At 42.4% G+C, this 144,179-nt stretch overlaps 1 protein-coding gene across 1 annotated transcript; it reads left to right on the plus strand.

Moving 5' to 3' along the window:
* The first annotated feature begins 1,235 nt into the window (after window positions 1-1,235).
* HFM1 (helicase for meiosis 1) lies at window positions 1,236-106,433 on the plus strand. Its single transcript, XM_056844746.1, has 39 exons — window positions 1,236-1,297; window positions 2,171-2,283; window positions 3,447-3,489; window positions 4,223-4,485; window positions 7,616-7,663; window positions 8,191-8,261; window positions 10,464-10,596; window positions 11,983-12,134; window positions 16,550-16,627; window positions 16,712-16,873; window positions 18,905-19,105; window positions 19,197-19,285; window positions 20,897-20,940; window positions 21,032-21,133; window positions 23,503-23,648; window positions 30,171-30,265; window positions 32,192-32,325; window positions 35,985-36,032; window positions 37,319-37,399; window positions 38,399-38,490; window positions 41,671-41,777; window positions 43,699-43,746; window positions 44,013-44,110; window positions 44,215-44,346; window positions 44,663-44,748; window positions 45,710-45,793; window positions 54,725-54,882; window positions 54,971-55,074; window positions 57,345-57,482; window positions 59,113-59,205; window positions 59,760-59,878; window positions 62,147-62,226; window positions 62,369-62,472; window positions 76,381-76,593; window positions 77,124-77,226; window positions 80,886-81,000; window positions 86,463-86,599; window positions 103,739-104,137; window positions 106,232-106,433. The coding sequence occupies exons 1-39, from the start codon at window positions 1,236-1,238 to the stop codon at window positions 106,431-106,433; spliced, it is 4,677 nt and encodes a 1,558-aa protein (XP_056700724.1).
* Window positions 106,434-144,179: the final 37,746 nt, after the last annotated feature.

Consider the following 144,179-nt stretch of genomic DNA (forward strand, 5'->3'; position numbering starts at 1 on the left):
CAATGTTGAAGAAGTTTTGTTTCATATGGTGCTAGAATTGTTCTTTTAATTCCTGTATTTCAATTAAATGAGCTTTTCTGGAAAACAAATCACCCTTAACCCTTCCATTAAAGGGCTTTATTCACAAGTGCTCGGAATAATACATTCACCTCTTGTGCCTTTTTGGGCTTGCCTTATTAGCACTTGAATAGCTAAGGATTCGGTTATTTTTGTGACGCTATTGCCACATAGTGTGAAACTAAATTCTAAATATGTTTCTGGTGGGAACCATAAATGCAGACAATGCAAAGTGTGCCCCCCCCCTCCCGCCGTAATGTAGTGGTTAAGAGCATTGGACTAGTATGTGGGACCCAGGTTCAAATTCCCACTTGTGCCATGGAAGCTCATTGGGTGACCCTGGGCTGGTCCATCACTCTCAGCCTAACCTACCTCCCAGAGTTGTTGTGAGGATAAAATGGAGGAGAGGAGAATGACGTGAGCTGTTTTGGGTCCCCACTGGGCAGAAAGGTGGAATGTAAATGAATTAAATAAATAAGGCCTCGTAAGGCTTTTGAAAGAACCGTCTTACCTCAGGAACTACACTTCCCAGAATCCCCCACTCCATCTTCCTTGGTTCCCTGGTCTCCTTTTTGGTTCCTTTTAAAAGCTGCCTTCCTTTGAGGGGGGAGACAGTGCTTGCTTCTTCAAAATAGAAAAAAAAAAAGGTGAAGCCTGTTTGTATTTTAAAAGAAACAAATGCTATTCAAAGTGCTTGACTGAGGTAGAAGACTTTCCAGCTTGTCAGGAAAGGATTTCACCGTTTCAAGCAGCCGGTGGAGACCGATACAATAATCCGAGAAGACATGTGATTTGACTTTTCTGAGGTGAAGATTTAGGGGTTGGGGTTGAAAATAGCTATAGCCAAATACGACGTGAACTGGTACAACGGTACATATTTATCCATAGTCATTTAGTTAGATAGATGCAGTTTTTAAATGGCTAGATTGCTTGCTGCTTGGTTCTGACTTGACTCTGAGGAGAACAAATGAACAGGCCTCTTCCCTGAGACATTGAAGGCTCCCTTCTTTGGATGGAAGTTGAAAAGAAAATAATAATGTAACATAATCTACACAATATTTACTGTAAACTTTATTTCTTTAAAAAGCTTATAATCACTTATAAGCAGGTCACAATTATTAAACTTCATCTCATTTTTTTACAGTTTATTGAGAACTGAAATCTTATTTTTTCAAACGATGATGGACGCTACCTTTTCTTTGGATAGTTTGTTTTTTAAAGGACCGGATGAAAAACACAAGTAAGCTGGTCCTTTTTTTTTTTCTTAGCTCTGTCACAGTATTTCAGTAAAATAATCTTACTTTAACTCTGCCATAATAAATTACTTAATCCAGAATGCCCTGACCTGGATGGCTCAGGCTAGCCCGATCTCATCAGATCTGTAAAGCTAAGCAGGGTTGATCCTGGCTAGTATTTGGATGGGACACTTCCAAGAAATACTGGGGTCGCTATTCAGAGGAATGGCAAACCACCTCTGTTAGTCTTTTGCCTTGAAAACCGTGCTGGGTTGCCATAAATCAGCTGCGACTTGACACGCACAATCCAGAATACCTCAGTCATTCAAAGAATGCCCCATATTTCTCTATTCATATTCCACAGAAATAATTGTAGACCCTTAGATTTTCCAGTCCCAGTTTTTTAAGTTCCTTAACATTTTGGGAAATATATGAAGGTTATGTATGTGTTCAGGTGTTTTATAGCACTACCTTTGGAATTGAAACCAATGTACAGAAACTTAGCATATATCACTAAACTGTGCAAGATAACGTAGTGTACAGCAGAACATCTCAGAGTACTGAGAACCATAGGCTAGAGTCTTAAGAACTCTTTCTTGCGACTTACGAGTAGGCCTCCTTAGGATTGCTCCCATAGTCATGCAATTGTGCCCTACTGCAGATCAACCTCACAGTTCACTAAAGTAGGTTGACAGAAGCTTTACAGTTAAATCTGACATATTTTAAGCATACTTTTGTAACAGATAATTTAGAAGTGACACAACAGTCAGTATGTTCCCTTGTAGTTCATCATTAATTGGTAGTTCATCATTAATTTGGTATTCAACACTTAGTGGGTTGTGTGTTTTTTTTGTTCCATATTAATATGTTGGAAACAGATATCTAGAAAATGAAGCGCCAACAAACTGGTATCTTGCAACTGTTCCATCTGTTTTTGAAATTCCACCAAGTCAAAAGCTACAAATGGAATTTGATAAAAATAACCAGCAAGGTAAAATGTTTTGTACCTCGTTTTAACAACAAGCAATACAGATTTTAACAATTCATATATAATTGCTTACTTCAGCTATCTCAACCTTTGTGTACTGCCCCAGAATGAATCACATCTGTGCCATCTATCCCAAGAAGCAGTCTAGACTAGCTGCCCAGCCACCCAGAGTCGCTATGAACCCTGAGACAAAGGCTTGGATCTTAAAGTGATGTTCTGTTGGCACAACATCAGTTTTCTGACACAACAGCAATTTTGGTTGTGGAGAAGGGGAGGAAGGTTTTTGCCCATTCTTGATTCCTCCCCCTCCCCACCACATTTTGTGGATCCACTGATCTACAGGAGCAAACTTGCAGGGCTACTAGCCAAGGTAGCTAAAAGAAACTTCCACAGCCAGAGTCAGTAAACATCTGAATGCCAGGAGGCAACATCAGGGGAAGGCCTCAGCCTCTATGTCCTGTTGTTGGCCCTCCAAAGCAACTGGCTGGCCACTGAGACAGCTTGCTGGACAAGATGGACCACTTATCTGATCCAGGAGGGCTCTTCTAATGTTCTTGTGGACTTGGGAGCATGGCCAGGAATAGCTGACTGCCCAGTGTTGGTGGTTCCATTGAGAATTTCAGTGTGCAATAAATTGCCACATACCTCATCCCATTATGAAACTCATGCTGGCCCTGTGATGAAAAAAAATTAGATGGCCAATTTACTATTGATGCTGATTATAATGTGTGTTAAATTTGCAACATGGTCAAGGCTAATTTTTGCTTGTGGGAATCAAGCTTGAAATGTTTTGTTTCAAAGAAAGTTGAAAGACGAATATGGTTATGGCCAAGAACTCCTTTGAGTACAAAGTATGTGTGCTTCAAGGTGACATTTTTCTCTGTCATAGTCTGATTTTAAACCTCATTCTTTGGGGTATAGTCTTAGGTTACCATTTTAAATAATAAATTATTATTTTAAATGGTAGAAATTATGTTTTGATTTGTTGAGATGAGTTTTTGTATACAGTAAGTGGTGTTAGATATACTTGTAGTAAGAAGTAGGAATGATACTATATTCAAGTGATAAATGGAATTAGTTTGATTTTTCCCCCATTTTGGCCTTGATCAATATGACAAAAAAGAGGGTTATATAGAAATTCTTCAGGAAATAATTAATTTTTCTAGATGAATATGGTGATGAAAGCGCCTGCTCAGCATTCAGGAAAAGGTAAGAGCTTGTTTGCAGCCAATTATAATAATTCATCAAATATTGAACCCATATTGTTTTAGATACATTTGTCAAAAACTAAGTTTGATCTTTAAAATGAAAGTGCTTGATAGGGCTCCAGGCATTTGCATTAAAATTATTTTGAATGTAACAAAAAATGGCATACTTCCTTTTGGCAATGTTTTCATACAGAAATTAGATTTGCTGTAGGCACAGCCCTTTTTACAAGGATTTAAACAGGATTTAGTTTATTACTTTAGTAAAGTGGTAGCTGACTTACTCCTTCATTTGCTCTTAAAATCATGCAAAACCAGTGCAATGGCATGTTAAAGATAAACTGGTTTGTTTTTATAGTTTTGCTATCTCATTCCTGTAAATGTCCATCACAAAATCCCTATTACTTTAACGGAATGGAAGACTACAACTTGTGACTATCTCAGAATGCCCATTGGCCCTGTATGATTGTTGAGCAAGGACTGAATAGCTTCCTTGTTCCTAGTTTTGTTTCCTGCCTGGGATTGCAAAACAGGATGGATGAATGGGTTGTCAAGCATCTGTAAAGTTGCCATGCAGGGTTTGTGGGCGGTGTTTAGCTTGTTGTGTAACAAAAAAAATTATTTTGTTTTTAGCATGTATTGGAAACTATACAATATAAACTATAATGGTCTTAAAAGTAAGTGTGTTTTGGTGTGCATGTATATAATATGAAAATATCCTTTTGTATTTGTTATAGCTTATTTAAACCAACTGATTATATGTATGCAAATACAGACTGCAAAGAGAACACCAATGCCAAGAAAGAAATAGACACATATTGTAATATTTCTAACAACAAAAGGATGAAAATGGGAGACCTATGGAAAAATAATATGCAGATCGCACAATATTCAGATTTTAATCTGCTTAGTGTAAATGATATTTTTTCTGCTTCTGCAAATGGAAAAGGAATTGAAGTACAGTCATTTCCTTGTATTTCAAAGAGCTCTAGTGTGGAAGGTAAATTTATGGATTTACTGTGTAATTTTTTCTGTACAATGTTTGCTACAACACAGTCTTCATGCTATATCTATGAATAATGTATATTCATGAACTGAACAGTAGACAGAATCAGGAAATACAAAACAGGTAAATTTATTTGAGTAATATGAAGTAGGTAACAGTATTCATGTAGAAGGACATAAGCAGATTAGAAAAAAAGATGTTAATCACAAAAAGTATACTTAAAGTAGCTGAGATGCAAGTAACTATACTTAAATGTGTGTTTCAAGGAGCTTAGTGTGCCTCTGTTTGGCAGGTACTACCTTGGGAACTGATAAAAAGAAAGTTGTGTGTAGTCTTTCCTTTTCTTCCATTGTCCTGTTTTCTCTCTCTCGTTCCTCCTTAAATTTTATCAAGCTATACTGTTGTAATCTAGAATTAATTTGCCTTTCCCTAAGCAACTGTTCCTCCTTCTTCATACCCTGGTGTGGAGAAAGGTTGTGGTAAAATTACTCTTCACCTTTGAAGTAATCGTTGTAAATTTCCATTTCTATTAGGCAATTCCTAATTTGTTTGTTTCTGTTCTCTAATGCTGACTTCAGTCATCTTTTCCAGTTTGGATTTTGCCTTGGAATACATCTATCCAGAAAGGACAGCTATTGAAATGTAGGCTGCCATCCACATGTGTTATCATGTCATTATAGCAGTCATTAACAACGGGATTGCTTGTGTACATAGGAGAATCCAGTTGTGAATCCAATTGCTGGAATGCCATGGATTCAACCATGTATGGATATCCAACCATTTATGGATGCCGCTGCAGATTGCTTGGACTTCGTTATTTCAAAGAATCTTTCTGAGAGGCAACTGAATGTCATGTACACAGTGTTCCTAGAAATAGAAAGTACTAGAATTCACTAGGAATATATGATGGATATAGATTAGGGACATCCTTTGTTAGGGGAGGATATTTTTTGTTGAGATCAGTGGGGCCAAAGAGAGGGGAGACTACATTAAGCAGCGACTGGGTAAAAGAAGTCTGGAGATAATGAGAATGGAGAAGTTTTTCCTGTCATACTTGTGAGTTGAAAGGGAACATAATCTGGAACTCCCAGATCTGTGCCTTTCCTCTTTTATTTTAATCCCTATAGTAAATTCAGGTTAATAATAAAAATTCAGCTTGTGTTCCATACTTCTATGGTCCCCTTATATATAATTGACTTATAGGCTTGACTTCAAGAAAGTTGGCCTATGCCCAGAGTAAATCAGGGTATGGGGGGTATTGAAGTCTTTAAAGTGTGTTATGCCTCAAACACAGGTGAATATGAGCCATTCTTCATTGAGTGCAAAATTGCTGTACTTTTTTTTGTTCATCCAGAATATATTGCCCATCAACATCATTGGGTGCCCCTGAGTTCTAGTATAGTGAAGGAAGGAAATAAAAGTTCCTTCTATCCATTTTCTCTATCCCATGCTTAATTTTTAGGGCTGCCAGGTCCCTCTTGGCTACCGGCGAGAGGTTTTAGGGGCGGAGCCTGAGGAGGGCGGGGTTTGAGGAGGGGAGGGACTTCATTGCCACAGAGCCCAATGGCCAAAGCAGCCATTTTCTCCAGGGGAACTGATCTCTATCGGCTGGAGAGCAGTTGAAATAGCAGGAGACCTCCAGCTAGTACCTGGGGGTTGGCAACCCTATTAATTTTATAAACCTTTATTATGTCTCTTCATTATCTTTTTTCTGACTGATGAGCCTTTAGCCTTTCCTCATAGGAAATGTGTTCCAACTCTTTAATCATCTTGATTGCCTTTTCTGTACCTTGTCTGGCTCTGCAACACTTTTTTTGAGATCTGGCAACCAGCACTGTACCCAGTATTCCAAATGAGGCTGCTATATATAAGGCCATTACAATATTGGCAGTTTTGTATTCAATTTATAACCAAATTAAATTTCTCCAGTCCTAATACTCTTGTGACACCCCACTGCTTACTTCCTTCCATTTGGAGAACTGTTGATTTATTCCTGTCCTCTGCTTCCTGCTGTTTAACCAATTTTTAATTCATAAGAGGACCTGTCCTCTTATCTATACTAGTTGTTCTAGAGGTCCAACAAATAGGGCATAGAGGCCTTCTCCTGATGTTGCCTCTTAACACTGGTATTCAGAGGTTAACAGTCCTATCCTTTTATCCCATACTGGTAAGTTTACTCGGGAGTCTTCGGTGAGGAATCTTATCCAAAACATTTGGTGGGTCCAGTTATAAAATATATCTGGAACACTTTTAACCACATGCTTAATCCTCTCAAAGAACTGAAAAAGGCTGGTCATGCATGATTTCCCTTTGCAGAGATTATGCTGATTTTCCCTTAGCAGGCTCTGTTCCTCTATGTGGTTAATAATGTTATCATTAATAACATTTTCTGCTCATTTGCTGAGAGCAGATATTAGGCTAACTTGCCTGTACATTCCTAGATCTCTGCTGGACCCCTGGCCAGTTTTACTGACAAGTTCCATTTACTGGTTAGAAGCAATGAGTTTTGTTTAGTTCTCTGCTGCAGATATTATATTGGGTTGCATGTGCTTCATCACTTTCCTTTTTCTGCGTCCTGTTTTGTGGAGAAATTGAATTGTAAGGTACACTGAAATATTGTTATGAAGAAGAGCACAGAAGTTTCTTAAGTTTTCTGTTCTCAGATAAATTCAGGCCTCTTTTAAAAGTTTAAGCCTTCCATCCTGGTTCTAAATACTTGTACTGGTATATCCACTTGTAACTGTTACATGATTTCCATCCTTGATGTGTCTGTTAGACTTATAGTTAGGGTTGCCAACCTCCAGTTACTAGCTGGAGATCTCCTGCTATTACAACTGATCTCCAGCAGATAGAGATCAGTTCACCTGCAGGAAATGGCTGCTTTGGCAATTGGACTCTATGGCATTGAAGTCCCTCCCCTACCCAAACCCTACCTTCCTCAAAAATCTCCCGCTGGTGACGAAGAGGGACCTGGCAACCCTACATATAGTTGGCTCATAAGATAATTTGTGTAGAAAACAGTATCATATACAAATATGTTTTTTTCCAAGTTGTAAAGAAATTCTATATTTTTGTTACATGTTTTTGTTGTGGATGATAATTAAAACAAATATTCATTCATTAGGAACAGCTAAAAAGGAAATGATGATTTTGAGAGCTGTCACTGAAATCCGTATCCTTTTATGTACCTGCATTTTTAAAATATATGAAGGATAAGCCTACACATGTTTTCTCAGAAACTCCACTGAACTAAATGAGGCTTGCTACCGATTAAATATTCATAAGATTTCAGCCCTACAAATGCTTCAGACATTGCCATAGACTATAGCTTGCCATTATGGAAAAAAACTGGGCTCATGTGCTCCCTCCTTGCTTGTCTCACCTGTGACTTCTACTTTTGTGGCTAAATATAGTTTGTCATTATGTCCTAACACAAACCATCCTTTGCTCTTTCCCCGCAATCTAAGATTCCTAACCAAGGCTTAAATGATAGCTGTGGAACATTTTTCTGTCTCTCTTCTTAGTTCCATAATGTAAGCTATAATGTTTTTTGATATACTTTAAAAATCAGGAGTCTGGGAGATTCCCATTTATCAGTAAAATAGGAAACTTCATTGAGAAAACCAGTTATTGTATTGTGGTCATGATTTAATGCTGGTGTCACCAACACGTAGTTTGACTCCTTACTGTGATTTTAAGCTGTTCAGTTTAGAAATATTTTCAAAGAGTTCCCGTACTTTAATTATATTCAGTCCAAGGCTCTGGATGATGTAAGTATGGACTACTTTTAAGTGTTAATTATTATGCATACAACAATGTATAAGCATTTTTGCTTGGTTTATAAAATTTCAGGGGCTTGTTCCTATAAACTAAGCCTGTGCAACTTGTGACTCATTAAGTTTAACATAACAGTGAAGTCCTCTTAAACTTGACCTTTCTAAGCCCATTGACTGCAATGGAATTAAATTGGTGTACCTCTTGTTTGGGAGTGTGCTGCTAGGCTGTCATACATAGAGGGTAGATTATTTGCGTGCAAAAAGATAAGTGTAGGAGTGCAGTATCTGATCCTTTTGTTTGCTGTACCATCAAGTGAAATAAGTACTTAAGAAAAGCATGCAAAACACTGCCTCATCATATCATTACCAACCATGCCATTAATCAAACATTGCATGCATGTAGACAAGCTAAAATAATTAAAGCGTTAAGGTGCAGCCAGTGGCAGCTGGTGAGGCAGTTTGCAAGTTGGGACTGCTGACCACCACTGCACTACAATTGAGGGAGAGAGTGGCACTAACAGACTACACTTTATGTTTAGCTGGTAACTTTAGGTAAAAGGTAAAGGCCCCCTGTGCAAGCACTGGGTCATTCCTGACCCATGGGGTGACATCACATCCCGATGTTTACTGGGCAGACTTTGTTTATGGGGTGGTTTGCCAGGGCCTTCCCCAGTCATCTTCCCTTTACCCCCAGCAAGCTGGGTACTCATTTGACCGGCCTCGGAAGGATGGAAGGCTGAGTCAACCTTGAGCCAGCTACCTGAAACCAACTTCCGTTGGGATCGAACTCAGGTCGTGAGCAGAGCTTGGATTGCAGTACTGCAGTTTACCATTCTGCGCCACGGGGCTCCTGCTTAACCACATAGATAATTTCCATGTTTTAAAAATTTGTGTATGGTGAATTGTCTATCTCTTCAAAATCACGATAGTGACTTCACAGATTCATATACACTGTATTGTACAATTCCTGCTGGCGTGTGGAAGTACTACCATTAGCAGTGCTGTTCAATGTGATATCACCAAGTCCTGTCATGACATTACCCGTGAGTCTCAGGGTTTGGGTTGCTAGAGACCTGGCAACCCTAGTGAGCAGGGAGCTTACATCTTACCTGTAAGTGGCAAAAGAGAAGGCATGGGGGATGCCTCTGCTAGCATTATACAGGCATGCAGATGCTGACTGGATGCCTCATTTTTGCTGCCACCACAGCTGTGCCTACTCCATAGACAGCGATTAAGGCAACTGCACGCTTATACAATACTGACTAAGGCACCTCCTGCTTCCATCACTGCCTCCCAGGGCTTTAAGGCAAGGGTAGAAATTCCTCATCCCCCTCAGTTGTCCCACAGTAACAGTCACTGGTCCCAGTTGGGAAGCCATCTCAACAGTAGCCACTGATTGGGGTTTCACAATTTCTGCACTCATCATTTATGATGCAACATGCGCTTTTTAGAATGCTGCAGAGTTCAGTCTGTTACAGATGCAACCTTATTTCATTGATAGAGAAGGTTTTGAATAGTTTTTTCCCTTTATGATATTAGAATTTTGAACAAATGAATGCTCAGGTTACTCTTGATTTATTGCTGACTTGGAATTTCTTCTAAAAATACTGTTGACGATCAAGACTTACTGTATATTTTAGTGATATTCTGCCAGTGCCCGTACTCTTCTATGAGTGTTGTTTTCTTTGGACTTGAAAATGGTTTGATGTTTGTAATACTACAGAAGTCTTTGCTGCATAACGGACTGAGCTGCTGCACCATACATTCTTCATAATTGCTCTGTGGCAGATACCAAGGGGAGAAAGCCTTGCTTCTGTTTTAGCTTTTTTGCTCTTATACAAAATAAAAAGTTCACATCTGCTAGGTAAAAGGTAAAGGTCCCCTGTGCAAGCACCGGGTCATTCCTGACCCATGGGGTGACGTCACATCCCAACATTTTCTAGGCAGACTTTGTTTGTGGGATGGTTTGCCAGTGCCTTCCCCAGTCATCTTCCCTTTCCCCCCAGCAAGCTGGGTACTCACATCTGCTAACACATACCAAAAATCATCTTTGAAAAACAGTTTTAGCTGTGATTTGGTACTGTGTGCAGCGCTGTAACAATACATTTCTTGCGTACCAATATTTCCAAGTAGATTAGTTAAAATAGATGCACCCAACTGTATATGGTTTATTTACTACTATGTTTTTCCCCCCAGCTCCTTTATACAGACAGAAATTTTGTGATCTGTGCTCCGACAGGTTCTGGAAAAACTGTGATCTTTGAGCTTGCCATTACTAGGTTATTAATCAAAGTGCCAATGCCTTGGTTAAATATTAAAATTGTCTACAGTAAGTATGCTATGATGTTGAAAAATATCTTATTATTAATGCTCAAGAATGAAAAATGCGGAATCTTTGCCGATTGCTGTAGCAGGAAGGATACACACCACCCTCCTATCTGATGTATAGCTTGTATGTACTCTCTCAGGAAACTCAGTCTAAAGGGGTTCTGTCCTGCTCCCCCTTGACCTCCCTGGCTGAACTCCCAAGCTCAACTCTCCAGTTGAATGCAAGCCCGCCAGAACCTGTGTGCCTGTTACAGAGTCAGCCATTGAATGAACCCTGCTTTACAGCTGTGAGCTGTGGCGCCACCTCCAGGATTTAGACAATAACAGGTGGCTGCTGACTCACCTCACTCAGCAGACATCCCTCCCAGCAGAACCATGAGCTTCAAGAGCGCTCACCAAAAGCTAAGAAGTGATTTTCAGACAGACACCCCCCCAAACAGCTCAAAAACCTCAATGAAAAAGATGTACACTCACCCTTCTTTGCTTCTCGCACAAATTCTAAGTTCAGCTCCTTTGTTAGAAGCCCCATTCAAAAGAACTGAATGCATTCACTCCAAAACTGCCTCCAGGCACCAGTTCAGGGTTTCTGCAGCCTCCTTGGGATTGGCCAGAAGTGTGAGGTAGAGCTGAGTGTCATCTGCATATTGGTTTTACCATGCTGCGAATAATGTGTCTGCAAGTAAATCTTCAAAAGGTTAACAAAATCTTTTAAAATGTGTTCAGCACTTTTAAGGCGTCCATTAGCATATAGTCCAAAATGGATTAATTCAGTTGGGATATTCGGTTAATATAGCAGTTTGCTCAGTCATAGAAGCATTATACTGAATGCAGTAAATAAATCTCCCAAGAAGTATATTACAAAAAATAAAGCTTACATTTATTCAAGTAGATTCAGTCCACATTCAGGTTGCAGTTGAAAGTAGAGAGAAGCCTAATCTAAAAGAGTACTTTCCCTATCAAAAGTGGCCAGCTAAGCATGTGTATGGAAATAGGGCATTGTTTCTACAGGGGAGACCTGTAGAGATATGTGAGTTCATGCAGAGCCATGTGGAGAAAGCGGGGGGACAAAGGATACACACAGAGAGAGGAGGGGCCAGAGGACAGATCTCAGGTGAAGACAAAGAGACATCGCATTCAAGGAAACACTTATACACACTTAGAAATGGTACAGTGACCCCCAATGTCCAGGCATGCTGAGTCACTCACTCCAACAAATTCAACCTGGGGCAGGTATGAAGAAAAGCAGCTGAAATGTACAGGAATGTAATGTTAACTTGTGAGGAAAGAAAGGGAGAATTTTTGGAAAGCTCATCATTGTATGCAGGCTGTTTGGAGACCTGTTTAAACATGTCTTATTCTTCCTCCACTGTTCTGTATTTATTTTTAGTGGCTCCAATAAAAGCTCTCTGCAGTCAGCGTTTTGAGGACTGGAAAGAAAAATTTGAACCCATTGGACTTGTCTGTAAGGAACTAACTGGAGATACAGCAATGGATGACTTATTTGAAATACAATATGCTCACATTATTTTGACTACACCAGTAGGTTTCACACACACCATGCCAGTAATGTTGACTTTAAAAAAATGCTCTGCTGTACATAAGAATAATTTCATACTGTTATTTACCTAAGTATTTTTATATGAACTTCATTTCTCATCAATATATCTAATTCTCAACATTACCCCATCTGTGGATACTTAAATCCAAGATTGGGGCCAGGTTTGCAGAAAAATCTGAAATCTTAAAAAAATATATTGGGTGATTAAAACTTCTGAAATAGTAGACGCAGCATCTGTACCTTTAAAAAAACAAATGCCTTGCCAGTGGCCTTTGTGTCCAGTACTAGACAACCATAACAGTATGCCAGCCTTCAATCCTTGATTTCTGTTAGTAAAAGGTGGCAGGACCATTTCTAGGGCTGTTTTGGCCTTTGAGGGAGGAGTCATCAGGGCCAGGCCCACCAATCATCACCAGGTGACTTGCTACCAGCCAACTTGCATGACTCCCCAGGGCTGACTTCTTGCTACTATTCAACAGAAGCCATCCCACAAAAACCAGTGTGGTACAGCAGTTTCAGGCTACGATATGGGAGACTCAGATTCAAATCCCTACCCTTCCATGGAAACTGACTGGGTGACTGTGGGATAGTCACACACACGTAGCCTAAACTACCCCACAGGGTTGTTGTGAGGATAAAATGGAGGCGAGAAGAATGATATAAGAAGTTTTGGGCCCCTATTGGGGATGAAGTGAAGTATAAATAAAGTAAATAATAAGTATAGCTGAGGATGTGGGGGAGCAGAGAAAAGGTGGGTGGGTGGGAAGGTGAAAAGGAAGGAGGGAAAGGTTGTTAGTAGGAGGGAAAGTGGATATAGTGTGGGGGGAGGATACAGGGGAAAGTGAGGTGTTCCTTGCAAGTCCTTCAAGATTTTCCACTGCACAACTGGGCTTGGCAGAGTGGCTGGCACTGTGCATGTGGGCCTGGCACAGCCTAGAAGCTGGAACAGGGTAGAATTTTCCTGGGGAGAGGCTGCTGGGGCTGGGAAGGAAGGAAACTGAAGACGGGGACAGATAAAAGGTTTTTATGAGGAACAAGGATAAAAGAACATGAAAGATACTGCAGACTTGGCCAACCTGAGAAATCAGCAGTGGCTGAACATGGACTGACACAAACAGGACACAGGGTCTTATTCCAAGTCACTGAAAGACTGGACAATTCTACCAACTATTTTGTCAGATTGCACAGAGAAGCCATTGAAATTCATAAACATCAGTACAACTTTAACAGAAAAGAAGAGAGTTTAAGAATGAATAAGGCTTGGCTTCCTGTCCTGAAAACCTCCAGACTAACAAAGGCTACAGTCAACAATAGCCATGCAGATTAGATTTGGATTTCACACATTAACAGATCACTTCAGGATACAATGGTTCCATATTAACATACCACACCCTCATTAGCACATTATCTTGATACTTACAGGACAATGATTAGCACATTACCTGTGATACTTTTTGCAGGACAATGATTCAGCTCAACCCAACCCCTTTCTGACTATATATTACTCTTCCTACACACTTGACACTGAGAGACACTGTCCAGTGTTACTCCTCTGAAGATGCCTGCCACAGCTGCTGGCGAAACGTCAGGAAAGAAAATACCAAGACCACGGTTACACAGCCCAGATAACCCACAAGAACCAAAGATAAAAGGTTGTTTGGCTGTTGGGTGAAAACAAAGCAGGAAAAGTGGAGAGGCAATAGTGGGGGAGAGTAATTGAAATGCCCCTCACAAGTCCTTGCGGGTCACCAGTTAGTCATTTTCTAGTAACCCCTAACTCTTTACAATGCCTTTCAAACCAGTGGAAGATTGAAGCCTCCCACCTGCTTGTATGACCTCCAGGCCCCAGTTATGGGACTGACACAGCCTTGGTGGATGACCTGTGCTAGGTAATGGACAGAGGAAGTGTGACTCTGTTGATTCTCCTGGACCTCTCACTGGCTTTCAGTACCATCAACCAAGGCATCCTTCTTCTATGTCTTGCTGGGCTGGGATTGAGAGAGACTATTTTGCAGTGGTTCTTGTCGTACCTGGAGTGTAGTTTCAGAAGGTGGTGTTGGAGAACTGCTCAGCTCCTTGGCCTGTGGCCTGTGGCATCCTTTAAGGCTCCATCTTGTCTCCTATGCTCTAATATCTGCATGAAACCCTGGGGTGAGGACATGCAGAAATTTGGGCTGAACAATATGTCACCAATATAACACTCAGCTCTATCTCACTCTGCCAGTTCATCCCAGAGAGGCTGTAGAAACCCTAAACTGGTGCCTGGAGGCAGTTATTGAGTGGATGAGGGCTAATAAACTGGAGTTTAATACTGACAAAATGGAAGAGCTACTGGTAGGTGGAAGGCCTGATCCGGGATTTAAGGTGTCACCCATTCTGGATGGGGTTGCACTTCCCTTGAAGGAACAGGTCCGTAGTCTGTGGGTGCTCTTAGACCCAGGACTGCTGCTGGGAAAGCAGGTGCCAGCTGAGGCTAGGGATACTGTGACCTGTGGCCACTGTGGGGTATGCCTTAGATTAGATTACCAAATATAAATAATGGCGAGTATAAGTATCAAGTATGCTGAAGGTATAAAGTAGTACCTATACGAATGTGTATATAATCATAGATAGCAATAATTTTATACAGTAAATAGATTTCTAATATAAATCAAATTTTTACTAGAATCCATTTTTCAAGAATACTATGACGATTTAACAATTTTCAATGTTCAATATAGTTTGTGAATGTACATACATTGTGTTTCTTTAAGTCAATTATACAACATTTTGATTTCTTTAAATTTCTCTAGAAGTTGAAATATCAGGTAGTCAGTTCATCAGGTAAAGTTCAGAAGACTGACAGAATAAAGTACTATATCACATAGATACAACACGAAATCTATAACTTTAAAATTTCTCTATAAATTAAAATCTTGTTCACTGAAGTCATCAGGTGGTTAATTCTTCAGGTAAAGTTCAGAAGTTCAGAAAACAAGTTCCTGGGTTATGCTTGTTTCGTTGGATTACTTCATCAGTAAATACCATCTATTTCTAATAAAAATATTTTTATTTTACAGTAATTTTAACCTATAAGTATTTTAAAAGAATTTTTTATAAATGGAATGGTGCAAATATATACAGATTTTTGATAAAAGGTTTCTACCTTATCTAGAACAAGTAGGGAAATTTTAAACAGTTATAGAATATATTTCTTGTTGTATCTATGTGATATAGTACTTTATTCTGTCAGTCTTCTGAACTTTACCTGATGAATTGACTACCTGATAATATTTCAACTTGTAGAGAAATTTCAAGAAAACAAAAAAGTTGTATAATTGGCTTAAAGAAACACAATGTATGTTCATTCACAAACTATGCTGAACATTTAAAATTGTTAAACTGTGACACTCAACAGTGTTCTTGAACAATGTATTCTAGTAAAATTTTGATTTATATTAGAAACCTATATACTGTATAAAATTATTGCTATGATTATATACACATACGTATAGGTACTACTTTATATTTTATACCTAGATTAGATTACAGCAATGTACTCTGTGTGGGGCTGTCCTTGAGAAGTGTTTGGATATTTCTATTGATGCAGAATGCTGCAGCCGGGATGTTGACTGGAGTGGGTTGTAGGGACTATATCACTCCAGTCTTGGCCCATCTGCACTGGCTCCCAGTCTGTTTTTTTCCCAGGCACAATTCAGGATGGCGGTGTTGACCTTTTAAGCCCTATATAGCTTGGGACCAATGTACCTGAAGTACCATGTACTCCCTTATTAACTTTCCTGACTTCTGTGGTCATCTTCTGAGGCTCTGCTTCAGGTGTCCCTGCCTTCTGAGATTAGGTGGATGGCAACCCGGGAGAGTTGTGGCACCCAAATTGGAACCCTCTCCCCAGGGAGAATCATCTGTCCCTTTCTGTTGCCATAAACCTCCAGTGGGGGAAGACTTCTTTGTTCCGTTGGGTGTTCCCTCAGTGATCCCTGCTTCCTGCCCAATGTTTTAATTGTTGTTTTTATGTTTAATTGTTTCACTAATACACTTTTTATTGGTTTCAGTTGTTTTTAAGGCATGATTTTATTAACGTGTTAGCCTCCTTGGTAACCATTTTGAAGGCAGAAAGATGGAGTATACATTTTGTAAAACAAAAATATACTCCTGTATTTTACTTATATCAAACAATTTGATCAGTCTTTTTAAAAGTTGAAAAAGGATAACTAAATAATATGTTCTATTGGATTTCTATGAAATACTATTTTGAGGTTTGCTGTGTAGATCAGTGTTACTGTGACAATGATAATATACTATAAATTACATAGTACTGATGCAAAATCCCATTTAAATTAATAGCAGAATGGTAGTTATGGATGGTGGTTAATATTTATAATTTTTTTTCTTCCAGGAAAAGTGGGACAGCATGACTAGAAAGTGGAGAGATAACTCTCTAGTTCAGCTCGTGAAATTGTTTCTCATTGATGAGGTATAGTAGTAACAAATGATTCATAATTCAAGAGATGATTAGCAGTGCATATTCATTCATATATCTTTAAATTTTACTCCATAGGTACATGTTGTGAAAGATGAAAGCCGTGGTGCTACTCTTGAAGTTGTGGTTAGCCGGATGAAAACTGTTCAGTCTTCCCTTTCACGTAGCCTCGAGAACCATGATGTAGTATACCCCATGAGATTTGTGGCAGTTTCTGCCACAATCCCAAATGCTGAAGATGTAAGAAAAGTTAATTACATGTTTTTTGTTTCTGCCCTTCAAAAACTCTGTGTTGTTTTTCTACAAAATATGCATGCATATACTTGAGTTTAAAGGAGGGAAAAGGTGCTACTTTGGAGTTTCCCATTGTTATGTCAATATTTGAATTAAGAAGTCAGGTCAATGTGCACTTTAAAGACCAACATTTTCATTCTCCTTAGTTTATTAATTTCTAAATGGTGAACACAAAATTTATGACACTAATTTTCAAGTCCTTTACATGATGTGCTAATGAATAATAGTTTGGTGGTACAGCACATGCCTTGCAGGTTATTGGTTTTGACATGACATCATCCTCCAGTTGTGCCAAATCATAAGCAGCCTATTGTTGTTGTTTTGGGAAAGTTTTGCTTTATTTCAAACCCCCAAACACCTGAGGTTTTCTAGCAAGGTGTTTTCAGACTAATGTGCAGGATTTGGTGAGGTTTGAGTTTTTGATGTAAAAGCTGATTCAGAAGCTCTGTGTGTGAGAGAGCGAGAGAAAAAGAAAGGAAGTTTCTCCTTTCCATGGTCCCAAGAATTTTTCTCATTCCTGTTCAGACATTTGTTTCTCTGATACGCTGCTGCTACTGCTTCATTATTATTTTTTTACATGAAAGGCTTTCACTGTGAGATCCAAGCTAGTAAGGGGGATCACAACATGGACTTGGTGATGTCAAGGTGAACCATAACTATTCAAGGTATGTTCATGCTACATGATGATGTCACAAGAGCAATCAACGTCCTTCCATCCCATCATTCTGAATTGGGTGTTGGATGGAGAAGAGGGAATGCCAACACTGCATGTACCAGCCAAATGTGCCAATACTCCCTCTTTTGCCGAACCATATTTGCAGTTTCATTGCCCTGGCAAGACTTTTCCCCTGCTCTAGCTTTAATTATGCATAGTTACATTTAGCTAGTTGCAGCGGAATGTGGGTGTGGGTGCACACTTGCATATGGATGTAGTTTGATCTTGTTGCATGTTTTTAACAGCAGGTGTACTGAAGAATTTATCTCCATCCACATTCTCTCCCATCAAGTTAACTATATATGACTGAGGTGGTAAAAAGTGCCATCAAGTCGCAGCTGACTTATGGAGACCCTGTAGGGTTTTCAGGGCAAGAGACGTTCAGAGGTGGTTTGCCATTGCCTGCCTCTGTGTAGTGACCCTAGATTTCCTTGGTGTGGTCTCCCTTCCAAATACTAACCAGGGCCAACCCTGATTAGCTTCCGAGAGAGTGCTAGACTGGGCCATTCAGGTCAGGGCTATGTGACTAGATCAGGGTAAATAAATACTGGCCCTGTTTCCTAGTCAGTTGGTTCATATTTTTTCTTTCTCCCTAACACCTGTCCTGTGAACTATTTATGAACCCTTTCTCAAAGAGAGAGAGAAATGTACTGTGAAGGTGGGCCATTTTTCATAGGAAGGAAATCAACTGAATGCACTCCTCTCCCTGTTTTGGCTCAACACATTGGTATTGGGCTAAATGAACAAATAGTTTAATTCAGTGTAAAGCAGTTTTTTATGTTCACATTTGTATCATTTTTTTAACTGAAGGTCAGGGATAAAGCTGGGATTGGAAAACAAGGAAAAGTTTCGCAACAGAAGTGGGTTGGTCCTGTAGGTGGAGGATGACTATGCATTTAGACAACAGAGATTCACTACATTCACGGGAGAATCATAAGACAAAACAGCCACACGTTTCCAACCAATGTCTTTTCTGGCTAGGAATAAGTATCATAAATATCTCACATGATCATAATGTATAAACAAACCCTGATTCACAATGGGAAATGCTTACCATTTAACCACTCTGTGTTAGTATTGTGTATATTTTATAGGCAAGAAGAGCACAATGAATAACAGGATGCTGTAGACCTAAAATGTTTGTTTCATTGAAGCTTCCGTGCCTTAAGTGTAGCTCTGATTGGGCCAAGTGCTTTCAGGATTTCAGCCCAGGGCACTGTTTTCCAGTTTCAAGCCTAACATGCTTTCTTTTCTCTTTAAAGATTGCAGAATGGCTTTCGGATGGCAAGAACCCTGCTGTATGCCTGAAAATAGATGAAAGACACCGACCCGTGAAGCTTCGCAAAATAGTTCTTGGGTTTCCCTGCAGTAGCAACCAAACGGAATTCAAATTTGACTTAACACTAAACTACAAAGTAGCTAGTGTTATTCAAACGTATTCTGAACAAAAACCAGCTCTTGTGGTATATATATTTTGGCTTTCCCTTGTGATTATAATGTTCTTGTGTGTATTTTCCTGTTATTTGCACCAACAATAAATTCTCTTATTTACAGTTCTGTGCCACAAGGAAAGGAGTTCAGCAAGCGGCTTCTGTCCTAGCAAAAGATGCTAAATTTATTATGAATACAGAACAGAAACAAAGGTATGTTTATAGGATTCATCCTAGCATATGACTGAATTCACACTTAGGACTTAAATGCTTTGTTGCTATGCAGATGTGAAAAACAGAAAGGCAGTTTTAAATGTACTTGTACTTTCTAACTGATTGATGGAGAGAGTGATTTGCAGGCACAAGCTTTCTGTGCTTTTCAATGCAGTATTGCTCTTTCTGTAGTCAGTGTCAGATTTAGCAAGAGTTGTAGTCTCTCAGTTTATAGAATCACCAACATCAAGGCTGAAGTGGGTCAGTGCCTTTCAGTTGAGTATGCTCATAGAACTGACCCCTTCCTGAGAAGTGGTATGTTATCTTATTCAGTTAGTCACCTACTAAGCGGGACTCAACTACTTTACTCACAAAAGTAAGTCTTTTTATTGAATAGCTTCAATGTAATATATGTGTATATGCAAGTATTACAAAGTCTTAAAAGTGTTAATAGTGTATACAAAAATACAAGCAAGTTTATATACTATTAAGTTTTAAAATCCAATACTTAAACTATAACAGCTAAAGAAGTCTGATTTAGTTAAAAGAATCTGATTCACACTATCTAGAATAGCATATAAGTAAGTTCATACATACCAAAGCCAATATCTTCTGAGATTCTCTTAGTCCAAAAACTTAGAGAGAGCTAACTTTCTAGCCTTTCCCTGCATGTATTTATACTGTCTAAAATCAACTACATATGACTTGGTTTCTCTGAGATGCACACAATTGCACATCCACTTCAGCTGCATGCTCCTTCAGCTGCATACTCCCTGGATACTACCATATAAGGAGTTCCTCTTCCAGCAGGTCATCTTTTGGTCATAGCCATATATTAAACAGTCAGTTTTTAGCTTTGTTATACATCTGTAATGGTTAATTTTACTAACATCTTCATCTCCTATAGAACATGATAAAAATAAATATATTTCCAACTTTCTACTAAAATTCCTTCATATTTAAATCTTAAACCCAGTATAACACTTATATAATATAAAAGTTTTGGCAAGTCACCATAAAGTCTTTTGTAGCTGATCAAGGGCAACACTCTAAGGTCACTAAACTCTAAAGTTGTTATGAGTTGCTAGAGATATGCTTTGAAGTCACTATAAGCTATAAGAGAAGTAGCAGCTACAGAGCACTTCCTCCAACAACAACCTTGGCACAACATTTGTTTACATTCCATATACAGGGTCTTCTAAACTACTGTTTAGTCACAAAGACAGTAGTAACTGTAATCCATTCCATGTACAATACCATTCTAAGCAGAGTTAAGCCCTTCAGAGCCTATTGACTTAAATTCACTTATAATTTAATCTTAAGAGCACTTTCCTGGAAGCAAGCCCCACTGAGTAGATCTGCTTAGGATGGCAGTGTTAGAAAGGTGTAACTCTGCTTAGGATGACACTGTTGGTTTCGGTAGGGAAGAGGGTGCAAGGCATTGCAAGCAAAGTTTCTGCTAAGAAGGAATTTTTCTGCTTCAGAAACAACATGAAGTAGATAATTACAAAGGAATCATGATGACATCCATGACTGGCATTTTTATTTTTCTAACGTATTTGATTTCAGAAAATTATTAATGTTGCAATTAGTAATTGTCTTTTTTTACAGATTACAAAAATCTGCAAATTCAGTAAAAGAAGCCAGACTGAGGGGTATGTAGGATGTGCTAATTGGAGGAAGTATGGCAGTGTGTCTGTGATAAGAAAATCAGGTCATAGTTTGGTTCTTACCTTCATTTTGTAGATCTTTTGGTCTGTGGAGTAGCTTATCATCATGCTGGAATGGAGATGTGTGATAGAAAAACAGTTGAAGCAGCTTTTAATATGGGAGACATACCAGTGCTTTGTGAGTAAAAACATCTGAGAAATGTTATTACCATTTTGTGTTGGATGCAGGCAAAGAATCATGTAAGGGCCATGGATCTTCCTGGCTTTCCCCTCCCCATAGCAGTCCTTTTCAGCCCCAGAAAAGTTTGTTCCCAGGGTTGTGGACTTAGGTGGACCAGTAGCTACATGTGTTGGGAGGTTGCAGAGAGGAGGGGAAGGGGGCAAAATGGCCCTCTCCACTTTCTTCTGTGATTGGAGCTCTGCTCACAGAAGCGGCAGGAGGGAGTGATTTCTCCCACTTCGGCCTCCTGACCCACATGGCTGTTATTCCACGTGGGCCCTGCAACACTGGGAATGAATTTTCCCAGGGTTGAAAAGAACTGCTGAGGAGGAGGAGAAAGCCAGAACAACATCATTGTCTTCCACTGACAGACTTTGGGATCCAGCCCAACATTTTGTTTTTTTTAAGCACCATATCTTTGACTATGAATAGCCAAGATGTTACCCCCCTTAACATCCCATGGTTATGCTACTTTGAGAAATGATAAGTGATAAACATATTTATGGCATTCCCATTATCATCCCCAGTGCTCGACTGGCTTCTGCGGGTTCTGTGTAGACCCTCATGCTCAGTGTCAAATGGTCCCCTTTTTTGAGGAACACTAAAATGTAATTTTTTTTTTGTAATATAAATAATAATTGTTACAGGAAACTACCAAAATAGAGAGCCAAAGTGATGGAGAGAGGGGAGGGAGATATGGATTCAAATCCTTGCTCTGCCATAGAGCTCACAGGGTAACTGGGTCAGTTATTTACTTAGTCTATACTACCTCGCAGAATTCCTGTCCCTGTTCCGAAACTTGAGCGCCTATGTACCAAAGCACTTGGGCGCATGAACACCTCGCAGAATTATTGTGAAGATAAAATGGGATAGCCCTATGGTGCCTTGGAAGAATACAAACGTGGTTGGGGGAAAAAAACAGCATAAAACTGCATTTCTTATTTATAGTGGCCTCATCTGAGGGGGAAAGCATGCTGAAAGCTCCTTCCATTGCTGCACAAACCAATTCAGAGACCAAATTATCTGCTTATTCTGCTGTATCGGTGGCTCTTTTAAGATATTGATCTGTAGTTAACTTCACATGGGTCCCTGGAGGGCTGACTTCATGCAAACTACTGGTTCTGTGCTGCTCTTTGTGCTCTATCTGCATCTCTTTTCCCTTCCTGTGCCCTCCTCCGCCTTCTGAGTCTCCTGCCTCACCGCCTCCTGCCTTCTCTCTTTCTCCCTTCCCTTTTATCTCTGGCCCCCTCTCTGAGGCCTTCACATGGCCTGTTAGTGCCTAGCACCACCCTTGTAGCACCACCCTTAAGTCTGCCTCTGCGGTCCAAGCATTCCTGACTGCTTGGCCCATCCTCAGGCAGTTGTGTGCTTCTGATGCTCCCGTGAACTAAAGGAACTAAGGGTCATATTATCAGCATATAACAGAACAACAAGCCCACAGGATCTTCCTCCTCCTCTTCCTCCCTCCCCTGCCAGCGCTTATCCTGAGTGTATCATATTTTGCTAGCCCATTCAGCACAATCCTTATATATCATCCTCATCATGCCTCAAAGCCAACAATTGCCCACTGTCTTTGGCAGTGATGTCCCTGTTTCCCTTAATGGTTCTTAGCCACATTGTACTAACAGCATATAGTCCCTCCCATTCTATCTCTAGAATAAACTAACCTCTTCCTTCCTTCATGAAAGGTGCACTGCTTGTCATCATCTTCTATGTAACTGGTATGAATGGGGAGGAGCTAGCACAGGGATCCCCAACCTTTTAGAGCCTGCGGGCACCTTTGGAATTCTGACACTGAGTGGTGGGTGCAACCACAAAATGGCTGCTGCAGGAGGCGGAGCCAACCATAAAATGTTAGGAAGTGACATTATCTGCAACTCTAGTAGTAAATCCTGAACATTTCAGGCAGAAGCGCTTTTTAACAGTGTGCCTTTTAAAATGAACATACTGTTTTAAAATGTTTTTTTCCATACACTCAGCTTACCTTCAGTCGTGCAGTGAAGATCAATGTGCTATGATGGCAGCTGCTGCCAAATTAACAGTTTTTAAACATTTGCACAGCCGATCAGAAACCCTGCAGGGCAAAAGCCCAGTTTAAAACACTTGATAGGCGCCATGATGCTTATAGGCTCCACTCTGGGGACCTCTGGGCTGGCAGGTAATTGTATCAGCTAGTTTTTAGATTATTTTATATAATGGGGCTAGATTAAGGAGTATGGTCTTGTAGTCTGGTGAAGAGAATGTTCAGTGCGCTGCAGAACTGTATTTCATATTTGTTGATTTCTTAATCATATTTATAATACACAGTTCTATTTAAATGCTTGCAGTTACTACTAGTACACTTGCGATGGGTGTAAATTTGCCAGCACACCTTGTAGTTATAAAATCAACCATGCATTATGCTGGAGGAATGTTTCAGGAGTACAGTGAAACTGATATTTTACAAATGATTGGAAGAGCAGGGAGACCTCAAGTAAGTAGAATTTGTTTTTAATGATTATTTTAAAAATGGGAATAGTAAAAGTTGCCATGTCTTTACAGTGATAAGGGCAGCAAAAATGTTAGCTGAAAGTTCTGTAGTCATAGCTGTTTGTGAAGTTTTTTATTTGCATCAGCGCTATATCTGAATAATTAATACAGGCTTGTTTACAAAAAGCCTATACAGTCGATGCTTCAAACTTAAATTGTAAGCTGAATTATGTTCTGAGTTATTTAGCAGTTTTCTACCAAATATTAATATAAAAAGAGGAAAGTTCATATACGAAACCAACCATTCATTGTACCATTTATCACATGTTCTTCAAAATATGGCATATCTATCCATTGGACACATTTTATGAGTTGTCCTTTCTTTTCTCCTATATACCTGGAATTCCTAACTAACCAATTATGTGTTCAACACTTAATACCGTCCTACCATCAAATATTGCACCAATCCCAAAAAGCGCTGGCTCGCGTTTACTGGAGCCCTGAGCTTGATTCCTTGGTGCGTGGCAAAATGCAGCTTTTGGAGGTGACTTCGTTGAAAGCTGCCCTCCTTGAGCAAGAGTCTGCACCTACTGTCTTAAATGTTTTTTTTTCAGATTAATTGATTTATTTAAACCCTTATTTACTAAAGAAATCACCTCAAGCTTGCATGCTTTATACAAACAAAATTCTTGGTTTAACTGCGAGTGTAGACTACTCAAATGAGCAATAACCAGGAAACATAGAGAATTCAGAAGGAACAATACTATTTTAGTATTGAAGGAATTGTTAACTATTAAAAAGAACTACAAGGACTTGGTAAACTGGAGGAAAAAAGAGGCCCTATATAAAAATTGGAGGAGCTTGATTACAGCTATAAACAACAATGATAATTCAACCTTCTGGCGGACTGTGAATTCTTTAAGTAATGGCTATGCCAGAGTCCCCGCATGTATCCCGTCATCGGTCTGGGTAGCTTACTTCAAGAGCCTCTTCTCCTACTCTGTGGAAAGCCAGGGACTTATACCTGTAGCACCTTCTGTTTTGTTGAATTCCTGGCCAGATGTGTCTCCTAATGAAATTAAACCGCTCATTGATCGCTTACGCTCAGGCAAAGCCCCAGGTCCTGATCTAATTCCCTACGAACTTTTTAAAGTCAACAGTAAATGGTGGGCCAACATTCTTGCTCCTGTATTTACACAAATTAATGCATCAGGAGCCATTCCAAAATCTTGGAGACATACTATTATTGTCCCAATCTTTAAAAAGGCTCTGTCCCAAGCTGTTATCGTCCAATCAGCCTTTTGTCTTGCTTAGGCAAATTGTATTCCTCCTACTTATTAAAGAGGCTGTTGGACTGGGTTGAGAGTAATGACATCCTTGGCTGGGAGCAGATTGGCTTTAGAAGGGGTTGGTCTGTCACGGACCACTGTTTAGTGCTCTCCCATCTAGCCGAGAAATATTCCTTCCCCCAAAATGGCACCCTTTATGCGGGTTTTATGGATCTTAAGGGAGCTTTTGATACCATCCCGAGGGAGAGGCTATGGTTGAAACTATCACATTCTACTATGGATAGGAGGTTACTATGGCTTATTCAGCAATTTCATACTGACCTCACAGCTCAGGTTCACTGTGGCAACCAAGGAAAACTAACCGAGCCCTTTGAACTGGTCAAGGGAGTTAGACAAGGTTGCCTCCTTGCGCCTCTCTTGTTTAATCTATACCTGAATGATATGGCAACCAATTTCTCAGAGTTTTGCCACCCCCAAAGCTTGCAAGTCATCCCACCCCAATTCTACTCTATGCTGACGATGCAGTTCTCCTGTCCCGCACAAGAATTGGTTTGAAAAGATCTTTGCAAACTTTTTCTGAGTACTGCTCTAGGGAAGGTCTTAAAATAAACCATCATAAATCTAAGATTATGATCTTCACTAAGAGGAGAAAAATACCTCTTTTTCTCTGGGTATTAGATGGCTTTGAGGTTGACCAAGTCAAGGAGTTTGTTTACCTTGGCATTCTGTTTTCCCATAACCTAAATTGGAATGCCCATCAAAAAGCAGTGTCCAACAAAATTAAACCTGGGGTTGGTGCTATTGTCAACTTTTTTCACACCAAAGGTGGCAAATATATTCCAGGGGCTATTCAGGTTTTTAATCTGAAAATTACCCCAATTATCCTCTTTGGTGTTGCCATTTGGATAACAGTCATCAATGAATCTATAGATCATCCACTGCTTCAGTTCTTACAAAAACTCCTAAATGCCCCTCGATGTGTTGCTGGCGTTACTCTTCGTTCCAAGTTTGGTCAAATGTCACTTGAAGCTAGGGTGTGGTTGGCTGCCTTTAAACTACACCTTAAACTGTGCTTTAGCACTGAGCGGTTCCTAGCTTCTCTGAAGCATGACCCTTTTAAATCCTCATGGCAAAAAATCTTAGTTGAGAAACTGTCATTGTTGGGCTTCTCGCAGGATATGTTATTAGATCTTGGAAAAACTGAAGCTTTCACCAAAATTAAAAAGTGTATTAAAGAGCTCGATTATAACAGCACTACTTTTCGTGCTCGTCGCGTCTGTTCATCCCAGTTCTTCGGAATACCCCCTCCACGTGGTCTGCCTGCCTATACGTATTATCTGACAACTCTTTGTCTTTGTAGAGCTTTTTGCTTGGCTAGATTGAATGCTAACCCTTCTATGGTAATGCAGGGCAGAATTCTGAATATACCATACTCAGACAGGATCTGCCCTTGCTCTTCTGGCTCTATTGACTCATTAGCTCATGCCCTTTTGGAATGCCACTTTTACGAGGAGCTTCGATTACACTATATTTCCCCCCTTTTAACATACAAATCCAATGCCTCTGTGACTGACATAATGCCTTTTTTACTAAGCGATAGTGACCCCAAGGCTACATTGTCAGTGGCAAGATTTGTTTCAGTCCTTATATCCCTCCAACACTAGATATATGCTGCTCAAGATCAATTGATCAAGGAGCTTCTAAGGAATAAAAGGAAAAGGAATTCCTAACTACTGTGAAAAAATTTATACCTGCCTAAATGGTGGTCTGTGGCAGTTTTCACTATGCAATAGCAGTATGAGGTAAACGATGTGAAACTGCCTAGATTCCTTCATTTTCCAGGCTTTTATTGATAAAATAGTTATTAGTCTTATTAACTATGTTTTTGTTCTTGTAAGCTGAAATCCTGTATCTTTTGTGTTCTGAGTGCAGAATAATCCTTCCCTCATTTGCTGTGGTTCTCTTGTGCCATGCACACTGTTGCATTGCAGCCAGGCCTTTCACTTCAAGCTTTCTCATGCTCACCATGGAACATCCAATGGCCTGCTCTTCCTTAGGCTGTTACTAGCAGAGCTTCTTCTGCTTATTCTAAGAGTAAGGTGTATCTGCTGGATACCCAAAAGTGAATTGCAAGAAGTCTTTTGGTGAAAAGCGGTGGTTTGCAACCTGGGGGCTGTGGAGCTATTGTAAGGGGTCCATGAATCCATGTACACACTAAGCATTGTCATTTGGATCTTTTTGTCATTGGTCATTTATGCTTGGTGATTAGCTGTGCGATCTCTGTGGGACTGCTCAGCTGCTACTTTTTACTTATTCACTATCTTCCCGTCCCTCAGCACTCGCTTTGGCTCTGCTGTGCCCTTGGCCCGCATTTATTGGGACCTGTTTTATCACGAATTTAGCATTTGCCTTGAAGCCAAAGCAAAGGCAAAATCGTGAATAAGCCTAACCTTGGGCTTTTCTCTCTCCCACCTGTCCTGCCCCCTTTCTTGTCCCTCCCCCCACTCCTCCTCTTCCTGCCTGCCTCCCTCCCCCTGTCGCATCCACCACACACAATTCTTTGAGCATTTCAATGTTGCATTTTAGCCCACAGGAGAGACTCATTTAGACCACCATTTAATTTGTTATTTAAATATTTATACTAGCGATAAAGCGATAAATCAAATTACCGAATAAAAATAAATGCATGCTATCATATTCTGCGCCACTTACAAAGATGTGAAAATGGTTTTTTGGGGGGGGGAGTGTTGGTTGGAATGAGTTTTTTGTCCTTGGGAAGTATCAAATAACTTTCCCTACTCTGCAGTGATTCCTGGATGCAGCTCTCACCTCTGGTCGCCAGCTTCCCCCCCCCCCCCACTTCCCCAGGCGTCCTTCTCTGGGCAGTTTTGGGAGGGAGAGGTAAGATCTCCGTGATCAGAGCTGGAAACAAAAAATGGGCTCGGTAGTAAGCCTCCCCCCCCCCCTTGATTAATTCACAGCAGGAGTTGATTAATCCTTCCCTTGATTAATTCACAGCGGGAGTTTTCAGATATGGTGGCCACTCTGTAAATTACAAATTAAGAAATCCCACAGCGGGGCTGGTGGGGCTGGTGATGTAGTTCAAAAAACCAACAGCCAATTAAAATACAGCGTTGTTGGGGGGGAGGGACTAAGAAGTTTCGTATTTTGCTGGGGATGAATAATTGAGGGCAAGGTGCTCTGGGAGGATCTTCAGGGCAAAAAGACCCCATGAATAACAGTTTTTGGAATTCGGATCAGAAAGATGAGCAGCAAATCCAGCGCAAATTTCCCCTGCATAAAGGACCATTATATATTTTATCAATCAGTTGATGCTAATAGTGCAACTATTATAATGTGTGTTTGGGGGTCAGTGATTTTTTATGTTAAAAAGAAGTCTCATGCCTGAAAAAGTTGGGAACCACTGATATAAAGTAAATGGTCAGGGTGCACTCCTTTGTCTGTATACCGAGGGAGTAGGATTGCTGGTGATCGGCATAATTTTCTGTAGATCAGACATCAAGCTTAATAATCGTGAAGCTAATATTCATTATGGGAAGCAGAATTCAGTAAGAATTCTGTCCGTTGTTCCTTATGCATAAACTCAAATGGTGCTTCTGTCATATTGTCTCTTGAACTGATGCTAATGAAAGTTTGCTAATGCCGTTTTGTTATTGGAATTACCTTTGTGAACAGCGGTGTCTCTTTTTTTTAAGTCTACAGTGACCATTTGCTTTTGTTTGGTTTGTGTTAGTCTCTACTTCTTTGGTCTATGATCAGCCTCTTGTCCTGCTAACGTTAGAAAGGTCTGGCCAATGTAAGGACTGTTAGCTAAAAGAATCAGCCAACTTAGGTGACCCTATAAGGTTTTCAAGGCAAGAGATGTTCAGAGGGGATTTGCCATTGCCTGCATTTATGTAACAACCCTAGGCTTCCTTGGTGGTCTCCTAGTCAAGTACTAACCAGGGCTGACCCTGCTTACCTTTGAAATCTGATAAGACTGGGCTAACCTGGGCTATCCAGGTCAGCGCTTACGGCTAACTAGCTCAGCCATAAAAATGTATTATCTGGCACAAGTGACAAGCCCAGAGAAACTCACTTAGGCACTGTCAGTCCCATGACTATTATGCTAAGTTTTTTGATCTGATCAAGGTGCCATTGGACACAATTGCCTTATTAAAGCACCTCGCCGTGGTGATCTCAGCCTGTAACTTTTGGAAAGACTTCCATTTGAAGTGGAGTTTTCAAGGCCAGAGACTAACAGAGGTGGTTTGCCATTGCCTTCCTCTGCGTATTGACCCTGATATTCCTTGGTGGTCTCCCATCCAAATACTGGCCAGGGCTGACCCTGCTTAGCTTCTGAAATCTGATGAGATCAGGCCATCCTGGGCCATCTGATTAGTCTGCTTAATTCCTGCTTCTGTTTTTCTTCTATGCCTGTTGCGGAGTTTGTTCCCTTTATTTTAAAGTTCCTGTAGAAGTGTGTGTGTGTGTGTTATTCTCCTTTGGCCAGGTATTAGAATCTAAGCCCGGCAGCTCCTTTTGAACAGGCATGAGAGATGGCAGAAAAAGCCTGGTTTGTCTCTAGTGCTTGGTTCCCATCAGTGAATTTGGACCCAAGTAGACAGTAGGCTTTATTCACACAAACACGTCTCTAGCATACACGTGTTCCTTAGTACACATTATCCTTGCAGCTAAAAAGAAGCATGAAATGAATCATTGATGTCACATACATAGGTTTTTCTTTGCCAAGATTTGTCTCTTACTTATAACTGTTTCCCAAGATATGATTGGAGCAGACCTGTATCACAGGTTATTCCTGAGAGTAAAATAATAATGGAGAAAACTTGTGCACTTTTGTATGGGTGAGAAAGTCACATGTATGCTGGGAATGTGAACAGGGATCTTCATATCTGTATATTTCTCACCAAGCAAACTTGTTAACATCCCTATTCCTGCCATTATCTTTCTTGAGAGAAATTTTGATGTGAAATAGTTCTATGATTGAACATAATAATGATGAATATTCAATTGACCATAATAATGATGAATATTCTGACATTATTTACAGGATCTATATCCTTAGCAGTGTTATGCCCTTCTAAGTCCATTGATACCAACAATCTTAGGATGTAACCCTGCTTAGGGTGACATTGTTAGGGTTACCAAAAATAAATATGTACATTTTACCCCCTTCCTGCTGTATTTAAATTGTACTTCTGTATGTATTTTTACAGTTTGATACAACAGCAACAGCAGTTATCATGACCAGGATAAATACAAGAGACAAGTATATTCAGATGTTAAATGGGGCCGATACAATAGAAAGCAGGTAACCCATTTTTCTCTAAGCTTGAAAGTACTGTCCATAACGTCTTCATTTATTTAGAAGGAAGCCTGTGAGGAAGGGCAAGGGGTGGAAAATCTTTATCTTCCCTGCATTTAGGCGAATACTGATCAAGAAGAAAATCCATAGCAGTGTTTTCCATGAATGTTTATTGTAATAATTTGATTAGAACAGAGCCAAGCTTTGCTTACAGTCCAGGAGACACTAATGTATATTTCTTGTTCCCATTCATTTCAGTTAAACTTAACCTGGTGTGATTGTGTATAGTACAGCAGTCTTTAATGTGAAAGAAGTAAATTAAAACAAAATAAAAAACAGGCAACTATTTTGAAATGATCTGGTATGTTTCCTCACTTTATCCCTTACGAAGAGAGAATCATCATCATCTTTTATTAATGCAATACCTAAAAATTTTAAGTGCTGTAAAATAAATCTTAAAAATACAATTCCCAGCCTGTACCTTTGCAATCCAAAATAGATGACTGATACAGTAGGATAGGTAGAATGATGGAAGATGGAAAAAGGTGGATAGGAGAAGAAACCAGGAGAATCAAGTTGCCTGTGTGTTTTGGTGTAGCTTTGCTTTTCCCCTATTTTGGCAAGTCTAGTTGTAAATCCCTGGACTTTTATGCCCGGTTGTTTCCGTGGCAATCACCCCCAGACTATTTTGGTGCTTCATTTTCATTATGCACATCTTTTCCGACCTTTAGAAGTCATTTCACTCTCTCCCTGTGTTTTCCCCACGTTTTCTGGATGTCGCCAGAAACAGCATCCAGAAAATGTGGGGAGAGAGCGAAGTGACTTCTCAAGGTCAGAAAAGATGTGCATAATGATAACAAAGCCCCAAAGTGGCCGTGTGTGTGTGTGTGTGTGTGATCATGATGGAAACAACCCGTGCATAAAACATGTGAATTCAATGCCAACATAAATTTTCTACTGGATAGAATTTTCTACTGGATAATGTTAAAATTGGAAGTAGACTTTCAGATATCAAGATGTCAGTTTTCCATCTTATAGAAATAATATACTCTCATGTCTTGAATATTTAAGGAAAAAGTTGCTGAAAATGTCAAAATCATTTTGTATATTGAGAACGTGTGAAGCTAATACTGAAAATCTTGAAAACTACATCTGATCTTAGTTAGGTTTACTTTATAATAAACCCCACTGTTTTCTGTGAGAATCACTTCTTAATTAATAGCTTGATTCTAACTTAAAGGTATTTTGAGTAGGGCCTAATCCTAAATAATGGTACCTTATGCTTAGGTTTTTTATCTTATTTTCGCATTAGTTCTGTAGTTCATAAAAAAGTGGGCTGTGTGATTTTTTCCAAACTACAATTTGCAATAAAAAGTCATTATATTATTAACTTTTTAGTGATTGAACTCCTTATTCACCTTGTGCTGGGAAACACATTTTCATTCCTGGAACAGCATATCCATGTATACTCATCTGCTTCTAGGAGAAACCTTGCACTCAGATGTGTATGTACTACCTAACAGGTGAATTTAACCATTCCTTAGGTAGGGGGACTAGGAAGGAGATCCTTGCTCACTGCAATAGACAGATAATGTAGTGCTGCATTAAAATATTTCTTGATATAATAGTTTGTATCCTACCACTCTGCGCATCCAAGTTTGGAGCCTTCCTCCAACAGAAGAGACTGTTCTTTGGGCTGATCTCAAAGTGTCTGAGCGGTGTGTTAGGATACAAGGCATTATTTTTTTCTACCGTTTTTAGAGTGAACAATGACAGTAGTTTTTGCAGAGTTCTCCTGTGTGCACTTCAGCTGCTCAGCCCTGTTTACTACATCTTGGCTTTCTCATGAGACTGAGGAACTGAGGTGGATTGTAAGAATTAGATGCATAGCAATAAACTTTTAAAAATTAACTTGCTATCTGTTTTTCTTAGTTTACACACACATCTTATTGAACACTTAAATGCTGAAATAGTGCTCTACACCATCACTGATGTGAACGTCGCTTTAGAATGGATACGATCAACATTCCTCTACATCAGAGCTTTGAAGAATCCAGCTCATTATGGTTGGTTGCTATTCAGCTTTCTGGACCCTAGCACTCAATTAAAATATACAGTTTTAACAGAGTGGTTACAACAGAGTAACTATATCTTGGGAAATTATTTCTTAAAAATAAGAAACTACAAAAAAAGATCAATGGTGTTCCCATAGGTTCTCCTTTTCAGTAGTTTGTAAGCAAATCTCTTTCAGTAGTTATGCTGACGTGAGTGTGTAGAAAATCAAATTTTGAAGCAGCTTGTTGTCTCAAAAATGTGGCAGACCACTATAAGTAACTTGACCCCCTTTCACTTGTCCCTTCTGCAAGTTACAGCAATAGATGACGTGTGTATCTCTGGCAACATCACAAATCCTTTGTTGGAGCAGGGTATGAATCTGAAAACTCATACCTGGCATCTCTATGCAGGTGTCAAGTACTGTAACAAGGCTTCAATGCATATCCTCATATTTTTATGAATACTCTCATTGGAACCTTTATGTTAGCACTTATGCTGGCTTTCTATTTTGCTTTTACTTAATTTCTTTTCTGCCTTTCCATTGTAAAGCCACAAAAGAAGGACATTGACCCCTGGAGGAGGGCCTCTTCAGGTTCTTTCATAAAAGAAAACAGCTGTAGAGGGGTTGCCTGTAGATCCAAGTGCCATCATATATGAATGCTGTGATTGCTTCTTCTATTTGGGAGAAATTGCAGAAGCTGGTAAATGGCTAGAACACCACCAGAGCAGAAGATAGAGGAGTATCAGGGAAATTCTGTAACACGGTTGGAGCAGCGGGACTGGATGTGTCACTCAGACCTCCCATTCCAGCTCTGCCAGCAGGGCCCTGAACCTGCTAACTGGAACCTTCTAACTGGAATAAGTAAAAAAACTTTGCAGTTACTCCAGGCTAAGTCTATTGGTGAACTTGGAGTGATTCTGAATAGGTTTGCACTTCATAGGAAATCAGCCCTACTGAAATCAGTAGGATGTATTGTTGAGTGGATATTTTCAGAGTCTAGCTGCCCATATTTAGAAGAGACTCACCAAATGTGCAGTTCCTGAACTGTATAGTGCATCCATATCAGATATTGCAGCCTCCTAAATGCCCAGTAAAATGACTTCCTGGTGCCAAGTAATGGGGTTTTATCAAGTACCTGATTGATCTTGATAGATGGTAGGCATGCTGCATGTGACCAGAACCTGAACTGAAGGATTTTGGAGAATGAAAAATTGCCTCTTCTGTAGAATTTTGCATCTGAATTCCCTGCATCCTCTTCTAGGGCATAGCATTTTGATTGGACTATTTTAAAGTAGTATTCTTTATGAATAGGGCTTTTACAATATCCCATAATATTGAAGTAACAAGCTCACTGAAATGTGGTACTGTTACTATATCATCTCCACTGCAACTATTTTATCATTTTAATATATTTCTTTTAAGCTATGGAGATGCTTTTAGATTTGATACCTACCCTTTTAAAATCCTTTTAAAGATTGTAAGTTTTTACTATGTTCTGGCAAAAACTGTAAATAAATAAATAAATAATACCATCTCCACTAGTCAATATTAAGTTGTTAGGCTACTTTTGAAGGAAATACAGTTCACCTTTATTGAATACCAAGTAGGTTTTCTGAAGTTTTCTGTTTAATAGACTTGTTTTATAGAGGTTCAGATGAAAACATTAAAATTCAGAAAAGCATTTCATGTTGAATGAAAACAGATCTATTTTCCCCCTAAAGGCAGCGTTTCTCCTGCACTGATCCCAATTGCTGTCAGCACTTGCAGCATAAAGCATTCTGTTCAGCACAGTGGGATCTCTCTGAACACTGAACAGCTGCTTCTCAGAGCTGTGAAATAAAGGGAAGAAGTGGTAAACGGAATAGTTACTTTGTTGAAATGTCCTTAAATCATATGAGTTAGGACATTTAACACTTTTCTCTGCATCTGCTTTTGCACTAACTTTGATGCCGTAAGACGAATATAAAACCGTTGTAAAAATAAATGGGAAACGTTCAGTGTAATAATGTATTCTTCAAAATTACATGTTTGTCAAAGCCAATAGAATAGCAGAGCAAATACTAATACCAGTGTTTAAATTCAGTTTTTGCTTCCTTGTGTAATAGGAAATGGACAAAAATTGTAAGTTAAATCCTTGTTGGGTGGAAGGAGATATAGAAAAACAGCTGTTGTTGGAGGAAAGTACAATAGTACTGAAAGTTGCTTACCTTGAGCCTGCTCCCAATAAAGGGAAAAAGGCACTCTGAGTCATAAAATTAGGTCTGAACCTGGATTGAAATGGGTCTGAACAATCCGGTTCATTGACTTCCGCTTGCTCAAGTATGTGACTGATAGTTGTTCAGATCTTGAAAGTCAATAGAGGACTTCTATATCTAAGAGGAGTCTCACAACTGTTCAAGATGGCTGGAACCACCTTCTCCCTCTATTATTTACAACATTCAGAACTGATTAGCAAGATACGATGAGTCAAGAGTCAAGCATAGAAGTGGCAGGCTGCACTTGTCCAAGTAATGTATTCATATCCTCAGGTCATAATAACAAGTTCATTATTTATTATTTTGAATATTTATATCCTGCCTTTATCCCACACTGGACTCAAGGTAGCTAACAACATAGGTTAAAACAATACTACAATAAAATAAAAAACAGTTCTTAGAAAAACACAGCAAGGAGGAGCAACATGACATTATTCACCCCCTCCCTGCGAATTGTTAGAATGGTCTCCAGGCTGGCTCAGAAACTCAGTTAACTGATAATGAGCAAAAATGGTTTGGTCCAGATGGGCACAGCTATAATTCATCCTCCTCCCTAATTGATGATCTGGCAGTTAGAGCATCCATGACGTTACTGTCCTAGTGAGGAAGATGCTCCAATAAAATTTCTGCTACCTCCTGCTAATGGAGCTCAAACAGGTGATGAGTCACAGTGTAAGAGCCCCTTGACTTTAGTTTATTCCTCTGGAAAGCTCTGGACTTTTTAAAGTACCTGAAAAGGGAAGGGACAAGTGCTTTCTCAGCTGGTCTATGTTCACAAATTCCTTCTCTTTCTACATTTTAGTTTGATCCCTGAGAGCTAGGTCATAGGTAGAACTGTCCCAGTATCCTCAGGCATATTTGGGCTATTAGTTGACAAGTCATCTGACGTACCATAAAGTTGCAGTGGTGCTGCATGCAGAATTAATATATACTGCAGTTTTGCCAGTAGTGAAGTGGTTGTCTGATCACTTCACCATGAACTTAGATCTTGAATTATGTGAATGCAACATGCATTTGCTGGAGATCTGAGCTCTTGGGAAAGTGCTCACATGATTTCACCCAGATGAAATTAACCTACATCTGACATTGTGAAGAAGGTGGAAACCAACCATTATTGGTTAAATTAAGGATTTTATACTTTGGCTTGATCAGGATGTGTGCACACTTATACAGTAATTGCTTGATTCATACCTGTGGTTTGGATTTTTGATTAGGCCTGAAATATATATATAGCCACAAAAATCTGTTCACCTTTTTATAGCAATTAATTCTCCATATATGTTCATCATATGGATCTGTTGAAATTAGATCATCATTTAATCTAAGATTTTGCTTGTGTCCATGCAGTGAATCAACTATGAACTGTTCAGTTTATTATACCCATAATCAAATTGAAATATTTATTTTCATGAAGGTTTTTCGGTTGGATTGGACAGAGCTGGAATTGAAGCAAAATTACAAGGTGAGATGCTTTTTGCATTACTTGAAAACACAAGGAGTAATGCATTTTAAATAGGACACAATCTGCTGTATACAGATATTCTAAGTATACAATAGCAGTAGGGGAGTGGTACCTGGAACACACATATACATAAAGTACCACTGATCCACTGAATATAATGGTTTGTGTAATTTCAAATACGTGATTTCCAACAAATAAGTCAAGTTATGCAACAGAAACGGGGCACCGACTCACCCCAACGAAGAGCCCAAGATTGCTGGGCTGGGCTGTGGAGGGCGCTGGGCGAGCCGGACCCCCCCTTGCTCCGGGGTCGGGCGAGTGGCTGCTAAACGCGAGGAGCCTGGGGCTTCGGGCCGGAGCTGGGCTCCTCCATGGCTTTCCCAGGTGGCAGCGACAAGGAAATGCAGCTTCGGACATGACGCTGCGGGCACAGCCGTGTACCTGCCTGCGATTGGCCAGGAGCCAGTTAAAATGAGCCTCAGGCTCTGGCTCCCTGGGGAGGGGGCTCCTGGCAGCCAGACCTGAGGTTTTCACTCAGGTCCAGCTTCCTTACAAGGTTTCGAGAACCTTATCCTTGTTTCGCTAATTGCATTAGCTTCATCAGAGGTCTGTTGCTGCTGAACAGGAAAATCTTGACTTTCTGATTTATAAATAAATAAATTTAAGCCCCTTGCTATCAAAGGAGAAGTTAAATAAGTGTTTAACAGTACAGTCCTAAGCAATTATGCCCTTCTAAGTCCATCAAAGTCAATGGGCTTTGAAGGGTGCAACTTTATTTAGGCTGACAGTGTAAACCTCTCCTATTTAATAGGACATGTGCTTCATTTTAATCTGATTGTGCTTTTAGGACTGCCTCCGTATTGTCTGGCCCATCAGTTAAAATCCCGTCTGCAGAGGTGAGGAGGGTGGCAACCAGAGGCAGTTTTTTTTCAGTGGTGGCATCTCACCTTTGGAATGCACTCCTTTTGGGGCTCTCCTGGCATCTTCGATACTTCTCTTTAGTGTCTGGCCAAAACATATATTTTTACTCATTATTTTAATTGAGGGTTGTTGTTTTTAAAGCTGTATTTAGCCAGCTTCTGGCCTGAGGACTGTTTTATTATTATGGCATCGTAATTATGCCAATAAAGGTTTGTGTTTGTGACTGTTTTATCAATACAGTTTTAAGCTGCTCTGTGTTTGTTTTATGCTGTTTCATGCCCTGTCTTGCTTTTAATGCCCCCATCTACAAAATGAAATTTTTTTAACCTGGGTGTACTATACAATTATGATTTGAACTTGAACAGAATTATGTTTGAAGAATTTGAATGATTTATCATCATTTGATCTAATCAAGATGGACGAAGAACTTAATTTTAAACCAACAGGTAATATTTATTACATAAACTATGTATTACAAACAGAAGTTTAATTTGGAAGGTTTAGAATATTTTCTGAAGTCCTTGTCACCCTAATGGCTTAGGCCTTTCATACTTCAGGGAATTCTTTCCCTTGTCCCACTGTGTTTTCCTGTAGTTAGCTGAGTACGGTCTCTTGAAAATATGTTTCTGTTGTAAATGTGAACAATGAGAAATGCAAAATGGGTTCAGATCAGAAACATAAGAAATTGAGAATTGATGCCAGAGAAAACATGCTAAAAAACTAGAGTGCAATGTTAATTGACTGTGGAATTGTCCTGTAGATGCTCACTGCTGAGAATGATGGAGTTCAGCCAAAGAATCAGCCACTGGGCAAGAAAAGAAAGCATGAGATACCTAAAAGCCACTTGATTTGTCTTTCGGTTCTAAAGAAAGATAGTCATCCCAAGTCCAGTGTGAGAGTATTCTCCTCTACCACTTTGGACACTTGCTCGAGTGACTGTGGGCCAATCACACATGCTCTCAGTCTCATAAACCTCACAGTGTTATGAGGATAGAATGGAGAAGGTGAGGATGTTGTAAGCCCCTTTTTGAGTCCCCATTGGGGAGAAAGGTAGGGTGTAAACAGCATAACAAAACAATTAAATAATACTAAGCAGGAAGTATGGAAGACTCCCATATGGTGGGTTTTTAAGCAGAGTTATACCCTTCTGACTTCAGCAGATCTAGAAGCTGTAACTCTCCTTAGGAGTGTATCACTTGAATAATGGCATAGTAGTAAATGTTGCCAGGATTTCCCCCCTTAAAAAATATTGAAAATTCTGCTATCAGAGCTTCAGCTAATGAGCCAAGCCATAGTGTTTCTGTTGTTAATGGTGCTTGGTGATGTGCTCCCTCTGAAAATGGGAGCAACTAAAACACTGAGAAATCTGTGATAACATGTCTGTAATATAGAAAATGCTTCGTTTACTTGTCTCACTAAAAAGAGCTGTTGTTTTTTTTCTATAGAAACTGGGAGACTAATGGCTTGGTATTATATTGCATTTGATACCTTGAAAAAGTGTTTCATGCCTAAGGGAACAGAGACTTTATCTGATCTGGTAATTTCATTATTCAAATAAACAATGACTATCCATTTGATTAGGAGCCCCGTGGCGCAGAGTGTTAAGCTGCAGTACTGCAGTCAAAAGCTCTTCTCACGACCTGAGTTTGATCCCGAAGAAAGTTGGTTTCAGGTCGCTGGCTCAAGGTTGACTCAGCCTTCCATCCTTCCGAGGTTGGTCAAATGAGTACCCAGCTTGCTGGGGGTAAAGGGAAGATGACTGGGGAAGGCACTGGCAAACCACCCCGCAAACAAAGTCTGCCTTGGAAACGTCAGGATGTGACGTCACCCCATGGGTCAGGAATGACCCGGTGCTTGCACAGGGGACCTTTACCTTTACCTTTTATCCATTTGATTGAATCAATAACTTCTTTTCTTTGATACATTTGTGTGTTTTAAAAGGTTTATAAACCTATAATGAGAGTTACATACAATATTGGTCACATTATATATTTGTCAAATGGATGGAATTCCCTAATCCAGATATCACAGCATTTCCCATGAAAACCCTCTAAAATCAACCATAATAATTCTGTCAAGGGTGCAATTGTTCATCTTCCTGGTCCTTTCCGCTTTTTCTTGATGTCCTTTACACAGCTTTTGTGTACACTGCTACAGTTACAGTCATGCCACTGATCAGTCACTTGACGCCTAAAAATGGTGGTGCGGGGGATGTTTGACAAAATGTATTTAGTTGGATCCAGAGAACTGCAAGTAGAGCTCCGCATATAAAATGGCTCTTCCTGCCTCCCCGCTTCCTGCAGAACCCTGCACCACCTAAAAAGCTGCTGCTGAGACACTAGACCATTGGGAACATTGTGACAAGCAGCACTGAAGTAGGGCTGTTGATTCGGTTCGGCCCGAACTGAAAATCAGCCGAATTTCCCTTGATTCAGTGGTTTTTAGTTCAGGACGAACCGAACTCAAAACTGGTGGGCAACCGGGGAGCCGAATTCAGCAAGTTTGGGAGTTCACGAATAAATCCGGCCAATTCAGGGCCGTCAGTAAGCAGCATAACCTTCAGTAAGCAGCATTCTCCTCCCCCGGCCAATCGGTGGCCAAGCTGGGTCTTCTTCTAGCCAATCAGTCAGGATTGAGTACTGGAGGAATCAGCTGATGTGCGGCCCCGCCGGGGAAAGAGAGAGAGAGGGAAATCCTTGTGTGTGTGTGCGGGGGTGCTTGTGCACATTCGCTCCTTTCCGTGGCTGCAGGGGGTGCATTTTTTGGGGTACAGACCCCAAACTTTCAGGGGATATTCAGACAAGCCTTCTTAAGAGACCACCCAAGTTTTGTAAACATTGGGTCAGGGGGTCCCGAGATATGGGCTCCCCCCTTTTTCTTTCCATGGCTGCAGGGGGCGCATTTTTGGGTGTGCCGACCCCAAACTTTCAGCGGAGCATCAGACAAGGCTTCTTAAGAGACCCCCAAGTTTTGTAAACATTGGGTCAGGGGGTCCCGAGATATGGGCTCCACCCCTTTTTCCTCTCCCCCTTTTCCATTTCCGTGGCTGCAGGGGGTGCTTTTTTTGGGGTGCAGCCCCCAAACTTTTATCATAGCTTCAGACAATCCTTCTTAAGAGACCACCCAAGTTTTGTAAAGATGGGTTCAGTGGGGGCAGAAATATCGGCTCCCCCCTTTTCTCTTTCCATGGCTGCAGGGGGCGCATTTTTGGGTGTGCCGACCCCAAACATTCAGCGGAGCTTCAGACAAGGCTTCTTAAGAGACTACCCAAGTTTTGTAAACATTGAGTCAGGGCCCCCCGAGATATGGGCTTTCCCCTTTTCCCTATTGGGATGAATGGATCACCCTCGAGAGATGCATACATATGGATCTCATATTGGATACAAATGGAATCATATTGGATTACCCAGCCTCCCAGCCCCTCCTGATGGAACAGAAGACAGCCACAGTAAGACCCCTTTGGGGGCTTTAATCTGTAATTTTTCTTTTCTGTGTGTGTGTGTGGGGGGGAAGCAGAGTCTGTGTGTGTGTGGGGAGGGAGCAGTTTCTGTGGGTGGGGGGGGAAGCCAAAGGGGGCTTTTGCCGGTTCTGCCTGGGGTGTGTGTTCCCCCTCCAGTCTCTCTCTCCCTGGTTTGAGGGGGGGCTTCATTTTTACGTCTTCAGGTTTTCCCTCATTCATAAGATCAGTTAGGTTATTTTGATACTTGCTCAAAACTGGTTTTCAAATGGTGACTTAAAGAATGCATCTGCCTGGTCCCAAGTCCAATGCAAAAGGAGAAATTCCACCCCCTCCTGCTCATTATGCATAGCTAGCTGCCTCTGTCCCTTTCCATGGTTTGCAAACTCCCAGGTGTCAGGTGTTGCTTTGCACTGTTGCAAAGGTGTTGCATTGTGTGCTTGTGTTGCTTTGCAGTTGTATTGTTTTGCAAAATTCTTCACACCTGCCCCGCCCTTTGCATGTTTGCAAAGGTGTTGCTTTGCAGTTGTGTTGCTTTGCAAAGTTCTTAGCAGCTGCCCCGCCCTTGCTCTCATCAGCTGTTTGTCAGGGCTGGGAGCTTTGTGCATGGGCGGCAAGCTCTGCTCAGAGATGCACATTAAGGGTGGGGGGACCCCTTTTGGGGCCCATATCTCAGCCCCCCCTGACCCAATCTTTACAAAACTTGGGGGGTCTGGCAAGAAGGGTCCTTTGAAGCTCCTCTGAAAGTTTGGGACCTCTACCCCCAAAAATGCCCCCCCCAGAGCCGCGGAAAGGCGCGGTTGTGTTTTTAATGGCTTTATTCGGCCGAATTTTTTTCCCAAACTTTGAATTCCCGCCGAATTACACAGACCCGAAGTGGGGGAGTTCGGACTTCGGCATATCCCGAATCTAAACGGGCCGAATTCAGCCGAATCCGAACTATACCGAATTTTTTTTAATTCAACAGCCCTACACTGAAGGGTCTTTTAGTTTTGCATGACCCACATGTCTCCTCGCTTAGGAGGAGATACCTCCTTAAATTCTCATGGGAGACTAATGCCCCCACCCCTGGTTCATGTAGCTTAATTAATGCTGCTATTCTTATACCGTTGGATCAAGTGGAATGGATGTATCACACATTTTTAAACAGCTACGTCTAAATGACTAGACGATTCTAACATAAGTGTTCAAAACAGTATTAGACCATTTTGAAAAAGGCAAAATGGGATAATTTAAAGCTTATGAAACAAATCATTGCAGATCACGTTGGTATCCAGTTGTAATGAATTTTCAGACATCAAGTTAAGAACAAATGAGAAAAAAATACTGAATACTTTGAATAAAGACAAGAATAAGATAAGCATAAGGTACAAGATTATATACCAGATTATTTCAAAATAAAGTGTAATTTTATAGGCTGTTGCTATCCTGCATAGCATATAAACACAGTTACGTGTGATTATAGTTGTTTGTTTGTTTGTTTAGGTGTTTTTAGAAATTCTGTCGTAATGCACTGACCTAGAGAACTGAGGCATAGTTCACCCAGGAGATGTAAAAAAAGTCTCTGTGTGGTCAATAGCCTCTAGTTGACTGTAGCACTGTTGGTTCTGAAAGGTGCTACAGTCAGCTGGAAGGCTCCATTTTGTCCTTCTTTCTGCACTGTTATCTCCTCATTCACCCTATATCTATGAAGCAATCATTTTTGGAACTGGAAAAATCATAGAATCATAGAGTTGGAAGGGGCCATACAGGCCATCTAGTCCAACCCCTGCTTAATGCAGGATCAGCCTAGAGCATCCCTGACAAGTGCTTGTCCAGCCTCTGCTTAAAGACTGCCAGTGAGGGGGAGCTCACCACCTCCCTAGGTAGCTCATTCCACTGTCAAACAACTCTTACTGTAAAAGTTTTACCCTAATATCCAGCCGGTACCTTTCTATCTGCGATTTAAACCCATTATTGCGAGTCCTGTCCTCTGCTGCCAACAGGAACAGCTCCCTGCCCCCCTCTAAGTGACAGCCCTTCTAATACTTAGAGAGCAATCATGTCCCCCCTCAACCTCCTCTTCTCCAGACTAAACATTCCCAGCTCCCTCAGCCTTTCCTCATAGGGCTCGGTCTCCAGGCCCCTGATCATCCTCATCGCTCTCGTCTGCACCTGCTTGATTCTGTCCACATCCTTTTGAACTGAGGCCTCCAGAATTGCACACAATACTCCAAGTATGGCCTGACCAATGCAGTGTACAGCAGAACTATGACATCATGCAATTTGGATGTTATGCCTCTGTTGATGCACCCTGAGATCGCATTAGCTTTTTTTGTCGTTGCGTCACACTGGCTTCTCAAATTTAACTTACGGTCCACCTGTACCCCAAGATCTTGTTCACACACACTGCTGCCCAGAAATGTATCCCCCATCCAGTATGCATGTCCCTCATTTCTGTTACCCAGATGAAGAACTTGGCACTTATCCTTGATGAATTGCACCCTGTTCACATCTGCCCACTTTCCCACTGTATTAGATCTTGTTGAATTCTATATCTTCTGGTTCGTTCGCTGCTTCTTCCAATTTGGTGTCATATGCAAATTTAATGAGAAGTCCCTCCACACCCTCATCCAGATCATTTATAAAAATATTGAAAAGTACTGGGCCAAGAACCCTGTGGCACCCCGCTGGACACCTCTCTCCATTCAGATGAAATGCCATTGACAACTAATGCTGAGAAGCTGTAATGAGAGGATGAATGGTAGGAATCTAGGGCTCTTTGGATAGATTAGGGCATTTATCAGAACTAACAGTTGCTACAGACAGCTGGAGGCATCTAACCATGTTGATTTAAAAAAATCATTCTACTAGTTGTAATGGGCTTTTATTCTAAGGACATACACTTAAGACTGACCTGCACAGATTGTGACTCACAACAATAAAGGCAGCCCACTAGACATATCTTGTGGTATGCAGGGTGCTTGGTGTTCAGTTCCAGGTAGAAAGCCAGGGCATGAGGGTTCAGTCCCTGATTTGCCATCGTACATGGCTGTCTTCAGCTTGGTGCATCGTAAGCTCTTCAAGCAATCGAGGAGCATTAGTTAAAGATAACTTCAAATATAATGCATTAAAATAGGATGTGTAATGAAAAGCATGGGTGATCTGCATGTGCTTTCTACGTAGCATGGCTTTCTATGTAGGAAATTGGTCACATTTCAATTCATAAACCTCTTCATTTTCCCTTGGGACTTATACTGGGTGCTGTATTCCATCCCAAATGAAATAAAATGTGCATTTTCCATGCAGATATCCAATGGATGGAAAAATAAAGACAACAGAAATGAAAGTGAACTGGCAAGTATTTTGTCCTATTATCTTTTTTTCTTTTCTTTTTTTTACATTTACTTTTACAAATAAAAGTACCAGCTTCTACCATTTAACTAAGCATGATAAAATTGTTGGTAACTTTATTCTTGTAGGATCCTTTCTTCACACACTTTATTCTATGGCTTTTGTCTTGACTTTTATTTTGTTTTCCTCAATAGCACTCCTGAATATCATTATTGTAGTTTGCATTCTAATACTTTTGATAGTTTGACGAATTCAGTATTTTTTTCCAGTCTTATTCAGGCACAGCTAGGATGCCTTCCCATACAAGATTTCACATTGACACAAGATATAGGCAAGATTTTCAGAAATGGCATAAGAGTTACAAAATGTATGGTAAAATTTAATTATTACTTTTGAACTATTTAATAATAAACTCTATTACAAGCCTTGGAGGTGGCACTTTACATGTTTATTTTTCTTTCTCTCATGTAGGGTTGTCTGAATTTCTGGCCTCCCATCAAAACAACTTCCTTATATTATTGAATTCTTTGATTTTAGCGAAGTGCTTCAGATGTAAACTGTGGGAAAACTCACTGTATGTATCTAAGCAACTCGAAAAAATTGGTAAGTATCACAGTCATATATAAAGTACTTTCTGTAATTGAGTTCAGTGTGAGGTTTTTTTCTCCAGACATTTGAGGTAGAATCCAAAGGGCAGTGGGAAAACTTCTGCATGCTTATTTCTTTTGGGAAATGAAATTTAAGAACAAAGAATTGTCGCGGTATTTTAAGAGAGCACTTGGGGAAATTCCTCTCTATACCTAGTTTAAGAGAAATGTGTGTTCACATTTCATATTTGCTTGCCATTTGTGAAGACAATTATAGTTTATTAAGAAATGCAATTGATAAGTATCAACTAACAGTGTGCAATTTTCAATAGGTGTGACATTGTCAAATGCAATGGTGAATGCAGGCCTGACGTCTTTTAAAAAAATAGAAGATACAAATGCAAGGGAACTTGAATTGGTGATTTTTTTTAATTTGCCTATTTTATAGCTGTACTGATCTATAACATTGATTCATGTACTCCTGTACTTTGAAAGTGTCTTCTGTATCAGGCATTCAAATAGATAGTCTCCTGGTTACCTGGGCATCTAGAAGATATATCAAGAAGTCAAATCATGACACGTTAATTTTTGCTTTTTAAAAGACATACATTCTTAAGATTCCATACAAAAATATAGCTAATATGACAGCATAGTATAGAGCCAGCATAGTGGGGTGTGTTTTTATAGTCATGTACAAAAGTATCTTCTCACCCACATAGCAGTGCAGTAAAGATTCTTGAAATGCGGAAGAGACGTATCCATACTAAGGCAGTCCAGATGTAAGGAAAAATAATTGCTTGTAGTTGAGATGAGAAAATCTACAGCATTTTTCACAATAAATATTTTTTACAATGTATATTTCATTTAGTGGTAGGGGCAAAGAATGCAACTGATATAATTAGCAGAAGGAAAGTAATAATTATACCAAACAGTTATTGGGGGGGAGGAGAGTAAGTAGGTAGATAGATGTGAGAAGCTGACTTGGAGCATGATCCCAGAACAGACTGAATGGAGATGGGCTTTGTTGTTATTCATTTATTTAATTAATATGCATTTTCACTTGTCATAGTGCATTACAAGACCATAACAAGGCTGGTGTATGGTGAATTCTTTGTATGCATATATAAAGTCCCTCTGAATTACAGTTATTTGTTAATGTGGAAATGGGGTGTCATGCTCTAGTCCATTTATGATATTCGGTTAGAGCTGTCAGCTGAAAGATACAAGATTGTCCCAAACTTGTCATTTGGATGGATTTGGGGGAAATGGTAACAATGATGATTTCATGAACATACTGATGCTATCTTTTGTGAATTAATCCTGTGTTTTAATGTTTGCAAATTAATGCTCTGTTAAATAATATGAATTCCTACCTGTAGATTTTGAATAGACATCCTCCTTTTGGAAATCAAATTAAAGAATCCATAGCTCATCTTCCAAAATATGAACTTAATGTAGAACAGGTAAATTATTTGGTCCAGTTCCATGCTTTTGTGATCTTCCACCATAGTTGTATGTGTAGAAAAACTTAACCACCTATTTTTATGGAGCAAGGGAAAACAGTCGCCAGCACCCTTTTGAAAATGCTTATATAAGACCTTGTGCAAGGGCTTATGTAACAGTTTATATAGCTCTAAAATGGGACACCTTTGGATTTAATTTAACTTCTCTTTGCAGTATTGCAGGTGTTAAATGCTTCCTCTGTGTGCAGAAGACACGTGTCATCTGCAGAGGACAGGGCACCTTTGGATTCCAGCCCTATCTTTTGCAAAGATTAGTTATTTAATTTTAAAAATTCAAAAAACTCTCATGATATGTTCAGTGCAACCATGTTGTTTCCTGGATGAGGCACTCAAACTAATGACCTATAGGCTTACGATGACTGAATAAGAGCCAAGTATGAGGGGACAGAAAAAGACATCTGAGGTTTCCTAATTATAAATTAACACAATAAGCCTGAAAAGTGGTGATTTGTCTAAAACTTTTTCCGTGCCATTGTTCTTTGCCCTTTGTTGTCTTTTAGTTGTCTTTGGATATTCTTTTCATGGTTATAGTAATCAATTCATACAAAGAATGGTATAGAAAGTATTTGGGAATATTAACATAAAAAGAGCCCTTCAGAATCAGACCAGTGATCCTGCAGGATCAGACCAGTGGCACATGGTCTTCCTTTGAGGCTGCATTTCAATACAGTTACCCAAAGCTTTGCTGCCTGTGTTTATGGCTAGTAGCCATTGATGGACCACATTATTCATCTTCATGGCCTCTTTGCAGTTCCACATGGGACTTCTAATTGGAAAGCTTCTAAAATTAGCCCAGCAACAATGATTTCTCCCCCCTCCCCTCCACCAACGGTCCTTCCCTCTATTTTGGACACATGACAGAGGGGCTGGGGAGCATCCGTCCCTCAGTTCTCTTTCTGCCACCTTGGTTTGAGGAAGCTTGGATTGCTTCACATGAACATGAAGCTGCCTGATATTGAATCAGACCCTTGGTCCATCAAAGTCAGTATTGTCTACTCAGAGCGGCAGCAGCTCTCCAGGGTCTCAGGCAGAGGTCTTTCATATCACCTACTTGCCTAGTCCCTTTAACGGGAGATGCCAGGGACTGAACCTGGGACCTTCTGCATGCCAATCAGATGCTCAACAAACTGAACCACAGCCGCTCCCGAGGCTTCGTCTGCTTTTTCGTACAACTTTCTACGTATAGCTATTTCTTTGTTGTTTTTCTTGGTCCCTCGTCAGAATGGCACTCTTCAAGAAATGTAAGAGTTGTGGGACTAAAATAGTGAAGATCGATGATCATGAAGATTGTCTTCTTTGTCTGGGGGAGGGTCACATCCCTTCTACTTGCCAGGCTTGTGTCCTCTTTACCCCCAAAGCCTGCCAGGAACGTGATCTGAGGCTGAAAGCTGTGTTATGGAAATGGACTATGAAGTTCCCGGTGGATTCAGGACCCCAAAAAATAAAATCTCCATCCACCATGTTGATGCCTCCACTGCAATCTCATAAGGTGAAAACAGCTCCTTCGGGCTCGAAGAGAGCGGGTTCTGAGCCTCTTGTGGAATTGTCTAATAAGAAGAAGAATTCCTTCTCATTGAAGTACCTAAAAAAATTGGGCTCTAAACATGCAAAGAGCGGTTTGTTGGCCCCATCGACTTCGAAGGCACCCTTCCTCTGAAGCAGTCTTTGACTTCGACCCCTTGGGGTCTCTTCCTAAGGAAGTGGAGCCTGCGACCCAGGGCACTGTTCCCCATACAGCACCAAGCAGGTTGGATACTTGCTTGAGCCCAAACTATCTGTTGGCTCCTAGCGTCAGTTACATACCAGCTGTGCAAACTAAATGACCTTCTGTGCCAATGGAGTCTCCTATCCACAGCCTCCCATCGACACCTACTCAAGGAGAGTATTCCAAATGTGGATTTGCCTCCATTCCATTCCCTGACGACATCGTGGTGGATCCATCTCCAATATCCCCCACTGAGGACACAAAGTTATATTCTGAAATGTTTAACTGCTTGGCCAAAGCTCTTGGGCTCAAGGTTACCCCGTCAGACACGATACCAGATGACCCCATCATGGGTGTCCTTTTTTCCACAGATTCCAGCCTGGTACAGTTTCCCTGGGTCAAAGGCATCTATCAAATTGCTCTCACCATTGCCCTACGGTCCAAGCCTGCCTCTAATGTAATATTCTCCCATGTGGGACTGCAAGGAGGCCACGAAGATGGCAACAGTGTTGCTTACCTGTAACTGTTGTTCATTGAGTGGTCCACTTTGCCGGCACACATCCCTCCCTCCTTCCTTGCTGTGGACTGACTCACTGCCTTCTAGATCTGTTTTTCCATGGTGGCAGAAGGAGAACTGAGGGAAGGCTGCTCCCCTGTTCCTCTGTCATGTGCCCAAAAGGGCAGGAAGGACCATTGGCAGAGAGGAGAGGGGATCAATCCTTGTCTCTGGGCTAATTTTAGAAGCTTTCCAATTAGAAGTCCATGGCTGGCGTATGCATGCGCAGTTCCTATGTGTTTCCTGCAAAGAGGACCACTCAATCTTACCCCCTTTTAAAGCCATCTACACTTGTTGCCATCAGTGTTCTCACTGACAGTGAATTCCACAATTTAATTATTAATTGAGTGAAGACGTATATCCTTTTAAAACAAATATTTAAAAATAATGAACTCACAGCAAAAATACAATAAAAGAGATAGAAAGCATTAGTTAATCTAATAGCATTCAATTTTTTTTCTAGAAGGACTGAAGAGATTGTGCCAGCTTTACCTGCTAGAGAAGGGAGTTTCATAAGCTTTTGGCAATAGCTGAAAAGGCCCTTTCAGTAGTCCTTGCTGGTCGGCAGGTTCCTGGTGGAGAGCTCCATTCATTGATCTCTGGGTTTGAGCAAGTTGATATGGGAAGCAACAGTCTTTTAGGTACTGTGGACCTGAACCATTCAGGACTTAAAATGTCAAAATTGAGCTCAGAAACAAACTGGAAGCCAGGCGTTCCTGGGTAGGAGCTCCAGTTTTCTCCCAAAGTGGACCTACTGACAGGAATAGCCAGTTCTCGCTCTGGGAGAGGAGGCCATCTTAAGAGTGGGTGGAGGAGGCCATCTTAAGAGTGGGTGTTTCCTCTTCCTCTAGTTCCGGGAGGCAGGACCTAAATTTTTAAGCGCCTATCTCTGGAGGAAACGCCCCCGCCCTTTTCAGTCTTGTTCCTGCCTCGTCCGGAAAGAGCAGTGTAGCCACAGTTCTCTACCTCGAGCTATACAAGAACCTATTTTCCTTATTCTTATTTCTATCTGATTCTATTCTATCCTATAAAAAAAAACTTTTTCTTCTTTATCTATACTCTGTCTTATTCTGTCTCTTGAGGCAGGGTAGGGTAAAACATTTTTTCCTTCCCGCCAAAACAAAATGGCGTCTGATCGTCTTGATAACTATATCTCTGAGGGAGATTTGGACCCGGGTCTACTCCAGGCAATGCCGGTCGCCCGGGATCCGCCTACTGACAATCACTCCGGTGATTTATTAGGCAAATCAAAGAAAGTGACAAACAAGCGTAAGAGAGGATCTCATTCAGGCAGTGCAAAACGGCTCCTCTCTGCAGCTCGCGCCCGCACGTCGGCGGCTGCAGCGGTTAAAACCGCAAAAGGGACAGAAAAATCCTCTGGGCACGGCCGGGGAAAAACAGCGGCTTTGGCCGTTATCCCCTCTACCGGTAAACTTTCTAAGGATCAGGCCGTAGGCGTCTCGCCAACAGAAAATCCCGGTCCGGCCGCCTTTGAAGCCGCGTCTGAAGCCGGTAATGTACTCCCCCCCCCATTCCCTCTCAGTCGGCCGCAAGCGAGATTGCTCTCCTCAGGGCAGAGCTCGCGTCTATAATTAAGGACGCTTTTGCAGAGGGGCTGCGGGCGGCACAGCTTTCTTACCCGACCTTTTCTATTTCTGGCATGCAAATTTCTAATCGGGACCCTTGCGGTTCTAAGGATAGCGATCAGGCGGGCTGCGGGGAGCAGATCGGGCAAAATGCTTTGCAAGGGGGCGGCAGTTGGCCCACCAAGGCAGCTCTAAAAGCCAATGCTTCTACTCAGCCTCAGCAATCTGAGGAGGCTGCTTCCCCCTTCTCCTCCGATAACGAGGTCTCTGATAGAGAGGAAGGCGAATTCTCTGAAGGAGAAGACCCTTCTCCCCAACCTGCCAAACAAAATAGGCTATTTGAGGCTGAAGATTTTCAGCCTTTCTTAACTAAAGTCCTGGCGGCCTTGGACCTTAATGAAGATTCAAACCCTTCTCAAGACAATAAAAAAGGTGCAAAAGAATTTTTTCATATGCATAATGTCTCTGATAGATTGGTTCCTGTACCAGATTATTTTTTATCCTTGTTACAGGGGGAATGGGAAAGACCCATGGGGGGAAAACAGTTCCCACCAGTTACTAAAAAACTGTATAATGTGGCCACTAATGCTTCTGAGTTACTCAAACTCCCTCTAGTGGAAAACCCCATTACTGCATTACATTCTTCTGATGCAGTCACAGAAGAGGACTTAGTTTCTATAAAAGATCCAGTTGATAGGAAAACTGAACTGGCCCATAAAAAAGCCCATGAAGCTTCAGCCTTGGCTATTGGCGCCTCCATTACTTCTGCTTTAGTTTCCAGGGCAGCTATAGTCTGGACTAGGAAGTTGTCCAAGCTCATTCCTGAAGAAGATAGAAGTGCTATGGAGGGAGTGTCTAGAATCCTGAAGGCAGTATCGTTTCTGGCCGACTCTACACTAGACACTATGTGCTTCTCAGCATGGGCACTAGCTACCGCAACTGCAGCTAGGCGGGCCTTATGGTTGCGTCCATGGCAAACCGAGCACAGGTCTAAATCTGTACTGATGGGATACCCCTACCAGGGCAAGTAATTGTTCGGAGAAAAATTAGACGAGATTTTAGTTGAGTCAAAGGATAAGAAGTATCTTCCCAGAAGTCTACGTAAGGAATCAAAGGGATTTTCTAATTCTACTTCCTTTTGTCCCTTCCATCCATACTCAAGATACAGACCTGATCAGAGGAGAGGCCAGTGGAGCTATAGTAGGGGTTCCTTTCGCAGAGGAGGGCGCTTCTCTAGGAACTCCAGAACTAACAATTTTCAAAGTGACAGAGGGGAGAAGCCCTTTCGTCAAATAAGACAGTGACGCCAAATGCGATGTAGTGGGGGGCAGGCTCAGCCTGTTCCACAACCAATGGTCTCTCTCCCATTCGGACCATTGGGTTCTACAGATTGTCTCCCACGGTTACAGAATACAATTTCCCAAAATTCCAAGAGAACGACTGGTAGTGTCCCCTGTGTCCCGTCAAGCGGACAAAAGACTCAGAACTTTAGCAGCCATACAACATCTGCTGGAGATAAAGGCAATAGATTATGTGGCCCCATCGGAACAATCGTTGGGCATATATTCCGTATTCTTTACAGTACCAAAAAGAGACGGAGGATGGCGGGCCATCCTCGACCTAAAATACCTGAACAAATATGTAACATACAGAAGATTCAGGATGGAGACGCTGCACTCCATATCAGAAGCCCTAAGACCAGGGAACTTCCTTACTTCCGTAGATTTAACAGAAGCCTATCTACACATCGCCATTCATCCAGACCACAGGCGATTTCTGAGGTTTCTCCACAATGGACACCACTTCCAGTTCAAGGCCCTCACCTTCGGATTGGGGTCAGCCCTACGGGTCTTCACCAAGGTCCTGGTGACCTTGGTAGCTCTAGCACGTCAAGAGGGCGTAAGAATCCACCCTTACCTAGATGACATTCTAATCTGTTCATCGTCAAAGGTTCAAAGAGTCCGACACACAAGCATTGTACTCAAACTTCTGAAAGACCACGGCTTTTTAGTAAACCAGAAGAAAAGTCATCTTCAACCCACTCAACATCTACGTCATCTAGGGGTATATATCGACACCGTCGCCAACACCTTTGTCTTACCACCAGACAAGATTTGCAAAATCTGCAGCCTAGCAAAGTCAACAATGCAAGCTACCACAGTCTGCCTCATGACCCTGGCAAAGTTGCAGGGTCTAATGATATCCTGTATTCCGGCGGTACAGTGGGCCCGTCTACACTCCAGACCTCTACAGTGGTTCCTAATGATCTATCAAAAAGACATATTGGTCAAGAAAAACAAATCCCTGCTTCTTTCTACAGCGACAAGACACAGCCTCAAGTGGTGGACCATTCCAGAAAATCTCCAAAAAGGGGTCCCATACATACGGCAAGCACCGGTCCAGGTGTTCACGGATGCATCTCTCACAGGTTGGGGAGCCACCCTGAACAGTGATCCAGCACAGGGCACCTGGTCCACTCAAGAACAACGAATGAACATCAATGTCCTAGAACTCCGTGCAATTTATTATGCCCTCCTGCACTTCAAACGTCATCTATCAGGAACAGATCTAATGGTGAGAACGGACAATGTGGCAGCCAAAGCTCACCTCAACAAGCAGGGGGGCTCACGATCCTCTGCTCTACACAAAGAGGCTCTAAGAATCCTGTCCTGGCCGGAGTCCAACCTATGTTCCATAACAGCGGAACACATTCAGGGAGTGCTCAACGTAGACACAGACTGGCTCAGCAGGCAAAATCTCAGCGAAGTGGAGTGGTCTCTGAACCGGGAAGTCTTTCAGCTCCTCACGAGTCGGTGTGGCATGCCCCTGGTAGATCTCTTCGCGTCAAACAAAAAACATCAGCTTCCATGGTATTACACCAGATATATCCAGACGGGAGTGGAGCAGACAGACGCACTCACAGCACCATGGCCAGAGGGACTGCTATATGCCTTTCTACCGTTTCCACTCCTTCCCAGGGTTCTCAGACGAATCAATCTGCTTCAGGCCACAGTCATTCTTGTGGCTCCTTATTGGCCGCGTCGCCCATGGTTCCCTACTCTGCTAGAGATGTCCATCGCAAAACCATGGACGCTTCCACTTTGACCAGATCTCCTCCTTCATGGGCCAATCCATCACCCGGACCCAGGCTGGTACAGACTGACCGCCTGGGTATTGAGAGGAGTCGCCTCCTAAAACTAGGTTACGACACAGCGATTGCAGAAACTATCCTTTCATCCCGAAAGCCCTCTACAAAAAGAATCTATAACACAACATGGAAAGCTTTTGTTAGATGGTGCCAGAGAAAACACGTGGACCCCATCAAACCACATATCTCCAAAATACTGGCCTTTTTGCAGGTTGGACAAAAACAGAACCTATCTCCAGCCACACTACGCCGACAGCTAGCGGCAATCGCTACTATTGTCCCAAAGCTTTCAGGTTATAGTTTGACTAGACATCCACATATTAAGGCCTTTCTAAAGGGACTTACCTTGATTTCTCCTCCAGTTAGGCACAGATTCCCTACCTGGAGTTTACACACTGTATTAACAGCCCTTACTCGACCACCCTCCGAACCTCTGAAGCATGCCACATTAAGCTACCTAAGGATGAAGACGCTTTTCCTAATGGCTGTAACTTCAGCCAGGCGGGTGTCAGAGATAGGGGCCCTATCCATCAGACCAGGCCTTTGCACATTTCACAAGGACAAGGTGGTCCTTACTCCTGACCCCTCCTTTATACCTAAGGTTAACTCCAATTTTCATAGGAACCAAGACATCGTCCTCCCCTCATTCTGTCCAAATCCTAAAGCCCCACAAGAGAAAATCTGGCACACCTTAGATCTCCGACGAGCCCTTAAAACATATATTTCTCGCACAGAACACATTAGAGTATCTGATGCACTTTTTATCAATATAACAGCACCTAACAAGGGTAAACCCATGTCTCGCACCTCAATTAGTTGCACTATCACTCAGTGTATCACTCAGGCATATAAAGCGACAAAAATTCCAATACCTTCTGGCCTGACAGCACACTCAGTAAGAAGCGCTGCCACGTCAGCGGCCTTCGACCGCAGAGCTCCTATAGAGGAGATTTGTAAGGCCGCCACGTGGTCCTCAATCTCCACTTTCGTGAGGGATTACAAACTTAACCTGTATGCCTCAGCTGATGCCGCCTTTGGCAGGCGGGTCCTTCAAAGCGTTCTCCAAGACGTTTGATCCCACCCGGGCAGGGACAGCTCTTTTAAGTCCCACTCTTAAGATGGCCTCCTCTCCCAGAGCGAGAAAGAGCCTTGGTTATTCATCGTGAAGGCTTTTTCTGCTCTGGGATATGGAGGCCATCTTGCCTGCCCAGACGTCTAAGTAAATCTAGGAGCATGCTGTACAATTAGACTCTCACAAATTGGATTCTCTGAAATAATATAATACAATTCTCAGGTTGGGTTTACTAAAAGTAGTTTTATTAATAGCATTATAGTGGAACTTATAGTTATCTTAAGCATTCTACTTTACCTTTCTACTGTTTTTTCTTACTGATGTTCCATGTTTAACTGTTGTGCTCCTTGCTCGGAAAGTTTTTTGACTGAAAAGGGCGGGGGCGTTTCCTCCAGAGATAGGCGCTTAAAAATTTAGGTCCTGCCTCCCGGAACTAGAGGAAGAGGAAACACCCACTCTTAAGATGGCCTCCGTATCCCAGAGCAGAAGAAGCCTTCACGGTGAGTAACCAAGGCTCTTTTGTTGTGTTGAGTATCTAAACACTGCAAATAATGCAGAGAAGTGAACACTTTATTGAGACCATGTTATCCTAGGAATGGAAATCTAATCAGTGACTCCACCCTGGAGCTCTGCTAATTGTATAGTGTATGTTATGAGACATTGTCTAATGATATACACTATATTGTTATTGTTACTGTTTTACACCAAAGCTACCCAGTGAGTTCATCAACAAGACTGCTGGTAGTTATACACTGTTATATGTTCTGCTATCTCTTTTTGTAACATCCATTTTTATTTTTCCAGTTGCCAAAATACAGTGAAACAATAGCTGAAATCTTAGTGTCAGTCATATTAACCAACTTTGAGCAGCTGCAGATCAAAAGAACTGCTCCCGATTATCATTATGTAACTTTAGTAATAGGAAATGATGATAATCAAGTTGTTTTTAAGCAAAAGATTACGTGAGTATTTTTAATACTGTTGAAGTTTTTAAAAATTCTATTTGTGTCTATTTAATATTACCATATAGATATTTTATATATTTTGCAGGGATTCTGCTATGCAAAAAATTGGAAATTGGACTAAAAAGGTTGAAATAAGAAGAGCTGTTAAATCTGAGGAGCTTACCATTAATCTAATCAGTTCTGAATATGGTAAGTTAATTTATGTGATTATGTCCTAAACCCAACCCGCTAATTGCCTAAACCGAGAAGTTGTTGCTTTAGGCTGAAATCCCGTGTACTCAGAGACTCCAGTCATTGAATTTGGTGGGAATTACTTCTAAGTAAACATGATTAGAAGTGCTTACGTTGATAAAAATAAAATAAAAGTATATTCATTTTGAAATAAGTGTTATACTGTTTTCCATTCCTATTATATTATGTGTATGTTAGTGAATTACTGAATCTGTGTATATTAGTGAATTACTGAATCTGTTATTTATGCATTTCCAGTTTTATCACTGTAGAACCTGTTTCCTGTAGATAAGAGGAAAGTGGAAACTATTATTTAAAGAGAAGTGCTTTGCAAATTTTTGCAGTTAGGATAGATATTTTATATAACTTCTTAAATTGGGCCACCAAACCCACTCATTCACTCCATATATTGACTCACTCTGTGTAATCCGCCTTGAGTCCAAGTGAGAAAGGCAGACTATAAATAATGTAAATAAATAAAAATACTGCAACTGCTGTATTTTGGATGATGGCTATTCTAATTAAGTGTCTGAAAAGGTTATTGAGGCATTACGAAGGTGTTGACACTACTTTTTAGTGCTATTACACATTTAATTATAATTCAAAATAAATTCACCTAGTACTTTAAGACAATCCATTCATACCATGAATAACTCTTCAGCTTCCTTGCTGTTGCTCACCATTCTTCTCAGAAAATCTGATCTGAGCACTTTTCCCCTTTGGGAAAAGACCCCCCCACCCCACATACACTAGTGCTGTTTTGCAGGAAAGCTAAATCCAGCCACTATCCCTCACTCCCAAAGAGCTCATTATCCAGGATTCTAGCTTTTTAAAAACTTCTGTACCATCTTTCTATAAAAATGTATTTAGGGCCCTTTACAAAGGGAAACAAAACGATGAAATAAAACAGTAAAACATAACCAAAAGAGGTCTAAAATCCAAGAAATTGACAGGAATAAAAAGTGCATCAATACAGCAGCAAGTAAAAGCAACAAGTAAAAGCAGTTTAAAAAGGAACATGTGAATGTTCATTTTTTTCAGTGAATGAAGGTAATGCAGAAATTGAGAGAATCCAGGAGATTCTGGAACTCCCTTTTTTGTAAGCCAAAATGTACTGCAAAGGGCATGAACATGGATTGTTTCTTGTATTTATGTGCTCCCCTTGCTTCTCCATCCCCCACTCTTTCCCTTCTCACATGAAACACCTATATCAGAATTCCTGATTTGAAGCAAACTTGGCATGAAGCATCAGGTAAACCAAATATTTTGCCCAAGCTGCTAGAATGGAAAAAAAATCCCCAAAACTAAGAGTTGGAGTTCAGTGAAAGCCCAGTTGCTTTGAAACAGACTGAACCAAACTGAAAAGCTTGTGGGGTTTCTCCCTCTGGAAACAGCCCAAAGGAGTAATCACTGAAGGGTTTCAGTTTTATATCAAAAATAACAACACACATGTATAACCAGTTAAACACAGTGGTCTTTTGGGAAGGGCTGTGGCTCAGTGGTAGAGCATCTGCTTGGCATGCAGAAGGTCCCAGGTTCAGTCCCTGGCATCTCCAGTTAAAGGGACTAGGCAAATTTGTGATGTGAAAGACCTCTGCCTGAGACCCTGGAGAGCCCTGCCGGTCTGAGCAGGCAATACTGACTTTGATGGACCAAGGGTCTGATTCAGTATAAGGCAGCTTCATGTGTTCAATTAATCTCATTTTGCAAAGAGGCCGTGGCTTAATGGTAGAACATCTGCTTGGCATGTAGAAGGTCCCAGGTTTAATCTCCGGCATCTCCAGTTAAAGGGACTAGGCAAGTATGTGAAAGACCTCTACCTGAGACCCTGGAGAGCTGATTCAGTATAAGGCAGCTTCATGTGTTCATGTGTCTTCGCATAACATCAGAGATGCCAAGTGGCAGTAAATGTTAGTACTAAATTAGCCCATCCAAAGCAAAGTTGATCCAACATTCCCATATGACAGCTGTGCAATTTTGACATATGGAGGAAAGAAAAGTGAAAAGGGTGAATGAGAAGTTTCTTTTGAAGGATTAAACTTGTGCTTTGACTTTCATCATAAAGTCTAGTACTTCATGCTTAAGAGTAAAATACATTTCCATTTCTAATTACATTCACTAGTACTATGTTGAACTATTTATGCTTGGGGGTAAAATGGGATACATTAGGTAAATGATTAAGAATTATTTTTAAAAGTGAATAATTCCTTGCATTTTTTCTGCAAAAGTTGGGCTAGATATTCAGCAAAAATTTAAAGCTGTTTACATAGGACCAAAGAGGTATGGAAATAAAATGATCAGCATACATGAAAACATAGAAGATGAATGTTCATCTGATAGCTTACCAGAAACCAGGATTACTAAAGGTAAGCAAGAGTTTCCTACTAAGGCTGCTTCCGCATGGATGATTTTCTCTGCTCAGATTCCCAAACCACAGTGAATGTTCTGGGAGCTTTCACACAATTTCTTCATGCAGTTGTCCCTCTTCCAGGTTTTCTCTTGCCTCACTACAATCATCTCTTTTTAGAAGCAGCCTAAAATTGGGCTGTGTTTTGTTCCTGACAAGTAAACATGAGATCTGTGTGTTAGCTCAAATAACAGGGCAAGGGTTTATATTTTATATTGTTTCCACTTTTCTGGTATGTGTAAGGACAGCTTCACACTTTTTTAAAGTGTACACTAAAACATATAAAGTGTGACAAATAAGTGTTTGATGCAAACTCACTCATCTAAGAGCCAGAATTGGCTACAATTTGCTGTAGAGTGGCACATCCAATATGCAGCTGCATAGTGTGTGAACTGATTAGTAAATTGTTGAATACAATCAAATGAAAATGAAGATAATCTCTTTTGGCATGCACCCCTTTATCTTAGTGGACTAGACCTAGCTCAAAGTTCTTTCATTGCAGTATCAAGAATTATAGGAAGGAACATCATTTTCAGCTCTAGCTTACATTCTGGGGCAGGGTTGCCTGGAGATCTCCCTGAATTACAGCTGATCTCCACACACTACTGAGATCAGTTGTCCTGGAGAAAATGGTTGCTTTGGAGGGTTGACTGTATGGCATTATGTGCTGCTGAGGCTCCACCCCTCCTCAAACTCCAGCATCCCCAGGCTCCAACCACAGATCTCCAGGAATTTCCCCTCCCCAGTTGGCAACCCTGCTCTCTGGAGAGTTGACAAAAGGCTTGTTGTTCTTTTATTGGTTTTAATTGTTTTTAGCCTTTTTTGGAGAGTCAGGATAAATAATTGAAATGAATATATAAATAAAAAATAAGAAGTTGACATCTTGGTCCTGAATCGAATTAAATCCTATTGATTTAAATAATGCTTTCTTTCAAGTAGATATGCCTTAAGAACACTGTGTTCCTGTAACCACTTTTCCTCAGCAAACATTATTCACAGTATTGGGACTTTACTGGTATTAGGCTTTAAAAAATAAAACATTCATACACAAAGACTATCAGTCTGTGACATTAACTTTCCTTTAAGGTGATTATAGAAACAAAGATTAAAAAATAATTTGCAATAGGTTTATCACTTCTCAGATTGCCTCCTTTGTTAGGTAATTGACTGACAAGATAAGGCAGTTGCTACATATGTTCATGTTTTTGAACAATATCTGCAATTATCATGGAGGTGGAGCTGTGCCTGTAGAGGTGGGACCATAGCTTAGTGATAGAGCATCTGCTTTGCATGCAGGTTCCGGGTTCAGTCCTTGGCATCTCCAGTTAAAAGGATCAAGTAGTGAGTGATATAGAAGACTTTTGCATGAGATTCTGGGCAGGCATTGCCAGACTGAGTAGACAGTACTGACCCTTGATAGACCAATGATTAAAGCATATATTAATGTGTTTACATGAGTAATGTAACTTAAGAACTCACAACTTGTGAGGAAAAGAGCAAATATCAAAAAGCACAGTTTCTTTCTTCCATATGAGAACCTAAAGAATGTCAATTAAAAAAATTCTTTAAAATATATCTTATTAATTTAGGAACTACTAACCAAGAGAATCTCAACATAAAACATGGGAACAGAAAATGCAACCATCACTGTAAAAATAAAGAAATATGTGGACATGACTGCTGTGAGTTTCACACCATTTTGTTACTTTTATTTTTAAAGGACTGGCCCGCTTACTTATGGAAATGCAATAAAACAACAACAACCAAGGAAATGATCCAGTCAGCTCCTTACACATAGAAATATGCATGTGTAGTTTTGCAAACTATGTGTGAGGAAGGGGGTGCAGGTCTTGGAGGGAATTCTGAATGTGGAGCAGGACACACAGGAGAAGGAAAGAAACATGTGGCGGGGGACAGGGATTGTCTCTTAACTTCATGTAGAGAGTATCACTGGAAAAATAATTAGGTCTATAATTTCCATTATATATACAATTACTGGTGATAGTATTTGTTGTTTACAGCCAAAGGCCATTACAATCAATTACAGAGAACATAAAACATAAATAATCAATTATATTGCTTTTAAACATGAAAAGCATGTTTACGAAGTATATAAAGGTACCAATTTGTATTAATACGGTGATGCATAATACAGATACATTTTTGATCGCGTCTATGTTGTATTAGGTAATACATTTTAAATAAAAATATAAAATAAACATATATCTTTTTAAAGGTCAAATTGGAGTCTCAAAGAAATCTAACTTGAGGAAAGAGGCAAAATTTTCTTCCTATCTTGCCGATTTGAGGAATCGGGATGCTGTGTCTGCTGTTCCCCCAGTCAAGCGATTAAAGGTATACAACTACAGTATTTTTTTTTGTTCCTGCACTTTTGCTCCCAAACTTCTGTATATTTGCAGATGCATTTTATTAGTGAAATATAGGCGCACAAGTCAAATGTTTATTGTAAAATAGTCAAACAGTACAAAATGATTTAGAATGGTTCTAGAAAAGATAGCAGAATAATAGAAATTATTCCATACATAATTATTTGAAAGTAATTTTCATTCTGATTATTAGGACTTAATTTCAAGCAGATTTCTTTAGGATTGAGGTAAAAGCCTGGAATCAATAGATCAAAAATGGGAAAAATACAGAGTCTCAGAATGCCAGTGTATAAAAATATATATAAAAAGAGGTAAATTCAAATGCCAAAAGGTGGAATACATGTATGTCAATGAAATTCACAACATGTATATATTGGGTATTGATAAAATACAAACCATTAATATAATGCATATATAGCAATGGAGATATTGGGTAACAGGTCAAACAAAAACATTTTAATAAACTAAAAACAATGCGCTACAAACAAATAATTAAAATGTAAGTAAGTATGTAGCTTTGTGAGCTGGGATGTTTCTTTACATATATTACAGTGGTTGATGTAACATCTCGCTGTATTCTGAAGACAACAAAATGGCTTCTTGCTGGTTTCCAGTAAATTGTTATCTATATTGTGCACTCGTATCTGCATTGTTATATATGTCCTTCCACTATCCTTCCAGTCCAGTGAGTGTGTATTTATTTATTTATCAAAATGTTTATATCCCTTTCCTTTTGGCTCAAATTTGAAGTGTTCCTCTACTCTAGTCTCCTCTAACTTAAATGGTCTTCCATTGGAGGAAGAGCCACTTAAATTGGAGGAAATCTCCTTAAGCTGGAGGAAGGCTGATTGGAGGATGATTGGATCCGCCTCACTATGTAGATATTTTGTGAATTTCATTGACATATATGAGCTTTGCCTATTACAGCCCATTCCTGAGCTGGCGGCGTGTGGGGATGGTGGGGAGGAGGTGCCTCGGCAGCACCTCCTAAGCAGTTCCCTGCATGCAACATTTTAAAAGCCTTTTTGCAGTTTTTAAAAATTTAAATGAGTCTTTTCGGCCCATAGAGAATAGCAAGGCTGTGCCTACCGGCAGTTCCTCCCCCCGGAACGCCCCGGGAATCCCTGCCGGGATGCCCCCTGGAATGCCGGCGTGGGGCTTTACGCTGGTGGGACGCTGGCAGAGGCCCCACTGGCGTCCCGGGGCTGTGCTGCCATGGCAGCTCCCAGAGACCGGCATCCAGGCCTCCCCGCCGGCATTGGGACCACAACGGCGTAAGTAGCCTGGATGCTGGCGTGGAGGGCCCCAATGCTGGCCTTCCTGGTTTCCTGAGGACTTTCGTCCTTAGAAATCAGGAATGCGCTGTTAGTGTTTGAATTGTAATCTTTTTAATGCATTCCTGTATACATAAGATTTCTAGTATTTTGTAGGGGTTCCCCTCAACCATTTCCTGTTTAATAGAGTCCTGTCTCTCTTTTTTGGAATCATTAAATGTAAGTGCCATGAATGAATACGTTGGGAATACGGAATTTGTCTCAAATAAATTGTCTGAAGTTGTATGGGGTGTGCAAGGTTTGACTGAATAGAAAACCAAGGTGGGGATGAATGAATAGATATGTATGTATATGTATGAATGTGTGTGTGAAATATATAGTAGAATTAACATTTTGACAGAATTAAGACTTCTTGTCTGCATGTTAGCAAGTTTGGGATTAAAGTATTTTTCAGAAACCTATGTTCATCCTTAATGTTTCATAATGAAATAGCTTGTACTTCTGTGGGATCACTTCCCTCTTAGTAGAATATATATGGGTTTGGAAATGCTGTTCCCTTGCTGCAGGATTTTTCTCCCTATGAAGAATTACTTGGAGAATTGGTATAGGGATTAAAATACTATTAACACAATTAGAGATTATTTATTTATTATTTCCATTTGTTACCCCACTCTACTCGGCCAAAGCCAGGCTCAGCGCGGCTGGAACCTGCTGAGATTCTTGCATAGCTTTGAGCAGCCGCTGACTAAATTGGGTAATTTTAATTTTAAAATTTAATTTTTAAAAAAGCTGCACCCTTTTCTAACTATATAAAACACCTCTCATAAAGTGGGGGAAAATAATATTTTTCATATGTCGAGGTGTCAGAATTATTCACTTTTTAGTTTGATTTGTACATATCTACCAAATCTATTTCATCATATGTGCACATAGTAATAATCTATAATTTTTCTATATTTTAGATGAATCCATCAAATAAATCTCAGAATTTACAGCTTCAACAATTTAGTTATACTAAATCTTTACTTCCAAGATTGTCAAGGTATGGTACTACCAAAACAATGGCAATTACTTCTCTTCCATTATTCTTGTTATCTCTGCTATCACCATATATAATTTTGTTTTTTTATATAAAATTAGTTTTAATTTGGAACTTTTTGGTGGTTGTGTTCATTTTAATGAAGGTCAGAATATGCACCGCGTTCAGAGTTTACTTTATTAGATGAGGGGAATGAACCTGATGTTCCTGGAAGAGTTCAGGTGCAACCTGAAGGTTTCAAAGATACTGGTAAGTTGCTAATGATGTTTTAGGTTTATTCCTCCAGACTTAGTCAAACTGAAATTAACCAATTTTAAGTCCTATTAATCTTAGTTGGAGAACTGAATCAGTGGGCGACACATGTCAAAATGATGGGAAGTACTGCTATATCATCCACAGCCTCCATTGTTCCCCTCCGATTGCAGTATCTGTTAACATCCCAACTCTCTTGAAGAGTCAGAAGGCCAGAATGAGAAGGAAACTTCAGTACTTGGTGATTGTGCCAAGTGTACACTTACTCTCTCCACTCAGCATAATTTAATCTAATCAAGCCTGCAACACATCCTACACAAGATACAAACAAGTGGCCTTAAAATCATGGCCTCAGATATCTTTTTTCCCCCTTCAGCATCTTGCCTGATGAATAGTTGGTGAAGATTGGTTCTTGTAGGTTATCCGGGCTGTGTAACCGTGGTCTTGGAATTTTCTTTCCTGACGTTTCGCCAGCAACTGTGGCACAGAAAATTCCAAGACCACGGTTACACAGCCCGGATAACCTACAAGAACCAATGAACTCTGACCGTGAAAGCCTTCGACAATAAGTTGGTGAAGAACTTGAAAGCTTGGACACTGTTTTGCTTCCTTTTGGCCAGACATGCTAAAAGATATTACATGGCTTATATTTTTTGATACAATAGTAAATTCACAATAACTAGACACCCATGTGTGATATATCATCATTGATATATCTATTTCTCATGTGTAGCCCCTATCTGCATATATCTAAATCCACAGTTTGGGACCACACTGACACTGAACAGATTTTCCTGCAAACTTGGGGGGACCCCCCAGGTTTCAAGAAAAATCTGACATCTTAAAACAATACATTTAAATTGCCCCCCAAATAAAAGTTCATTCTCTGCACAAGCACAGAGAACGTACTTAACTCCGGCATGGTCGCTGGTGTTGGCAGTGGCGGAGGCCAGGAGCCACGCTGGGCCCAGTGGCGATGGAACTAGAAGCCATGCTGGGCCCTGCAGCAGTGGAGCTCAGGAACCATGGCAGGCCTGGCAAGAAAGATTCCCCCCACCCCAGCAGAAGGATTCCTTCCCCCCCCCCCCCCGCGAGTCTTGTGGACCCACACTTGTATATTCTAATAGCCAAGTCAGCCAAATCTGAGGATATTTAAATCCAGTGATTGGAATTGTGAACAGGCAAGATAAATCTTTCTACAGTCCTAGAAAATGCCCAGGCTTGCAGAAAAATGTGAAATCAAAAAAAAAATACATTGCGTTTTTTTTTAAATTATTAAAGTTGCACCTGTAGCTTTAAGAAATGGATTCCTTCAGTGGGCATTGCTAGGGAACCACAGCATTCCAGCCTTGATTTCTCTGAGTAAAAGGCAAGAGGGGGGCAGGGTCATTTCCAGGGCTGTTTTGGCCTTTGAGGTGACTTGATCACTGGGTGACTTGATACCAATTGACTTGCATGACTCAACTAGGCCTGACTGCTTACTATTGTTCAACCCTATGAAAGCCAGTGTGGTGCAATGGTTAAAGCTTCAGAATAGAGTCTGGGAGACCTAGGTTCAAATTCTCATCTTGCTGTGGAAACTCACTGGGTGATTTTGTGCTAGTCACATACTTTCAGCCTAACCTACCTCACAGGGTTGTTGTGAGAATAAAAAGGAGGAGGGGAGAATCATGTGAACTCTTTTGGTCCCCACTGTGGAGAGGGGTGAGTTATAAATTAAGTGGGGCTGGCATCACACAACTGAGCCATAGTTTTCCTAGGTAGAGGCGGCGGAGGCGGCGGGGCGGGGGAGAAGGAAAACAGCAGAAATAAAAAGTAAGTTAAAGGAGTAAAAAGTAAAGGAGTGCCAGTAGCTTTAACAAATGGAAGCCCAAAATGGCCGTGGCTAGGCAGACCACAGCATTCTAGGCTTGGTTTCTGTCAGTAAAAGGCAGGGGGAGGGTCCTTTCCAGGGCTGTTTTGGCCTTTGAGGGTCTGGCAGCAGCCACTGGTTGACTTGATACCACCTGCCTGGCATGACTTACCTAGGCCTGGCTGCCTGCTACTGTTCAACCCTATGAAAGAAGAAGAGTTGGCTTTTATGTGTTGACTTTCTCTACCACTTAAGGAAGAATCAAACTGGCTTATAATCACCTTCCCCTCCCCACAACAGACACCCTGTGAGGTAGGTAGGGTTGAGAGAGCTCTAAGAGAACTGTGACTAGCCCAAGGTCACCCAGCTGGTTTCATGTGGAGGAGTGGGGAAACCAACCCTGTTCACCAGATTGGCATCCGTCGCTCATGTGGAGGAGTGGGGAATCAAACCCGGTTCTCCAGGTTAGAGTCCGCCGCTCCAAACCACTGCTCTTAACCACTACACCACACTGGCTCTACACCACCAAGCCAGTACAGTATAGCAGTTGGAGCTTCAGAGTAGGATCTGAGAGACCCAGGTTCAAATCACAAGTCCACCACGGAAACTTACTAGGTGATGTTGGGCAAGTTACCTACTTTCAGCTTCACCTACATCATGGGGTTGTTGTGAAGATAAAAAGGAGAAGGGGAGAATGATGTAAGCTTCTTTAAATCCCACTGTGGAGAAAGGCAGGGTAGGAATTGTTGTGTTTTCAGAGATAGGATGTTTGGGAGGACATCAAAGAATATCTAAGACCATGGCAATAGTTTATTTGCACAAAAAAGAGGGTGATAGAATATGCCTGAGGCTCAGAGAACACTCCAAGATAGCCCATTTGGCCTAGCTGCCAAGGGGGAAGGATCAATGACCATTGTAAAACTTGATCTGCAGTATGGAGATGGCCCAGGGTCACTCAGTGAGTTCTCTCTGAGCTGCAAGGACATCTGATCAGCGGGTTATTCTGTTCCTATGCTCAGGGAGAGGCAGGATTCACAGAACTTTACTTCCTGTCCCTGTGGTAGGACCACCCCCAAACTTCCAGTTCTGCTCCTGCTTTCAGAGGGAGAAGCAGCGTTAGAGAGAGCTCCACAGCTAGGCCTTCTCCTCTATTTCTACTTTTAACTACTTTTACCTACATCTACAATCTAGTGTCCTGTTTTTAGTTGGCCCTCTAAAGCAGCAAGGAAGGCCCCTGTCTCAGACTAATGAGTGCATTCTGCACAGCCTTCCCCTCGCTCCTCCACTGAGGAACATAGAGAAGAAGGAGAATTTTTCCTCGGATGAGGAAGAACCACAAAAGAAACACACCAGGCTATTTAGCAGCAAAGACTATCAGTGTGCTGACCATTACAGCTCTAGACTTAAATGATGATCCCGATGGGTCACCAAAATAATTTTTAAAAAGCCAGACGGGACTAAGCAATTATGCCATAGGCATGCCACCCCTTCTCAGGGGGTGCTTTCCCTGGTTACTTTAAGACCCCCTTTTAGGGCTGAGTGGGAAAAGTTTTTTAAAGTTTTTAACATGATGACTAAATCCTCAGAGTTGCTACAGCTCCCCCTGATGGATACTCAGATAGCCACACTACAGTCCTCAGATATCTTCTCCGAGGACAGCCTAGACCCGTGTTGGCGAACCTATGGCACGCGTGCCCGACCTGGCACGCGTAGCCCTCTCTGCCGGCACGCGGGTAAGTGGCTCGGGACGGGACCGAAAGTCCAGACGGGCGAGGCAGCGACGGATGGAAGAGGTGGAGAGAGAGCAAGCCCGCTTCCCGAGGGACGGGGCGAGGAACCGGCAAGCCGACAGAAGACGGAGTGCAGAGACGCGGCGGCGCGCTGCCGCACCCCAGCTGTAGCCCCGCCGCCCGGTCGCGCCTGCGCCAGTCAGAGGACTTGGCTGGGGGCGTGGGGAGGAGGGCAGGATGTTTCAGCCCTCCCTCTAGTCCCGCCCCCAAGACCTTATTAGGGCTGAAACATCCTGCCCTCCTCCCCACGCCCCCAGCCAAGTCCTCTGACTGGCGCAGGCACAACCGGGCGGCAGGGCTACAGCTGGGGTGCTGCAGCGCGCCGCCGCGTCTCTGCGCTCCGTCTTCTGTCGGCTTGCTGGTTCCTCGCCCCGTCCCTCGGGAAGCGGGCTTGCTCTCTCTCCACCTCTTCCATCCGTCGCTGCCTCGCCCGTCTGGACTTTCGGTCCCGTCCCGAGCCACTTACCTGCGTGCCGGCAGAGGAGGCTCCACCCCCACCAAAAGTCGACCACGGTTCCGCTTCCGCCGCCGACTACCGCGGCAGCGCGATCCTCGCGCCCCGATCAAAGCGGCAAAGGGGGGAGGGAAATCCCCCCTCTTCGAACGATCGCCGCGGCTCCCCTTGAAGTAGAGGGGAAGCCGAGTAAGCGGCCGGCTCGCGGCTTGCCCTTGATGCGCTCCCTGCCTTGGAAGCGGCGGGGGGCGTTCGGGCGAGCCAGCGGAGAAGCCGGCGCCATTGTTCTCAGGCTGATCGGGACGGCGGTTTAAAGGCACGGAAGAAATAAACAGGTTTTTTTTTTCTCTTTTTGATGTATAACTAGAGAGTCACGGGGGTGTCTGGTAGTACAACGGTTAAAGGGAAGCAAGCTGGTTTCTCTTTCTATACTCTCTAACAAATACAAAAAGAAACTTGGCTTTTTGCCAGACTGTTGCGCAGTTGAATTTTTGCTTTGCTGACTCGGACAGCTTCAAGAGACACCCAGCAGACTTGTGAACACTGAGCTGGCAATGAAACACTGATGGGTAACATCTTATAGGAGCCAACTGCTCTTCAGGATTGATTTTATCAGTGATATGCTCCATTACTGAGATTCTTTGAACTGATGTTGTGAGACTGTTATTTCTCCCCCCCCTCTCTTTTGGATTACAAATGTTGCTTTTTTGAGCATTTCAATGGGAGATAAAGAAGAAAAAAATAAAAAGGACTCAGAAAAGCATCCTAAAGTACTTTTTAAAGACCCCAAGACCCTTCAGACTCAACTATCTATACAACCAAAAAGAAGGCCATCTGTTACTAGTCCAGCTATCTCTCCAGACTCTTCTCCAATTACTGGATCAACCTCCTTGGCAAAAATGACTAAGAAAGCTGATGCCACGCTGAATTCCTTGCAAGAGCTGTTAACAAAAACACTTCAGGAAGTGACATCAGTAAAAACAGAATTAGTTGAAGTTAAAAAAGAAGTGACAGAAGTAAAATCTGAAGTTGTGTCAATGAAGCAGGATATGGATTATGTGAAGCAAGGCCTTAATCAGAACACTGCAGCTATTTCAACATTGCAGGACTCTATTTCAGCTTTAACTGTGAAGCAAGATAAGCTGGAGGCAAAACAACAGAAGCAATCAAAAGAAAATAAAGAAACCAGAAAAAAGGTTGACACCATGGAACTAACAATGGAGGCTCGCCAGGAACGTGAAGAACGGCAAGAAGATAATGTGGCGATGTTAGAAATGAGGATAAAGGAGAGCTGGATTCGTATACGCGGTTTTAAAGAACGGACTGAAGGCTCTGATCTGAAAGAATATCTGAAAGTGCTCTTGACTGACTTTTTGCAAGAAGAAGAAGCAATAGTGGAAGGGATGATAATTACAGCTTATAGAGTCAATTCTGCTTATGCAGCCAGAAACAAAGTCCCAAGGGATTGTTTGGTACAGCTTTTTTCTAGATCTCACCGGGACCTGATACTAAACAAACACTACAATAATCCTCTAACAATAGATGGTCAACCAGTGAGACTAATGAAGGAGATCCCAGGGAGACTACTGAGAAAAAGAAAGGATTTTGCAGAGTTGGTGGCAAGGCTGAGATACAACGGAATACAACATAGATGGGAATACCCTCAAGGTGTCTCATTTATATTCAAATCAAAGAGGTTCAAACTTACAGACATGGCTAAAGTTGATCAGTTCTTTCGGAGATATGAAGGAGAATTAAGTAAACCACCACAACAACCAATTAAAGAACTGGTTGAAAAGAATCTTACAGAGAATGAGAAGGCTGCAGAAGCATCAGGAGGAAAATCATTGACGGAAGAAGAGGATACAGACTGAATTGGGTCGGAGGATTTATGAGAAGGAGATGGGGTCATCATTGGGGGAGGAGAGGAGGAGGGGTATTATATTTGGGGGAAACTGAGTTACTAATTAAAAAATGAAAATATTATCATGGAATGTTAACGGTTTAAATTCTCCAAATAAGAGGAGAAAAATATTTTATCATCTACAGAAATCAAAAGCTAACATTTTTTGTCTACAGGAGACACATATTTTAACAAAGGAGGTTTTAAGGTTAGAACAAAACAAATTAGGTAAACTGTTTACCTCATGTAATGATAAGAAAAAGGTCAATGGAATAGCTATGTATATTCCTTCAATATTTGAACCAAGGATGTTGTATAAAGACAGGGAAGGAAGGATCTTGATGGTAGAGGTTCTATGTGGTTACCAAAAAATAGTATTAGTTGGTATATATGCACCTAATGACAACCAAAAATTATTTTATATGGATTTAATACCAATATTGGCTGAATATGCCACGGAAAATATGGTATGGATGGGTGATTTTAATGGAGTAACAGATCCTCGTTTAGATAGATCAGCAAAAAAAAAACGGGGGAAATCTGAAGGTAAAATACCTGGTATCTTTGATCATCTAACAGAACAATGGGAAATGTTTGATGCGTGGAGAATGAAAAAAGGTAACAAAAAGGGATATACCTTTTACTCTTCAAGACATAATTCTCACTCTAGAATAGATATGATATGGCTATCTAAAGATATTATATGTAAATTAGATGATCTTGAAATTTTACCGAAGGTTCTTTCAGATCATAACGCAGTGTTGTTCCAAATGAATGTGGGAATTAAGAAAAATAAATCTTGGCATATTAATGAATATTTATTAAAAAATAAGAAAATTACAGATAAAATAAAATCAGAAATACAACATTATTTTCAAGATAATATAAATAAAGGCACATCTGAAGATGTTGTTTGGGATGCGGGAAAAGCAGTGATAAGAGGTTTTTTTATACAACAAAACTCGAGGTGGTATAGAGAAAGAGAGTCAAAAAAGAAAAAAATATTGGAGGAAATTAAACAGGCAGAAATACAATTAAGAAAAGCACAAACTAAATTATTAAAACAAGAACAGGTTGATAAAATAAAAACTTTGCAACAACAATATGAGATTTTATTAACTACTGATATAGAAAGAAAAATACTATATAATAGGCAAAGATTTTTTGAACATTCAAATAAACCAGGCCAAATGTTAGCATGGCAACTTAAATATAAAGAGAGGAGAAAGCCAATATTGAAAATAAGGAAGGATGGAAAAATTTTATTAGATAAACAAAAAATTACAGAAACTTTTATAGATTATTATTCCAATCTTTACACACAGGGAATAGTTTCAGAAAAAGAGATAGAAAAATACCTAACACAATTTGTATGGGATAAAATTTCACAGGAACATAAAGAATTGTTAGATGCTGAAATAACATTAGAGGAGTTAAATTCAGTAATAAAGAAAAGTAAATTAAATAAAGCACCAGGAGAAGATGGTTTTACAAATCTTTATTACAAAACTTTTATGGATCAACTTTCACCAAATTTATTGAGAGTGATGAATAACTGTATACAGGGAGGACCCATTCCAAATACCTGGAAGAAAGCAAATATAGTTTTAATACCTAAACCAAATGCTGATTTACTAGAAGTTAAAAATTACAGGCCAATATCATTATTAAATAATGATTATAAAATGTTTGTAATGATTTTAGCGACCAGACTGAAGAAAATTCTTAATGCTATTATACATGAAGACCAAGCAGGATTCCTTCCGGGGAGGTTAATTAACCAAAATGTAAGAGTTGTGTTAGATTTATTAGAATATGCAGAATTTGATAATACACCTTTTGCAATGATATTCTTAGATGCAGAAAAAGCGTTTGACAATGTAAATTGGAATTTTATGAGGAAAGTGTTAGAATATATGGGTTTTGGTGATAATTTTCAAAAGGTTATTAGAAATATTTACACTTGTCAAACTGCTAAGCTAGTAATTAATGGAGAATTATCATCACAATTCGAAATACAAAAGGGCACCAGACAAGGGTGCCCTCTTTCACCATTGTTGTTTATTATAATATTAGAGGTATTGATGAGAAAAATTAGAATGAATGTAGAGATTGTAGGTTATAAAATAGGGAGAAATCATTATAAAGTTAAGGCATATGCAGATGATTTAGTGTGTTTTTTAACTGATCCTATTACTCAGATAGTCGAATGGAGCAAAATGATTGAGGTTTACGGAAAACTTGCAGGCTTTAAAATAAATAAAAATAAAACTAAAATATTGGTTAAAAATCTCACACCCTTGCAGCAGCAAGAACTAGTGAGAGCAACAGGGTTTGGTATAGAACATAAAATAAAATATTTGGGAATATGGTTAACTTCTAATAATTTTAACCTATTTAAAAATAATTACGAAAAAACATGGCAACAAATAAATATCGATCTGACAAATTGGGAAAAAATACCTTTATCATTGTGGGGTAGAATATCGGTAATTAAAATGATGATATTACCCAGGATGCTTTTCTTATTTCAAAATTTACCGATTATTAAGGGGTTCAAAGTTTTTAAAATTTGGAAGAAGGATATCCAAAAATTTCTGTGGGGAAAAGGAAAACATAGAATAGCATATAAAAATTTGATTCAATTAAGAGAAACAGGAGGACTAGGTTTGCCTGATTTGCAACAATATTATGAGGCTTCTTGTTTTCTCTGGTTAAGAACTTGGATTAAATTAGAAAATTATCGATTATTAGAGTTAGAAGGGTATAACCTTCGATATGGTTGGCATGCATATTTGTGGTATGAAAAGGAAAAAATAAATAGGGATTTTAAAATCCATATTATTAGAGCTGGGTTATTCCAAATATGGATAAAATATAAGAAGATTTTAGAAAAAACAACTCCGGGGTGGATTAACCCAATAGAAGCTTATATGAAGAGGGGAACACAGTTAAATTTAGATATAGAGATGTATAGGGGTATTATTGAATGGAAGGAGAGTAAATGGGTCTTAAAAAGTAGGGAAGAATTAAATATAAAAGACTGGTTTTTATATTATAAATTACAAGATATTTTCAATAAAGATAGTCAACTTGGATTTAGTAAAAATAAATCCGAGTTAGAAAAAATATTAGATAAAGGAAATAAAGGATTGATTGGTAGGATGTATAAATTATTGATGACAATTAATTTAGAACAAGAAAGAATTAAACCAGTCATGATTAAATGGATGCAGGATTTAGGATTCAATATAGATTTGGATAAATGGGAAAATTTATGGAAAAGAGAGTTCAAATTCACAATAACTAATGAAATTAGAGAAAATCTCTATAAAATGTTCTATAGATGGCATATAACGCCAATTATGATATCTAAAATGAATAATCAAGATAAAGGTATTTGTTGGAAATGTGGAAAAGAAAGAGGATCTTATATGCATGTCTGGTGGACTTGTAAAAAAATTAAAAAATTTTGGAAAAAAATAGTGAAAGAAACAAATAATTTGATTAATAGTAAAGTGAAAAGAAAACCACTATTTTGTCTATTGGGAATACCCACAAATGATATTCATAATCGGGATAGGATTATTTGTCAATATAGTTTTGCTGCTGCAAGGATTGTGATAGCTAGAGTTTGGAAACAAACAAGTAAACCCTCAATTATAGAATGGAGAGAGAAATTGTGGTTATATATGAGGATGGCCAGATTAACGGAAATTTTGCACGGAAATGATTTGAAAGAATTTAAGTTAACATGGTCTAAGGCCACCTCATATTGGGATAAGTTGGCAAAAATGGATTTTACTCTGTTATTTAGTGAGTTATAGAAAATTATTTTTTAAGCAATATTAGAATTTAGATAATTAATAAACAAAGCTACCGGATACTTCTACGGAAGTCATGGTGATGGGTCACTTTTGGTGGGTGGGGGGAATAGGGTATTTCTTTGATGAGTGTATTAAAAAATGAAATGTATTCAATATGTTATGTGAATACCCATTTAGATTTATATATATGTATTTTGTTTGATTGTATGTTTGTTTCTTTTTTTTTCTTTTTTCTTTTTTTTTGTATTGAAAAAATCAATAAAAAATTTAAAAAAAAAACAAAACAAAACAAAAGTCGACCACGAAGCCTCTCCTCACCGCCCCATTTCTGGTTTATTCCCCCCACACACACACACACACAAGAGGGGTGGTGTGTGAGGTAAAGCGCCACCCTCCCCCTCCCCTCACAGCGCGGCCGGGTTTTGAATGCGCGCTCGAGGGCCGGCAGCGCCAAGGCGGGCGGCGAGGAGGAGGTCGGGGCTCAGGGGGGTGGGGAAAGCAATGTTTGATTCAAAACTCTGCATGGGGGGTTATTGGCCATTTATGAATGGGAGGTTTTGCATTGGATTTGCCATTCAGATGCACATTTTCCCCATCCAGATCCTCAGAACTCAACAATAAGCCCCCCTGCAGAGTTTTTTTTCAGACGGAACCCTCTGAATATAGAGCAGGTTTTGCTTCATATATTTGCCTTAGGGTTGCCAGGTGTCTCTCCCCCAATCATTTACCTCTTTTCCTGATGGTTCAGTTACAAATATCAAGTTTCACTTTGAAGAAGAGTTGGTTTTTATATGCCGACTTTCTCTACCACTTAAGGAAGAATCAAACCGGCTTTCAATCACCTTCCCCTCCCCACAACAGATACCCTGGCCATTTATGCATGGTCAGTTTTGATGTTCGCTAAAAGCTCTTTTTTAAAATGCGAATTTAAAACTACCTATTCACGGTCTCGAAGCAAAAGGAGAAATTCCACCCCTCCCACTCGCCTGCTCCTTTGTTCCTGTTTGCATAGCCATTAGCATGTGCATAGCTAACCCGCTGCTGTTATTTTGCATGGTTCCTTCAGGGGGATTCTTCAGGTTAAATTGCCGTGTTGGCACTTTGCGATATATAAGAGGGTTTTGGGTTGCAGTTTGGGCACTCAATCTCTAAAAGGTTCGCCATCACTGGCCTAGACCTTGTTGGGACGCAATAGATAGAAAGGCTGACCTTGCAGCTAGAAACACCAGGAGTTCTCTGCTCTTGCAGTCAGTGCATCAGCAACCTTCGCTCTTATTTCTAGGGCCATTATACTGTCGACTCATAGCTTCTCAGTTTATCCCTCCTGAGATTAATAATAATAATAAAAGCCTTAAAAGCTACCACCCTTCTGACTTACTCTGCCCTGGATATCCTTTGCCTCCAGGGCCATGTCAGCAGGCTCAGCCATTAGACGTGCCCTTTGGCTCAGATCCTGGCAGGTGGATTCCCGTCCCAAAACTGTCCTAAAGGGATATCCTTCCCAAGGGGGAAAGTTGTTTGGGTGAAATTAGACAGCATCCTGGCAGAAACCAGGGATAAAAGAAAGCCCTTCTCGGGATATCTTGATCCGGGTGGTCATGCAAATGCTGGAGGCTGCCCTTGGCTTAATTCTATATGGAGTTAGCAAAACAGTGCGCAGTTGGACGCACATTAGCCACAGCCTTATTCCTGTTTTCTCTCTGTTATTAAGACAAAGGGGATGATATAATGTACCAGACCCCATCTGCACAACGTGCCGTAGTGCAGAAATCCTTCACAGGGAGACTTGGCGGTTTGATCACTACAGACCTTGCCCTACTGTAGTCTTGGCCTCCCTCATCCTCTCAAATATCTTGTTTACACAAAGCGGTTTGCAGCAACCACAGCAGTTTTTTCATGGTTCCATCCCTGGGACCAGCCCTTCAGTTTTGGGCCCTAACTTTGGCCTCCTTAGTATCCAGGATTTTTCCCAAGGCGTTTATGTCTATAGTAGCCCAGTGGGCTGAGCTCCGAACTTCAATCCAGCTCACCCAGATCCTAGTGGATCTCCAGAAAATTGCTATGGACTTACCGGTTATACGTACATAGGGTTGATTCATTATGTCTCTATTGCACACCAGACCACTCCTGTTAAAACAGAGCCTGTTCTGGTGGGCCATTCCAGCAACCTGATCAGGGGTCAACAGCACTCCTGTTAGCAGCACTCCCATTACTCTTTATTTCAAATCTCTTGGTAACCAAGGTGACCAGGTGTAGGGACCCCTTCCCCGGCCAATCAGTTCAAGGTTCATGGTTTGTCATGGGAGTCTGAACATACTGGAACTTAGGGCCATCCCTAGAACACTACACAGGTGCTTCTTTCCTGTCAAGGCCAGGCTAACCGACATAGGTGGACTAGGCTAGCTTGAGTCCCTCACATCCTTGGAGCTAAGCAGGATTGTGCCCTTGTGATTTTCCACCCTCATCAGAATAGACTCTCTGATAAGTCCACATAATAAACTAGAATGACACAGATATCTTCTTTTGCTGGAGGATCAAAGAATGTACAGACACCGGGGTAACCTCCTTCCCATAGTACAGTTGGAATGACTAGGCCATCAGTTCACAGATAAATGAGTAGTAAATCGAGTTCCCTCCAACAGTCAGTGCTCAGACTGGGCTTCCACAGGTGGAACTATCCACGCTAGCTTCTAGTCTCTATGACCCAAAGGTTTTCCTGGTATCACCTCACAAGAGTGGAATGGAAGGGATGGTTGCCCACGGGTTTTTTCCTTGGTTTAAGGTCTAACAATTGCCTTTTTCCTCTATAGAGCATTCCATGAACCTGAGAAGGTTCTGACAGGAACCAGCAGCAGCTGTATTTGTGTACCTATGTGGGATAAGGTAAAAATACGGTTTCCATTCGGGGGAAATCGGGCTATATAGGAAGTGTGGAGGCCCCTGGGATTCCAGGATTAGTCCACATGGCCTGCTTTCATTCCATGGATCTGCACTGTCTGCTACCGACTACTGGGTTATCAAAAGACACTGGAAGTGACTTGAGGGAGCTTCTCCGGTCATGGAAAATGCTTCTAACGCTTGAGCATATGCTCTCACTCGTAAAAAATGTGTGTCCTTTAGCGCATGCATAAGCATATGGAACCCTAAGTTATTAGGTTTGGCAGTTACTTTGGGGCCTTGTAAGACTGCGTATGCCAGGGTGTCCAGTTCTCCACCTTGTGCAGACAAGTGACAACCACTGCCGCATTAACTCCTGGTTTAGCAGGACATAGTGGCCAAAATCTCAGGCCAGTCCACCTTTGATATTCAGGTTCCCTTACTGGGGTCATCTCTTCATCCACTAGGTATTTTCCAAGGTTTTGTTACAAAATTAACACCTACTCTTCAGCGGATGCGGCTTTCGGAAGAAGAGTACTTCAACATGTAGCAACTGAGGTCTGAGCTTTTAAAGATCCCGCTGATCAGATGTCCTTGCAGCTCAGAGAGAGAACAGAGCCTTGGCTTACCTGTGAGGGCTCCTTCTTCTCTGAGCGAAAAGGACATCTGGCCCGCCCAGGGCGAAGAGCCGCAACAACTACAAAAAACAAAACAAAAAAAATGATGGTACCTATTCTTATCCCTACTTACCATGGTGTTCAGTCTGTTGTTGACTAAGTTAATGTCTTCTCTGTCTTCAGACTTCTGAAGAACTAGTTAACTGTTTTTTCTGTTACAAGTTTATATTCTTCCTGTTTACAATACTGCTTGGGAAGTCCTCGAACTGGAAGTTTGGGGGTGGTCCTAGCACAGGGACAGGAAGTAAAGGTCTGTGAATCCTGCCTCTCCCTGAGCATAGGAACAGAATAACCCGCTGATCAGATGTCCTTTTCGCTCAGAGAAGAAGGAGCCCTCACAGGTAAGCCAAGGCTCCGTTTCCACAGCAGAATGGGAGTTCCAGGTCCTAGTCTGAAACTCTAACCACTACACCACATTGGTTCTTGTGGGGTGGCTGCTGTTGAACATTAGCAGTTTCCCCCACCTCCCAAATAGATGGAAAAATAATTTTCCTGTTTCACCTGTATTATTTTCAACAATTACAGGTTTCTTTGTCAGCAAGCAACCTGCAACTTTCAATGAAAAGAGACATCGGACAATAATTTCAAACAAAAATCTAAAAGAGTCTTTAATGAATAACTTGACTGATGCAGATAAAAGCTACACTTTGTTTTCAGAACCTTTGAATGTGAACTTTGAATTAGGAGATGAGGTTTGGTATGGTAGAAGTTTAGTAAATGCTGATATGGACAATTCAGGTAAGCAACTGCTTTTTATATACATTTTTGATATAAAAACATTTTTGTTAAATGTGTAGAATTCACAGTTCCAGGATCTGCAAAAAAACAACAACCCTCTTTCCAAACCCACTATACAAAAGACACAAAAACCTCTCTGAATTGTTTTTGAATCTGGGGACGGCATAGCACAGTTTCTGAAAAAGGTAACAATTTGGTCATGGCCACTCATCAAGTAGATGACAGGGGCTGTAATCCTCAGGCCTTTATAACAATGACGCCCGTTTTAGCTACTAGTTTCAGCAGCTAATCATGTTACCCCTTTCTGAATTGATCTGTTGAATTTATAGATATAAACCAGTGGAAATTGGTCCCCGTGAGTCTGATACCAATATAGATTCAACTCTTATTGCCCAACTTTTGTGTGGATTGTATGTGGTAGCTTTAAAGGAGTAGTAAAACCTTAATGGATATATTTAAGATCATATTTCAAATGTGTGTGGATTCCACTAAGTACTTGCAAGACATTTGGGGTCATTTTTATATTTTAGAACGTCATCTGGGATCTATAAACACTTGCCTTCAGAGTTCAGGAAGAATTGAATCTCTTTTCCATGGTAAGCAGAGGGAATATCCAGGTGCACAGTTAAAGAGGTAAATACAATGTAGTGATAGTACTTACAAACCATGCATTGTATATTCAATGTGGCTGATATTTCAGCTGCATGTTGGAAAACTAATTGCTGGAACAGTGGGCATTTAAAAACTTTTCACAGTGCATTCCTGAGGTGAGCGGCCGTGTGTGTGTGGGGGGGGTGGCCAGCGCTTCGTGGCTGCAGCCTTGGGCGGCTCAGGTTCAGTGGCTGGGCAGCTCCCATGGTAGCTCCAGTGCAAGATGGGAGGTCAAGGGGGCATGGCTCGGTGTCGCAGGGCTGGCATCTCCCAGCCACCCTCACGGACATTTGCATACAGACAGAGCTGTCCTTTTCTGCCCCCTCCCGGCCAGCCCTCCCCTCCCGGGGCCACCCCCACCAGTCGGGGGTCCAAGTGTGGCCCCCTGTGCGGGCGACCCCCAACTCCCCCAGGACCCGGGCCACCATGACATGTTGGTCTTTCGTGGACACACAGGTGCCACCACCACCGCTCATCCATTCCTCATGGGGTCTGGCCATCTTTCGAGCTTGGACATCCCACGCAAATGAAGCTGGGATCCCCGGGGCCTGCACAGGCACAGAAACAGCCATCTGATCAGATGTGCCGTTCCTGTGTCTTGCCTCAGTGGCGGGATACTTTGAGCCAGACCCAAGTCGAAAAAGAGGCTGATGGAACTGTCCGTCAGCCCCGCCCCTGTCCAGCAGAGGTGCGCTGGCTCCTGCGTGGCACCTCCAAGCTCGGACAGAAGCAGACCCTGCCCCCTCTTCAGGGGGTCCACCTTTCCCATGGTTGAAAGTCAGAGCAAGCAGCGACCCTCTCCCTGAGGGTAGCCCGTCCCTGCAGGGCCATCCATGGCCCCCACCGCTGGGGGTGCCCAATGCCCAAGGTGTCTGGGAGGTGGTGGTTGGTGGCACTGGCCACTCATGCAGCCACGACTGCCAGCTGTAGAGGTACTGGCGGGTCTAGTAGAGGTGGGGGTCCTCATGGAAGGCCAGGATGGCAATGTGGGTGCAGACGACGACGCCAATGACGTTGGAGAAGCCGGCGAGGGTCCAGAAGGCGGCCTGAATGGGGGCCAGTCGCGACTCCACAGTGGGGAACTGGACATGGCAGCCAATGTTGGCAACCAGGAAGGTGTGGAGATAGTGGCATACCAAGGAGGGGGACACCTCCAGGACATCGGCAAGCACTCCCTGGAAGCTGCCGGTGACTAGGAATTGCTGGGACAGCAGCACTTTCTGCAGTATGCGGGTGGCCCAAGGCCCGCGAAGAGGACCCTGGAGAGCAGGGGCCACCTCCTCTCAGATCATCTGGATGGCTGCCTGTCCAGGTGGAAGCAGTCCAGGCACTTGCTGTCTGAGAGTTGGAGGGTGCTGATGCGCTCCCTGTACCTGCGGGCCCGATGATGGTGTCGCCGCCAGAGAGCCATCCACAAGTACAGAGCCAGCAGCAGGTGGACCACTCGCAACCGGGCCGGGGAAGAGGAGGCACAGGCAGACTGGAAGGGTGCTCCAGGCGACTCCTCGGGAGGGACTCTGGCGTTGATGGCAAGGGACGGTGTGGTCCTTGGGTGCGACTGGAGGTCGGGCCAGTGACCCGTGGGGGGGGGAGAGATTCTGGCGGGACAGTGCCCCATATCTCTGCTGCAGCTGCCCCTCTTAGCGAAAAAACTCCTGGCCCCCTTAAGAAATCTCCTGGCCGTCCTCTCCTGCCCTGGCCCGCACCTCCCTCCCAGCCCCTGCCCCCGCCCTTCCCACTGCACTCTGCACTGAGGGGCCAAACCCGCCCCACAGGCTGGCCCTCCCAGCCCCAGTCCATGCCCCGCGACGACTCCCCTCCCGGAAGTGGACCTTGAGCATGTGATGGCCCTAGCTGGGTTCAGCCTGCGCCGCCACCCCGTTTCTCACCCTCTCCTCTGTATTTTCCCATCTATTTTCCATGGCCGCGCATATCGCGGCCAAACCCCTTAGGAGGCCTCCTGCCTGCACCATTACTGCACCTCTCCCTGCCGCGGCGCAGCACCTGTGGCTCAGGAATGCACTATTAGTGTTAATAGAGTTATTTTATATTAGGTTTACTATAGGAGAGTAAAAAGAAAAACCCTAAAAATTGAGGGAAAGCATTTACATTGATTCAGAAATGTCTGAAGAAATGACAGTGTGAGATATTTTGACAATTACCATGCTTGATTGAGTAAAATATTGTATATATGTAGTAATATTAGTTTATGTCCCAATATTTTTCCTCCTTGTTCCTGGTAAGCAGTCCTGACGGCTCTGCCATGAGAAATTAGGATGTGTTGCAGGCTTGATTAGATTAAATTAGAAAATGTTAACAGGGCAATCCTACAGACTCTGCAGTGTGTTAAACTTGGTGATATGAATGCCTTTACCGTTACTTAATACTGCCAAGCTTCTTGTAATCCAACCTAAGAACCACTGTCCTTAAAGTAGATAAGCCTGCCCTGGAAGTTATACAGTGGTAGTCCCCATTTAAAGTACAGTTTGAGGTAGAACAACCTATAGACTTCTGTTATTCCAGACCCTGAGAAAATGCAGAGCAATGATTCAATGAGAAATCGGAACCCACTGCTACATAAATTTATCAGCCATCAGAGAATTGTCACTCCGCTGTAAACTCTCATCTGAGGCAGGCTTAATTAGAATACATCTGAAGGTGTGAGCCTTGCCCCTCTGTCTTTGCTACCTGGTCACTCCCTATCTGACCTAAGATACAGTCGGCAAATACCTGCCTCCTACTGACACCGCGCACTGCTCCAGGTTGGATCTCTCAAGAGCTTATACATCGAGACAGACTCTTATCTGCCAGTGAGAATACCATAAGACTGTAAGACAGGTGTTTTAAAGACACGTGAGCACATTGCACTGCCCCAGAGAAAGTCATTTTACAACTTTTAATTGTAGGCAGCCCTCAAGCTCTAGAAGAGCTTCTGAACCCCAGAAGAACTGAAATTCACATCTCTGTACAATCATGTATGAAATGTACCTCAAATGTTCAAACTTCCTTTGGTGATGGGACAAGAATTGTAAAGATCAACAATGATAAAAGGCTGTACAGAATATTTTCTACTCTTAATTCAACAATAACAACAATACATTTTATTCCGTTTCAGTCACCTTTAATGGCATGATAAATACATTTTATTTTTACCCCGCCCTCCCCTGGCGAACCAGGCTCAGGGCTGCTAACAACAGGTAAATATACATATAACTACAAGTTAAAACAATCTAAAACAACACTAATGAGGCATAGAAGAAGAAAGTGTCCCTGGAAAAGGCAGTACTCCCCCCCCCCTTGAGCTGTGCATGTGCCACAATTGTGAAATTTGTCATGCAGGCTCCACATCATCTTTATGTCTAAATAAAGGACCAGAATTTGCTATGATCTTTGACCTCCTCAGTGAACATATTGAATCTCTTAAATGTGCAGGAAAACAGACATGTATACCATGTATGTAGATGTATGGGAAGCATTTGAGTAACTGCACAAAATGTACACATCTTTGTACGTTCAGACTAAAAGCACCCTAAGATAGTCAACTCATCAAACACAAGTGGGTCATCAGATTTAAAACTGCTTAAACTTCCCTCACTTTCAGATTTTATTTCCAACATGTTGATTGTTTTACACTTTTTTAGTTTTTCCATGCTGAAAGAGAAACCTAATATCTTCCTACAAAATTCTGACTTTTCGTCATTGAGTCCACCATCACCATATGTGAAATCACCTACAGAACATAAAAATAAACAAAAAGTAAGTAAAAATACAGATCTTTCTTGCCAGTCAATACTTCTGTGTGAGTATTTACATTTTAAATATTGTATTACTAGTTATTTATGAAAAGTTTCTGTGGCCTGTTTCAATTTGGGAATACTTGGGATTTTGTTTCATGCACATTTTCTGGAAGGTTTTTTTTAAATCAATTATTTTAAAACTTACTTTAACAAGCGAATTGCAATTTATGCTGCATCTATTGTATTCCCTCCTTTTCTGGGAGGGTCAGATATAAGTACAAAGAGCAAAACAAGAATTCCCATCAACTCAAATGTTTTCAAGAATCATAGTTGTGAGTCAGGTTAGCCAACTTCTTAATCATATGCTTAATAGCCTGCTGCTAAATATGTATATATACCGCACTCAGTATATACAGCATTTATAAAAACATGTCAGACCTCCCGTTTTGGCTTGGTAATTCTTTGGAAGCGGCAAATGTCTGTGCTTTCCCAAAACGCCGATACGACGATGTATGTCCTTATGCCATTTGAAAAACAGCAATCCAAGGGGTGCGTGCAGTTGCATACGCTATTCAATTCTCCTCCCCTCTTTTTGCAACACCCAATGCAAAGCCTTTCTCCTCCCATCCCACCTTCCCCCTCCCCTCCCATCTGCAACCACCAGTCATTATTGTTGCGTAATTATTTTTTCTGTAAGTGTGTTTAGTCTACCAAAGGAACGTTGGAAGACTGGACTAACCATTTTTATTTGTGCGGGGTCCCGATAAAACATTCCTCATATGGAATTTCCGCGAAGTGGATTTTGTAAACTGTTCATGGGCTTGAGGGGGAAGGAATGCAGGAGGGCAAGGGCTGAAAAAGCAGTGAAATTGTGAGCGGCAGATGAGGGAGAGGGAAGCAGCAAGAGGAAAGAGGGAGAGAGTCAGGGATAGAGAGAGAGCACATACACCCACACAAAAGTCAGGGCTCTCCTGCCAACACACAGCTCCTCCCCACATGTTCCTCTGTTTCTTCCGCTGCTGGGGTTGAGCATGGCTCCCTGCTCTTAAAGGTTTTTTTAAAATGTGTTCGTCCCAGCGAAGGAATGCAGGAATGTTGGACCATCCCCGAAAGGGATGGCAGCTCTTTGATTAGCACTGTGCTAGGAATGGCTCATTTTGTTTTTTTGGGGGGGAGGGGGAAGTGCCTGCATAGGTTGTGATGAGGGTTTCCCTGCCCTGCAAATGAGGCAATTCTTACATTGGTGTACAGTGCTCCTTTGCATCAATGGTGTTGCGCATGCGTGAAACAAAAAAAGGGGGAGGGGAGGCAGGGAAGCATCAGCGACGTCAACATGACGCAGCGCTCCCCCGTGCTCCTCTTCTAAACCTTTCGGACTATTACTTTGGAGGTGCGATCTGACAATAAACCGTCTTGGGAGCAGCCTTGGGGAATCAAGAATACGCATCCAGAACACACACACTGAGCACAATGATACTATGCTTTAAGTTGTTGAGAGAGAGAGAGAGAGAGAGAGAGATTGACTTGTATAATGGTATAGCTTATCAAATAGCATTTTGCCATTGCACTTATACTACAGCTCTGGTAATCACAGCAACATTCTGAGCCAGGTTATAAAGCTGCCAATAGGTCACTAATTGGGACATGGAATCACTACAGTTCTTCCTAAGCATTTATAATCATTATCGTCATGTATTATTTCAATTTCAATTTCAGTACCTTTATTGGCATACCATCGAGCAATCAAACAGAGTATATTATAATAGCCAACTAGGCCAAATCTGAAGATGCTTCAATGCGAAGACTGGACCTATGAACAAACAAGACAGATCTTCTTACAAACCTGAACAATACCCCAAATTTACAGAAAAATCCGCAGTCTTAACAAATATTTTTTGGGGGCTTTTAAAACCCCCCTCCATGATAAAAAGGGCACCTTTAGCTTTAAGAAGCAGATGCCCTCAGTGACCATTGCTAGGCAACCACAACAGGCTTGATTTCTGCCAATATAAGGCAGGGGAGGGAGCTCAGCCCTTTCCTTTAAACCCCCCTCCATGATAAAAAGGGCACCTTTAGCTTTAAGAAGCAGATGCCCTCAGTGACCATTGCTAGGCAACCACAACAGGCTTGATTTCTGCCAATATAAGGCAGGGGAGGGAGCTGAGCCCTTTCCAGGGCTCTTTTGGCCTTTGAGGAATGATTCATCGAGGCCAGGCCTTGACACCACACAACTTGCATGACACATCTAGCCCAGATGCTTGCTAATGTTCAACAGCAGCCACCCCACAAAAACCAATGTGGTATAGTGGTTAGAGATTCAGACTAGGACCTGCAACCCCTATTCTGCCATGGAAACTCACTGGGTGACCTTGGGCCAGTTACACATACTCAGCCTGGTTTATTTCAGAGGCAGGGAGAGATTAGCCATTAAGATGCCTCTTAGTGAACCGATGGCCTCTGCTCCTCTTGGGGCTGGGCCAGCCATGTGACAGAAGTGCTCAAGGCAGGGGAGGTGCCGCCTGTCCTGCGGTGAGGTGAGATAGGGGAGGTGGAGCTTGTCCTGCTCAAGGCAAGGGGGGAAGTGATGCCAGGCTTGGTCTTCCTGAGGAGAGGTGAGGGGGGAGTGGCACCTGACTTGGTCTGCCAGAGATGAGGCAAGGGGGAGTTGGCATCCAGCTGGGCCCACCCAAGGTTGGGGGGGACACAACACCCAGATTGGCCTGTCAGAACCCTGCACAAAATCAGGGAAGCAGCACCCAGCCCACCTGAGGCGGGAGAACTGTCACCTGGCCCAGCTGAGTCCTGTACAAGGCAAGGAACACTGCATCTGTACATTAAAAAGGCAAATGCAATCTTGGGCTGTATAAACAGAAGTATAGTATCCAGACCACTCGAAATGATGGTTTTGCTTTGCTCTGGTTAGACCTCACCTAAAGTATTGTGTTCAGTTTTGGGCTCTGCAATTTAAGAAGGATGTAGACAAGTTGGAATGTGTCCAGAGGAGGGCAACAAAGATGGTGAGGGGTCTGGAGTCCAAGTCCTATGAGGAAAGGTTGAAGGAGCTGGGTATGTTTAGCCTGAAGAGGAGAAGACTGAGAGGGGATATGATTACCATCTTCAAGTACTTGAAGGGCTGTCATATAGAGGATGGTGCCGAGTTGTTTTCTGTTGCCCCCAGAAGGTCGGACCAGAACCAACGGGTTGCAAGATAGAGTTTCCTTCTAGACATTAGGAAGAATTTTCTAACAGAGCGGTTCCTCAGTGGAACAGGCTTCCTCTGGAGGTGATAAGCTCTCCTTCCCTGGAGGTTTTTAAGCAGAGGCTAGATAGCCATCCGTCAGCAATGCTGATTCGATGACCTTAAGCAGATGATTAGAGAGAGGGCATCTTGGCCATCTTCTGGGCATGAAGTAGCGGTCACTGGGGGTGTGGGGGGGGGAGGTAGTTGTGAATTTCCTGCATTGTGCAGGGGGTTGGACTCGATGACCCTGGTGGTCCCTTCCAACTCTATGATTCTATGATTTGGATAGGAAGACTGCCTCTTCCTCTCTCCCGCATTCCTTTTGGAGTGACGGGACCAGGGTGGGCTGGGGGATGGATCCCTTTTCCAGGGTTTTTCACTCATAGTCCATCCCTGGTACAGGTTTTTTCTGAGGATAAAATGGAGGAGAGGAGAATGATGTAAACTGCTTTGGGTCCCCATGGTGGAGAAAAGTGGGGTATAAATGAAGTAAATGAATAATAAAGACATCTGAAAATGGGGGGGCAGATAAAAGTTAGGTTGGTGTGTGGGTGGGAAGGAGAGAAGGAAGCGGAGAAGGATGAGGATATGGGGGTTACCAGGAGAAGGAGGAAATAGCGCAGGGAGGGGGGTACAGGGGAAAATGTGGTCCCCTCTTGTAAATTCTTGCAAGTTGCCCACTGTACAACTGGGCTCAGTCCTGCTGGGTAAAGGCTGTCAGGGATAGGGAAGAAGGAAAAATTGAAGACAGCAGATAAAGATAATTTGGCTGTAGGAAGGAAGGAAGAAGGAGGCAAGAAAGCAGGAGAGGCTGTGGGGGCTTTCAGGGTGTTGGCAGAGTAATTATCACAGAAAAGGTGCACAACCTGATTAAAGTGTAGTAGATGAAGCTTTATTCAGGAACTAACATACTTGATAGTGAAGAGGAGAGACAGAGATAGCGTCCACTCCTAACTACATCACTAGCTGAGAGAGAGACCAAGTGTGGAACTTCTGAGTAGAAACAGGATATTGCCCTAAAGCAGAGGTGGGGAACCTTTTTCCTGCCAAGGGCCATTTGCACATTTATAACATCATTCGGGGGCCATACCAGGTGTAGATCTCCCGGTGGGGGGGAGTGGCTAGGGTTGCCAGGTCTCCAGCCACCACCTGGAGGTTGGCAACCCCAGGGCAGGCCACGCAGAGACGGCCTAGAGGGCTCCCCCGGTCCTCCCCCCCTCCCAGGCAGGAGGGCAGCCAGCGGTGGGCCCGAGCAAACGAGGCACCAGGGGGGCGCAGCCCGTGGTCGATCAGAAAGGGAGGAAGGAAAACAGAAAAAGAGGAAAAGGGAGAGAGGGAGAAAGAAATGGAAAGAGGGGGAGAAAGAAAAGGAGGGAGGGAGACAGACAAAGAAAGAGACAGAAAGAGAGGGAGAGAGAAAAGCCTTCCCCCACACACACACACACACCCGCCGGCCCCACGTGACCTGGCCCCAGGCTCCATGCCCTCCCCCCCAGAGTCCACAAAAGGTCCCCCAAAGCCCGATCGGCTCCTGAGCGCATGCTCTGCCGCCGGGAGCCGCGGGCCTCTTCCCCCCCCTCGCTGCTCAACAGCTGACAGGCAGCGAGAGGGGCTTACAGTGTGCCCCGGTGTTCCTGCACGCTGCGGCTATAGGGGGCAGCCTTTGGGGAAGCGTCCCTCCCCTTCCTCTCGCCGACCAACAGCTGTCAGTCGGCGAGAGGAGGTCCAAAGGGCGCCGCAGTGCCCCTGCAAGCCGTGGCCCCAGGAACACCCTCAGGGAAGGCTGCCCTGCACCGCACCTCCGCCACAAAAAATGTCCTCGGGGGCCGCATACGGACCCCCGGGCCTGAGGTTCCCCATCCCTGCCCTAAAGAGTAGCAATCTGGAGATGACACTTAACAGGAGAGAAGAAGCTGACCTCACTATCCTATCTAATTGCCCTCATGCTGCCCTCTGCAGGGTCTTCTTCTCTTCTTTTGTGTACACCAGACATTCCCTGTTTCAACACAGGGAAGGGAAAGAGGAAATAGTGGGGGAGGGGGAAATGAGATGTTCCCAAATGTCTTTTTTGGTTCCCACTTGTATATAATCCTAAAAACCGTGTAGGTAAATTCTTTATTTTAGCACTCTGAATCAGACCTGATACTACGGTACATGTGTTAAAAAAAATCTTCTTAGTGATCGTCTCTCTCTTTAAGCTGGTTGTTTCAAATTCACATTGTTTCTTATGACTCTTACAGTTTGGCTTTCAAGAAGGAAACAGTCCTCCGCAACAGTTGACTACAACTTCAGAAGCGGTCTCAGGATCTTACAGATTTGCTGGAAAGGGGGACTTTTTTATCTGTAACAAAGGAATGGCAAAAGAGACTGATCTCAGGTAATGAAAAAGAAGATTTGTGCATATACTGCCAGAGCTTTGTCTGCAGTTTGCATAATTGTATATAAACAGGTATTTCAGAAAGGTCATGAGCTCATACATATGGCTGCCTACAGCTTTCTGTGCAAGGATTGCACTCTACAACATGTTAGGTTTCACTCTAGATAAAATAATACAATTTATTAAGGTTTGATACATTAAACATAAAGTTTCTTTTATTCTGTTCACTTTGCTAGGGATCACCTCCCTGACGACGACGATCTTAAGCCTTTTCTCAGCATATTTGATGGCATTTTCTAAAATAAACCAGATACATTGCCAGTGATGATAAATAAATACTCATTTTCAGGATGAGGACTACAAATAGAAATCATTTTTTCCTACTTTTGGTTTACTGTCATTCGTTAATAGACAATCTTGCTGCATCGCTTACATAGTAATGACCAAAATGGCATACGGTTTCCTTCTAGTATCTAATGCACAATGCATCTTTAATAGTTCTTTAAACATCTTTGTTTATATGAGTTGCTGCTCCTAGTATTGTAGGAGATAAGTTTCTTTGAAATCCTATTATTAAAGGGGATTGGTTTTAAGCCAAACTATTTGTTTTGTTGGTTTCAAATTATACTCTGTTTTACTCTGAGAAACAAAATTATCTTTGTACTATGCATCTCCTAAATAAACTATCACTGTGTTATATCTGGAAAAAATGTCCTGTATATGGGATTATTAAATTTTGATGTTTTTCTTGTTAAATTGGTTTTGTAATACCCATACAGTATGTGAAACAATGGGATTTAAAAATACAAAGGAACAACATTCATTTGTAATCTTAGAATTTTTAAAGGACTGTCATCAGAATTTGTGTTATGTTCTATTGCTTTAGCATTATGTTTACATTTTAAGTGGATAATGTTTCTCAAAATATTGCAAAACCTTTGTTCAAGTTGCCAAAGGATATATTGTCCCAAAGAACTAGTAGCACTACAATGGCTTTTATATAGCTAACTATAGAAATGGGCTTGCAGATACTGTCTTAGATACAATGTGCTAAATGCAGTATTATACATGCCAGTGGGATTTCATCTTTCCCCTTTACAGAGGCATCTCCTAAGTCCTCTTTAAAAAAAAGGAAACTACCAGTATGGATGGCTCTCTGAAGCATCAGTTTTGAGGTGCAAGGAGCTATCACTGCAAGGAAAAATCATCTACGTCCTATGCATGTGCAGGAGCACTTTGTGTGTATGCATGGGCTTCTCTGGATTCCAGTGTCTGATTATATAGTGCCGATTTTTTAAAATATAGGTCATACAATGCAGCATTATAGAAAATTCTAGAGGTAGTCTTTGTTGATTTTATAAATAGGCTAGTGTGAATGGTTGGTCTCTGTTATGACATTGCTAAAATGACATTAATAAATATTTCATTTTCACTTTTGAACTTTAAGAATTTGTCATCACATGTTCAAACATTCTTGTGTATGAGGACTATAAACAGACTTGCTTAGAAAAATGATACCAGAACATTCAAGTTTCTCAAAATTCAAACCTTATACCAAAGTGCCTTGGTGTCTCAGTAGCCAAGGAAACAAGTGTGCCATTTCCTGTATTCATTTGGTCCATCGATTTGTAAATTAGACTTTAATTCGATTTTTCTAATCTTTAATTATCCTAACTAGAAATCGTACCATATGACTTCTTGTCCTTTATGTACATTTGTGGGAACCAGTGGCCTTTGCCTTGAAAGAGCCTTATAGAATGGTTTCTGGCATACTCAATCTTTACTTCACAATTATGAAGTCAAGACCATTTTCACACAAATTATTTGCCCCAGGTTCAATTCTTTGAATGCTTCCCTACAGCACCATGGTACCTTTATTCACCTCCAAGGGTTTCCCTGGCTTTTTTCCTGATCTTTCCCAAACCTATATTTGCTGAAAAGTTTTGGGAAAGGTCTCAGCAAATCCTGGATGGCTGTCAGATGGGCAGAGAAGTTCAGATTTTTCCAGTTCCACCCAGTTTTGTTACAGAAGCTATTTCCTCCCCCCCACACCATTTCAGGGTGCTTTTTGATATTTTTAATTAGCAACTGTATATCTTTATATTGATATAATGCTATAACAATATGTGTAACATTCTCTGAATTTCCAGCTTTCGTTTTAAACAAAAAGTAAGTGTGGTGCCTTCATTGGGGAGACAGGGTGTATGTGTGTGTGTGTGTGTGTAAAGTGTCATCAAGTCGCAGCCGACTTATAGCGACCCTTTTGGGGATTTTCATGGCAAGAGACTAACAGAGGTGGTTTGCCAGTGCCTTCCTCTGCACAGCAACCCTGGTATTCCTTGGTGGTCTCCCATCCAAATACTAACCAGGGCTGACCCTGCTTAGCTTCTGAGATCTGACGAGATCAGGCTAGCTTGGGCCATCCAGGTCAGGGCAGGGGAGACAGGGTAACAGTGATAAATATGGGCTAGAGATATTTTAAAAAACCTAGGAATTCAGAGAACCTGTTACACATGTTGTTATAACACTGCAATGATATAAAGGATATTTAATTGCTGATTTTTATAAAGAACCTGGGAAAGTCCTGATGGTGTGGGAAGGGGGTGGCTGCCGCCGAGGGACTAGGGCAGGGAAACCTGAGATGGGTATATCCCATTGCTGCTGCACTATATAGGCAGCTGCAGCAGTGAGGAAACAACTTATGCTTGTCCCTGAGTAGAAAACACCCAAGTGACCAACTTACAACAGCTTTAGGCACCTTCTGCTGGCAATCAGTTGGTTCCATTATTTATGACTATTGTGATAACCAATAATTTCTGTCTGGACCCTAAAATTAAATGAAGAAGCAGCAAATAGTTCTTATTCTTGATAACATCATGTTAAAAAAAGTTATTCTCCAAGTTATTTCCTTTTCCCCCTCTTAAATTAAATCTTGCCCAAGGAGGGGATTAGTAGTTATTAATGTTTTTATTTCAATCTTATAAGTGATTAATTTTCAAAAGTTAAATTCAAAGTTTCTTCTTATAACATTTTCTCCTTGTGTAATATTCCTTTCATTTTTTTCATATTCTGCTCATCAATAATGTTTCCTGCACACATTGGGGAATAGCTTCACTTCTTTTTGCAATATATTGTCACTGTTCTTTTGATTTTAAGAGGCTTTAATTTCCATTTTTAGCCATAGACTAAGGATACATTCTGCCAGGAAGTTCATGTTCTCTTATGTTTCTGTGGTAAAAATTTCCCAGTAGATTGTGTCCAAGAAATACCTAGAAATAAATTAGTTCCATTACTTTAAAGAGTTATTTGAAATACTTTTTTGCCTATCATTAGATCGCTTTTTCACAGCAAATCAGCATCATATACAATGTTCTTACTGTTGACATTCACATCTTCAGAAGATTGATTTCATAATGTATATGTCTTCTAGTAAAACTTGATCTATAGGGCAAAGTCTATGTTACCATTGAGAAGTTTGTGGAGGGGGTTAGTGTCTTGCTTTGTTTGTCATCTTTGTTATGCATCATTTATTCATACTTGGTTTTTGTTTCTTTAAAGCCTAATTTCCCATTCATAAAATTGTTTGAATTTTTTAATAGAAGCAAAAATATTCTGAAGTCTTCTCTCAAAGGACGTTTTTATATTACATCCATTCTTCTGATACATTCTCCAGTTGCTTACCTTTTTGGTTTTGAAGTTATTGTCATACCTGATCAAGATCAAAGGAGATAAAAACCCCGATTAGCATGGTCCCCTCAGAATATTTTGCAGACAGTGACAGGCAGTGCATTTTATAGAAGAGATTAAAAATGGGTTGAAATTCAGGCCATTTCCAACAAGTTCACATGGGAGAAAGTTTTGCTGGACTGAGGTTACTTCTTCAGCCAGGAGCAACATGGCACAGATCTTCCGTGAATGTGCAGGCCCTGATGGACAGTGGGTGCATGCTACAGTACAAATTACATGGAATGGTTCTCACTGGCACGTATCCTGCACACAGTTAACCAATGCACTTGATCTTCTTTGTGATGCACAGTGGAGAGCTGATGTATGCGAATGATATTGCCCTGTAGTGAGGCAATGAGGGACATTTTGATCTCTTCCATTTTAAGGTAATGCAGGCATGCCCTCAAAGACCGGGGTGTGTTAGGATTGGTTCATGACCTTTTTCATTTACACACAAGAAAAAGTCAGCCAATCCAAAGCAAGATTTGTATTGTAGAGAAGAATCTCTTGTGTGTTAGTAGGCATATTAGAATCCTGTGACACTGGCTGCATAGGCACGTCACTTGCACATCCAGTTGGTGGTGTTTCATAATAAGAGCTGAAGGGAAACTTTTACGGGAAGCATGGCAGCTATCTTTTGAATGAATTTCTCCAAACTTGAACAGAAAGTTCTCACTGAAACCTCACTCATATGAAATTTCTTCCATCCCTTTGGGGTAATAATAGATATTTTTGTATGTGGTTTAGTAAATACACCACTGTTTCAAAAAGTTGGAGTTGAAGCATATGGCACTCCTATTTTTTCATTCCCCACAAATGTTCTGCTGTCAATCCAGAACAACTTAATTACTGATGCAAAATTGGCTTGCATTGCATTTTCCTTAGGATTGCCAGGTAGGTCCTGGCAACCAGCAGGGTATGACTTACTGACAGTAAGCTTAGGCCGAGGCCTCTGGCAGATGCAATGGGGTGATGTCATTTCTGGCATGTACCAGACATGATGTCATCACATTGCCAACAACTGCAGGGATGCTCTAGTATTGGGGCAAAACTCTATGGTAGAATTCGTTGTTAACATAGAGTTTTGCCCAAATACCAAAGCATCCCCCATGGTTGTTGTTGATGTGATGACAGCTGGTTGGCTGAACAGCACTGGGGGGGGCATGTCATTTTAGGGTTGCCAGGTCCTTCTTCGCAACCGGCAGGAGGTTTTTGAGGTGGAGCCTGATGAGGGCGGGCTTTGGGAGGGGAGGGACTTCAATGCCATAGAATCCAATTGCCAAAGTGGCTATTTTCTCCAGGTGAACTGATCTCTATTGACTGGAGATCAGTTGTAATAGCAGGAAATCTCCAGCTAGTTCCTGGAGGTTGGCAACCCTATGCCCTTTGTAGGTCTTAAAAGACACAATTATATGTCACAGTCAGTTTTACTGCAACAACTCAAAAGCCTTCAGCTGTAGCAGAAGGTACTAGAAGCAAAGATACTTAAATCACAGGTATCACTATTTCTTGAACTGAAATGTAACATCATATGAGTGCTTTAGAATAAAAAGGAAGAGGATAGCCTATTTCCCAGATGACAGTAGAATACTTTGGTCGTTATTCAGCAGAAGATTCTGTATAATTTGCATTATAACCATACTTTCTCTCATAATGGAGTAAAGAAAAGCAAAATTCAATATAACAGGAAGTCACATTTACTATCTTACTCGTTTGAGTCTCTATAATAAACTGCATGCTGATACCTGCTTTTAATTTTACTTCAGCTCCCTTATATGTTTCCTGGTCCTATCTGATTTATTGATTTCAGACTATAAAGTGAGGTTGACAAGATCTGTACCTGAACACGGGGATGGGGAATCAAATCTTTATTTGTAGTTGAAAATCAGGATCTGTAAAGGACAGCCTTAAAATATATATTCTTTCAGTGCTTAGACATGCTTCCAGTAACACATCGAAGCATACAATATCACACATCAGATAAGCTCATGAATGCAGTGAGCCACAGTGTTTTAACAACATGATGCAGTTTTATTTTTAGCATTATTTTCTGTGATTATATTGTAAAAGTTAAAACACAGAGTTCAAAGTGGTACTCAGAAGATACAAAAAGAAAACTTCATGTTGCCAGTTCAATTACATTTATTGCTATAAAGCAAATAAACCATACTTTCTGCTTGATATTTATTAGCACTTATAGAATTGTACAAATAAATTCACATCAAGTTCCTTGGTTGATCACATGAACACATGAAGCTGCCTTATACTGAATCAGACCCTTGGTCCATCAAACTCAGTACTGTCTACTCAGACTGGCAGTGGCTGTCCAGGGTCTCAGGCAGAGGTCTTTCACATCACCTACTTGCCTAGTCCCTTTAACTGGAGACGTTGGGGATTGAACCTGGGACCTTCTGCATGCCAAGCAGATGCTCTACCACTGACCCACAGCCTCTCTTCTATAGCTTTCTGAGTTTGGCTGATGAAGAATGGAGCTGAAGATGGGTCAGATATCAGCACCAGATTGAATCTGGAGCTGAAGTGGGTAGAATACACTGGGCAGAATAGGTTCTGTGCCACAATAAAAACAGTATGCCCCCTGGCAAGACTTCGTTTGGTAGTTCTATTATCCTAAAATATTATGGCATACACAGACGACAGTAGCATCGGAGGGAAGAGGAAATTGAAAACAAGTGGTTCCAACTACATCCCCTCAACCCTACTGTATTCAAGTTACATATCCATCCTTAGATTATCAGTCCATTTCTCCTAGATTGTAGAGAGTAAAGGGAACAGTGCCAGAGATACCAGTCAGTTAGTGTTAAGAGCTCAACTTCAAGCATGACTCAAAGACCTGTTCTGCTGAAAACACACTTCCAAACCACTTTCAATGCACTTTGATGATAATTTGCAAGTAGATTTTGCAGTTTCACACCGTAAAATCCAGCTGCAAAAAGCCCTGAGAGTGGATCGAAAGTGCGTTAATCGGCATGTGTGAAAGCTCCTTCAGAGAAGGTACTATCAGAGCTCTACATGCCCAAAAACTTGATTAAAACTGTTTAAGGAACCACTCATTAATGAGGAGGAGGATTTTTATCTGTTTTATTTACATATATACAAGTTGGGCTTAGAGACCCTAACTGCAACCACCCCAGAAGCTACCACTAGGAGGCATATGGCCTCCCCTCCAAATATTAACTCTTTCCTAGCTGTATCATTCATCTTCAGTCTTCTGTACCATCCAGAAACGGTTGCAATGGCTCCAGCAGAGGGTTAGGTGCCCCCATTGGAGTTGTCAGCTGGAAAAAGATCTCTCCATGTCAGGCCTGCTCATGTGCTGTCCCAATGTGCGCCTGCACAGAAGACACTTAATGAACACCAGTTACAGGTCAGTGTAACACTGTTTTGCCTATCACTCTTTACTACAATAGGGTCATCAAGTCTCAAGTCACAGCTATATCCCTTTAAGTGCTTTTCTACTGTCCTGCAGGAGGGTTAGGGTCCTGCAGAGCAACTTTACTGTTACCTCAGAGATGCCCTGCTGGAGAAAACGGCTGTGTTGTAAGATAGACTCTATGGCCGTGTTGGCGAACCTATGGCACGTGTGCCGCAGCCGGAACGTCGAGCCCTCTGTGGGCACGCGCGGAGCCGTCGCATCTGCCTAGGGCTTTGCCGTGTTGCCGTGGTGAGGGCGCTGAGGGTGGTGCTCTTTCTCCCCGTGCCCATGCTCCCCATGCCTGCGCTGGTGCCATCCCTCTCCTTGCACCCGGGGCAAGCCCCTCCCTCTCAGCTGAGCTGCGGCCGCAGCTCAGCTGTTTGTCGGGGCGCTGGCCTCTCCTGCTCTGCCCCTCCCCTCTCCACCTCAGACGGCGGAGGCTTTGACCAAGCGCCTTGCCACGGCTTCCGGCAGCGGCGTCTCTTGGGCTCCGCCGCCCCTGTGTCATGAGTCAGCCTGCAGAGATCTCCTCTGACAAAGAGGAAATAGAAGCCAGAACAGAGGGACATCCTCAGGCAGAAGTCCCACAGGAACAACAACAGGGCCTACAGCCTGCCAGAATAGAGGATCAGCCAAAGTCAGAAGATGACTCACCATGCCTGCAGCCTGTCAGCTCAAGGACTCCAGTAGGACTTGACACCTTGCAACATGCAGTGTCTCCAGAGGCCTCTCCAAGGCCACTGGAGCAGAGAAGAAAACAGGTTCGTCTGGCAATTCAGCAGAGACGGCAGAGTGCTAGACTGAAGGCTTTACAGAGGAACCTCCCCAGTAGCAGTGATGAGGAAGAGCAGGGCTGAAGCACCACCTGTGAACTCAGCCTCGTCAGCATCAGCTGGCTCTGCTACAGCAGCAGGGGAAGGGATTTAAGCCATCAGTTAGGCTTGGCTGTTGTGCAAGCAACTTGTCACTAACCTCCTTGCGTACCGGCCTTGTTTCCCTGCTATCCTTTGGATTCCTGGTGTCCTGACTTCTTGGACTGCCTCTGACTAACGCCTTGGACTTCCCTGACTAACACCTTGGAGAGAGGGGCTGGGGCTTTGGGGCTTCCCTTCTGAAGCTGACATGGGGGGGTGACCCTTGGTGGGCAAGGAGCAAATCCCTTTTGCTGGGAAGATTTGGTGTGTGTGTGGGTGACCTCTGGTCTGAGCAGAGAAGGGAAAGGGTGCATTCACCCTAGATCGGTTTCAGAAATAGAAATGCTCTGGGAGGGGCCGTGGCTCAGTGGTAGAGCCTCTGCTTGGCATGCAGAAGGTCCCAGGCTCAATCCCCGGCATCTCCAGTTAAAGGGACTGGGCAAGGAGGCGATGTGAAAGACCCCTGCCTAAGACCCTGGAGAGCCGCTGCAGGTCTGAGTAGACAATACTGACTTTGATGGACCGAGGGTCTGATTCAGTATAAGGCAGCTTCATGTGTTCATGTGACTTTACCACTTAAGGTTAAGAATCAAAGTGGCTTTCAATCACCTTCCCCTCCCCATAACAGACACCCTGGCCATTTATCCATGGTCAGTTTTGATGCTCACTCAAAGCTCTTTTTAAAAATGCAACTTTAAAACTGCCTATTCACGGTCTCGAAGCAAAAGGAGAAATTCCACCCCTCCCACTCGCCTGCTCCTTTGTTCCTGTTTGCATAGCCATTAGCATGTGCATAGCTGACCCGCCGCTGTTATTTTGCATGGTTCCTTCAGGGGGATTCTTCAGGAGGATTCTTCAGGTTAAATTGCCATGTTGGCACTGCGCGATAAATAAGTGGGTTTTGGGTTGCAGTTTGGGCACTTGGTCTCTAAAAGGTTCGCCATCACTGCTCTATGGCATTACACTCCACTAAGTTCCCTACCCTCACCAGGCTCCACCCCCAAAATCTCCAAGAATTTCCCAACACAGAGCTGGCACCCCTAGATTATTCTAATCCTAAAACAAACACTACTCAAAATATATGACTCTGGAAAGCAAATTAGCAAACCACAAATGACTCATGAGTCTGGGGAGATTATTGGGGGGGGGGTTACAACTGCTCTGCATCCCCTGTCATCACCTGCTTTCTTGTTACAGGCTAGTCCCCTTAGTGCTTCACTCCCACCCTATTTGAACAATTCAAGTAGTAAATATAGTAAAATTCCACTCAATAACAAAATACAATTCCACTCAAGTTCACTGATGCAAGCTTCCCCCCCCCCCCAGCAATAACAGGAGCCCACATAGGATTGCCAGCCTCCAGGAGGTGGGGAGAAAAACAGCACCTCTGTACTCGTACCAAAAGGTTTAGAAAAACAGTACAGGAAACTGTATATACACAAAGTGCAAATATTTATAAGCTACTGAGGTGAAACATAGACCATATACGTGACTTATATACAACACAATTATATACAATATGTACAGTTCACACAAAAAATGTAGAGAAATTTCCAAAGGTCTCAACTGAGTACCACAAATATATAGAGGAAGTTCCAAAGGTCTCAACTGAGTACCAAATGAATGCTAATATTGTAATCCTTGTGTAAAGTTCATATAGAGCCACAATCATCGATGGATACAGCCGTTTCAGATCCACAGCAGTGGAAATCTTTCTTCAGTCCTTCTAAAAATTAATATATTACCATCAGTATATAAATATATAAAGATTATGACTATTAAAAAATGAGTCAATACAATATACTTACAATACAAAAGTGCTGTTACATATTCATCATTCCTTCCCACACAGGGTAAATATGAGCAATCAGACGTCAGTAAAGTACATCACATAGTGCAGCTAGTAAACTAGAACAGAGTCTTAATCAGATACATAGGAAAACCCAGGTGTTGCTGATGATGCATCCCCGAAGTGGGTTAGAATTCTTTAAAGTGACAATGTATATTTTAGCAGCATTTTAACATCAGCTTTACCCTATAGAAAGTAGGAAATCTCCAGGCCCCACCTGGAGCTTGGCAACCTTAAAACTGGCTATCCTAGTATAATACCATATAGTCCACCATTTAAGGGTAAAGAGTAATGCTTCAGGTCACAAACTGGCAACCCCAATAATGCAATTTGTGGTGGGTAGTTGGTTGGAATTCTTAAAGTAACAGTGTATATTTTATACACCCTATAGAAAGCAAGAAAAATCATTATCCAGGTTTAATCCATTTGGAGACATCGTGTTCAAAAGGTGAATGAAGAAAGCCTCCTTCTGCCTTAACAATCTTTCGTTGTCACCTATATTGAAACGTTTCCTCTGCAGTCGCCAGATTACAAAGTAGCGAAGCTCATTTTCATTATGGTGCATCTCGAGAAAATGTTCTACAACCGGGGCAGATACTATCTTGGCCCGTATCCTGGATTTATGCTCCAATATGCGCATTTTAATTGGTCTAATTGATGAGCCTATGTAAAATTTGCCACACGGGCAGCGCAAACAGTAAACACAGAAACGCGTGTCACAGTTGGTAAAAGACTGCAATTTGAATACAAAATCACTATCAATTCTCCTGAATTCTTTGACTTCAAGACATAGATCACATGCCATGCATTTATGGCACTTATAGTGTCCCACAATAGATTTGCCTGAAACATCCCTGTATATATCTGAATGCACTATCTTATCTTTGATAGACTGCGTTTTGCGGAAGCCTATACTGGGCGGAGCCCCGCATCCTGGAATCTCCCTCAAAAGGTGCCAATGTTTTTCCACTGCTGTGGATCTGAAACGGCCGTATCCATCGATGATTGTGGCTCTATATGAACTTTACACAAGGATTACAATATTAGCATTCATTTGGTACTCAGTTGAGACCTTTGGAACTTCCTCTATATATTTGTGGTACTCAGTTGAGACCTTTGGAAATTTCTCTACATTTTTTGTGTGAACTGTACATATTGCATATAATTGTGTTGTATATAAGTCACGTATATGGTCTATGTTTCACCTCAGTAGCTTATAAATATTTGCACTTTGTGTATATACAGTTTCCTGTACTGTTTTTCTAAACCTCCAGGAGGTGGCAGGACATCTGCTATTACAACTAATCTCCAGTAGATAGAGATCAGTTCCCCCGGAGAAAAAGGCCACTTTGGCAATTGGACTTTATGGCATTGAAGTCCCTCCCCTCCTCAAACCCCGCCCTCCTCAGGCTCCGCCCCAGAAACCTCCCACCAGTGGCAAAGAGGGACCTGATGACTCTAAGCCCACATCAAAACAGGGAAACAGTTCTGGGAAGAGGATATATATATCTCCTTACTCGACACTGTTTTCATGATCTACATTTGTTCAGTTTAAAAGTTTATTTAGATATTTATATTCCACTTTTCTGCCTAATGGAGACTCAAAGATGCTTACAAGAGAATTCTTCCCTCATTCTGTTTTTATGTTCAGAACCTGAGTTAGGTTAGGCTGAGAAAGAATTCTGGCCCAAAGTCACCTAGTAAGCATCCACACAAAGTGGGGATTCAGTTTGAACCTGAGGTTCCCAGATACTAGGCCTTTGTTCTCTATGGCACTCTAACCTCTATGCCACATTTCATTTAGAGTGGAGATAAAGCTTAAACACATCCTCCAGCACTACAAGAAGTGTCAGAACCTGACCACATATTTCTCATATTACATTTCAATTGATCAGATCATTCAAACAAGCGAGCCACCATGTACACCCTGTAGTAAGAAAAGGTTTGAAGATCACTGTCCAAGCTGGCTGAGAGAGCAATATTCTTTTTTGCCTCACAATGATTCTTTTTGTAAATGTAAAACATTACAACATTTATTCTTGAACGTTTAAAACCTCTTTCCTTCTTCCTATAGGCAATGGTAAAATGAAGCTTCCGCTAGGAAGAAGGATGAATGCTTTTGTTTGGGTAAATGCAATTGTGTTTCTCTTGTAACTGTGAAACTTTCTATTAAAAGATACATATAACTTTCAAGATACGAAAGAAGCTTGGAACTGCAAATAGATATGATAGATTTGCTGCTCCCCCACCTATTTAAAGGCAAAACCTATTTATGAGGCTTTATTAAGTGCAAATAATTCCCAGGGCTTCAGCAGAGAAGTAACAGCTGCAGAATGTGGACTCATTTGCATATAAATGACATTATTTCAGCTCAGAGAGGAATATTGAAAAATATACATTTCTACAGTGAAAGCCTGGAGAGCCACACATATTAAGGCCAGATTGTGTAATTTCCCCCCACCCAAGCTACTGCCTGTTAGTGGCAGCGACTGATCACACTTCCAGATATGTGTAGGTGGTGTCAATGTATCCACTCAGAGGATATATATTTTTAAACATGCACTAATTAAACTACCATTTAAAAAAAAACATTAAAAAATTGGGTCAGCCATCCAAGCTGTTTCCAAACGTTCAGAATGGATAGCAGCAGGAATGCCCAACTGTGAAAATGCTTTCTCTCCCGTTCTAAGAGGTCACTATGTTAGAGAAATATCACTATTTAAATCAAGCAAAAAGAAATTTAAACCAGCCACTTCAGTTACTATAGGATCTCAGGACTAGTGTCCAAAAGACAAAGGGATATTTATTTAAATGGTCCAAGCAAAACATTCGCGGCATCTCTAGGCCTGAGAGATGTTCTTGGCCCATTGAAGTTGTCAGCTGACCGACAGATGATGTGGGGAACTCTTGTGTAAACAAAAATCCAGTATTTCAGTCCTGGACAAGCAAGTAAAGTGGCAGCTCCAGCAAGCAATGTGGAGGGGAGTTGATAGTAAGCTTGAGGGGGACAAGAAAGATTTGTCTCTGAGTGACTAAACTCGGCCTGGGAAGAGGAGGAAGAGAAAATTGGTGAGTTTACTGCCACCTATCCTTGTCTGATGACATATTTAAGCTTCTCTGAGAGGGGAGAAGGTTGGGAAGTGTGACAGGCTCTCATCTTTTGCAGGGTTTGAGTTCTAATGAAATGTTTATGTATTTGTGTATTTATTTATTGTACTAAAGACAATCTCTAGAAACAATTCTTGCAGTAAAGTGGGATGCAACTGGAAGTTTCACCTTGCGGATTGGGTTGTGCCGCTCTGGTGACAGTCCTGCCTCTAGGAATCATATTTAGCTTGCCAGAAAGCCTTCGGACCTACCTTAGGGCACCAAACCCTCTTGGCTCTATTGGCCCAGATAAGCCACAGAAAAGCATGAAGGGCATTGTCTCCTTTTGCCTGACTCCCTTTTGTGTAGCATAACTGTTATTGTGCAGACAACTGTGTTGTGAGAAGGCAATGGCAAGAGAATGGGGCTGGCAGCTGCCAGCACTGGAACCCATGAGTTGCCTGCTCAGCTCAGTGAAGGTGGGTTCTGTTGCAGAGCCCCAGGCTTGAGATGCCGCAAAAGGTCTCCAGTTCAAACGCTGGCATCTCCAGTTAAAGAATCGCAGGAAGGAGGAAAGATCTTGCTCTGTCTAAGACCCTGCCTGTCACAGCAAACAATACTGAGCTAGATGAACCAATAATCTGGCCACGCACCTTCAACAGTTCATCTACATAGTCTGTTGTTAGCATTAAGACAGTTTTAAGCTCCAAGCCCAGTGCAAATTATCTATTCTGGATTGCACCACAGGACCATGAGTGCCGAGGAACTGTTTAAATAAACCATCTCTCTGCTTTTCTTTATGGCCACAACTGACCCAGACCAATCATGCCTTACCTTTGTATATATCATGTAATTACTTTTTTCCTTCATCAGTAGAAAAAGAATGGGGAATGAAACGGGCATGCTTCAGTCTGTGACAATTTGAGATGATGCATTCTACAGTCAGGAGGGTTGTTGAGAATTGAAGTCATATAAAAGGAAGACCAGGCGCCGGTGGAAACACTGCCTGCTTTCTCTGGGGTATGATAGAGAACCATGCCAATAGATGGAGGCATTCTCACTTCCTTGAACAGTTTTACTGAAATACCAGCATACATTGGGGATGGTGGTGATAAAATGAACATTGTGTCCTGCAAGAAGATAAACTTGGCAGTTTAGATGGTTGAAAAACAGTTTGCGATAAGCTTGTGGTTCCATAGAAATTAATCCCAGCCCCTGCATTTTATACCAGCCAATCAGAATGGTCTTTAAGTTCAGGCAGTTAATAATATTTCATATCTTTGTAGCTTAAGGGATACAGTTTTCAAAATTATTGTAGTGTGGGAATGATAAATTCCTGCACCAGGAAGGCTGCATGCCATATAATTTATTTTAGATTTCCATCTAGGGTACATTATGACACTCCACATGAAAGTCAAATCGTCCATGTAAAATGCTTTCCAGGTGATAAGTTTACCCCGAGGGTTCCAGTAAAATAATAGATTCAGAGTTATATCTGACTCTCACAATCTATAAAGACTAGTTATCAGCTTTTTGAAGGATCTGATAACCAGGAGCAAAAAAAATTGCTCTGGGAGACTGACATTTTTCTCATTAATAGGAGTGATGTTAGAATCACTAACTCATTCTAGGTTTGGCTGTAAATGCTCCACTGACGTGCATTTTTGGGCAGTTGCCATTCTGAGCAAGTCAAAGTGTGTGTTGCCTAACCTTTTTCAGAGAATAGTAGGTACTCCACATTTGTAATATTTCTGCCACAGACAGCTTTCCCAAGCAGCTTTTTAAAGCACAGGGAATTGCTACATCTTTGCTAATTGCCCAACCCCAAGCTGTCACATTTTTAACAATTAGATTAGATCAATAGTACACAGTATGTGAATTTTATAGCTGAGAATTATTCTCCTGTAACATTTGATAGTGTGTGTGTGGGGATCTTTCTCCAACAGGCAATGTCATGTTCTTTGTATTGTTTTCTTAACTTGCAGTATAAAAATGGTAAAAAGATAGGCATTGAACACTGAGTCAAGCTCTGTCAAGGTCAGTCTTTTCTGCAGTGGCTGGCTCCAGGGTCTCTAGTCTTTTACATTCACTCTTATACCTAATCCTTTTAACTGGAGGTGCTGGGGTCTGAACCTGGGACCTTCTGCTTGAAAAGCAGATACCCCCCCCCTCCTGGCTTGATTGGACTGGTTTCATTGTTGTCGCAGTCCATCTCTAGTCATAGGAAATTAGATGACAACAAAGTTCTTTTGTATTGTATGCCACTTTAAAATATGTTTATAATGAAAAGGGGGAAAAACAATTTATGAGGTCTGTAAATGAAATACAGTTGATTGTATAGGGATGTAAATCCACATGAAAAGACCCATCCAGCCAGTTCAGTGGGGCTGAATGAGCATTTTTATTCAGAAGGCGATACATACCCAGAAGTGTTTTGCATCTGCATTAGCTGTGTATGGAATACTGCTTTTTTGTGTGTGAGGTAGCCTTATATTCTCTCCTATCTTGAAAGCACAGAACTAAAAGCAATTTTACTTGACAAAAGAGCAAGAGTCCAGTACCACCTTAAAAACTAACAAAATTTCTGTCAGGGTATAACCTTTCATGAGCCATTCTTCAGATACAGCTAAAATGTGAGTCCATCTATCCTTAAGTAGAGAAGAGTGAATTAGACACACAATGGCAATGTAAATGTCAAAAGTAAGTAAATGACATTAGCAGGCATGATTGGATTAGGTGTGATATGCAGAGGGGTAGTAGACGGAGAAATTAGCATTGGTAATGAGACAAGAATCCCAGATCACTATTCAATCCTGGAGAATGCATAGTTTTGAGCTTCATTATTAGCTGTAATTCAGCAGTCTCTCTTTCTAATCTCACTTTGAAATCCCTTTGTAAGAGAACCGCTAATCTTAAATCAGCAACCGAATGTCTTGGAAGGTTAAAATGTTCCCCCAGAGGTTTCTGAATGTTGTAGTTTCTGATGTCAGACTTATGTACATTCAATCTTTGTTGCAGGGACTGGCCTGTTTGTCCAATGTAGAGGGTGGAAGGGCATTGCTGGCATGTGATGGCAGAAATCATGTTAGAAGATGAACAGGAGCACGGACCTGAGATAGTATGGCTGACGTTGCTGGGCCCAGTGATGGTGTTGCTAGAATCTATATGAGAGCAAAGTTGGCACCTTGGTTTGTTGCAGGCCTTGGTTCCAGAGTCCATGCTACTGTTAAGTAGTTTATCATTGTGGGCAAGAAGTTGTTTTAGGTTAGCAGGCTGTCTGTAAGCAAGAAAGGGTCAACATCCCAGTATCTTAATGAGATGAAGTGAGCTGTGGCTCACGAAAGCTTATACCCTGCCAGAATTTTTTTTAGTCTTTAAGGTGCTACTAGACTTTTGCTCTTTTCTGCTGCTATTGACAGACTAACACAGCTACCCATTGTGGTTACTTGACAAAGGCAGTGGGTTGGATCCAAAGCTGTCATTCTGTTGGCACCACAACATTTATGCCATTGTAGTGGCATTTTGTTGGAACGTGATTTTTGCTCATTCTCCCGTCTCAGTGCAGACCTCCCCTTTATACCTATGCTATTTCCAAAAGCCCCTTGACCCCCAGGAGCAGAATTTGGCAGGATTCAATGGGCTGTAGGAGCTGGGGAGGTGGAAAAGACTTACTCCGTGAACTGCTTGTAATGATTTGAGGTATAGAAAAATAAAGCATTATCTCTAGCTACATTGAAAGGGTTGTTCTCCGCAACTACCAACGACACTTTGTCAGTTAAAGAAAGATAAACAAGCAGCCAGGTACATGAGAGTGTCAAACCAGTCTTCAGGTTCTTTCCAAAGGCCCCATTTTGGCTATAGAGGGAACTTTCACCAGCCGAGGTTTCAAAGACCACCCAAACACCGTCCACTGCTTATGGACAACAGCAATGACCCTTCCAACCTTTTCAACACCAGAACAGGCGGAGATATTCCAGACCCCGCTCCTCTGACCCGAGGACCCAATCACCCAAGGGACAGGGTCCAAAATCATCCCTCTGACTGCAGGGGGAGGGGGAAACCCCTGAGATCGTGTTTGGAGATCGTTTAGTCTCCTTTGTTAATGCTTGGTCTACTGTAACCTCTGATAGTTGGGTTTTGCAGTTAGTTCAGCAAGGTTATGCTTTGGAATTTAAACACAGGCCTAAAATAGGCCCCCCTCCTCAAAAATTGGGCTCACCACCATCCCCTGCTTTGCAGGATGCTTTGAGTGATTCAGTCAAAAAAGGGGCAGTTCAGGTTGTCAAGTTTTCTCAACAGTTAGATGGGTTTTATTCTCTTTTGTTTGTGGTTACCAAGAAAGATGGGGGGTTAAGACCTATTCTTGATTTAAGACGTTTACACAAGGGTTTGCAGTACAAGAAGTTTAACATGCTTACCATTCAGAATGTTCTACAGTTATTAAAAGTTGGTTGGTGGTACATTGTGGTTGATCTTAAAGATGCTTATTTTCACATTTCCGTTCATGAGGATCACCGGAAATATCTGAGGTTTGTCGCTGGAAATCAAATTTTCCAATATGCAGTACTCCATTTGGCCTTTCTACAGCACCACGAGTCTTTACTAAGTGCAAGGCTGTTGTGGTGGCCTTCCTCCGTACATCAGATGCTTCATTGGTTGGTTGGGGAGTCCATTGTCAGGGGCTATCGGTGCAAGGTTTGTGGAGCTCTTCTGAGGCTTCTATGCATTTCAATATTTTGGAGCTTAGGGCAATCCGCTATGCGCTTATGTCTTTCACAGAGATCCTGTGCGACAACGCGTTACTCATCCAGACAGACAACACCACCGCAATGTTTTACCTAAACAGACAAGGGGGTACAGTCTCCCTCAGACTGTGCAGAGGCAGAAAAAAATCTGGAATTGGGTCCTTACAGGCCATGTGTCCTTACAGGCCATTCACATTCAAGGGGTGAAAAATGCCATGGCAGATACATTAAGCAGGGTGTTCTCCCCGCATCACGAGTGGTCCCTCAGGTGGGAATACATCCTACCCATCTTCCAGTTATGAGGGTTCCCCGAGGTGGATTTATTTGCCACTTCCCCAAACACCAAGGCCCCTCATTTTTGCTCCTGAGTAGGCCACAACCCAAGGTCATTAGGAGATGCGTTCCTCATGCCTTGGGTGGGCACCATGTTCTACGCATTTCTCCCAAAGCCCTTAATAACCAGGACACTAGCCAGAATTCAAGCCTATACCACCCATTGCATCCTCATTGCCCCCATTGGACGAGACAAGTGTGGTTTACAGAGTCAAAGAGCCTCACAGGGAACAACTTCAGACACTTTACAGCGGGACCGGACCTCCTGTCAGTGGGACAGATGCATCATCAGGAGCCGAGCAGGCTGCATCTAACGGCCTGGCTCTTAAATGCTCCACAATGAGACTGTCGGACCAGGTGTTGGAGGTGGTACTGAATTCTCGAAAGCCCTCCCCACGGGCTGCATATGCCCTGAAGTTTTTCTGATTGGCTTAGACCTAAGGGATATTTTTCTTCATCATGCCCCCTTCCTTTAGTGTTAGACTACCTACTATTCTTTAAGAAGGGAGGGTTATGTTTGTCATCTGTTAGGGCTCGCTTGGCCGCCCTATTCGCTTTTCATGTGGGTGTGGATGGGACTTCCCTGTTTTCTCACCCTACATCCAAACTGTTTTTAAAAGGATTAGCTAATATGTTCCCAATGATGTACATGCCAGTCTCTCAATGGTCATTATCTTTAGTTCTGGCACAGTTAATGTTACTCCCATTTGAACCCTTGAAAATGGCGTCTCTGCCTTATCTATCACAGAAGGTATGTTTTTTGGTTGCGGTTACGTCTGCACGCAGGGTGGGTGAGCTATCTGCATTGAAATGTCACTCCCCCTTTATACAGTTTTTCCCATCTAAGGTTGTATTACGCACAAGTTATGAATTTAAACCCAAGGTTATGTCTGATTTTCACCTGGGACAAGATTTATCTCTACCAGTTTTCCCCCCGAATCCTCAATCAGAGGCGGAAAGAACACTACATTCACTAGATGTTAAACGGGCTTTATTATATTATCTGAATCGTACTAAGCAGTTTTGTAAGGCAGATGCATTGTTTGTTTGTTTTTCGGGACCCAAAAAGGGTGAGTCTGCTTCCTCCCAGTCTCTCTCTAGGTGGATTGTTCAGACGATTCGACAGTGCTACAAGACAGCTGGTGAGAGATGCCCGACGTCTTTACAAGCCCATTTGACCAGGGCTCAAGCTTCGTCGGCCACCTTTCGAAAGAGTGTGTCCATCAGGGAGATTTGTAAGGCTGCTACCTGGACTTCTTCCGAGACCTTTGTCAAGCAATCTGCGGTTGATGTGGATGCTAGGCAGGATGCTGCAGTTGGCAAAGCAGTCTTACAGTCATTATTTGGCTGAGAGCTCGTCCCCCACCACCGAGTGAGTAGCTAAATAGTCTCCCAATGTGGGACTGCACAGAAGATCGTAGACGAAAACAGAGTTGCACCTACCTGTAACTGTTGTTCATCAAGATGTCTTCTGTGCAGGCACACATCCCACCCTCCTGCCCCTCGGAGAGCTCTCATGTGTTGGTATTTGTTTATCTGTTCTAGGTGCTACTTCGAGAGGGCAAAGAAAAGAACTGAGGGAAGGGGGCACCGCCTCGCTACTCCACGTCATCGGAGCAGGAAACGGAGCGCATGTGCGGTGGAGTCGGTGCCCCCTATCTATCTATATGAAGCTAAAGAAATCCTTTCCGTGGTAGGCCTGCACAAGCGCAGTCCCCAATGTGTGCCTGCACAGAAGACATCTTGATGAACAACAAGATGCAACTCTGTTTACAGAGTTCCTGTGCCGTGTAGGAACTTCTTTTAGCCTGGAAACTGCAAAGCCAATGGCTGCGATGCTGGCACAGGGATCATTCCGGTCTGCTGCTGTTTTGGTATGATGGTAGCTTTGCCTTCTGTTCTGATCCTTCCCTGCTTGTCCATCTGGCCTAACCATTTTTCTCAAAGGACAATAGCAGCTGCACAGAATACAGACTTAGATCAGGTATGTGGTATATCGGAAGAGAAGGTGTTTAACCCTTTCTCCCTCTCTACAGTTTTGCCAATGGAATCCAACCCCCTTCAGCTCACATTATTACAGACCCTAAGAAAAGCAGACTGACAATGAGGACGCCTGTCTTTTTTTTTCCTTCCCAAAGCTAGTAACAGCATGAAGAAGTTAGTTTTAATGAGCAATACTGCACTGGGACGGGGAGTTAAATCTCTTCAATCCTGTCATTGCAGCCCTAATGCTGTACTCAGCTGATATGCTGCACTCCTTAACGCCATTCATGTATCTCTCAACATAACATCTCTTTTGGCCTTAAGAGGAAAAAAGAGATGTTATTTTACTTTTGGCCAGAGAACATTTTTTGGAGCATGGGGGGGGGGATGGGGATGTTCTTTCTTTTTTTCAGCTGGGAAACAAAAAAGCTCTAGAAGTGGCTGGCGTATTTTTAAAAAAATCTAAAAATAACCAATGCAAAATACATTACTCATTCTCTTACACTGATTAACATAAATTAATAGTACCACAGCATAAAGAGGCTCACATCATGTTTGCCTGTTGTGCTGAGTTTTTGGTGGCCTGTTCATCTGTTCATTGACCTGTTCATGGCTGTTGGGCAGATTGCTTCATCTGTTCCTTCCTAACAATACAGCACAACACAACTGGCTCTTTGCAAATGGAAATTCTCATATAGCCAGTTGGAGTTATCTTTCCAACTGTCCCTGTTGTGCTGCTGCTGCAGTCAGCACGGCACAATTTAATCAGTCACAAATAAGCAGTATTTTAAAATGACTTCCAGTTCAGCATTTGAGTAAGTGTTCAAAATTTGTTTGGAACACCAGCATTTTCATGTATGTGCAGTTTGCAAAACCTATTCAGCAGATATTTGAGATATTTGGTGCCAAACCGAACATATCAAGTGATCCGCTGATGTCGGATCTGCACAGGTTCATTGAGAAAGTGGCAGCCCTCGCTACAGCTGCCTCAAGCAGAATGGGTTGCCTGTTAAACTGAAGGAGGCCTTGCTCTTCTAGCTGCTCCGTGAGATGGGACAACTCAAGGAGCTTCCAGTCATTCCAGCAACTTCCCAACCAGGCTTTAGCTGTGTGTGTGCCAGTTTACTGATTGTTCCACCCAGAGCCTAGTAAATAAATTGGCAGTATAAAAACACTATACACATGAACACACATGAAGCTGCCTTATACTGAATCAGACCCTCGGTCCATCAAAGTCAGCATTGTCTACTCAGACCAGCAGCAGCTCTCCAGAGTCTCAGGCAGAGGTCTTTTGCATCACCTACCTCCCTTTCACTGGAGATGCCGGGGATTGAACCTGGGACCTTCTGCATGCCAAGCAGATGCTCTACCACTGAGCCACAGCCCCTCCCCTCCAGGATTTTCTCTTCTCCAGAAGAAAGAGATCATATGATGCTTCCCTGGAACTTCCTATTGCTCAGAGAAGCAGGGAATGTGAAATGACAGATTCTTCCTAATAAGGATTATACTTGGCATTATTAGTCTGTTACGAAAAAATTGCATTCCTCATAAAGCTTTTTAATTGGCAGACTGTGACCATTCTCAAATGCACATTTGGGTCTAGTTATTCAGGGAGGGCTACGTTCTGCACAGCTCTGTGCTGTGTCTTTGGTGCATCCAGAACTGTTATTAGGCAAAGGAAGTGATTTCTCTGGCCAACCCCTCCTCTTCCCCCCCCAAACAATATGCAATTTCTTAAATAGCATTGGTTTTTGCTCCTCTGCTGAAAGATCTGAAAACAGATCATCTCTACATTTATATTCCCAGTTGCTATACAAGTGGAATGAGAAACGAATCTTTGCCAGGAAAGAGCATTGGTAATATTGTTTCAAGTCCTGGCTAACATCTGTAAACATCTGTGCTTGCATACAGATTCCAACAAGAGATTTCAGAACATATTTGTTTAAAAGGTCAAGGAGGAATACAAACCCCATGATGCCCTGCACACTAAGTGTTTTAATATGGCTTTCGTACAGGTCTCATATTGGACATTTCCCCTTCTTAATTACACTAACAACCTCCAGCCTGAGGCATGCTGAAGAATCCTCCATCTGCTTTGGAAAAAAAATACACAGAAAAGGCCCTTTACAAAGAAGCACTTATTCCTCATTTCCCTTTCTAATGCAAACCCTTAAAGAGGCACTGCCTACTTTTAAACCTTGCCTGGGTAAAACAATCCTTACTCCTTTTTAAACAAGAAGAATGTTTAATCATCATAAACATTTATAACCTCGGTTATAAATCATCATCATCATAAACATTTATAACCTAGAATTTGAACTGAGCAAGGGCTGGGGAAGGGGCTGCAATATTTGCTCACTCACATGCAACACAAGGTACATGTCTTAGAGATGCCAGACTCCAAGTGGGACCTGGGGATCTCCCGGAATTACGCCTCATCTCCAGACTATAAAGGTCCATTCCCCTGGAGAAAATGGATATTTTGGAGGGCAGACTGTATGGCATTGTACCCCACTGAGGTCCCTGTCCTCCCCAAGCTCCATCCCCAAATCTCCAGGAGTTTCCCAACCTGGATCTGGCAACCCAGCCCCACCATCCCCTGCCGGTGGCCAGGGGGGGACCTAGCAACCCTAGTATATCTATTTGTAAGAGACTATGCATATTCATTTTCAAATGAAACTGGGGACTAGTACCTGTATTAATGTGGGGTCTAGATCACACATTCGGCTGTACATGCATTGAATGTAACATGAGAATTACTGAACATGTGTATAAAGAACAATAAGGTGTACTCTGTGCACAGATTGTAAGTGCATTCACTGCAATGTGTGAACAGGGCCACACTGGAATCAAGAACTGAGGTGCTTAAGGGACAGAATTCTGGCAAGGCCTCTGCTGTTGTTCACACTAGCAGGGAGGGAGGATTAAGAACCCTTTGCTGTGTTTCACGTCTTTAGAAGTCAACTGTGGCAGGCAGACCACTTATTTAAAGCAAGAGTCCAATTGCATTTTGAAGATGAACAATATTTATTTCAATATGAGCTTTTGTGACAGCTTCAGATATTATTATTCTCCCACAAGGCTTCCTGGGTCTCCCCCCTTCTTGAGAATGTATGAGCTCCCTCTCTTTATAGAATGAAAAACAGCATCATATCAAATCCCAGAGAATTTTCAAAGGCTTTTTAAAAAATGTTTGGCAATTTAGTACCATACCACTTGGCAGTTGCTGCCTGTTATAAAGGGAACGTTGAGAAATGTGGACACCATACAATACAATACAATACAATAAACTCAAACTGAATATGGAGTTAAGGATTGGTATTTACCAATAATTCCTTCAATATGATTACTTTATATATCACAATATACAAATGGCCAAAATGATTGACAGTGGTTCATGAATCGGACATCTGTTCCCAGACTGAAATCAAGGTATAACCCTATGCCATATAATGAATGGTAACTAGCCAGAAGTTTAATAAAGTTCAGTTCATTAGCATTAGCATTGCTGTATTATATGAGACTCATAAATTTTCCTCATTGTCTTTATTGTGTAGATAGAATACTAGGGACCCTTGTATATTACTTGGCATTGGTCCTTCCCTTAGATTGCTCATGTGTTTTGAAAACTTTGAAATGTTGGCTCTGAGCCTCAGTTCTCACATTCCTTTTTGATGAACTATAGCCACTACAATGTGGCTTTTGCTTGTCATTTTGTATGGATGATGTGTCTTCTGAGCCACCCTTGATTTTCTGAGATTTACTGCTTCCAAGAGAACTTTAGCTTTCCATAGATTTCTGGGATGTAGTAAATCTCATATCTTGACATGTAGGGTTGTGGTAGAAGAAAGGTTCACCACCCTAAAATGACACGTAAAAATCTAATTTTATTCACTCTTTCATGGCAAAAATAAGCATGAGAATCAGCACCAACTCTTGAAATAGAACACCCTGGTACCTGAGTGAAGTCTCTAGATCAAGAGACAAAGGCTAAAGCAGGTCTGGAGCCAAGTGGATGGGTAGAACGGAAGATATTTTGGGAGATCCGGGATCATAGTCCAATGGGGGGGGGGGAAGGCAAGTCTAAAGACAGAAGCAAAACTGGTGTGATGTAGTAGTTAGGGTATTGGACTAGAGTCCAGGAGTCTGCTGTGGTCTGTGGAAGCTCGATGGGTAACCCTATATATATATTTAAAAACAATTATTAACTGCCTTTTTTCCTTATGGAGCTAAAGGCAGATTTCAACATTGATAACATACATTAAAAACATTTTAAAAAGTTTAATATCAGAGTTTAGGACTGCTAGTAAACTTAATCAAATGCAGTCCTGAATAAAACTGTCTTCAGCGGACTCGTGGAGATTGAAAGTGAGGGTGCCAGGTACACCTCCCAGGGAAGGTTGTTCCATAATTGTGGGGTTGTCAGTGAAACATCCCTGGACCGCTCTTCCTACAACAAAAAGGCCTCGGCATGACTGGCTGACTTTGTTATACTTGCTGGTATTACTTTCTTTGAAAGGTTACCTGCGTTTTATGGTAATTGGTGTTCTATTTCCCATGATAACTGGGTTTTGTCCATCATTAAAAGAGGTTACACTGTTCCTCCGTGTGGTTCTTCTCTTCCGCCTCGGGGGACAGACCCACCTCAGTTGTGTGCTGAGGTAGAATCTCTCCTTGAAAAGGGTGCCATTGTGAAAGTGCCCAAGTCAGAGGTACAGCATGGCTTTTACTCATACTACTTTCTGGTAGACGAAAAGATGGTGGGAATCAGCCCATCCTTGACCTGAGGGCCTTGAATAAACACAACAGAGCTTGCACCATTCAGATGCTATTCCTTCCCAAAACCCTGCCTCTTGATTTTCTGCCCTTGACCTTAAGGAGACATATTTCCACACATCCATACACCCGCACTATAGAAAATATTTAAGTTTTTCATGCAATGGCCAGCACTACCAATATGCTGTGCTGCCCTTTGGCCTTTCCACTGCTCCTAGGGTGTTCTCTAAATGCATATCAGAGGTGGTTGCCCATTTTACAGTACAAGGGTGTACAGTCTTCCTCTATCTTGATGACTGGTTGCTGGTGGGGGATTCTTTTAAAACCCTATTGGACCAGGTGGTTATGATCCTCAAGACCCTCCAGCAGTTGTGATTGTGAACCATGTCAAATCTAGACTAACCCCTACTCTATCCTTAGAGTTCATTGGCTCTGTTTTGGACTCATGGGCAGATAAGGCTTTCCTTCCACAGTCAAGAGAAAAGCCCACCTTGTCACACACTTTTTGGCATGCAGGTACCAGCCAGCGGTCAAGGAGCAAAAACTACTAGGCCTGATGGCTTCCACCACAGCAGTGGTCCCACACGCCAGGCTGCTCCTCAGACCACTGCAAAATTGGTTTATACAGAAATTTAAGATTAACGTGGAACCCCAATGGTGCTTGTTGTCTATCCCTCACACTGTACTTTAGTCCCTCCATTGGTGGCTGGATGAAGGCAATCTCTTGAAGGGTGTTAACTTTGGAATCTCCTCTCACGATTACCAACTATTTACTGATGCCTCCCTTGGGGGATGGGGGGCTCACTGTCAAGAATTGTCAGTAAAGGGGAGGTAGTCACCTGCTGAATCATGGCTGCACATCAATGTGTTGGAGCTTAGAGTGGTCAAATATGCTCTCACTTCCTTTTCAGAGCTTCTCACTGACTCCAGCAACTTGGTGGCCACCAACAACACTGCTACAAAATACTACTTCTGCAAGCAGGGTCTCTGGCACTATGCCAAGAGGCTTTAGAGGTCTGGGAGTGGGCAATTGCCCATGAAGTTTCCATCACGGCTATCCACATTGCGGGAGTATCCAACAAGGCTGTGGATGCCCTAAGCTGGGACACCTCCCTACATCACGAGTTGTCCATACAGGGCAAATACATCCCACCGATTTTTGAGCAATGGGGTACCCCCTTTGTAGACCTCTTTGCAATATCCCTGAATGCAAAGTGCCCGACTTTCTGTTCCAGGGCTGCAGCAGATGCCCAATCAATAGGGGACGAATTTCAGGTCCAGTGGAGAAGCGGTCTCATGTACATTTTTCCTCTGTCCCCTCTTCTGGGAAGAACCCTAGCAAAAATACAACAAGATTGGGCCACAGTCATCTTGTTTGCCCCTTACTGGCCCAAACAACCATGGTTTCCTCTTCTGTGGAAACTGGCCAGAGGATTGTTCCACCACTTCCCTTCACAGGAGGATCTTCTGCTAGTGGGCAGAGTTCGTCATCATGATGTGCCCTCTCTCCACCTGACTGCCTGGCTCATCCTACCATAACCCAGTGGTCGGAAAGGGTTGCAGATGTCCTCTTAGCATCTTGGAAGCCTGCCACAAGGTAGTCCTGTAACTCCAAATGGACTAGATTTTCTCACTGGGGCATCCGGCCAGAAAATTGCTCTCTCTCTCGAGGGAATTTGATCATTTATGTTCCCTAAAGCATTCTGGCCTCTCCAGTGTATCCATTAAGATACACCTCGCCACCATCTAATTCTTCCATGTGGGCATCGATTCAGACTTGCTGTTCTCTCACCCTCACTGTAAATGGTTCCTTAAGGGTCTAAACAATATCTACTCTCCAGTGAAGCCACCTGTAGCCCAGTGGAGCCTGTCCCTTGTCTTTACACAGTTCACTCAGAAACCGTTCGAGCCCATGGCCTCTTGCCCTCTGAACTTATTGTCCTATAAGACAACCTTCTTAGTGGCCATTACGTTGGCATGACGAGTGGACGATTTGAGGGCACTCTGACATGACATGCCCTTCACTAAGTTCCACCATGATCGGGTGGTCCCAAGGCCCAGCTTACAGCATGTCCCCAAGGTGGTCTCAAAATTTCATTTGACTCAGGATATTGTGTTGCCTGTGTTATATCCTAAATCCCAGTCACAATCTGATGGGTCCCTGCACATGTTAGATGTCAGGAGAGCTTTACTTTTTTATCTTAATCGAACACAACAGTTTAGACAGGATACATCTTTATCTGTGTTGCTGGTGTTAACAAGGGGAGGGGTGTAACCACTCAAACAATTTCCCGTTGGGTAGTCTCAGCCATTAAGGCAGCCTATGCTGAGGAAGGGAGGCCTTGTCCACTCCCAGTCCATGCCCATTGCACCAGAGCGCATACCTTTTCTGCTGCTTTCGTCTCGCATGTGGACCTGCACGATGTATGCCATGCAGTGATGTGGTCCACGCCGTCGACTTTCGTCTGACGCTACCTGATGGATGTTGATGCGGGAACAGATGCTGCTGTGGGGAAAGCGGTGTTATGTTCCATTCTTCAGTGATCAGCCTCACACCTGCCTCCACAGTAAGTGAGCATGCTATTCTCCCATGTAGGACTGCAAGGAGGCCACGAAGATGAAAACAGTGTTGCTTACTTGTAATGGTTGTTCATCGAGTGATCCTCTTTGCAGGCACACATCTCTCCCTCTTTCCCTGCTGTGGACTGACTCACTGCCTTGTGGGTTTGTTTTTCTGCGGCAGAAGGAGAACTGAGGGAAGGTTGCTCCCCCGCCCCTCTGTCATGTGTCTAACAGGGCGGGAAGGACCATAGGTGGAGGGGAGGGGGGAGCAATCCTTGTTGCTGGGCTAATTTCAGAAGCTTTTCAATTAGAGCTCCGCAGCTGGCTGCGCATGAGCAGTTCCCATGTCTGCCTGCAAAGAGGACCCCTCGATGAACAACAGTTACAGGTAAGCAACACTGTTTTCCTTGGTCTCCTTCTAACTTCCTGTTTCCTTTTAGTTGCTCCTCCCCTGTTCAAACCCCTTAATTAGGATTACATTTCACTACAGATAGTATCGAGGTTACGGATACCCTGGACCGCCAAAAAAAACAAATCAGTGGGTTTTAGATCAAATCAAGCCTGAACTGATCCTAGAAGCTAAAATGACTAAACTGAGGCTGTCGTACTTTGGACACATTATGAGAAGAGAAGAGTCACTGGAAAAGACAATCATGCTAGGAAAAGTTGAAGGCAGCAGGAAAAGAGGAAGACCCAACAAGAGATGGATTAATTATATAAAGGAAGCCACGGCCCTCAATTTGCAAGATCTGAGCAAGGCTGTTAAGGATAGGACACTTTGGAGGACATTGATTCATAGGGTTGCCATGAGTCAGAAATAACTTGACGGCACTTAACACACACACATAGTATTGAGGCCACTGAGAGATCTAACAGAACTAGTTCTTGATAGAGGTAATCAACCAAGGTGACCAAAGCAACCTCTGTTCCAAATCCCAGCCTGAATCCAGATTTAAATGTGTCCAGAAATCAGTCTCTTCCAAGAGTTCCTGGTGCTGAGAAGCAACCCTTGCAAGGTTGTTGTCAGAATAAATTGGAGGAGGGGAGAACAATGTTTTAAGCTGCTTTATGGGCTCCTTGGGGAGAAAAGTGAACTATAAAAATATTGAAAGATAGCTCCCTTGCTTCTTTTTTTTTCTGGCAACTGTTTGTGGCTTCCTAGAGGCACCTGGTTGGCCACTGTGTGAACAGACTGCTGGACGTGATGGGCCTTGGTCTGATCCAGTAGGGCCTTTCTTATGTTCTTATAATTGGCCAGAGCAAAATAACAATAGTTATATTAATAATAATACAGCTATCAGCTTTATTTCTGATCAGTTAACAAGCCTAGTACCAAGTAGAAGTTCATCCTCAGTGGTGTCACTCACTGAATCTTGACATATTACTTCTGATTCATGTTTTATGTTTACCTCTTGTGTATTTCATAGTGCCCTGTGGATAATTATTTTAAACCAAAGCACTGTGTGCTAGTAATTTTTATTTCTAAATAGATTCATATTTCCTTAAATGATCCCATGCCCTTGACTCTATAGATACTTAATTTATAACAAACTGTTTGACAGAGCCAGTGTTGGGTTTTGGATAGCGAGTTTCATTGTATTTCAGTCACTCAAGGGTTAAACTGTTTGTAACCAAGCTGACCAGATCAAAGGTGATGTGACCTACAGTATGTGTCAAATAGCCATTGGCTAAACAGGACAGTTGTAAAGGTATTTGCATACCAGGAGTTTCTTCTTTGTCTTACCTAGAAGAAGCCTCCGCCTTTAGCCTTTAGACTTTAGATTTGACCATGTGAAGATGTAAACTATAGAACTCCCACTCTGGGATGTGATAGGAAACTTAGAATGTAGAAAGAGATTTATTATTTTACATCCAAGTTACCCTTTCCTGAAGTTAGTAAGTAAAGGTGATTTTTACTAAGAGAAATGACTGCGTGTCTTTCTTTGTGTGCGTGCAACCTTAATTAGCTTCTGCCGGTGATTCCATTAATATTCAACGATCCATTTCCTCTATTAAGGGTAAAATTCCCATCAAATTGGTAGCATCAGACGGTTTGGAATATTAATATGAATTATTAATGGATTTTGGAGAAGCCAAAACACGCACAGCTTGAGTTAGGATTTTTCCAGGGAAGCCAAACGGATTACAAAACGCCAGAAGGGATCTTTTTCTCTGCAAAAGCTCAGCGGTTTATTCGTGTGAGACCTGAGGAACTCAGACCCAGCGTGCTGTAATCTGAAAGGAGGAAAGCTGCGAGGATGTCGAACCCAGACGACAGAGCTACAACGAGCACGGGAACTCCAGCCACTCCCAACGCAACTCCACGAGTCGTGAGTGCAAAAGGCCCCCAAACTGTGACTATACCTCCCATAGCAAAAACACCATTTGCTTTATGGAAGAGAAATGTAATGTTTGCCTTTGAAGCTATGGATATTGAATGGGTCTTAGATAAAGAAAAGCCAGGAAGAGATGACCCAGAGTACCCTGATTTTAAGAGGGCAAATGCACAAGCAGTCTGCCTCTTAATGGGAGCATTAAGCCAAAGTGAATCTGATATTCTGTTAAATAATGAAACGGCCAAAGATATAATGAAAGAGCTATCTGCAAAGTATTCTGTAACTTCCTCAAATCAGCTCATGGCAATGAAAGGAAACTTATTCTCAAGCAGGATGCCAGAAAATATTTCTCTGACTGAGCATCTAAGACAATTACAGACCCTGGCCGCTGAAATTCGCATTGCAGGCGAAACAGTGTCAGAAAGAGACTTTATAACAATTTTCCTAGCCAGTCTTCATCCCAAATTTCAGTCTGAAAGGAGAAACCTGCTAGGGAGAAAGGACCTGAACCTTAATGATCTTGTGTGTGCACTGAAAGAGTTTGAAAATGATCAGAAACGTTTAAATGAAGTATCAAGTGGGATCTCAGTGATGAATGTGCATGAAAGAAAGATTTTTAAATGCTTTACGTGTGGGAAAATTGGTCACAGAAGTTTTCAATGCCGAGAAAACATGGCGAAGGGGGGCCCCTCATCCCCCTCCCCCTCCTCTTCTTCTCACCAAAAGCCCGCGAAATTCAAACAAAGGCCGGAAAGGCAGCAATCGCGCCAACCAGCCACAAGAGGGAAGCAGAGTACAACTAAAAGGCCAAATGAGATGACCACGCTTATGTTTAAGCAAGCTTCTTGTATTGATTTAAAGTCTAAAACTGAATCCAAGCATGTTAGAGACATTATTCTTGATTCAGGAGCGGATTGCCACTTATGGTCTAACAGGGAATGTTTTAACCATATGGAAGCATGCAATGAGAAACTTACAGTTGCCAATGGAGAGTCAATCACTTGCAAGGAAAAGGGATCTGTGACTGTGTATATAGAGAGCCTATGTGGAAATGTAATGCAACTGAATTTGACTGATGTTTATCATGTGCCTAATGCCAAAGAATGTTTGATGTCTGTAAGGAAACTGAATAATGCAGATTTTAAAGTGACTATGGAGAAAGATGGATGTTGGTTAATTGACCCTAAAGGACGGATTTATCCAACTAAAGCAGAAGGATCTCATTACTGTTTGGTTAACATAGCAGATGAAATAGACACTTCTGATTCAGATTGCAATGATGAGGCATTGCAGGAAGCGCAGGATGAGGCCTGCGATTCAGAAACGGAGCATTTAGCTGCATATAATGGAAAATCAAATGAGATGAAAACTAAGGAATGTAATCATAAGGACTGTGTTTATGGATATCATGTGAAATTAGGGCATAGAAATTTCAAATCTGTGAAGCAACTGCTGAATGACTGTGATATAGTAGTAAAAGAATGCTTTGCCAGCCAGGAGCGATGCAGCGTTTGCATTAGAGGGAAAGGAACTGCCCCAAAGCACGTGCAGAGAGGCACAGATGTTAAGGCAGAAATTCTTGATGAAGTTCACTCTGATCTTATTGGGCCAATCAAAGATTCTGCTGGAGGATCTAAATATGTTCTGCATTTTATAGACAGTTATTCAAGATATGCATATGTCTACTTATTGAAATCAAAGACTGAAGTAGTTGATAAGTTTAAGATGTATGCTGCCATGGTGAAGAACAAATTTAATAAAGGAATTCAAGTGTTATTCACAGATCTAGGAACTGAGTACGTTAATAGTCAAATGAAGGAATTTGTTGAATCTGAAGGGATTGAACATGTGACCAGTGTTGCATATAGCCCACGGCACAATGGACTCTCAGAGAGATTTAATAGAACTCTGATGCAAAGTGCGAGATGTATGTTGTTGCAGGCAGGATTGCCTGACCCCTGCTGGGGAGAATGTGTTAGTACAGCAGCCTATCTCTACAATAGGTCAATTTCTAGTACCATTAACATGACTCCATATGAAAGATGGAATGGCAGAAAGCCTAGTCTAAGACATTTGAAAGCTTTTGGAAGTCATGTATATACTTACATCCCGAAAGAGAAAAGGGGAAAGCTAAGTCCTACAACAGAACTTGGAATCTTAGTAGGATATCTCCCAAAAGGATACCGTGTAATGAATCCAAAGACATTCAAAGTTCAAGCATTGAATGCAGTGTACATAGATGAGAGAGATGTCATGAATGGAAAGCAAACCAGCTACTCATCTAATCCAGAGGACAGTGAAGAGGAAGAAAAGGGGATTCCGTTTACAGCATGGGAAATCATACCACCTGATTCTGCAGACAACCCAGAGACTGCAGGAACAAAAGGGGATGACCCCGGTGCTGATGGAACCACCTCACCCTCTCCAATCCTAAGAAGATCCACAAGGACTACAAAAGGAATACCAGCGCCTAAACTGAATCTCTATGCGGAAGTGAAAGGTCAGATGGAGCCCTCAAGTTGGGAAGACCTGGAAAAGCTTCCCGATGGTGAGCGGACCAAATGGCTTGACGCAATTCGAGATGAACTAGAATCGCTGAAGAAAAATAAAACTTGGAAATTAACCACACTCCCACCTGGAAAGAAGGCAGTGGGATGTAAATGGGTTTTCAAACTGAAGGAAAATGCTGATGGAAAGATCAACAAGTACAAAGCAAGATTAGTCGCAAAAGGATTTACCCAGAAATATGGGACTGACTACACAGAAACGTATGCACCTGTTAGTGGACAAACAGCTATAAAAACTTTGCTGAGTATAGCTGCATCTAAGAACAAAATTGTCTTACAACTGGATGTCAAGACAGCATTTCTAAATGGAGAATTAACAGAGGAGATATACATGGAAATACCTCCTGGACTAATGGACAGTAATACGGAGAATAAAGTTTGTAAACTTGAAAAGACTTTATATGGACTTAAACAATCTGCAAGAGCATGGAACCACAAACTTACAACCTTACTGGAAGCTCAAGGCTTCAAACAAGGAAACATAGAGAGATGTTTATTCAGCAGGAAAGTAGATGATCGATGGCAATATATTTTAATTTTTGTAGACGACATTCTAATCTGTTGTGATACAGAAACAGCTGCTAAGCAAATAGCAGACAAACTGAACCAATCAGTAGAAGTCAAACTACTTGGAGAAGTGAAAAATTATGTTGGAATGGAAATTGAAAGAGATCAAGATAATGGATTCTCAATCAGCCAAAGGAGCAAAATACTGAAATTCCTACAATTTATGGATATGATGGAGTGCAAAACCAAAAATATTCCACTTGACCCATCATATATGAGTCTGGAAGGAAGTGAACCATTGAAGGACAATCACAAATACAGAGAAGCAATTGGAAAACTACTATACCTGAGTAATGTTAGTAGACCAGATATAGCTGTTGCAGTTGGAATTCTAAGCAGAAAGACCAACGCACCTACAGAACACGATTGGAACGCGATAAAACACCTGACAAAATACCTAAAGAAAACAATCGACTTGAAACTGAAGATAACTCCAAGCGATGAACCAAGACTCGTAGGATACATGGACGCTAATTTAGGTGGAGACAGAACAGACTGCAAATCCACAAGTGGATATTTATTCTTCTTTGAAGGAAACCTAATCTCCTGGACAAGCCAGAAACAGCAAAATGTTGTAACCTCTTCAACAGATGCTGAATGTGAAGCAGCCAGCAGCGCGTGTGCGGAACTAGAGGAAATACTTGAACTACTACGTGACTTCGGAATAGATGGACTGACACCTGTAACAATGTTTGAGGACAATCAAGCTTGCATAGCAATACTGAGCAGCGAAAGCGCCAGGAAAGGAAGAAGATTTCTTCAATACAAGACTGCCTCCGTGAGAGACAAGCAACAAAGAGGACTTTTGAAAGTGAAGTACTGTGAGAGCAAAGAGATGGTGGCGGACATTTTGACAAAGCCACTACACAAGCAACAATTTGAATATTTGCGTGATGCTTTATGTTTGTATGCCTGAATACTATGTAAACTCGAAAAGGGGTTTGTTGGGTTTTGGATAGCGAGTTTCATTGTATTTCAGTCACTCAAGGGTTAAACTGTTTGTAACCAAGCTGACCAGATCAAAGGTGATGTGACCTACAGTATGTGTCAAATAGCCATTGGCTAAACAGGACAGTTGTAAAGGTATTTGCATACCAGGAGTTTCTTCTTTGTCTTACCTAGAAGAAGCCTCCGCCTTTAGCCTTTAGACTTTAGATTTGACCATGTGAAGATGTAAACTATAGAACTCCCACTCTGGGATGTGATAGGAAACTTAGAATGTAGAAAGAGATTTATTATTTTACATCCAAGTTACCCTTTCCTGAAGTTAGTAAGTAAAGGTGATTTTTACTAAGAGAAATGACTGCGTGTCTTTCTTTGTGTGCGTGCAACCTTAATTAGCTTCTGCCGGTGATTCCATTAATATTCAACGATCCATTTCCTCTATTAAGGGTAAAATTCCCATCAGCCAGCTTTAAAATCAAGCTTTGCATCTCCTCCCTCTAATATTGCAGATTCTCATCTGTGCTTAAAAAAAAAAATTAAATCTCACACTTACTTCTCAAGTTCTTATTGTTGTTTTCATTCCAATAGGACTTTTCAAAAAGATATTTAACAAGATCTCAAAGGGGTGATAAATCCACTCAATTGTCCTTATTAGTAGTAGATTATCCACTTGGGACTTTTAATGACCATAAAAATACTTAAAGCCATTGGGAAGAAAGCACAGAGATTCCCCGGCCCCAAATACAAAAATGACGTGAATCAGTTGCTTAGATGCTTAAATTAAATTAAATGTTTTTTTGTTGATTCTACACATTTTTCAGCAACAAGAGGGTTTGCTGGTAAAGCCACAGGGCTTGTCTCAGCTACATTCAGTTTGTGATGGCAGATAGTTGCCTTTATCAAAGGAAATAAAATGTAGAATGTCATTTCTTTCCCTGCTTTCTTTAATAGCCCTAGCAACACATGGTAACCATTGGCTTCTGCTATGAACCAGTAGTTAGAGTTGCCATCACTGAAAGGCAAGGTTCTTCTGAGGTGCTTTCAGGAGGAGTATTGTTATATGTTCACATGGCAGTGACCCATCCAGAAATGTGTGTCTGGAAACAGACTATCCCACCCTCAGGTTATCCCCTATGCCAAATGGAGGGCACGTGATATGCAGATTTTACACTTTATATTCATTTTGCAATTTTCCTTGCTATAGATCATCACATCCAGTTCTCCAAATATGCAACACGCTGATACTATCATAGGTTTGCCTGGAATTTGTGCAAATGTATGGGTCATTTGCCCAGTGGATGCAAGCATATACACGTAGCAACTGTGCCAGATGAGCAAGTTTGGAATCTATGCCATGAAAGGGGAACATAGAGAAGTTCCTATCCATAAACCTAAGCAGCTACTTTTTGTGTGAAGGCGTCAGTCAGGACTGCCAAGAACCACCCTGGACCTCCAGATAAAGATTTCCTTTGGACCTGCCTGACTTTACCTTCAGCCCAAACAGTATGAAAACAAATCACATGGCTTGTGTAATTCCTTGGTCCCCCTAAGCAGGTCCTCTCAGAGTTACAAAGAGGGCTGGGGTACTTGTACATTTTGAGGCCCCTAGCTGTAATAATTATTTTGAGGTGACACACGATGCATGTAAGAATGTTGCAAAACTGACCAAATGCCAAAAAATGTATAAATGGGGAAACACAGGGGGAGAGCAAGGCGACCTGTGGTGGTTGGAAATGGCATGCATAATCAACACAAAAACCCGAAGTTGTTGGAGGGGTGACAGCAAGTGAAACAGCCATGCATAAAAGACCAGTGAGAAGTATCTCTCCTCTGATACTCTCCTCTGATACTCCCGTGTTCTGTCCTAAAGGCATCAAGGTCATTTACAATACCTGGGCAACTGACACTGGTTTAAAAAAAACAACCTTGTTAACATTTTGTTTTGTCAAAATTACATAATTTAGTAACTTTTGACATATCACACTACATTTTATTTAAAGGTTTGCTGTTTCATATTGGTTTACAATGGTCTTCCACTGTGCATATTAAGAGTGATCTTTGGTAAACAGAGTGCCTAACAGCACAATCTTATGTAAGTTTACTCAGAGCTATATGTCTAATTATGGCCATTTATGCATGGCTGATTCTCATGGTCAGCCCGCCAACTACTTTGGGGCGTTGTTTTGATTGTGCTTGCATTTTCCAACTGTCAGAGGTTGTCTCACTCTCCCCGCACGTCCCCCCCCCCCGTTTTCCACAATCCAGAAAATGCCGGCAAAACGCGCAGAAACACGTGGGGAGAGTGAGGCAACCTCTGAGGGTCAGAAAATGCAAGCATAATCAAAGCAGAGCCCTGAAGTAGTCAGCAAGGTGACAGCAAGGAAACAGCCATGCATAAATGGCTTGTGTTTAATGGGACTTACTCCCAGGTGCGTATAGGATTATAGATAAAGTAAGAAAGGTGAATGAGGGTGAATAAGCAAATGAATACATTGAGTTGAACCTGTTCCCAACTGTGTCCCTGATTGTAGCCTGTCCCCTAGAACTTAATGGGACCAATTGGTAATCACTACAGTCAGCAAAGCTCTACAAGTTCATTTGCACAGCTCAAACCAGGCCTCCACTTCTTGGTCGAGACAAAGAGAAGCAACAAGGAACGGTGCCTTCTCTGTACACGTGTGCATATTCAGGTGATAAATTTTATCCTCACCTAGTGTGGTATAGAGCTCAGAATGCTGCATAACAACTGTGGGAAGATCCCCACACAGTACCTGAGGTGACCTGAACAAGTCACTCATTCTCAACCTAACCTACCTCATAAGGGTGTTGTGAGGATAAAATGGGGGGTGGGATCAAAATGAAAGAGATAGCTAGATAAAAATTTTAAAGACAGGATGTGCTAATGAAGCGTAAGTTAAATAATGAAACACGTGGAGAAAAATGTCCATGCCTTTCCCTTTCTCTTTCCAAATAAAAAATTAATTTCAAGCCTTCTTGCAGTATAGCAATATAGAGAACAAAGTCAATGTCCCAGTATACACAGAGGTTGGTTAGCTTGGGAAAATAATGAGAATACTAAATGACTACTAATAACACTTAATCAAGACACCAATAAGCCTTTTCTATATTAATGCTCCCCTTTTGAGGATAGATTGAGTCTCCTTTTATTAAAGAAAGGAGAATGTAACTCAGGAGTAACTCTTTAATCTTCAACTGGAAAATGCAATTTTGAAAACCATTATTTTAGGAATGCAGTAATCAAGCCAAGTAATCACAGATGTTAAGCCTACTTTGAATGTTATTTAAAATACTTCCTAGATGAAAACAAAAATTGACAGGAACTTGTCAGTATCTGCTGGGCTGCTGCTCTTCTTAAGCAGTTGCACATATTAACAAGAAAGGTTTATTCAAATGTGTTATTTCCTGCCAGTGTGAGCCTTTCTGAAACTATCAAAGACTCTAAAGTCGTTATGCAATTCATAAATATTTTCGTTTTCCATTTGTTCCTATGCAGATGGTTAGTATTATACCTCAATTATTATTATTATTATTATTTTGTTTGCATAATTACCTTCTTCTGAGAAGAACAGAATAATTTTCTCCCCATTATAACTTGGATCAGAGGATGCAGAGGGAATGAACTATAGCTGAATCCAGCTCATTTCCCTCCTGGCACTGAACTGCATGCCCCTAAAAGTCAGGGACAGAACTGGCATTGCACCAGCACACAGATGTCAAGGGATGTGTGCTGACATTGCTCATGGAGTCACATCCTGCCACAGATAGGATTACTTCAAGTTGCAGTTCCATGATACTTATGACACATTCTTCAACCAAGGCAGAACATTGGTTTGTTTTCATGGCTACTGTGCTGTCCCACATGGGACTGCGCATGCGCAGGCCAGACACAGAGAAGATTCCAAAGCTTCTAGAACAGTCGGCTTCCTAGGAGTGCTCCCCCTCCCCTCTGTACACCTTTTTCCGCCCAGGGACCATGTGACAGAGGGGCGGGGAGCACTCTTCCCTCAGTTCTTTTTCTGCCACTATGGAGAGAACACCTAATCTGAGCTTCTCTGACTGTCTGAGGTAGTTTATCTAAGCTTTTCTGCAACGATCGCTATCTTTTTGGTTGCTCTTTTTTTCTACGGGTTCATTTTTATTATTTGTTTTTAAGTATTTTTGCTGAGAGCCATGGCTTTGTTTAAAAAATGCCGTCGTTGCGGCACGAAGATGGCCTCAGCAGATGAACACCAAGACTGCCTTTTCTGCTTGGGTGAGGGTCATATAGTGGTTTCATGTTGAGCCTGTTCCCTTTTTACTAAAAAAAAAAAAAAAAAAGCCCATCAGAAAAGATCTATTAAACTTAAGCCAGCATCTTATGAGTGATTTCTCCATCCTAAGAGACCAGAAGATCGAGCTAGGTCCCTAGAATCCCTAGCGTCTTCGATCTCTCTTGCCAAGAGAGGAGTTCGGGAATCTGTGAAGGAACAACGGGCCACTTCTGAGCCTCCTTTGAAGAAACACAAAAATAATAAGAAGCACTCCTCTTTGCCCGCCAGATTAAAACACTTGGGCTTGAAGTCGTCCTATGCCAACCACACGCAATCGGCACCACCGGCACCGACGTCAACTCAGGGTTCATCATCATTCCGACCCCCACCTTGACAACAAGTGATGTCGGCCAACATCCCCTCCACTTCAGCTGAGGTGGAGGTTCACCCACAGAGTTCGACTTCAGAGGCGATGAAGGCTTCATCTCCTCGACAGCGCTGGCCATCCAGACGGGGTTTGGCGTCACCTAGACAATGGTTGCCTTTGCCCAGACATCATACATTAGCAAGTGCTGGATCCATGTCTCCTGGTGAACATGGTCACAGCCCTCACCAATGCCTGCAGAGTACGGTAGTACCTGCATTAAGGCATCCTCATACCCCCTCGCCATTGGGGCTTGAGGTGCAATTTTCGTCTTTGGAAGAGGACATCATAGAGATCCCTGAAATTGTCGTCTCTGACTTTGAGGAGCCACCTCCCAGGGATCTACACCGCCTTAAGCAGCACCACTACTATCAAGGTTGCAGTCCTTGTAGATGCTGCCCTCCTCCTTGCAACTCCGAGTGCAACTATTTTGATCATCGACGTCATGATGATGCCGTACATCATCAGGCACATCGTGGCTCCGACGTCTTACTTTAGACACCATGATAACAACATGACATCGACATCGTACTCTAGACGTCATGCTGACGCCGTGGCTTCAGCATTGTACTCTAGGCAAGTTGATTCCAGATGTGATCCAGAAGAGGAAGGTGATCATGACTCCAAAGTGGATCTGAGGACACTTCCCTCCCCAACCCTGATGATGCCGTGGGCGACCCTACTCCAATACCGCCAACTGAGGACCTGCACTTGTTCTTGGAACAGCTACTCAGTATGGCCAAGGCATTGGGTGTCATGGCCATACAATCGGATCTGAGGCCTTTGGATCCTATCATGGGTGTTCTATTCATCCCCCGATTCTGGCCCAACTAAACTCCCCATAGTGCAAGGGTCATGGCCATAGTCAGTTGGCAGAGACCTGCCTCAGTGGTGGCCTTGATTAAAGATCAAAAACCTGTATACAATAGCCAAGGAAGGGTTTGAATTTTTATATAAACACCCACAAGCAAATTCTATCATTACTGAGGTACTGGCAGCAAAGTATAAATCTGGCTCACGCTCGACCCCTTAGATAAGGAGGGCTGTAAGTTTGATGGCCGCTGCTTGGCATTGAAGAATGGAAGAGCCACCTGGCCTGTGAGAACTGCTGACTCCAGTAGAGGGAAAAGGAGGGTAGAAAGGTGGTTTGGGGCTGCATTGCCAGTTTACCTGTCATAGTGCATCCACCACGTTGGGTCCTGCCTGTGCATCTGTTGCACCTGAAATGGAGCTTGAATGGGAGAGCTCAGACATAGAGTGTGTGGACTGTGCTCTCCCTGGTGGGCTTTTGTGCAAAGTGCTACGCCATCATTTTTGATGGCATTAAGTTTGATCTTCCAAAAGGGGGTGATTCCTGGGCCAAAAGTTCACAGGGAGCCACCTAAATCTGACTCCACCCCCAGGAATGCCCCTTTATGGCAGAAATCAGGCGTAGCCTGAGTTATGCCAACAAAGCTAAGCAGTGCAACTACACCAGCATAACTTCCTGTCTTAACTTAAATTAGTCCTGAGCTCAGGTGTAAGTGGGAATTACCACAGAATAACTCTGACTTACGCTACCACAGAGATCACACTGCTCCCTATGGCCTTTCGCCCCCCTCCTTAGGATTGCACTCCTAATTACCTCCAAAATGTAATAGCTTCCTAGTAATCTCAATGCAAGAAAGTAGAAAAAAAATATAATCAGTTATATTAAAATTTGAAATGTATATTAATGACCAAAAACAATGTTTGTCTATTGCAGTCTGATTGTTTTATCCCCTCCCCTTTTCTTCCTTTCCTGTATCCCAAAAATACAATAAAAACCTAAAAAGGAATAGTGCTTGTGTGAGCTTGGGGATGGTAAAATGTGAACATTCAATGACAATTTATTTTTCTCACCTAACCAATCCGAAACAAAGAAGGGTGTATAAGTTAGCAAGATTCAACATGTTACCCTCAGAAATACTATAGGGGAGCTTTTGAACAATACCACTTGCAGCAAGGTTATGCTCTTGTGGAACGAACTTTATAGAATTGGTTGCGCATGTCCTTTTGCACTGCCCCCTTTATCAGATAATCCGCCTTAAGTTTATCAGCCCATTGTTTGCTAGCAGGGAGTCGCAACTGGCTGAGCGTAAGGTAGCTTTTCTTATGTCTGCTCAGGATGTGGTCACAATTGACTATGTAGCCAAGTTTTTGCAGCAAGCAATGGTGATTCATGAATGTTATTGTCAATGGGAACAGTTCAACTCTGTTGAGTGAAATTGTACCATTATGTCTCTGTAGATGGTGTTTATGCCAATAAACGTTTTGACATTGAATACTGACTCACATACCGTGTACAGCAGCTTACCTGCATAAGTTATTTTGTATCTTAGAGGGTCATGAATGTATGATGGCAGCCAACCAGAGCAGCTCTTCATCAAGATATGTAGGACAACAGTTATGGAGTTGCCTGGGTCCTAGGGAACAATATGTTCTTCCAACCAAAATAACTACAGCTGTCATGAGGTAGTGCAAGCATATACATGCATTAATTCATCAAGACCAAACCAGCTTGACTGCCTTTCCTAGTCTAGTAATGAACACTGGGTCATGTACACATGGTGTTCCAAGAAATATTGTGATAAAAAAGGGGCACAAGATACATCTTTTATTAGTCAAACAAATCTAAAAGCAAGATTTTGACAGTTTCTGGGGAGGGGAAACTACATTTCCCATGAGACAGTGCAAGAATGTAGATGTGCAAATTTATCTAGATCTAGGGACACAGAGAGACATCTCATTAGTAAGCTGCAAAAAGCAAAACATTAATGTTTTCAGATTGTACTAATGTGTCAAACAGAAGAAAGGGAGATGCTAGTAGCAGCTGGGTGGGGGAGGCATCTGTGGCAAAGTAGTATGTGATTGCACCTGTGCAGTGACCTTTTTCACAATCAAGTGTGTGGGAACTGTTTGGACACAGGCAAACAGTATGATGAACTTTTGCTGTAATTACTGCAACTTGAGAGCAGGCTGTGAGCCAAACTGGAGAATGATTGAGCATCCCCAATAACAGGCTATTCTAGCCATCTGAATTTAGGGGTAGTTTGAAATTGTTAAGTCAGAGGCTGTTTCTCCTAGGCCAGCCTGAAGCTAATACTATAGTTTAAGCGGAGTTCTGTGATTCTTTTCTCCATTGTTTCAAAAAACTGCAGCTCTGTGAAAAGGGGTGGGGGGAACTAGCCACTGACTTTTCTGCCATGAAACTGATGCCATTTGAAATGGCACAATGAGTTCCAAACAGGAGTGTGTGTGTGTGTGTGTGTGTGTGTGAGAGAGAGAGAGAGAGAGAGAGAGATTTATAGCAATTAGCATTACAGACCTTAGGCCAAGTTGAACTGTTGCTCCCTCTAGCCAAGACAGCCAGGATCTGAGCAGACTGGATGAGGAGAGAGGGTTTCAGCTACTCCCCTTTGGTCCTTCTGCAATTCAAAGTCTGCTCCCCCAAGCTCCTTCTTTTTCATCTATTGAAGCAGGGTGCACAACGCAAACATTAAAGTGGACCGGAATGGTCCTTGATTAGAGCTAAGTGGGCCACACTATGCTCCACCTCAGAACATCGCCAGTGGAAAGTACTGTATTGTAACTGCAGTAGTCCAGAATTATAGTGATACAACATTCTGATATATAACTGGGAATGTACAAAATGCAGCCATCTGCAGCAGCAGTGCTTATCTGGGTGATCATGAAGTCAACTCTTTTTTTTTAATTGCTTTCCTAGGTTTTGGAAAGAAATACCTAGTGTAATGGTTTTGATTTTTGATGGAACAAATAGGTTTGTTTTAATTAACTTGAGATTTGAGAGATAATCAAGGCTCTTACCAAACATTTCCCCCATGTAAAGAGAACATGGCTTAAAATAATAGTGAGCTGCCATCTGCTGGTAAGGAAATGTAATGTGTGGTCTAAAACTGAGCATCCTTTATTTTACCAGGTGTGTCTGTTCGAGCAGTACAAGGGTTTTGTATCTGACACGATACACTCTGTGGGCTGAGCTAAGGACCACACTAAGATGAACTAAGGCTAAGCTAGCTGCAGACTCACCTAATAAGGAACTGTTTAATGGACTAATTGTTTTCTTATCATGGTATTATTTCTCATAGTATTAAATGAACAAAATATGAGATCTCCCTCTGAAGCATAAATCAATTAGCCTGTTCTATCTTCATTTGTGTTCTCCTTGGCCTTAGTTCATTTACAAAAATCCAACCAAGGTTTGTGGTCACTCAAATGTTCATGGTGAAGTTGCTTTTCGATCCTTTGATCTTGCTGTTCCTATTGCTATGATGTACAATTCACTAAAAGCGGAAGCCATGACCATAAGCTTTGGGAACATTTCAGCATCTGATTCACCACTGAGCTGTTTGGCGGTTCACGTTCCACACCCAGAATACTTCTGGATAAGAGCTCCTTATCCAAGTAAAGCTTGAGGAAGGGATAATTTTGTTGCCAGGACTTCTAATCATTCTTGACCAGCTGAAATGGTGATTGTCCTTCAATGTTTTTGCTTGAATATTTCCTGCTACCACCAATATCTGTACCTGAGGTAGCTCCATCCAGGCCTATGCTCACTGTCATGGCTCTCCTCCTCATCTTCATCATCTGCTTTGCTATTAATGATCAGGTTTGGGCCAGCACTGTCCATTGTCAGGATTAGTCGATTCAGCAGATTCTAACTGCCATGCCAGGGTTGATAACCTCTGTGGGATGTGAGTGTATTTGTAGACCTCCTGGAATTACAACTGATCTCCAGAGTACAGAGATCATTCAATACCTTTATTAGCATATTGGTTAGCATATAAAATGGATATCTAGTATATAAAAATACAACTACCGTATATACCCATTTATAAGCCGACCTGCGTATAAGCCGAGGTGCCTAATTTCTCCCCCAAAATTGGGAAAAATTAGGCACCCGCGTATAAGCCGAGGGTCGGCTTATAACCCCTCCCCCCCGCAGGCTTACCTTCTGGGCTCCTGGCGGCGGGAAGCAACTGATCCAGCGGGGGCGGACTGCCTGCAGCTGCAGGGGGCCTTTGGAGGCCGCTCCCAGCCGGGAAAAGGCAGCGGGGGCAGTGGAGGGCCTCCCTGCGGCCGCAGGGGGTCTTTGGAGGCCGCTCCCGGCCGGGAAAAGGCGGCGGGTGCGGCGGATCTGGCAGGGGTGGCCTTCCTGCAGCTGCAGGAGGGCCCCCCAGGCCGCTCCCGGCTGGGAAAAGGCGGCGGGGGCAGCGGTGCGGATCTGGCAGGGGTGGCCTTCCTGCAGCTGCAGGAGGGCCCCCCAGGCCGCTCCCGGCTGGGAAAAGGCGGCGGGGGCAGCGGTGCGGCCTCCCTGCGGCCGCAGGGGGCCTTTGAAGGCCACTCCCGGCCGGGAAAAGGCGGCGGGGGCAGCGGAGCGGCCTCCCTGCGGCCGCAGGGGGTCTTTGGAGGCCGCTCCCGGCCGGGAAAAGGTGGCGGGTGCGGCGGATCTGGCAGGGGTGGCCTTCCTGCAGCTGCAGGAGGGCCCCCCAGGCCACTCCCGGCTGGGAAAAGGCGGCGGGGGCGGCAGCGCGGCCTCCCTGCGGCCGCAGGGGGCCTTTGGAAGCAGCGGATCTGGCGGGGGCGGCCTTCCTGCAGCTGCAGGAGGCCCCCCCAGGCCGCTCCCGGCTGGGAAAAGGCGGCGGGGGCAGCGGTGCGGATCTGGCAGGGGTGGCCTTCCTGCAGCTGCAGGAGGGCCCCCCAGGCCGCTCCCGGCTGGGAAAAGGCGGCGGGGGCAGCGGTGCGGCCTCCCTGCGGCCGCAGGGGGTCTTTGGAGGCCGCTCCCGGCCGGGAAAAGGCGGCGGGTGTGGCGGATCTGGCAGGGGTGGCCTTCCTGCAGCTGCAGGAGGGCCCCCCAGGCCGCTCCCGGCTGGGAAAAGGCGGCGGGGGCAGCGGGTCGGCCTCCCTGCGGCCGCAGGGGGCCTTTGGAAGTGGCGGATCTGGCGGGGGCGGCCTTCCTGCAGCTGCAGGAGGCCCCCCCAGGCCGCTCCCGGCTGGGAAAAGGCGGCGGGGGCGGCAGCGCGGCCTCCCTGCGGCCGCAGGGGGCCTTTGGAAGCAGCGGATCTGGCGGGGGCGGCCTTCCTGCAGCTGCAGGAGGCCCCCCCAGGCCGCTCCAGACTGGGAAAAGGCGGTGGGGCGGCGGCGCGGCCTCCCTGCGGCCGCAGGGGGCCTTTGGAGGCCGCTCCCGGCCGGGGAAAGGCGGCGGCCAGTTCCCCCCTCCCTCCTACTCTACCATATTGACCCGCGTATAAGCCGAGTTCGGCTTTTTCAGCCCTTTTTTTTGGGCTGATAAACTCGGCTTATACGCGAGTATATACGGTAATAAAATTCATTCATGGTAGCTATTGGGTAAGTTCCACTTAGTTTCTCGAATTCTCATGGCCAGATAAAATAAACTTTGCTTCCTTCTCCATAGAACAGGAGTGCTGGTCTTGCCAATTTTCTAGTGGATGTGATGAAAGTCCAAAAAACCCAAAGTTTGTAATATCTATTATTGGAATTTACTGACCTATGTTTTTATCTTAATGACTGCATATTTTATGAACCTTCTGTAACAATTGTAATATTACTTATGCCATTAAAGGTTTTAAACATAAAATAAAGAGTGCTGGTCAGCCAAAAGAAAAGCTACTTTGTCTTTTGCAGAGAGATATAAGATATCTTTTATCAGCGGTTCAATATGAGCTTCCCGTAGAAACTCATAATAGACACAATGGAACAGCACGTGGGTCATTGTCTCTGGTAGATTCTGTGAACATGGGCAAGTCCGACTGCAGACAGGGATGTTCTTAAACCTGCCCCAAAGGATTTCTGACTGAAAGATGTTCAGACGTGCTAACACGAAGGCCCTTCGTAGTTGTGGGGAAGTTAAATGGGAGAAGTAGGACTGTAGGGCTCCGAGTGTTGGATGAATACCGAGTTCTGATGAGGAGCAGACCCTGCGCGCTGATGAGGACAAGGTTTGTCATTCGATGTCTAAGATCCTTTGTTTCAGTAATCTCAAAGCTTGCTGCTCATCAGGCATCTAGAGAGACTCCAAAGGGATTCCTATTTTCTTGAGTTTAAGGGTAATTAATTTAAGTCATTTAGATTGATAGTAATCGGCTAGCATTAGCCAACCCAAGCTGGAAGGATTAGATCTAAAAAGCAACCAAAGCCAGAATTTAATTGTTATAAGCCAGCGTCTTGTTTCTAGTGCATTAAGCCCTAATTCGAGACATAGTGCTGCATATGCTACACAGTTTGGGATTCCCAGCAAGTGATGCAGAAAGATGGATTGGGTTAGCTCTAAGCTAGAATTTACGGAATTTATCCACATTGGGATCCCATAGAATTGCTGGGAAAGCATTTTGGCTTTATAGACTTGTATGGCTGCAGGGATAAACTGGCTGCCTTTGGCATAAAAAAAAGCAGGAAACTGCCGACGATGTTTTGGCTTGATTAGAGGCTTGCTTCTGCTGTGTAGACCACCTGAGATTGTATTGGAAGCAGACTCCTAGGTTCTTGAAATTCTTTACCTGTTCAATACTGTTCCCATTTATTGTCCAGTTCCGTGGCTTCCATGATTCGGAAAAAAACATAACCTTGGACTTATCATAATTGATGGTAAGGGAGTTCAGTCCACAAGGCCTGCAAAGGGCGGTTTAGGCCCTTTTGGGTTTGAGAGAGCAGGACTGCATCATCTGCATACAGGAGAAGGGGGACCACTCAAGATGCTAGCTGAGGAAAGTGGCCATCTACTCAAGTACAGAGATCAACTCCACTGGAAGAAATGACAGTATTGGAGGGAGGACTCTGTGACATCACATATCTGCTGAGCTTGCTCCCCCCCCCAGTCCCCCCCCCCAACACCACTACCAAATTTTCAGGAAATTCCCACGCCAGAGTTGGGAACCCTAGCAATGGCCACTGTCAGTTATAGGGAGAGATGAACTGGGATGGCGACCATAATGAATGACAGGTGAACATTTGTGACACTTTTGTTGCAGTCATAATCCCACTCAGTACAGAAGAAGTCACAGAATACGAAATTTCCCCCTATGTGCCTGCCTGTCAGTTGAGATTATCTCTGGGTGCCCCTGCCTTTGGAGCTAGGTGGGCGACGGATACAATTGTACCCTCATTCCACCTATGGTAAACTTGAGAATTAGAAGGCCCATTCATGCTGAGCAGGTGCACCTGGCATGGGAATCATAGGCCCTTATATCTGCAAAGGTCGGGCAGCGCAATGTGTTAAGTAGGAGTCAAGTTTGATAACCAGATCCGACAGTGGTAAAAGGATGGGGGGAGGGGAAGAGAAGGAATAGGTGTGAATGCTTTCTGGAAGATTTGTAAGGAGAAAGGATCTCATTGATTGAAGAGTATCATCTGATGCTGTAGGCCAACCCCTGTATAATCTAGGAGGAAATCCAGCATTTCTGGCATTTAGTGGCAGCTAGGTAGGTATGACATAGGGAACAAGTGCCATATCAAACTGAAAGATCACCAGCCGTAATAAACCAGCAAATGCAAAAATGGTAGGTGTAAAACAGATGTAATTATTATTCTACAAGAGGAGGACCTGCAAGGGTCTGCAGAAGGCATCTCATTTTCTCTTTCCCATTCCTGAAAGCCTCCCAAAACTCTTAACCACTACAGCACACTGATTTTTGTAGTGCGGCTGCTGATGAACATTAGCAAGAAGCCAGGCCTGGGTAAGTCATTAAAGTCTTCTGGTAGCAAGTTGTCCTGTGATTGCTGCCAGACCAAAGGCCAAAACAGTTCTGGACTAGTCCCTGCCCCTGCCCCTCCCCCTGCCTTTTACTGACAGAAACCAAGATTTGAAGACTGGCAATACTGTTGGGTTTGTCTGAGAGCATTCATTTCTTAAAGCTACAAGTGCTGCTTCTAGTATTTTGGAGGGGGTAACTCCCCCAATGTATTATTCTTTATATTTCAGATTTTTCTGCAATCTGGGGCTTTTTTCAGGTTTGTAGAAAGATCGGTCTTGTCCATTCATGACTCCAGTCTCTGGATTGAAGTATCCACATATTTGGCTATGTTGAGAATTAGATATATATAAGTGGGGGACCCACAAGGACTTGCAAAGGGCATCTCATTTTCCCCTCTGTCACAGATTCCTCTTTCCCTTCCCTGAAAGCCCTCGTAGTCTCTCCATTTTTCTTGTTTACTGAAGAAGAAGTGTTTGGTTTTTATATGCCGGCTTTCTCTACCACTTAAGGAAGAATCAAACCAGCTTACAATCTCCTTCCCTTCCTCTCCCCACAACAGACACCCTGTGAGGTGAGTGAGGCTGAGAGAGTTCAGAGAGAACTGTGTCTAGCCCAAGGTCACCCAGCTGGCTTCATGTGGATGGCTTCATGTGGAGGAGTGGGGAATCAAACCAGGTTCTCCAGATTAGAGTCCACCGCTCCTAACCACTAGCCCACTACACCACGCTGGCTCTCTGCTCTACTTTCCACCTGCAACCCAACCTACATTTAGCTGCCCCCCATTGTCAGCTTTTCCTTCCTTCGCTACCCCTGGCAGCCCTTCCCTTGAAAATTAAGGCCCAATTGTGCAGAGCTAGTCTGGAGTCAGCAACATGATGAGAAGCCCACAAGGACTTGCAGGGGCACCTCAGTTTCCCCTTTATTCCTTTCCCTGCATTTTTTTCCCTCTTCCCTTCTCTTGGCAACCCCCATATCTTCCCCTTTTACTGCTTCCTTCTCTCCTACCCACCCACCCATTTTTATTTGTCCCCATCTTCAGCTATATTGCTTATATATTTACTTCCTTTATACCCCACCTTTCTCCACAACAGGGACCCAAAGCGTCTTACCATCCTTCTCTTGCATATTATCCTGACAACAACCCAATAAGATAGATTAGACCCAGGCAGCCCAATCCTGAAGGGGCGGTAGATCCACAGCGGCCAGGAGCAGTGCAGCTGTGCTGCCTCCTCAGAAACTTCTCAGCCACCATGGAGGAAAAAAAGAAGTTGAAAAATTAAAAAAAAGGGGGGGATTCCCCGTTGCCTCCAATGGGGTTGTGCCACCAAAAAAGGGTTGTGCAGCACCTCTGCAGCATGAGGGGGCATTCCTGGGGTGAAATTGGTGCGGAACACTCTCCCAGGAACCAAGGCTTGAAGGGTGGCCTTACTGTTGTAGTTGCCTAGCAACTCCCACAATTGTATTTGTTTCTTAAATCTAGAAGAAACTGCTTCTATTATTGGGGGTGGGGTTAACCCCCCAATATATTTTTACATTTCAAATTTTCCCACAAACCTGGGCTTTTTGTCTAGGTTTGTAGAAAGATCTATCTTGTCTGTTCATGGCTCCCATCTCCAGATTTAAGTATCCATAGATCTGGCCACATTAGGAATTACTTATATCGATGAAGATAATATAAGATAACCCCCCCAAATACCATTTACTTTTCAGAACCACAATTTTATATTCATTTGTACACTTTAAATATGGTATCCTTTGAATGATTTTTGAGATAGAAAAAGAACTGAGGTCTGGTCGATCTTTTGCACTGCATGACAGTGTCAAGTTTGCTGAAACAGCCATGGATGAAAATTGCTCCATTTTGCATTTCCTTGCCGTTTTCATTTAATTTGTTCTACCCTTATGACCTAATGCTGTACTTAACTGATATCGTTTTGCTGTGGAGAGCCATGAGGCCAATTATCCCCCTAATTTCTGAGCAAACCAAGTAAGTTTTTTCTTTTATATACCTTGTAAAAACTGCACTGCACCCCCTTTAGTTTTAAATCCTATTGTAGCGACTTCAAAGCAGTTTCAAAGAATAGGTGAAATGGAAAGAAATAGGTCAGATCTTCATTGGAAATCTGAGACGAGCATGTATTTGTAGTGTTCCCCAGGTTTGTTTCCTCAGAGCAAGGCTGGCAGGTATGAGAGGAAGTTAAAGATTTATTTTTGGTACTACTTACCAGATGTCATGCATGCTCTTCTGAGACAGTTGCTTTTATCTTCAACAGTACCTGTTCTAGTAGTGATGAAAAAGTAATTTCTACTCCATTTGAAGCAGTGTAGCACATACTGTTTGCATGCCATTAAATATGTGTGGGGGGGGCAAGGAGGATTGCTTCAGAAGCTGAAAGCAGAGACTGTAGGTGTCATTCAGAAACTAAACATATTTATACTGGCTTTGCATAGTAAAGGAAGTTGTCTAATAAATGAGTGAATTTCAGATCCCATCACTGAAATAAGTCATTCAGAATCGGGGTTTTCCATTGTTGTTGTATGATTTGCATTCGATCAGTTAATGAGAGATGATACTTTACCAGTGTTGTTGCTCTTTTTCTGCTCTGTGGGACTGAGACAGCTACTAAGAATGTGTTTTTCTATGAAGGATGCCGAAGTTAGCTGTTCAAAAAAGGAGCTCGTTGAAACAAGGAAGAATGTATAGGTACTTTGGGATGGATCTGGTAAGCACATCTAGGCCTGGGTAGTGCCTGAATGGAAAAACTCTTGGGGACTCTATGCATATCGGGCAGCCCATTCCTGAAGAGGGGGGCCGAAACTCCTTTGGAGCTGGCGTGACACTGCACTGGTGTAGGTGCCACCTTATCACGGAATAAGGTGGCACCTATGCCAGCACAGGGGCAAACATGCTGGTGTCCGGACGTTGCCACTGAAGTGCCTGGTTGTCTTATAGAGTCCAATAAAGACAACTAGGCAGAGGTTAAAAGCAACAGTTCTTTATTTAGCTAAACACAGACCTGGGGTGAAATAACCCACAAATAAGATGCAGAGTTACTCACCAGAGAAACAAAGGAAGCTTAGTATCATTTATGCATTTGCATGGGGCAGGCCCATGGCTGCTGACAAGCAGATTGATACACAAAAGCACCAATGCACATTAGGTGTCTACTCCACTCTAATTAGCGTAGCCTATAGATATTGCCCAGAGGCGTCTCTAAGCAAGTGCTAGGTCTTGTGATCTTAGTAACTAGAAACCACATTCCTAAAGATGAAGGTAATTCAAAGACACTGTTTTCTCTACTGGTGAAAGGCCGTACCAGGCAAGCAATGTAATCTGTTGGCCTCTTATAGTTGTGGATGCCAACGTTCCCAAAGCTTCCATGTGTGTGCGTATGAATACACAGTGTTCTAAACCAGCCCTTATATCTGGGCATTACACCACCCCACCACCAGTGCAGGCAGGGCTTACCCAGAAGGCGTGGAGGGGGTGTTCCCGGGGGTAAAGCTGCCTAGGCAGCTTCCACAGTCCCTTTATCCTCAGAAACACCCCCTTGAGTGGTGGCGGGGCTACGCCACATTTCTTTTTGGTGGCGCAGCCTTGCTTTTTTCAATGGGGTCTTTCCTCCTTTTTCTTTATTTTTCTTTTAAAAGGTTTTTGTGTGTGTGTCCGCAGCAGCCAGGAAGCCTCTGAAGAAGAGGCAATGCTCTGCAGCTCCTGCCTGCCGCGGATCTACCCCCCCCTTTCAGGATTGTACTCTAAGAATTCCAAGAAGGGAGGTAGGAGTTAAATGTAATAAATAAATAGAAATGCCCGGGGCATAATTTATGCCACGCTCATCAAGGTTTAGGCCTAGCATCTGTTTTCAATGCCAAGGGCTTACCCTAGCTAGATATAAAGTAACAATAGAACAAAGTGTCTGTAAACAGGTCCAAGAAACATTTACTTTACTACTGAGTCACTATTTATTATTATTTGTTTTGTGAATTAGTATCCTGTCTTTCTGCCACATAGCAGGTGGCTCACAAAATCCAGGCTAGCCTGATCTCGTCAGATCTCAGAAGCTAAGCAGGGTCAGCCCTGGTTAGTATTTGGATGGGAGACCACCAAGGAAGTCCAGGGTTGCTGTGCAGAGGAAGGCACTGGCAAACCGCCTCTGTTAGTCTCTTGCCTTGAAAACCCCATAAAGGGGTCGGCATAAGTTGGCTGCGACTTGACGGCACTTTACACACACACACACACACACACACACACACACACACACAATCATACAATACAGTTAAATAAAAGATTAAAATCTGAGTGCAGCAGCATCTAGATCATTTTTGAGACTAAAGTCCAGTCTGTGTTTCAGTCAGTGGAGAAGATCAGTGCTACTTGATCACATACAAAGCTGCTTTATACTGAACCAGGCCCCCTCTCTCGTTCCACTGGCAGGAATATTGACACAAGAAAAGGTGGCTTGTATGACTCTGTAAGCTTTCCAGTGGACTTAGACAAGCTACGGTATTTTGTGTATATGAAATGGGAATACTGACTTGCTTCACAAAATTGCTTGGGGATGAATGAGGTAAGAATTGCAAAGAACTATGTACACTTAAATCATGACTACCATCCGCCATGAGGATACAAATTCTGTGATGGGAATGTTTGAAACTGGCGTGAATTTTCCCAAAGAAATGGAATCTCTGAGTTTTTTACAAATTAGCATCTGGCCTCTTATAGACACAATAGTGCTGTTTTTGGATGTGGTGGGGGTCCTTCATTACATGAGAAAGACAGATGAAGCCGTTCTCTCTCTTTTAATAATGTAGGCCTAATGGGGAAAGAGAAACACAAAAAGAGCTGCTTCTAAGACTATTGACGATTTCAGTTTTCTTTAAAGCCATATATTGTTTGTATTCACAGCAATGCTACATCTTGAGACCCTGGGTAGCGTTTGAAACGGTTAACAGAGAAATGGCCAGGCTTCAGGCATGTCAAAGTGAAGCTTCGCGAAGAGCTAATATCCTAATCAACCAGGCAGTGTGTGCAAAAAGAGGATCTGAGCTTCGCTCTGCCTGCTGATTGAAATTTGGCCCATGAAGATGCTCGTTGATTAATCTGCGAGGGTTTTTTTTTTTTCCTCCTTGAACTATTAATGTTCTCTGTTTTGGAGCAGCGGCTCGCAGCTCATTAAAGCATAGAAAAATTGAATTTAAGTGTGAAGGACAGTACAAAAATATTCTCTGCACATCCTGTGCTTGAGCCTTGGAGATTAGAAAAATAAAGTGAAGAAGTTCATCCTGTGATAACACTGACCCATTGCTTAGGGAAGAAAAGTGTCAGGGCTGTCAAGAATTATTTATATAGATACAGACAAAGGGGAGGGGAAAGACTGAAAATAAAGCTGTCAGGAGCTGGAGTATATAGGGAAGGCAAGCAGCTGTTAAGTTACCGGTACATACTTAATATTATGTTAGGGCTTATAGAAATGCATGCGCCTGTTTAAACGGGACAACCACAGTTCAAAGTTTAATTAGTTATTTTAGTCCAGTGTAACCATTATGGTTTCTTCCAAGGGACCATGGCTTTGTATGCTGAGCATTTTTACATGAATGACCCAGATCTAGTGGCTCATGATTACACTCTGGAAGGTTGTGGGCCAATTTTGCGGCTTTGAGAACTCTTTCTTTCTGTCCCTCCCACATAAGATGGCAGTACGTGATAACCTCGTTGTACTGAGGAGGAGAATGTGATGCCTAGAAATCTAGTGGGTCGTATCACACACTTATCTTGTCCGGCAGCATTTTCCACATGATGAAGAAATTGGCACGTGCTTCCCTTATCACCACCCACATAGCCTGCATGGCTCATCTCATACCAGCAGCGATCAAGGGGATTGGGACTTGGAGAAGCCTGCCTTTCCTCTTAGTGAAAGTACACCTGTGCGGAAACTGGAGGACCCTCTCAGTCCACCCCCAGTATGAGTCCTATGCTGAAGACAGCTAAGTTTAGCAACAAGCAAGGAGTGGATTCTTACCCAGTAACCACCACATGAACAAGGGCACAGCTGTGAAACAATCCTAAAGTTTATTGAACAGCATCAGAAATGGAATTCTGAATGGAAATTAGATGTCCTTACCACTGTATGTGGTGGTTACACAACAATCTGTTAAGCAGTTTGGGAAGATGCAAGAGCCAGGCTAGAATACGAGGCAACCTTACAGCAGTGCAGTCGGATGTACCCTGGTCTCTCAGTGCAGGTGTTGGTGATATTGTAGGCCCAGCAGATGGTTCAGACTGCAATGTAAATAGGGTCAGTTCTTGCCTCAAGCCCCTGTTGATTTGCTATAATTTTTTATTTGCACTAATCCCCATTCTTTTCTAATGGAAATGTTTAGAAAGTGCCTCCTCCACACTTGCCATGCCCTGAGTAAAATAATCCAACCCTCCAATGTGTATTGATGACAAAGCCCATTAACTAGGCTGTAATTATTAATATTGTTTGTGCATTCAAATCACATTTTAAATGACATTTCAAGTTTCATTTTTGACTCATTCTTTAAAGTTCCACCCTGCCAATTAAAGGGAATTCAAAAATAATACTTGCTTCTACCCCAGACTAATAAAGCAATAAGACAATAGCAACTATTTTAAAATCCTTGTTTTCCCCCTTTATATAGTGTTTATCTTTGATCAACTGCAGTTACAGTAACCAGCTAAATAGTGGCACACCATCTTGTCATTGGGACTGATCGAATTATAAAGACATTTAGATAAGTTATTAATTTCTTATTCCAATGCAGTCTCAGGCTGCTTTGAGAAACTCCAAATGCAGCTCTGAAACAGCAAAGGAAAAGCTTCAATGTCAACTTTGTTTGGATTTGAAATTTACCAGCCACCTATCAAGATGAATTCTTCGAGCTATTTACTTAGACGAACTGATTATATCCCTTCTTGAAATAGGGGATATGTAAGATTTAGCCATTAAAGTGCTGCAGTAAAATTTAAATCATCTCTGGTAATACCTAAAGACAAAGAACATCTTTCAAGAAAATTAAACACTTCATCAAAAAGAGGGAAGGGGTATTGGTGAGATTATAAAGATTATACAGGAAGTTGGGTGTTCTCTGACAATAATGTAGCTACAAGTAGGGTCATTTATGCATGAGCATTTGGACTCACATTCGGCCCTGGTCTGATTCGGTTGTTCCTTGGAGCTCTGCACGAGTTCTCCGCCCATTAGAAATTACTTCACTGCCAGCCCTCGCAATGTCCGGGTCTCCCCATTCCTCTGTTAATCCTACTTTTCCCTCTAACCTGAGCTCAACCCGGCTGAAATCTCCATGCAGATGGCAAAACTGGGCCACAAAAAGATTGACTTTTCTCACAGCCAATCACAAAGCAGCATGTAAAGCCATGGCGATTCAAATACTTCCTGCTTCCTTGGAGCTCTTTCTGAGCAAAAGGAAGGCATTGGGTTTCTACCCCCCGCCTTTCTTTCAGATTGCTCCATTTTTTGTTTATTGTTCTTAAAATGCTTTTTTATGCAGCAATTGGGTTTTTTTGAGGGGGGAATCTTCTCTCACAGTGAGCATTGCAATTACAAAGCAGCATTTAAAGGGGCAGGACTTGATTTGAGCTTGGAGGCTGCTGGTGCAGAGATTTCCAGCAGGAAAGTGTGGGTCCAGCCTAGAGTTGCCAGGTGCCCGCTGGTGGCGGGCAAACCCCCGGCCATGTACCCCTCTGCCCGCTGACCACCTGAGGGTTGGCGGGAAAACACACACGAGCCGACGTGTTTGAGTGATTGAGCCTTGAGTAACAGAATTGGAAATTGAGATGGGGTCTGGAAGAAGTGTGTCAGAGAGTTGCCTGGCTCTGGGATGAGATTAGGAGTTAGTTACAACAGAATTGATGGGATCTGGCAGGATGCTTGCCATCTATTGCAGCAAAAGTGTAGAAATGCTAAATGCTTGTCCATTGTCTCTTTGTTTCCACTGAGTCTCTATTGTCTTCTTGGGGGAAAGCATGGGAACATGCCTGGACTTAGCCCAGTCAGCTTGCTACAGCCTTGCCCAAACAAGATGGATGCCAGGAGACCCCTTTTGTCTCTGGCTACACAGCAGTGTTTCCATCCTTTGCGCACCAGCTTCAGTTCTGTACACTTGTGGGGTGTCCCAGGGTAGCTGCGGGCCTGTGAGGGTACCATAACAGCTGCTCTAACAGTCCACCTAGTGGGGCAAAAGTGACTCAGATGTATGTTCTCTGCCTGCTGAAAGTGTTTAAACAAAGCAAGACATTTGGGTGAAGTTTTCACAATGGTCATCATGTCAGATAACTCACTCAGGAAATTTCTCAGTCAATTAAATTTATTCATGTTGTGGTCAAAGACCTTAACAATCCAACTATACCCTAAAAAAATTCAACCCACAGCATGTATTGATCCTAAATCACAATAACATCTACTACTACACATCGAAGTAAAACAACAAAGACTGCCTCCCCTGATTAAAATCATTTGCCAGCATATTGCGGACCATGTCAAGCCATTGCATTACCTATATCAGGCCTATTAAAACTTTTCCTTAGTTTAAGTGCTGTAATGAAAAAAGAGGCCACTCTCTGTGTAATAAGTAAAAGTACATCCACCAACAAGAACCTTACTCGCACTTCTTCTGAGACCAGCACCTGTGGTATGCACTGTATCAATCTAGGTAGTATCATGGTGTACAGGGCACAATGGGAAAGAACATGTGGCAGGTCTTCTATCTGGTCAACAGAACAGGGGCAAAACTGTTGACCATATGGAATACTATTATATCTACCATGGATGATTTCTGATGGAAACACTTGTAACCAGGCCACTGTAAAGGCTCTCCTCTTTTCAGGTTCTACCAATTCCTTAAGGTAGTTGTCTTTCTCTCTTCTCTCAGGAAACTCCTGACTCCAGTGTCCCTACGTCTTACAAAACTTACATTGATTCCTTCCCAATCTACCTTGCCCTGTCCATTCTTGTTCTCCCTCTTTCTTCCTCTTTTCCCATAGTGGAGTACCTCCTTGTAAACGACCCCTCCCAACTTCTTCCATGATTGCCCCTGTCTTCCCCCCTGGGCGATACCTGCCTCAATGCAGCTACTAAAGCCATTTCTCTCTTCTTGTATTTTCTCTCCTCTTTCTCTTCTACTTTCTTATCTCTTTCATTAAAAACCTTATAAATCACTTCCAATAACTTTTGGGGTTCCTCGGCCATAAGCGCCTCCATTTTATTCAATTTCTTTCTTTCTGTTTTATATGAGGCACTGTTAGCCAAAACAACTGAATTAAATAACTGTCTATTTCCCCACTTATCCGGGTTATTGTCTGACCATTGCTGAAATGCTGCATGGATCCACTCAAAGGAAGTTGTTAGATCCTCATCCTTTATCTGCTTTATACCCCATATTTGTGCAAAATCCTTTTTCTTAGGAATCCCATTCCTAAGACCATAAACCATACATGCTATGTACATCTGAAGTCTCCAGGTGCTTTTGCCAACCTCTCAGTTTGCTTTCTTGCAACAGCCAAAACAAGGGACCTTTCCTCCTCCGTAATAAGCAGGATACACAGCAACTGCTGCATGACCTGATACGTTGGATTGTGTGTAGGAATTACAAATTCAGTTAAACTAGGTCTCTAGAATAGGGAGAGTTTTGTTGTTTCCAGTTCTAATGATCTGATGTGTGAAACAGAGTGTAAACCAGCTCTGCGGGTCTGTCCCTGTGCATCAGGGATGAGCTGTTCTCTTAAAGGCATACCATTCCTTTTCTCTTCAGTCCAAATCCCCAGTTTATTACAACTCGACATTATAGAAGGGTGAGACTGTCGGCCAGAGTGTCTCCCAGTCCCTGACTTTGTTTCAAAACTCCCCTCATCTTTTACCAGGGGGTGCTCTTCCTCCTTCCCTTCAGACCCATGATCTGATCCTATTCTTGATCCAGCAGCCTCTGGAGACTGTGCCCGCCGGAGGAACAACCCCCACCCCCTCCCAACTGCACTGGCTGTGGAGGACCCAAGAGTGGCAGCAGTGCCGTGGGAGCTGTTGGAGGAAGGCAATAAGGAGGTGGCTCTTTCTACCATTTCTGTCTGGAATGGGAAGAAACCAAGAGTCCGATTTAAAGTATTACAAGTCGACAAGAAGAGAGGTGGATTAGCGTTACCAAATCTCAAATTTTACTATTATGCTGCCTGCCTGACTTGGATTGTAGACTGGATCAAGCAACCGAAAGATAGAAATATCACATTGGAAAGAGCAGACCTATCACAGAGTTTCCATAAGGCTTTATGGAACCCTAA

This window comes from Euleptes europaea, chromosome 2 (assembly GCF_029931775.1).
Source record: "Euleptes europaea isolate rEulEur1 chromosome 2, rEulEur1.hap1, whole genome shotgun sequence".
NCBI lineage: Eukaryota > Metazoa > Chordata > Lepidosauria > Squamata > Sphaerodactylidae > Euleptes > Euleptes europaea.

Coding starts and splice junctions, on each gene's coding strand:
- HFM1 (XM_056844746.1), top strand. CDS start 1,236: ATGATGGACGCTACCTTTTCTTTGGATAGTTTGTTTTTTAAAGGACCG. Junction 23,649..30,170: donor GAAGAGCAGGGAGACCTCAA/GTAAGTAGAATT, acceptor GTATTTTTACAG/TTTGATACAACAGCAACAGC. Junction 45,794..54,724: donor ATGAACTTAATGTAGAACAG/GTAAATTATTTG, acceptor TTATTTTTCCAG/TTGCCAAAATACAGTGAAAC.